Genomic DNA, 139,939 nt, shown 5'->3' on the forward strand with positions numbered 1-139,939 from the left:
TGAAGGCTGAGGCTTGTTTACATCATACACTTTGCATTTTTCTTTCACTGTTGACAATACAACTGTTTTAAAACGATGTCCGTTCACACGGCAACGGCAGAAACACTGGAGATGATGTAGTTATCATGCCAGGCCACGAGGTGGAGCTGTTGTTAGTTTTAGTACTGAAAGCACGCGCGCGCACGCACGCACGCACGCACGCACGCACGCACGCACGCACGCACGCACGCACGCACGCACGCACGCACACGGCAGAGAACAGTGAGCTCTAAACATTAACAACAGGAGAACAAAGACATTCTAGTGGACAGACCACCAAGTTGGATTGTTATTATGGTGACTGTCAAAATAAAACTACCAATTCCAGGAGAATAAGGACTGGGAGTCATGACACCACGGAGGAAACTTTCTTCTGATTGGCTCTACTGAGCATGCGCAGAGGAATGAGTTACCATGGTGCTCATGCACCGTTTTCACCATCTACGGTGACGAAACCCGACAGGAAGTTTTCAGAAAGTTGCGTTTCCAGTGACTCTGACCTCTGTTGTGGTGTAAACAGACGCCACCGAGCCAGTGTCATGAAGGTTTTGTGTTTTTCATGTGTAGCGGTGACATCCTCTCCATTACAAGCAACGATATCACAAATAAACAAAGTCCAACGGAGGAATATAACCTTAAAACTAAGGTCATGCATCAGATGATAACTGACAGATGATCACATGTTGTAATTCTACTGTCCTGCAGTCATCAGACTGAAGAAAACTGAATATCTCCAGTAGGGATCTGACACCAGCCCACAACCACTGAGCATCAAATGACAAACACTAAGACTTGTAGACTTTATGGGAGAAGCTTCCTGTGCTTTCGCTTGAAGATCGTGAATTCTGATCGAATCGCTTCCCATCCTGGAACACACACACACTGTGTGTGTGAGTGTGTGTGTGTGTTCTCAGCCTGTCTTTCACTTCTCCTCTCAATTCTTTTCTCCAGTCTTCCCAGTAAAGCTGGAGATGTTTGACACAGACATGGTGATAAAAGGCAAACGAATAAAAAGCAGAGAGAGAGAGAGAGAGAGAGAGGAACATAATACATTTGATGCCATGCGGGTGGAATGAAGCACACACGCTCCTGCTCCTCTTATCGGGCTGGAGACAGAAACAAAGTGGGAACCACACTGCGACCAAAACATAAAAATCAGATGGCGGGAAAAGAAGAAAGAGCAACAAGAGGAAGAGCGGCGGAAGAAAAAGATACCAGACCTCCCTTTAAAAAACAATTGAAACATGAAGAGCCTTTATGGTTTAGGAACAATGTCCTGCATTCTTTCTCACACACACACACACACACACACACACACACACACACACACACACACACACACACACACACACACACACACACACACACACACACACACACACACACACACACACACTTTCTTAAAGAAACCCAGGGCACATCAGACATGAAAGGGATGTGTGGGTGTATGTGTGTGTGTGTGTGTATGTGTGTGTGTGTGTGTGGTGTGTGTGTGTGTGTGTACGGGGGGGGGGGGGGGGGGGGGGTGCAGAGCGGCTGTTCTGAGTGTGTTTTTATCAGGTGATGGGGGGGGGGGGGGGATTTATCTGCTGCCGTCGGAAAACTTTGACCTCGGAGTTGTAAATCTGTCAAAGGAGTCTAGCCAGCTCAACAGGAAACACGAAAAGGAAAGGGGGAGGGTTATGGGGCTGGGGTGTTTGGGAGAAGGGCACCCATAAGCGCCAGCATTTCAAAAGGACCCCTTTTTGAGGTGTGTGTGTGTGTGTGTGTGTGTGTGTGTGTGTGTGTGTGTGTGTGTGGGTGTGGGTGTGGGAGTGGGGGGTCCCTGCCATGTTTACAGTCCAGAAACTGATCCCTCACAGCTGGTGAATCTCCCTCCAACACACACACACACACACACACACACACACACACACACACACACACACACACACACACACACACACACACACACACACGCACACAGTGTTGTCTGTACAAACATATTTCAATCCTCATTTCCAGAAAATGAAGTATTTATCACAACTTCAAATCAAAATACCTGAGTTGCAAAGGATCTGATTGAGCAGACGAGTGGAGGACCATGGTGACAATCTCAGTGTGAGAAAGAGAAATGCAGCAGGGTGGAGGTGAAGCAGCTCCAACAATCTCTTTGATTACTCATTAATGTTTGACTGTGACTGATGGCTCACATTGGCCTGCTGTTAGACGTCCTAATGACTGTGAAATGGTGATTTGATTGTGCTTCTGAATGCAGGTTCACCAGGACAACCATTAGTCTTGCATCTGCAGGATTGTATTCATGACTCAATCTCATTCTGGAGTGAAGGAATTAAAGTTGTGTTTTAAACTCAGAGGTACAAAGTCTCCGTCTCCTCTAAAGTCACAGAATCAGAGACGCTCTCATTCACATCCACAAAAATGCTTCCGTCACAATTTCACCCAACCTGCGTACTAATGGAAGAGAAGAAACAAAGAAGAAGAAACAAAGAAGAAGAAGCAGGCTGGTAGATACTCGTAGTAGTAATCAGTCGTTACCATCATTAAGGTCGGAGCACTGAACGTGTAGCAGGGTCCTAGTGGACGAGTTCCACAGAGGAGGAATTAGAAAACGCCGCCTCGGCTTTGACGTGTGGTCGGACAAGACCTATAACCCCGCCTCCCTCTCCGTGACGTCACTAAACAACATGGCGGACTACCTGCTGCCGGAGCTGCTGATGCTCGTCGCTTTAATAAGACCAGATGTGGGATTTCTCCAATACGAGGATTTTTTTTCCATCTCCGTTTTTATAGGATAAACAACAGGTTTACTTTATCACACGGACCCTGGAGCAATGCCTCCTGAGGCTGAACGCTCAAACTCACCACACCGAGGAACAAGCATCTATTACTGACCTCTGGGAAATGTCAGCATGTTACCACCGGGTGGCGCTGCCACAGCCCTTCGGGTCAGCGGTGCTGCGGCTCAGGGGGCAGCCATGTTGTTCTGGCCGCCAGTTGCACATGCAGACTTAAGGGAACACCTTATTGTTCCCTTAAAGTGACGACGGGAGCGAGGAGGAGGAGAATGATCCACAGAGCTCACTGTTTACCTGGAGCAGCTCACACCTTTAGAATGCGTGGCGTGGAGCAGAGTCCCCGGAGACAACCAACACTGTGTCAGCGAGTTCATTCACAAATTACCAGCAGAGAATTCTCAGGCTCCAGTGTGAACTGCTGCAAAGCTGCATGGTAGAAACTCACAGGCGTGTGAGGTTTGTTTTGCTGATTTGAGTTTGACTGACTGCAGGGGGGTGGGAGTGGGGGTGGGGTGTGCGTGTGTGTGTGTCAGACTGGGGCTTCGTGTGTGTGTGTGTGTGTGGGGGGGGGGGGGGGGGGGGGGGGGGGGTGCTGGAGCAGGAGTGTAAAGGAAGACGAGTCTATTTCTGCATGAGGTTTGCGTGCAGAAATAGTGGGTGTGTAAATGACAAAGACAGAGGCCAAGCAAGGGCATAGTCAGTTTGGTGCCACACACACACACACACACACGCACACACACACACACACACACACACACACACACACACACACACACACACACCTCTCACATTACTGTGAGTGAGAGATTTTTTTCAGGCTCTCGTTGAGTCAAAGAGAGAAAGAGGTGTGAAGCCTCAGTCACGCAATGCAGCTCTGTTTGTCTCTTTGTGTGTGTGTGTGTGTGTGGTGTGTGTGTGTGTGTGTGTGTGTGTGTGTGTGTGTGTGTGTGTGTGTGTGTGTGTGTGTGTGTGTGTGTGTGTGTGTGTGTGTGTGTGTGTGTCAGACTGGGGCTTCATGTTGTGGTCAGACAGTGGCAGCGTCTCCACCGACAGAAGCTGATGATCAGACATTGAAGAACCTCAAGGTTAGAATTTGTGCTAAAAATAAATAAAAATAAAGCCTCAGTGCGTCGCTGCGACACGGCGGTGGAAATATTAGATCACGTCAATGAACGCTGGAGACGACCTCAGCTAACCTGAGCTGGACGGCCTCCGCAATGGCGGGAGTTTCCTGTGTGTGTGTGTGTGTGTGTGTGTGTGTGGGTGCGTGTGTGTGCGTGTGTGTGTGCGTGCGTGAATGTGTGTGTGTGTGTGTGTGCGTGCGTGTGTGTGTGTTGGCATGAGAGCACTGGGTTTAGGGAAGTTGTCGTGGTAACAGATGGGTGTGGTTTGCTGCAGGAGGAAGTGAAAGCTGAAGGCTGAAGGCCTGATCTCTGCTCAGTGACAGAAAGGAAGTGAGGCACAGAAATCAGCCGCGTGCCACTCTTATCTCAGCGTCACGATCTGGAACACGATCCGTGTGTGTTATTAGTGTCGGTGCCAGAAAGACACGACCGACTGACTTCTGCTTTTTGTTTCTCCAGCTCCCCTGGTTACTGCTGCTCAGGCCACCACATGATTAAGAATGAAATGCAGAGAAAGAAGGATGACTGGGTCCGGGTGTTGGTGATTCATCTGGGCTTTTCTTGAGGCGACGGCTTCGCCTGCGTGTGAGCAAAGGTCAACGTCACAGAGAACAGAAACTGGCACTCCCCTCACCTACCGTTTCCTCTGTCGGGCTGTCGTCTGGTCCCACGGAGGTCATTTACTGGCTGATGACCTCTGGATTCAAACTGACTCACGTCTCTCACTAATTCAATGAATCACTCAAACTGCTCTTGCATGAACAAGCAGTGTCAGTAGTAATTTATTACAGATTACTTGAAATTAAATGAAAAGTGCTTCTTTAAGTGCGAAACGTGTTCTATCTCTCCAGAGTCGTTGGTAAAGGTGCAAACTGTGTATTTGCCTGAATTACATTTAATGAAGGAAGAAATGTTGAGCATTGTTTGAATTGCTCAAGTAATTGTAACCTCTTATCTGGTTCAGTTGTATTTTCAGGAATTAACACTATTACATCTGAATAAAACATCTTCAACATTTAATTCCAGTGTGGTCATTTTCTATTAAAGGAATATTGGACATGCAAAAAAAAGAGGCCAAAAGGTTTAAATCAGAAAAAAATTGTGGGTTAAGATCTAGATTTTACTAAAGTGTGAGCATAATAACACTAAAACAACGGATACTGTATGAGCATTTGGAATTTGTTGATTCTACCCTGGGATTAGTGAATTATGGGGAGGATGTATAGAAGAAGGAAAATCATTAAGATCACATAAAACTGCATTTATTAAATGAGAAAGTATAAAACACGCTGAAGGTCCTGGTCTTTTAATGTGTTAAATTGCTGATGAAATGAAAAGATCCACTAAGCGGGCGGAGAAGAGCCTGAAGAATTCCGCAGGGGGATCGAGGTTCAGCCGCCGTTTCCACTTCAGTGTCACATTCTCTTCCCAAACAAACTCAAACAAAAGTCCAAATCTCTTCCTCAACAGCAGCGGCTGCCATTTCCTCCTCTTCATCCACTTCCTACAATCACATGAAGCGAAGACGAGCAACTGTTGGGGATGAAGTCTGGCCTGCTGAACGACCTCATTAACTTATGAACCGATGACGCCTGTGCTGCTCGTCTCCCAGGTGGAGGTGATGGTGACGAGAGAGAGAAAGAAAAAGTGAAATCAGCAGGAGGAGTTGAGAGAAGTGGAGGTGAAGGTTGTTGTTGGCCCGCTCCACCTCCCCCCACCTCCCAGACTCCCACTCTAAGCTCCAGTATGAAATCAACATTGGGTCTGCAGGAAATGAGAGATCTCCATCGGAGATAGAGGAGGAGGAGGAGGAGGAGGAGGAGGAGGAGGAGGAGGAGGAGGAAGAGGAGGAAACAAAAGGAAAACAGAAGAAAGAACCTGGGTTTGGACTTTGTTCATCCCAACTTCTCGTCTCTATCTCTGCTTCCTGGTTTATCTGCTCCGTCAGCGGAGGAGTGATGGAGGAGCAACGGAGGGTGGAGGAGGAGTGATGGAGGAGCAGAGAAGGGTGGAGGAGGAGTGATGGAGGAGCGGAGAAGGGTGGAGGAGGAGCGGCTGAGGGTGGAGGAGAAGTGATGGAGGAGTGGCTGAGGGTGGAGGAGCGGAGAAGGGTGGAGGAGGAGCGGCTGAGGGTGGAGGACTGATGGAGGAGTGGCTGAGGGAGAAGGAGGAGCGGCTGAGGGTGGAGGAGTGATGGAGAAGTGGCAGAGGGTGGAGGAGGAGTGATGGAGGAGCGGAGAAGGGTGGAGGAGGAGCGGCTGAGGGTGGAGGACTGATGGAGGAGTGGCTGAGGGAGAAGGAGGAGCTACTGAGGGTGGAGGAGTGATGGAGAAGTGGCAGAGGGTGGAGGAGGAGTGATGGAGGAGCGGAGAAGGGTGGAGGAGGAGAGCTGAAGGCCTTCTCCTTCTGAAAGGCTCCCAGCTTGTTGTCGTTTCTTGGCTCAGTAATTTGCTGGCTCAGCCCAGAAAGAGGACAAGCAGCGAGCTATTTCAGCAGAGCTTGTTTTTGTTGTTCCACACTGAAAGACAACATGACCCGGTGTGACCCCCCCCTCCCTTCCCCCCCTCGCCCCCCCTCCAGGGGGCAGGAGGCAGATTGTGTCGCTGTCACACAGCGACCAGGCTGAAATCTTTTAACTCCCGATCCAACAAGAGGACACGTCCAGAGACGCCGTCTCAAATGGATTTTGACTTTCAACACCAACACACTAGTGTGCATACAAATGTGTGTGTGTGTCCCTGTGTGCCCACACAGATAAGCAGGACAGACACACACACACACACACACACACACACACACACACACACACACACACACACACACACACATACACACTAATACACACAGAGGGGTGGGGCAGCAATGAGGGGCTCGGTTAATGGCTTTTAAATTTCCACTGAGTGACTTACAACTGTGGAGGAGAACAGCTGCTCCTGATTTGGGGAACAAAGAGGGAAACGGCAGATCTGAGAGGCTGGACGGGGCTGTGTGTGTGTGTGTGTGTGTGTGTGTGTGTGTGTGTGTGTGTGTGTGTGTGTGTGTGTGTGTGTGTTGTGGTCATCCCTCATGTCCCTGCGTTGCTGTGTGAAGCCTCCTCTGCCTGGTGTAGGAGGACGGGAGGGCAACAGGATACGTCCGTACGACCATAGATTAAGCAGCAGAGCAAGCGAGAGCAGACTTACGGCTCTGCAGAGCTGAGTGATAGTGAAGGTCAACTCATTTGGGAATAAAACAAGGGAGCCGGGGAGAGGGAGGGGAGATGTGGGAAAGTAGGAGAGAGGAGATTAAGGCCAGAGCTCATCTCAGCATGTCAGTAAGATTTGAAGAATCTACGTCGGCCAGGTGGAAAAACTCCAAACCTCTTTGATCACAGACTTTCCGTCTGCAGGCAGAAAACAGTGCAGCAGGTTCGAATGCAGCGTCGCCTGAAAGCTCCACGCTTCTTGATGTCAAACTTTTTATAGTGGAGTTCCAGTGCTTGAAATACTGCTTCCTGACCCCCCCCCCCCGCCCCACACACACACACACACACAGAGTAATACAGACACACACTCCCCTCTGAGTTTAGCTTTGTTTCCTGCTGCTGGAGCGCAGCCCTTTTCCTCAGAGGCCCCACTGCAGCACTGCAGGCTTGTAAAACATGGCAGGTCAGCGTCACATGACTGAGGTCTAGGACATTGAATGGTGGGGGGGGGCAACCCCTCTGCTACGCAGGGTCAAAGTACACCTGGGTGGGGCGGCACGGCGCAGACCGACACAGTGGAAGGAAAGGAATAAAGTAGTAAAAAAATACAGGGGAGGAATAAAGAAAAGGCAGAATTCATGTTTGCAGGCAAACAAAAACTCCCCCGAGGAGCCGAATCCAGTGAAAGAATATTATTTCCATCCATCGCTCTCCCTCCCCGAAGAACACCGTCCTGAACCCTCATCTATCACCTCCTCCCAAAAACAGAGGAGCACATTCCCTCTCACCTCGGGCCCGAGATGTTCACTCGCCGTCCACGTCGTGGAGCGAGGCAGCGGCGAGAGCAAGCCCCGCCCCTTCCCAGTTCCCACTGAGTGATGGGAGATGACATACATATGGAACACACTCATCCTGGTAGCAGTCAAACTGGGGGGAGGGGGAGGGGGGGGGAGGGGGCACGCCCATACATGGATTCCCATGCATGTCCTGTACTGTACACACACACACACACACACACACACACACACACACACACACACACACACACACACACACACACACAAACAGTGTGAGGTTAACACACCTTTTAATCCAGACTGAATGAACAACCTCCACTGCAATATTTTCCTCCAAAACGTTGACCTTTAATATTTTTCTGTACTGTACATCCTCTCCTCCTTACGCTCTTATTTTTGCACGGAGCACTTGGAGTGAGTCCCCAGAGGTTCCTTGCCTTAATGGGAGACCTGTCACACTAATAGATTTCACCTTCTCTCATTTTCTCTCCTGCAGTCGCTCCCTCTCTCGCCCCTTTTCTCATTTTCTGCTCAATGCTGGTCTAAGTGTCTGCTCGCCGCCACATCGGATGACAGGAACCAGCTGCTAGTTAAGAGTCTTTCTATGGAAGTGATGCAGAATATATACATTGAAAATGAATTCGGCTCAGAGTGATGATTCAGATGTTATTACAGAGACCGTAAAGCCTAACAATGATGATAATAATAATTATAAAAACGACCAGTAGCCGTTCCTGATGCCGAGTTCAGGCTGTGTCGCATTAAATCCAGAGGAAAATACGTTTGAGGCTCAACACAATAAAAGACAGTACGATGAAGTTAATGTGCAGCAGATGTAAAGCTGCCTGTTCACCAGGCGGTGGTGTCGTGGTCACACTCACAGGGATTACATGGTCGACTGCACTGCAGTGTCAGTCTTTCCGGGTGGCGTTTGCATGTTGTCCCTCAGCTCGGATGAGTTCCCTGTGACCCGAACCCAGATTCCCGCAGGACGAGCCCGAACCAAAGTACTGAAGCAAACCGGAACCTTGTTTTCCAAACTGTTCGTTCAAAAAAGCTGCAAAAAAGAATCTGTAGACATAAAAATCTGATCTGACTGTTCTAATCTGATCTTAGTTTATATTTATATTGATAAGCTTTGTAAAAACCACACGGGCTCCCGTTCTTTAAAAAATACTTTCATTAAGTTCATACAAGAATCTGAATCACCTGCAGCCTGATAATTCAGATTTATTCATTAAAGTATGGGGATTATCTTATGTTCTGTAAAGTATTACTATTTATCACTCGTCATTCCTGCAACCAGAAACAGTGAACAATTACAAAACATTTCACACGTTGTCAGAAAGTTCTGAGAATATTAAAGTTTACAATTTTGTCTTTAAAAATGTTTAAAAAAATAAAAATAAATGTGGTTTACATGTAAGTTGCATTAATTGTTTTTATTTTGTCATCACCAGGCTGACAAAAGCATCATGACTGAATTGTGATTTAATGTTGTCAGTAATAAGTCCTGAATCGGTGGAATCATATCGGCAAAATTCAGCTTTAAAAATATGGACGTGTTGGATGTAGATCTAATATCGTACATCAGTAGTGTGAGCCACTCCACCAACATACACCATCACTTACTTATATGAAAGCAAATATGGCAGCTTGCTCCTCTGGTTAACAATACTCCCAGAGCTATACTAAATACAGTAAATACACAAAACATTTACGAACAATGTAGGAATTAATATGTGCAAACGTTTCCGTAGACGCCCAACGGAGGAGCTATAAATCCAGTTAATCAGTGGGTTGATTCTGTTTTCATCCTCTGATGAGAGTTTCTTGTCTTTTTTCTTCTCCGGGTGATTCGTCAGTTTGCCTTAGCATTTCCTCCAATGCCTCGACTTCACAGCAACGTCCCCTGGAACCTACCTTCATCTGTCGCTCCTCTTCCCCCCATTATTCCTCCTCCTCCTCCTCCTCCTCCTCCTCCTCCTCCTTCACTCCATCTTACTCTTCCTACATGTCACATCACATCACGTCGCTCCGGCAGGAAAAGGGCAGAGGCCTTATGAATTGATGTGGGTCGCTTACAGGAGCATGGCCAAGGCAAGGACACACACACACACACACACACACACACACACACACACACACACACACACACACACACACACACACACACACACACACACACACACACACACACAGGTGTGTAGAAGCGATGTCCTTCACCTGGTCTCCTCAGAGCTTCAGTATCTGAACACACGCAAAATGTGTTTGTTCATAAACCCTTGGAAACACTCTCACCTGTGAGCGACGCACCTGACAGAGCGGTGTGTCGCCACACTCTGCCCCCAAAACACACACTCTGCCCCGGCAGGTACAAACACACACTCTGCCAGCCTGATGTGCTCCTAAGGACAAACTATCCAACGACGACACCTAATGGCGGCGGCGAGGCGGCACTCGGCGGTGAATATATGAGATGAACAGGCGGTGATATTGAGTACATTCATCATCTGCTGACAGTAAATTCACAGAAGAAAATTGACATTAGCTCATAAACATCTATCACGGCCTTGTGTGTTTGGAGACGCACATTTGAGTGTGAAATGTGTGACGGGTGAATCAGATGTGATCGAGCAGAAGGTGGTTTTGTTTTGTTTTGTATTCATGCTCCAACCATTTCTGCACACACTTGTTCTTTCCATCATCTGCCCTCCCATGATTCTTCTTTATGCTCTCCGTTTCTCCTCGCGGTCTTTCATTGGTCCAGTTAGGCAGTTCTCTCCTGTTATTGGTTAATAGAGAGCAGAGGGGTTTGGTGTGAAGGGAAATCCCTGGAGCCTCGGAGGCTTCATGCCCAGTGGACTGGAAGGGAGCCCAAATACAGTCCGACCCCCCCCCCCCCCCCCCCCCTGCTCCACGCCGCCACTGGACTGGAGAACATCCAAGATGGATGCCTGCAGGCCGGCGCTGCTGTGAAACTCACACTATTACTGAGCAAATGTGGAAGAGAGGATCTCCTCATCCATCACTGCTCACTTAGTTCCACTGACTCATGTTTGGACAAAAACTCCATTACGGCATATTAAGATCCAAAATGCAGATTTTCACGATAATTTCATGAACTGTGACAAGGACCAGGAAATCATCCAGCATCAATAATGCAGAGAAGATCCTTCAGCTCGCAGAGCAAATTCCAGGATGGGAATTGCAGCATCATATCAAAACGCCCCGCTCGGCGCTTTAGAGGAACGCTCGTGAAAAAATGGAGCAATTTTTAGAGCCGGCGTCTTGAAGCTCAGTGATCCACGATGCTTGTGCTGCAGCTTCCTCCCCGAGGAGAGAGAAACACCGGGACGGAGGGAGGGAGGGAGGGGGGGGAACAGCCCAGGAAGAGGAGGAGAGGTGAGGGAGAGAGTGATGCAGAAAGAGAAGATAGGCAGGCCGTTCAGTCTCAATATAGATTCTTCTGGATAAAAGGTCAAAGTGGCACCAGGAGAGAATAATGTCGTCCCTTAATCTGCTCTTTCCTCTCTCAGACTACCCTTCCTGTCTCCTCCTCTCTTCACAAACTAAAACTTCAGCAAGAGGATTTCTGATGATAGAAGGAATCAGAAAAGAAGCTGAAGGAACCTCAAAACGCATAAAATGTGATAAACACTTTCTTTGTTCTCTTCTGTAACGACGACTTCTTTTTCTCTTTCCGTCTCGAGGTGGTCGGTGTTCCGCTGCTGCTTCAACACTTCCAAACTTTTGTTTTCCAGTTTTTCGCCGCTGAAGATGAATTCAGCTCAGATTATGTCCACTGATTCTATGAAGCCATATTGTGTGTAAATCTGTACTCTTCCTGATTTCTACTTTGACTGATCTGTCTTCTCTTCAGCCTGAAGCTCCAAGAAGGTTTCCTCTGCTCACACTTTGTAGTTTTGTGGACATAAATGAATTCAATACTGACTCACCTGCTGCAGGTGTGTGGAGGATTGTCCAATCAGAGAGCGGCAGGTGAACGCCACATTACCGCAGGTGGATCAAATTCAGCTCATATATATTGTTAAACTATCAGCAGCAGAGACAAAGATTTAGGAAACTTTCAATGTAGGTTGTATTTTTAACCACATTAATCAATTCCGACAAGAAACTGAGCAAATTAGCTGCAGTCCCGTCACTTCCTGGTTTATTGACCCGCCCATCTCTCCTCTGATTGGCTGAGAGATAAAATCCCGTCCTCTGATTGGCTGCAGCCGGCGGAGGGTAACACTAACAGGCGATTGATCCAATCACGACCACGCTATTCTCAACCTGCTCTCACGTCCGTAAAATGTGAGATTATTTTTATATTTCTATAGAAACTGAAAGCGCGAAATGAACACTCAAGTGATTCAAGTCAAATCGAGTCCAGAGTCTTTAATCTCCAAGTTGAGTCTCAAATCATCAAAACAGAGACTGGAGTCCAAGTCACGTGACTCCAGTCTCCATCGCTAGAAGCCATTATGTTATTAATGAAGTCTGACAAGCCACAGCAGCTGATCATCTTCTTATCTAAAGTCCAAAAGTTAAAGGTCTCTGTTCTCCAGCTTCCAACAGCTGCAGTTGTAGCTCTGATTTTGTGGAAGTGAGTTGACGTTACACCGTTCATGCATAGATTGAGTAAAATATAATCTTACATTAAATATTTCACATGTAATCAGTGGAGTGGTTAGCACTGTCGCCCCACAGAGACAATGTTTCCTGCTGGTTTGAGCCTTCCTGTGCAGAGTTTGCATGTTCTCCATGTGGGAGTGTGGGCTGGTGGACTCACCGGTGTGAATGTGAGAGTTTACGTCTGTTTGCTCTATGCTGGACTGTCCAGGGTGTCGCCTGCCTTCACTCAGCCAGCACCCTGTGGTTCCAATCAGAGTCAATTTCACATGATATTTTTACAGACTAAATTATTCAACCAAAATGAAAAATGCAACAATTGTTCAGAAAAACATCAACAATCCTCGTAATGCAAAAAAAAAGAAAGAATAATGGTATTCATATTGAGACTATACCGACTGTGTTCAACCTTTATAACCAAAAGAGCCCTTTTCTGGATTTTCCACCAAATAAAACAAATATCAAAACCTGCAAATGATCTGAAATAATGAAAAAATGGATAGATAGATAGATAGATAGATAGATAGATAGATAGATAGATAGATAGATATTACTCTTGCCAAGCTTTTGTATGTAATCATCTTCCTACTGTATAATGTAATATATACATATAAATGCAATATTACAGCTACACAATAAGATGATGAGGAATTCACACAGAATTTCACCTAAAGCATAAATATCATTGAGCAAAGCATCAAATCCAGAAGGAGCCGGCGGCGCTATGGTGGCCAGAGATCATCCTTCCAGCCAGCAGAAATGAAGAAGTGCAGGAAACATGAAGGTGCAGCGGGAGGCTGCTGGACCTCCAACCACAGGATGAGAAGAGTTTTCAAATTTCTCTTTTGTCTCATCAGCGGCCAACGTACAGGGGTCAAAGTTCAACCTGTGACAACAGCAAAGGTCAAATGACTCGCTGCCTGCTGAGTGTCGCCTTGCTTCATTCTTTAGGAAATCATCCAACCAGCAGGAGAGGAAGAGGAGGCAGAGAGGAAGAGGAGGCAGAGCGGAAGAGGAGGCAGTGAGGAAGAGGAGGCAGAGAGGAGGAGGAGGCAGAGAGGAAGAGGAGGCAGAGAGGAACTCAACAGAGTGGGCGAACGGATGTATGAAAACTTGCTGTTGCATAATCGGATGTTGCATAACTAGTCTCAGTTTAGTGCATCACACTGATGATACAGTAGGAGCAACATACTGCTACTAACAGGGAGGAAGAGGAAGGGGAAGAGGAAGAGGAAGAGGAAGAGGAAGAGAGTGTTTCTGGGGGGGACAACAAAGGGTTTATGGTTCTGTCTCTGAGCAGAAGATCTCGAGTGACGGAAGGAGGCAGCCAATGGGGTGGAGGCAGGACGCAGTGGGGTGGGTGAGTCGGTGATGGAGGGATGGGGTGGGTGGAGTAATGGAGAGAGGTGGAGGGAGGCTGGGGGGGGGGGGGATCGTTTGTGTGACAGTAGGTGGGCGAGAGCGTGGTCGGTGCTGGTATTTCTACCCTGTCACATCGTGTTAGTGTGCAGCCGAGCACGACTGCTGAGCACAGACCACTCCGGACACACACGCACACACACACACACACACACACACGCACACACACGCACACACACACACACACACACACACACACACACACACACACACACACACACACACACACACACACACACACACACACACACACACACACACACACACACACACACACACACACACACACACACACTAATCTCCCAGGAGGACCACAAGGACATGGAAAACAAGCGCACGCCAAGAGAGGCTGACAGAGAGCTCAACCTCCCCAACTTCACTTTCAGCTCTTCGCTCATCGTCACAGAGAAATACTTTAATATATATATATACATAAATATACTACTCCTATATATATAAATACACACATATATACACACACACACACACACACACACACACACACACACACACACACACACACACACACACACACACACACACACACACACACACACACACACACATATATATATATATAAAATATAAATAATAATCATCTATTTCCCTCTAATCGACTGGATCCAGTCGGTAGAAGGACAAAAATGAAACAAATCATAAAGAAATGAAGCCATCGCCCCCCAAACGCTGTATCTGTGTGTGTGCGTGTGTGTGTGTGTGTGTGTGTGTGTGTGTGTGTGTGTGTGTGTGTGTGTGTGTGTGTGTGTGTGTGTGTGTGTGTGTGTGTGTGTGTGTGTGTGTGTGTGTGTGTGTGTGTGTTGGGGGGGGGTGTCCATTCAATATCTGAATGGTTCGCCGTCACTTTCTTCACCCTCATTTTCTCACATTGTGTAAAAGCGTTTGGGCTCGATGCCACTAATCCATGTTGCATACAGTGAACTGTGAGTGGATGAACACACACACACACACACACACACACACACACACACACACACACACACACACCTCAGCAAGCAGGACGAAGAGAGGAGAGAGATGCAGTGAAAGAGGGAGTGTGAAGGGCACAGATGGATGGAAGAGGTGGGTGACGGGGGAGGAGGGGGAGGGGGAGGAGGAGGAGGAGGAGGGGGAGGGGGAGGAGGAGGAGGAGGAGGAGGAGGAGGAGGAAGAGATAGAGTGGTGAAGTGTGATGTGCGCTGACCCGGACTCATCGGTGACGCCATAAACTTCCAGGAGGCACGCTTCAGCTGCTTCCAGCAAGGACAGCGATACACGCCATCGGCTCAGCAGCCGGCTGTACGGCGGGCGGAGGTGAGTGGGCGGAGCCAGTGGGTGGAGACAGCGGGTGGAGCCAGCAATGCTCAGGGTGCAATCTGCACCGCACGGGGTCACCAAGCTCACGCTATATAAGAAGATCTGAACGTGTCTCCCTTGGTAACACGTCCATGACGGCTCATTTACAAGATGAAGCTTCGCCGCTCTGCTTGAAGGAAATCCAGAGCGTCTCCATCCACCTCTCAGTACACCTCCATCTTCAGCAACGGCTTGTAATTTGACACCAGCTTCATTGACTTTTTCAGCTACTGCTCTGACCACATGTGGAAATCTATGATAAGCTGATATCATCTCATTCAAACGTTTCATTTGTTGAACTTTTGCCAAAATATTGATTTTTCATTATTATTATTATTATTATTATTATTATTATTATTATTATTATTATTATTATTATTATTATTATTATTATTATTATTGTTGTTGTTTACTTCATTATTTGACTTGGTCAGATTTATTATAAGCACTTAAAAATTCATGTTTTCCTCTTGTTATGTGGGCAGATTCTTGTAATAATAATAATAACAATAATAGCAATAACAACAATAATAAATGTAAAATAATTTTAAAAAGCCATGTTTTCATGGTGGGATTTGCAGCAGGCCCAAATGGATTTAAATGAACACGTTTGTTTAAAAAGATGAGTTTGAATTTAAAGGAGTCCAGGGGTGAAATGTTTCTGATGTAAAATATTACAGAAGAATATGTCCCAGGGTGTGGAGATGATGAAGAGGATGGAGAGGATGGAGCCCGGGGCGGAGCCCTGAGGGACACCGCAGGAGAGGAGAGCCGGCTGGGATGTAAAACATTTTAATAGAATGAACTGAGTGAAAAGTCTCTTATTTTCCATCATCGTCAAACTAAAGAAACTGAGGCTGTGGTTTACTGGAAGCCTCTCTGGAAATCAACCATCAATTTCCACACATGTAAATACCGACGGTGTATTTCTGTTGTACGTTCGGTCGTTTATCGGGAACCAGCATCACGGAGTCAGGAGTTTCTGTGACGGAGGAAACAAGCTGCCGATCTGCTTGGAGGCGGCTCGCTCCTCTGAGCGTGAGGCAGCAGAGTGAGCTGCGGGACGGAAAGCGACATGGAGACGGGGTGTTTCTCAGAAAGTCGCTCACTGAATTCTGACTCGACGTGACCGAGCAGGAGGAGGAGCCGCCGCTCAGATATCGGTGTGTTTGGTCTCTGAGGAGGCAGGAAGCAGCCGACAGCCTCCGAAGTGACTCAGTCAAGGTGGAGGGACAATAAAGGAGGCAGAGAAGATGTTCTCACCTCCATCTCCTCCTCCTCCTCCTCCTCCTCTTGCTGCTGCTGCGACGGGAGACACAGAAAAGTGATGACCTACATTTTCCTGGAGACAAACTGAAGCGGCGAGGCCTCCTGCAAGCAGAGCGACGGCGAAGGAAGAGCAGGGTCTGGAGACAAGGTGGAACAAGACCGATGCAGGCAGACTTCCAGTTTGACACCATGAAGAGGAAGAAAAAAAAGTAGATGGACGAAAAGAAGCAGAGGAAGTCGTGTGACGGCGATCCTCCTCGACTCTTCCTCTCTCGTTATATAAAACACATCTACTATTCTGTTCCATGTACATCAAAGAGCTGTGCCGCTCTGCAATCTGCATACGTGATGCATCCTGGGAACGTGGAGGAGAGCACGTGTCTCTGGGAGAGTATCTGGCTGGGAAATAAGAGCGTTTAGACGACTTGGTGTTCAGATGAGCTCTCGTTGCTGCTGAGGTCATCAGCACATCCGACTACAAACTGAATACAAGCTTCAGGAATAATTGCAAGTGGAGCAGCAACGTGAAATGACACACAACATAGCAGCCAGGGTGAAAGAACTGCTGCCAGTGACTCCAAACTGTCAAATAATAAAGTCATAAAGCCACTGAGGGCTTCCGTTCCTGCGTCACTGCTGCCATCTACTGGTTAACAGCAGCACTGCAGGCTCATCTGTTCAAATCAATCTTACAAAAATAAAACTCATCTCACCTAAATGTTTAGAATTTATTGTCTGGGATTTTCTCCAGCATCCTGCCCAGAATAAAAGCTCTACAGGAGATGGATGTATGTAACTTGAAATTCACACAAACCAAAATTTTATGAACCAGAGAGAATCAATGCAAAATACTGAGATGAGAGGTTTTACCATTTCATGGAGGCAAATGTTAAAATGCTACGAGACAAATCAAATCAACAGAAAAGCTTTTTGTATTATTTTAAGCGATCGTGTCGACTCAGCGGGTCGGTCAAAGTATAACAAGAGGATTTTGACCAGTCAGAAGTAATAATGTGCAGAAGTTCAACAAGTTGTGAGAAACAATAGTTAAGTTTGACCTCAATTACAATGGGAATTTATTGCCAAATAAATTATGAATCTTGAGCGCCCCCCAGCGGCGGTCAGGCCTCCCATTTGGGAATCACTGCTCTGTGTGGTTTAAGATCTTACAGGAATAAAATGCAGTTGTTGTTGCTCTTTTTCAGTCCAATAGTTCAGTCACAGCTAAAAATCTAATCCTCCAGCGTGTCTGATGTCTGGCAGATAAACTTTTCATATCAATAAAATGGATCGAGAGGAAAGTCTCACTAAACACGTCAATTACAATAATTCCAAGCTTCCGTCTGATTGACATCATTTATTCATTCGTTCTGCAAACAAAGCTGAGAATGTGTGTAATAATGTAGAACTGGATCAGGTGGTTCTGCTTGTGAAACACTTTAGATCAACGGATGTGAGAAGTGCCACCAATGCCAACCGCCTGGAGTCGCTCAACACAAACAGTATCACGGGGGTCAGAGGTCAGGATAAGATTAACACTGGTTCTGCCTCACGTTTTTTATCTGCCGAGTATCTGGATCATCGTTTCAAGTCAAACCTGTCAAGTCGGGAACCTCATCCTGACTCTCAGGATTAAAGGTAAATATATATTGTCTGCGACCACTCATAGTGTCTTTATTACAAATGATGGCTTCAGTGGGATTATGGGATTAGAACCACATCTAGTCTGTAACAGGACAGTTCCTTGTTGTGGAGGAAGACTTGAGCTATAAAACATCACAGATCCTCTGCAGAGCTGATCTCACGGCCGGTTTCTGACCGACAACCTCGTTCACACCGGCACAATTTTCTTAAAAACCCAGAAGATAAGTGAAAACGATGAAGACCTCCAATTGACCTGCGATGCAAAGCTCAGACTGTAAAAAATAACCGTTCAGAGCGTTTACTCACACCACATAAATCAGTCACAAGCCGTTGCCAGAGGAAAAATAACTTTCAACTAAAATCTTTAGAATGATGTCACCTTTTAATGCTCTGATCTTTATGAGCAGATTCTTTATTGTCCCTGAGGGAGGAGTTGTTTTACAGCCAGAAGTGCTTTTATCAGACGATCATCACTGAAACAGCTTCAGTCAATAATATATCTGCCATCTGTGAAGTCATTTATTATCACCTGTAAACTCCTGAGTGTCTCTGGCACCAAATACCAGAAAGTAACAGTCGTATTAATATTATTAAATCCCATCAATACCTGGCCGCCGCCCAAATCCAGAAGAACGATGTTTGGTGGTGCATTCATTGATCTCCTTAACGTTATATTTCTGGTACAATCTGTTTGAATTTCTTTAATTGTGGCCCTCAAATATATCCGAGTACCTTTCAAACCGAGTTTAGATTCCCAAACTCATATCTCATATAAGTGCTTCGAGAAACGATCACCTTCGGGCAATTTAATGTGGTGATATTTATTTTACTAGTTTCCATCCGTCCAGCCCTTCTTTGGACTTCAATTAAAAAATAAAAATAAAAATAATCTGGAGTGAACAAGCTGAATTATGACAGATTCCATTGGCCTCCAAACAACTTCATCTAAATTCACTACAGATGATTTGATGACATGTAGTACCTTCAAAATCTCCAATAAAACATGCAATTTTATACAAAAACACAACGTAAACGGTCATATTTACTGATGGACTGAAATAGAGGAAATTCAGTGAACAAATTGGTGATAATTTCAAGCTCAATCTTTATGTATTGAATGTCAATCAGTGAAACAGTAGTATAGTAGTAGTAATAGTATTCAAACTCTCCTGGGGAAATACATAATTCATCTTTAAAGTAAAAACTTGAACTAGATCTAAACATGATGTTTTATATCTCCAGGACTGGATTCAGTCATTGTTGCTTCCATTGAGGCTCGAAGCTTCAATCAGCAGGAATCAGCAAAGTGTCTTTTCCTGTCTTGACGACTCTGTGATGATTCAGACCAAACAACATGGCGTCACCACGTCTGATTGCTTTCCTCCAGGAAGTGAGGGCGTCTCACACCATCAGGGTCCGGCTGGTCCCGCACCTGCAGCTCCTGTTCTTCTGTCCGATGCTGGAAGCCTTCCTGCTGCTCCTCAGTGACCCCGCCTTCGGCCGCACGCCGCCGGGCGCGCTCGGCGGCCCTCTGGCCTTCTCCGCCTCCGCCTCCTCCTCCTCCTCCTTGTTCTTGGGGTCGTTGAGGCTGTGGCAGGCGAAGGCGTCCTCGGGGTGGCGCGACGCCCTCTGACCCGCGCAGAACCACTTCATGGAGCTGTAGGCGAGCTCCGCCAGGCTGGAGACCCCCGACAAGACGCCCACGCCGAAGTAGAAGCAGAGGAAGATGGTTTTCTCGGCCGGGCGCGAGGTGAAGCAGTCCACCGTGTAGGGGCAGGGGAAGCGGCTGCAAGGGAACTGGGCCTCCACCCTGAAGCCGTACAGCCACCACTGGCCCAGCAGGAAGCCCACCTCCGCCACGATGCGGAACATCACGTTGACGACGTACAGCTTCCTGAAGTGCTGGTCCTCTATGCGGTGCTGGGTCCGGGACCGGCCGGTCTTCTTGTTGTTGTGATGCGTGGCGTACATGAGGAAGAGCAGGGACGGCGTGGCGATGAGGACGATGTGGAACACCCAGAAGCGGTACTGGGAGATGGGGAAGGCCATGTCGTAGCAGACCTGCTTGCATCCCGGCTGCAGGGTGTTGCAGGAAAACTCCTCCTGCTCGTCTTCGAACAGGTCGCTGGCCACGGTGCCCAGGATCAGGATGCGGAACACCAACATCAGCAGCAGCCAGAAGCGGCCCAGCATCGGCGAGTGCGCCTGGAGGTTGTCAAAGAGTCCGCCCAGGAAGCCCCATTCCCCCATGACTGCAGTGTGACGGCTCCCGGCTCCTTGAGAATCTCGGTGTCAGAACAGACTCCGACTCTGGCTGAAGAAAGAAAGTAAAACTTTTAGGTCCCAGTCTTGATTCATAGTGACGCTGAAGCGAACTGATTCATGAGGCACAAAGGTCCTGATTGACTTTATGTTCCAATCACCTGAAACCAAAAGCACATGACTATAAAACCTGCAATAAAGCAATGTAATCAGAGACACGCTTACATATTACTTTTGTTCTTAGTCTCTGATCATAAAACACGCCGTTTAAATTAATCACAGCAGTTTCTGGAAGAAAAATCCCCTGCAAGCTTCAGCGACTCGCCTTCTGAGCTGCATCACTTCGGAGATTCCAGCTGCAGTCGAACGACCAAACAGGTTGATCCTGGAAGATTTTATCTCGCGCCTGCAGCCGCTGCATGAAGACTAGAACCCCACTCCGTCTCTTCCTGGTCGTCGTTCAGAGAAGAAAGTTGTCCCCAAATATCTCCAGTGTTTCCCTCGTCAAGGGCTTATAGTCAAGCTGATAACTGAGAGGGCGGCAACAGCTTGAGGAAATTCCTGCTGCAGCTCTAATCTGCATCCATCGAGCCCCGGACAGCAGTGATGTTTACCCAGGAGGGGCCGAGTCTTGATGAGCAGTTTCCTAAATGGCAGGAAGGATTTGTTTGAAGCTGAACCAACCAGTTTCCCGGGTCACCGGAAAGAACAAGAGTCTCATACAAAACACAAGTCAGACGCACTTGAAGGCGTCAGACAAAACAAAACCCTCCGACTCAACTTGAAGTGTCAACGGGAGATCAGTCCCACAGCAGACGAAGCTCCGCCCCCTTCAAATACCTCCATTGTGCTAAACGATCAGTTTCTCTAAAGAAAGCACTCGTAAGACAATTCAGCGTTGACTTTATTTCTTCAAACATGAAACCACAGAAATATTTACAAGACAAGAACAACAGGAGTACAAAAGACATTCAGGCATAAAAGTTTTTTGGAAGATTAAAACTCGACCTTCCAACTATCTGTTTTCATAAGAACTTCTGTTCAGTGAAACTGGCTTCACTTTCCAATGAAGCACCAAACCAATGACTGATGATCAATCAGCTCCTCATATCAACTGAACGCAGGCCGGAGCTCAGAGACGCAGATTAAAAGTCGTCATCCGAGTCGGAGTCCATGTTGTAGGTGACGGCTTTCCGGGCCCGAGAGGATTTTCCCTTTGGGGCCAGAGGAACATCCGCCGTGTCCTCAGCAACCTGGAAGCTGTCGTCATCATCGAGCCACTTCTTGTTTTTCTACAAGGAAAAATAAATGAGACAACATAGAGAAGTCGTGTCGTTTCCTCCAGGATCTCCTGTGAGAACAAACCTTAACCGCGGTGGTCGTTTTGGTCTTGAGGCGTGAGGCCAGGTCGGTGTTGCTGTCCGAGTCGTCATCGCTGACGACCTGCTTACGCTTCAGAACAGCCTTGGACTTGGCCGCCGGTGCTTTGGCTTCACTCTCAGAGTCGCTGGAGTCGAAGGAGGGAAGCTTCTTGGTGGCGACGCTGGACGACGCTCTGGGTTTGGAGAGACCGGCCAGGATGGACGGCTGCTTGGGGTCTGAGAGACGGAGAGCAGAAACAACACATGAGTCTGTTGTGGAGCGGTCGTCTGTCTGAAAGGAAGATAGAGTACCTGCCGCCTTTTTCTTGGGAGCGGCTGCTTTCTTAGCAGCAGAGGGCTTCTTGGGCGCAGTCTCTTTGGGTTTACGTTGAGCTGGAGCCTTTGTGGGCGGAGCCTTTGTGGGCGGAGCCTTTGTGGGCGGAGCCTTTGTGGGCGGAGCCTGGTTGTCAGACTGAGCTGTGACAACCAAGGGAAAACGTCGTCAGTCACCTGACGACACGTCAAACACACTGGAGCTAGCTGGAGATACTCACAGCTCGTCTCGGTGGCTGCTTCTTCAGGGGACTTGCTCTTCGTTACCCTTTTCCTTAAAGAGAAACAACAGGTTGAGTAGGTGGAGGGTGGATCTGGTGGAGAGCAGCTTCATGTCGTCTCTCACTCACTTGGGAGGTGGCGCCGGAGAGTCCATGTCGCTGGGCTCCAGGGCGAAGCTGGTGTCGTCGTCACTGATCAGCGCTTTATGTTTTGGAGCCTTCTTCTTGCCCCAGTCTTCAAACTCGTCCTCACTGTCGGACACGCTGTATTTCACCGCAGCTTGAGGATTAAAACAAAAAGGTTTCTGTTAAACTAAATAGTAAGATTTGGGTTTTTTCCCTCCAAACGAAACAAGAGGTAGAAGTTGATTACTGATGTTAAATGAGTCATCAAACAGCTGCTGCAGCCAGTGAGTAGGAAACTGGAAGCTCATCAGCCTCAGGAGGGTTTACATCTGGTCTGGTTGGTGTGTGTGTGTTTTAACTTTAATCACGACTGTTGAAGCAACGATCAACAGTTTTCAGTTAAAACATAGAAATGTAATGAAGGTCTATCAAGCTCATTCACCTTTGGTTGAGCGAGCCACCCGCGCTCTGGGTGCCACCTCTTTCACCTCTTCATCCTCCTCCTCCTCAGACAGACCCTCTTCCTCCTCCTCCTCCTCGTCCGACCACGGGTTTGTCGTCTTCTTCACCGGTTTGAACTGAAGCTTCGTCTGCTTCCCGTTCGATGCTGCAAACAACGTTAACCTCAGTCCAGCGACAAACCTCCTCGACAGGCAACAGATTCCTTCCAACGGACACATTCAACTCTTCTTTCACATCATTTAAAATCACGCCTCAGGAGTGAGTTCTTCATGAACGCTGCTGTGAAATTCCCGTTTCATCCTAGTGCGACGGCCTTTACCTAACGAGAGGAACATTTGCTGTTTGTCATCAAACCTTTGTGAGGCTGGTCGCCGGCAGCTCAGAGGTTCGACTCTCGCTGCCACTTCGTTTGGACAGAAAGCTTTTACTTTTTTTTTATTTGACGTGGACTGATGAACACAAACCGCTGTGAAACCTCTGATGTGAATCTCAATAAATCTAAAGACGGGACAAGATTAAACGAAAACAAGCAGGATATTCACGAGGTTCGCCTGTTAATAAAAACATTTACAACCTCTGAATACATGTTGAACGAACACAATTAAAATGAGCTCATAATATTTCTGACATGGTTACGTCTAACTATCCCAAAATGTCAGTGAATAAATTGAGTGTTTCTTTTTAAGCATTTTGTAAATAATTTGACCCTTTTTGATTTAGCTTCTCATTTGACTGAACTTCATTACTAAACATTAAAGGAACGAGCTCATGGGAGGAAATTAGATAGTCAAAATAAAGTCAGTGATGTGTGAATATGTTCAGGTAAAGTCCCTGCTGTTTCTGATGGTTTTCATGGTGTTGGATTGTTTCAGTCAAACATCAGAGCCAGGGAGCGTTTCTGAGGATGAAGCCCAATAGGAAGCATTTCAAGACATTTAAAGATTATTAGTATGAAGCGGACAATGAAAACTGGTTTGTGGCAAAGCTTTGCTGTTGTGTTGTTGCAATAATAATCCTGCTTGAAACTTGATCCATTCCACCTCGTTCAGACCGGAGAGTCTGAAAATGAGGACTTCAGTCTCACCTTTCTCCTTCGTCTGAGTTTTGGTTTTCTTGCTCAGTCGCGCAATCAGGCCAGTTTCCTCCACCAGGGTGGGATTCTCTGCATCGTCTCCAAATTCCATCTTCACCGCCACGTCTTCGCCCTGCGGTCACAAGGTAGTTGTGTTTTGTCTGATGCAGAGACGAGATCGTCGTCGTCGTCGTCTCACGGCAGACGTACCTTTGTCTTTCTGACTCTCTTGCCTTCTCCTTTCTTCAGATCAGCCTTCCTGTTGGCGTCGGCCTTCATGGCGCTGGTAACTCGTGGAATAACGCGGCGGCCCTGCGGCGTGGGCAGAGTCTCCTGCTTCACCTTCTGTGCTTTGCCTTTTCCCTTCACGGGCATGATGGCCGCCTCCTTCTCCTTCTCCTCAAGGCGCTGAGCCAGCAGATCAGAAGACAGTTTCAGCCATGTGTACTTTTATTAAAGCTAAAAACAGTTTCATTGGTGAAGTGAAACCATATGACAGGCAGAAAGTCTCTACCTCCAGCTCCTCGGAGAAAGCAGCGAGATCTTCCTTCCACAGGTCAGACGGAGCCTTCTTCTCTAATGTGTTCAGCTCCGTCAGCTGCACAAACAGTTCAAACAAAACGGAAATTTTTCAGCTGAAGCTTTTGTAAAGAACAGGATGTGAGGAGAACTCAGACCTTGGCGTCCCTCTGTCTGCACAGCTCCTCCTTCTTCTCCTTGGTCAGGTACCACATGGGCATGCTCAGCAGGTAGTTGTAGTCGGGCCCGCTGGCGTCTTCCTTCTCCTCTTCGTCCTTGTCGTGTTCCTCTTCGTCATCCTAATTTCAAGAGAGTGAGCAGGAATTGATGGTTTGGCTGCTGGATGTTGCAGCTGAACACAGCTTCAGTGTGAACGTCGTACCTTCTCCTGCGCTTTTTTCCAGGCCTTGACAGGGTCGGAGTCGTAGCCCATCTTCTGCAGCATTGCAATCAGTTCTTTCTTTGGCTTGTTTTCTGTGAACGAAGAATCAGGATTAATACTCTAAATATAAACAGCTTTATTCTGATCATTATCATGATGTTCTATTTGTAATAGACGGCAGCGGATCAGCGACTCACCAATAACTAATTTGCCCTCGATCTTCTCCAGGATGAAGCGAGCCTGGTTGGAGAGTCTGGCGCTCTCGGCTCCCAGCATGCCGACCAGCCAGTCCTTCCTCAGCACATAATAATTCATCCTCAGCTCAAAGAAATCCTTGAGAATGTCCTGCACAGACTCGTACTTCTTCAGGCTGCCCACGTGGTCAAAGAGGACCTGAGACGGAGCAGAATAGAAGTGAAGATAAAAAAAACAAAAAACAAACAACTCTAGCTGACACCACGGGATTAGTCCTCTGCTGTGAATGAGGATGGCGTTACCATGGAGTTGCAGGTGAGAGAGTTCTGCAGCTTGAAGACTTTATGGAGGCCAGCAGCCTCTGCCTCCCTCAGCTTCTCCTCCGCCATCTTGACCACGAAGCGCACCGTGGTGTCAGTGTGGTACTCTTTGTAGTCTGTGATCAGAGGAGGAACTTTATCTGTTCCATTCAACATGGGCTCCAGTACGCCCTCCTTGTAGGCCTAGACGACACAGTACAAACAATTACATCACATGCTTCGTGTAAACCACTCCAAACGTACCTCAAATGAAGAAGATGCTCATTTAAAGCTTCTATCGTCTCACCTGAGTCCAGGTTTTGACAGGCAGCTCAGAGATCTCAATGGTGGTGGAATCAATAATGGAAACCTCTCCAGTGTTCATGTACTGGTTGTTCATCACTTGGTCGATTGTGCCTTTGAAGCCTTTGTAGTTTGGAAGCTATAAAGTTAAGAAAATTAATGTAACATGCAGCAGAGAGAACAAGGTGGAGCGTGTGACATTCGGTTACCGTCCTCACCATGGGCAGGGGCTCCTCGCCGTTCAGCATGCGGTGGATGTTGGCCACGAGCTCACGCACGTCGTAGTTGGGAATCTTGCTGGCCCAGCCGGTGCCGATGCCTTCAGGGCCGTTGGACAGGACGGTGGGGATGATGGGAATGTACCACTCTGGTTCGATGCGCTGGTTGTCATCGTAGTTGTACTTGAGCAGGTTGTCGTCCACAGGCGGGAACAGAAGGCGAGCCAGGGAGCTAAACGACGCCATGAGATCAATTCAATTTTATTTATAGAGCATTACATTTCTAGGTGCTTTTAACAGAGAGAAACCCATTTAACTCCTGCATACTGGGACGCCTTGCAGCTTTGAGGCGTTTGCTGACCTGAGCATGGTGAAGATGTATCGAGGGCTGGCCGAGTCTTTGCCGCCGTGCAGCCTCGTTCCAAACTGTCCCAGAGGCTGCAGGAGGTTCAAGTTGTTGCTTCCCACATAGTTCTGGGCCAAGCCAATAATGGTCATCATCAGAGAGCTCTGAAAAACAACATTAGTTCAGAATAAATCGACTGAAACCAACTGGTCATCTCACAGCCAACATTTGGGATCACAGAAATGAAGTCGGCTTGTTTTTGCCCTTTTCACAAAAAATATGAGATAATTCAGAAACAATGCAACAATCAGCAGGGAATAAAAGGACCGCAGGTTTCATAAACACACAGAATGCTGAATGCAGGTCGAAGCCTCCGCACCTCTCCATGGTGGTAGGCAGACATCTCGGCCACTGAACCGGCCAGCTGAGCCACCTTCACCTCCCGCTTGTCGTTCCTCTTGAAGCAACAGAACAGCACTTTTCTCTGACCTGGCTTCAGGCCTGACGGACACAGACAAGCAGAAACACACACATTAGACAACTCCCAGCAGCGTCTCTCTAAAGTTAAAAATGTGCTTCATCATCTCGCACCGTCGACCAGACAGGGAATGGACCTCTCGTTGTCAGAGTTGGAGAAAAGAACCAGCTCCTTGTTGACAAAGTCGTTGTAGGAAAGAGACGTTGTGGCCTGACCATACAGATAATCCTGCAAAATACCACAAAACATGCAGTTACACTGAGCAGAGAACAGTAACGAAGCCCACGAAGCTCAGAGAAGGTAGTGAGATTACTTCGGGCAGGTTGTGCTCTCTGCGCTGGCGCCGGTTGATCATGAAGTTGGTAAGCCACTCTTTTCGTTCGTCCACTTTCTTCTTGCTAAAGGCCTTGACACAGGAAGGACACGATGATCAGTTCATACTGCATGACTAGTTACACTCCTGAACTGAAGTATGTTTGACAGCCCTGATCAACAGTTAAAAACAAACCAGTGAAGTTTAACCAGTAAAAGAATGATGCGTGGCATCTTACCAGGGTGATAGCTTCATCATCCTCAGGTCCACAGTACTTGAATGGGATTCTGTGTCTCTTCATATCAGAGAAGTACTCCTTGGCTTCCTGCGATGTGCTAGTTCCCAAACCTGGAAGGACGACAAAGAAAGAACCAACAAGTTAAGGCACCATGAACACAAACAAAAACAGTAAAACCATTAAATTGACCGAGAACGGTGGCAGGCTTACTTGGCTGTTTCACTACCACACAGGGGTTTATAACAAACCTTTGTAGTATTTGATTTTCCAAGATTTGAGGTTGGCCTGGCTGTCCTTCCATTCATTAAACTCAGGAAGACTGTAGAAAGACAGCTGAGTCTTCTTGAACGACGCCTAGAGACAGAAAGACGAGGTTTACCTCCTGATTCAGATACGATTTCACAGCAAAAACAAAACGGCACAAAACTCTCCTAAAGGAATAATTAAACATGGCAAGCTCTGCAGACATGATGGAATTGCTTTGAGGCAGCAGTTTTCACAAATAATGTTCTCAATAGACACCAGATGGCGCTATTGTTGCCAAATCCGTTGGACTAAAATCCACCATACTCAGCCTGCCTTCACTCTGATGGAGCTCATCGAAACAGGAAAAGATTTGTCAAGGCGGATTCTAAATTTCTAGGTGAAAAAACATCCAACACGCAGTCCAACTATTACACACTTTGATGATGGGAGTGATAAACTCCTCCAGGAAGTTGTGGTGCAGCAGGGACGGCCAGTTGTGGTGGAGGAAGTTGATCAGAAGCCCCTTGATGTGCGAGCCGTCTTGATCCTGTCAGAAACATCAGCACAGTCCAGGTCATGGTAAAGCTCAAAACTCTCTTTTAAACGCACTCATGATGAAGTGAAGAGCCTATAAATCTATAAAAAAAGATACCAGAAAAGAAAACGGTGAACGACTGCCTGATGGGAGCAGTTCAACGTGAGAAGTTTGAGATTTTTCCAGTCCAGCTGCAGGACAATAAGTCAGAGTAACGAGGCTCCGGTGGGAAAGCCTCAAGGCCAGAGTGGAGAGAAGGTAAAGTGATGGAGAGACGAGGGATGATTCACAGCTCTTGTTCAGAGCAAAACGACAATCCAAAGTAAAACCGAGGATAAAATGACGCTTCAGGATTTCCATTAAACTGAATGTGATGACACTCTCTCCAATACGACGACGGGATGAAGAGACCGAAAACAAACACACACCTGATCTGTCATGATCATGATCTTGCCATAACGCAGAGACTTGAGGGATTCTGGGTCGCTGTAGTTCTTCTTGTACTGGAGACCCAGGATCTTGATGATGTTGTTGATTTCAGCGTTTTCCATAATCTGAGGAAGAGCAGAACAACTTTTTATGCCCAGAGGTTTTCTAAACATCAGCAATGCTTCAACCTGTAATTCTGTGTCTTGTTACTATTTTCAATTAATAGTTTTTTTTTTTTTTAAAAAGCATGACAATCACTTCATAGTAATCGGACCTCTTTTGACTGACCTGTTTGAGTGAGGCCTCCCGCACATTGAGGATTTTTCCTTTGAGAGGGAAGACGCCATAGCGATCTCTTCCGACCACCCCGAGCCCAGACACAGCCAGCGTCTTGGCCGAGTCTCCCTCCGTAAGAATTAGCGTGCAGCCAATAGAGTTCCTCCCACCTACCACAGAAATAATGTTTATTCAACTGAGACTGAAAGACGGAGAGAAATGAGAGCGGCTGCACGTTACCTGCATCGTTTGCATCATCCAGCTTTGGCACGCCCTTGATTTTAGTGTGTTTCACTGCAGAACATTTCTTGTTGAGCTGGGTCTGAGCCTTGAACCTCACCCAGTTCATGACACTCTCCACGATTCCAGAGGATGTGGCCTACACGCAGCAGAATGAGACACGAGTTCAATCTGGATGATTATACCTCTGGGGAACGCGATGCTGCGTTGCTTTTGATGAGCACCTGCTTAAAGAACTTGTCGCTGAGGGTACAGGTGGATCCAAACTTCTTGTGTTGCAGCGTCATGTTCTCTTTAGTCTGAGAATCGAAGGTTGGGTTTTCAATCAGGCAGTTGATAAACAGCCACATGTGGTTCTTCACCTAGAGGAGAAAAGAAGGAATTATCGGAACTTGTTCTTTAAAGAAAAGAAGATTCCTCAAAAATAATCACAGATTTGAGCTTCATTTGGGGAAAGTAAGTCTCAGATCCTAATAAATACCTGGAATGGTTTGACAGCCACACCGGCTTTGTTCTTCTTCTTCACCACCTCAATGAGCTTCGTGACCACCTGGTCAGCCACGTAGTCGGTGTGCCTGCCTCCCTGAAGCGCGGCGGACAAATGGGAGGCCATTTACAGAATGAAAGTCGCCTCAATCAGAATGACACCAAGTGGCTGGGAAAGTATCCAAACTTGCACTTAACTGCCAAAAGAATATGATCCACTAGTTCTTAAAACAATTTAATGCTGCCCTGTGATGTAAACAATCTGCCAAGTGCCCCAAGAGACCGATTCATCATCGAGGTAACAACCGAACTAACTCACCAAATGTCTTGGTCACATAGTTCAAGACAACGTGTGCAGTAGAGGCTGTACCTTGGTGGTGGCAATGCTGTTGACAAAGCTGATCTGCTGGAAGCCTTTCTCACTCGAGGTGAGGCAGACTTCCCAGCGCTCATTGGCAACCTCATGGATGACACTGAGGGGAGAGCCCTGCTCGTCCACCTTGTCCTGCAGATACAGATCCACGTAGCTGCGGAAGTCGGTAATCTATAGTGCAAGAGACATAATCTTAATATTAATCACAAGGTTTACTCTCAATGGGCTGCTGACATCGGCTCTACATTATAAACCATTCAACCGAACGCCAGAAACATTTCAATCAAGCAGCCGTGAAGAATTGGGCATAAACAGACAGGTTTTGTTTAAACTGACAGCAGAAAGAGGTTCAGCAGAAACTTAATTTGGCTTCAAAACGTAACGTTAGAATCTGGACAACATGTGTCTGACAGTCCTTGAACCAAAATGATTGTGTCTTTGAAGACTCTGGTTAACCGATTGGTAGGTGCCTGACAAGAAGCAGGACGTGAGACAGAAACATTAAAAGTCTACGTGACTCACTGGCAGCCTCTTGCCATTGAAGAACACCCGGACACCTTTAGACGACCCAGCGATGTCATAAGCTCTCCGGGTCATCAGAGCCACCGTGTCTTTGTCCAGGACGCTCATTTTGAACTTGGGCAGGTCTGGACTGAATGTGATGCATGTGTAGTCGTCTCCATCAAAGGGTTTGATGGCGGGCTCCCCGGCCCTGCCCATGTTGTCATACCATGTCTGAGGAAATCACACACACATGCATACATACATGAAGTGACAGGTACCTCTTACAGGTTACAACTCAGACAAATAAAAAGGAAATGTGCTGCAGCCTTCCTACCTGCTTGAAGCATCTCTTGGACTCCCTACAAGCAGTCTCCACGGTGAACTTTGTGCTGAAGATGTTGCAAAGCTTAGCACCATATCCATTACGTCCACCTGAACATATATAATTGTTAATTTGGACACTTGAAATGAAAAACATGGACAGTAACGAACCTCTAACAACCCCACATAGCTGAAGCTTGTTCACATAAAATGTTGTTTTGTCAAAGATTAACCTTAAGTGACTAGTTTCTCATTTTCAAGACGTGAATATGTACAAGCTTCTCGTACTGTATTTCATTTTAAAAGTGTAACTGCAGCAAATACCAAAAGGTCCACAAGAGGAAAAGTACATCTACTTAAATAATGATCTTTTTTTTACACTTAAGCAGCCTCACCTGTGATTTTCTTCTCATCGTCATCATAGTTACTGGATGTTAGGAGCTGTCCGAAGATGAGAGCAGGCACAAAGACCTTCTCCACCTTGTGCTCCACCACAGGAATGCCCTTCCCATTGTTCCACACGCTGATGGTGTTGTTTTCACTAAAGAAGAAACGTTGTTCATGTAACTGGTGGCATTCTGGTGGAATTACAAGCTGGTTTGAGATCTTGAATGGCTGTGCAATAGTAAATATTACTCACACGTCGATGGTTATCTTGATACACGACATGTTTTTGTCCCTCTGCTTGTTATCAGCTGCATTTACTGGAGGAAGAAATACTATTTCAGCGCGGAGGGCTTGGGATGACCAAACACCACATCACAGTAAACAGCATCATTGTAGTTTACCCACCAAGAATCTCGTCGAAAATCTTGTAAAGTCCCGGCACAAACATCACATCGCGGCAATTCAGCTGAGCATCGGTATCATACACCCACATTTGCTGGGAGGAAAATTCAACAGTGACTTAGCTACAACAAGTGCATATTCAGATAACATGAATCGTTCGAATTTCCTCTGATTCGCATATAAATATAGTAAGAAATGCACCAATACAAGTGTTGTGACGTGACTCTTACTTGAGTGACAGGCTCCACAGAACCGATGTAGGAGTCTGGTCTGAGCAAGATGTGCTCCAGCTGCGTCTTCTTCTGATAGATCCTCTCCACCGACATCCGCTTCGGATCTTTCTTTGTCTTTACTGCCGGCTGGTTTTCCAGAAAGGCCTACAGAAATGACAAAGGGTTGTATTTAATCTCACTGGGTATGGTCTCTAGTTGTGCAACATGTAATAACCAGACAATGACAGGACAGACATTTATAGCTCACTCTACAAAACACAAAGTAAACTAAATATGAAGTAAACAGACAATCACACACGCTCACATAGGAGCAATCTAAAATCGTTAATTAACCTCACATGCATGTTTTTTTAAGTGTAGTTGCTGGATAAAACCCCCCCACACACTAGAACAAGCAAACTCCACATAAAAAGGCCCAGTCGGTATTTGAACCCATGACCTTCTTGCTGTGAGGCAAACGCTTAAACCAAGTAGAAGTAACAGTTCAGTCCATCTCATTAGTTGGATTATGGAGGCTGTTCCATCCCACATAATCCAACCAGCATAGACACTTATAATCTGGGATCCACTGAGATTTTTTTTATAGTTGAAAAAGACAAAGAATGGTGTAAAACACTTCCCATATGCAGCTTGGCCTGACGTTAATTTACTGTCTAAAGAAACAACTTTATGCTTTATATGTTAACTTGATATAACGGTTTAGTTTATTCAATATACATTTTCAAATCGCACAGCGGGAGCCGAAATCTCCGCCACCACCGGTGTTTCGGACCAACTGGCTTCCATGTTAACTGGTAACCGACTTCCTTTAGCGTAAACGGTTGCTGCAGCTCATAAAAGCAGATGACAAATCAAGATATGCAAAAAATCGCATACTTTGAAACTTTCTTGTAAACGTGTTAAAACGGCGTTCGCTAGGACAGCTACGGGTTTTTTTAACATTTACTATTACAAGCAGCAACAATGACCGCTGGAGGAAATTGGTCACCCGTTAACGGGGGAACCACTTAATCCAAAACACTGGGTGTTTGGGAGCGACTCCTTAAGAGACAACGCTCATTTAGAGATTTGTAACAATGGAACTTACATAATAACGTCAAAACATTATATAATGTTTTTACGTAACCTAGTGGAACTGCTGTTAACTGGAGAAACGCTAGTCTTTAGCCTTACTTAGAGTTGTTAGCAGAACAAGCTAACGGTTCATTTACATAAAATAGAATAGTTACCCTCAGTGGTTCCGCCATCCTGTCTGTTGTGCAGATTCACCTCGACGCTCGAAAGACTGTAAAACCTGCGTTTAACACCAGCTAGAAGGAATTAAATGAAACTCTTGTCACAACGCGACCGCACCGCGAGCTGCGCTTCCAAACGAATGTTTGAAATTTTGTGGCAACGTCTGGCGGTACCGATCGACCAATTAAACGCGAGCTCTCTAACGCAGCTGTCCAATGGGAGGGACGTGGACTCGTTCCCCTTACGTTAGACAGCCAATCATAGACGGAAGAACACGTATGAGCCCGCCCATTATTTGTCCCACGGCCAATCAGATTAAAAATCATCAGCAAAAAGAAAACGACCAGTCAGGAAGCAGAAACGTCCCCCGTGAGTTAGAATCAGTAAAAGTGATGGAAACGTCAGTGATCGTTGGTTTCTATGGGGGTATTATTGAAGCTAAACTATTTATTTTATTTCGGAAAAAAAACAAAAAGAAAACACCAGTGGTGTCTATCCCAGCTATGATATGAGTGAACAAATGAACTGTGGTCCAGAAAGTGTTTTGTCTTTAAAATGCTTCATGACAGTTTGTTTTATACATGTTTTACTTGAAATTTCCAGTAAATATTTTCAACCAGTATTACCCCGAGGAATCTGGTTTCATTAGTTCTTACAATAATGTCAATTCCATCTATCTGCATTATTGCATTAATATTCCGTTAACAAGTGCTAATTATCATGAGTTTAATCCTGTTTGGATTCAGTGATAACTTATTCCTGTCAAAACAATAATTTCCATATTTCTGAAGTGATTGTTCTTCGTAGTGCCTGTAAACCCGCAATCAAAAAATACTTGAGTCCTCTGCAAATAATTCCAATAAATGATGCATATATTATTCTTACTTGATCCATGTTTTATTAATTTAAATCATTATTTACTTAAATGTTTAGCGCCCTCTGATGACACACTGTCCACTATGTTTACCTGCAACTTTCCAACATATTATAAATTAATCTTTCAGATTCATAAATTTGTTCATGTGGAAAATGAATTGTACTAAAATCAACTGACCATTTTACCCTGTTTCATCATTAAATGCGGCACATAACGGCAACATGTTGGTGTTGTGGTTAGCACTCTTTCTTCGCAGCAAACATATCCCTAACTAACTAACTAACTAACTAACTAACTAACTAACTAACTAACTAACTAACTAACTAACTAACTAACTAACTAACTAACTAACTAATAATAATAATAATAATAATGCAATAATCCCTGCCTACAGGTATCGCAGACGATAAAGGACAGGGGGAGTCCATTGTTCAGGCTCCTACAGACTAATCAGATTTATCAATCTTATAAGACCCCATTTACACGACAACACTTAACCCGTTAAAATATAGAGTGTGTTTCCACTGCAGCAGCAGACACACTGACAACGATGTAGTTAGTCTGCCGGGCCACCCGAGGGCGCTGTTGATCGTTTTGTAGTGAAACCACACAAGTGTGCAGAGAACAAAATGCTATAAATGTGAATGGAATGGAGAGAACCGACATTGGTATAGACTGGTGAGGAATCAGATGCTATCAGGGGAGAGGCTCTTTTGAACGGGTCCACCGACACCTCGTCCACAAAACTGCCATCCTGGACAACTCGTCCACAAAACTGCCATCCTGGACAACTCGCCCACAACAAATTTTTACAGCATTATTGATTTGAAGGATGGGATATCAAAGTATATTTGACACATTTGGAAGGACTATTAAGTATGTTTGACACAAAAACATAAGATATATTTTTCATTATCATCCACGACGAATTTATTCCCAACTAATTTTTTCAGCATTATTGATTTGAGGGATTGATGAATTTTGATGTAACACTGATCTGATTTTGCACATTATGCCAATATTTTTTGCTAATTTTGACTTCAGGATATTTATATATGCCGCTTCCAACTGAGCTTTTTATCAAAAGTAATTACTAAAAATGTATTTACATGCACTTGTTCAAGTTGTTTACCATTAACAGAATGGGTAAAAAAAGAGAAACAAAGCCATATGATACTACACTAAATATAAATGAATATATACTATATATATATGACAAATAAATAAAATACCAATTAGAAATAATATGTAAAAGTACATCGTACAGGATTTATTTTTCCCAAAAATTCTGAAATCTCATCCATGGACGAGTTGTCCTACAATCTATCAAACTACCGATATGGACAATAAAACTAGAATACGACCGCGAGTCAAACCACTGCGGTTCGGCCCGTGAAAGAAAAGTTCCACCTCGGGAGTCGGGATAAAAAAGTCACGGACGCAGTGGATCTTGTGTAAATGGACCCTCCAACGGTGAAGAAAATTTTGCGGATACAGTCGTATTCGTTGTGGTGTAAACGGGGCCAAAGTTCACAAAGTACCACATGAATGCGAATAAACTTTAGGACACAATATGAAGTCTGCTCTGTGCAGGAGAAAACAATGTGACGACGTGTGATGATGTGACAATAGAACCTTCGCCATTGTGGCATTCATGTGTTTGGAGAGAAATTATACTTCATATCTGTGCAATACTATCATATCATCCTGTGGATATATATTTGTATATGTTATATTATGTATATATTTCAGTGTAGTTGTACGTCGCTGCTGTACTTTGTGTTTTGGTTCTTCTTATTCCGGTTTAATAAAACCCTGTACTGCTGGACGGACTCCAGAAAATGTTTTTTCCCACAGGGCCAATAAAGGTATATCTTATCTCGTTATCTATATGCAGAAAAACCACAGCTTCCTTTGTTTAAAATACTCATGTGCCAGTTTTACTCAGTTCAGTCTCACAGAGGAACTGATGCTGTTTAACAGACCAAAGACATTCTGAAGAACTTTTTTTTCTCCAAATATTCCTCAAATGTTGTGTTGATAAAGGCTTACGATGATCCAGGCGTATAAAGTATTAACTAGTAGTAACAATCAAGGCTTCATATGCTACAAGTGGAAACAGCAGTTTCATCTTTTTGATTCACAGAGAAGTGAAAGTTATTCACTGATGTAGCTGGTGGAGCTGGTGGAGCTGGTGGAGCTGGTGGGGCAGGTCAGTCAGTCAGCTCTGATGTTTCTGGCTCCGCCTCCTTCGTCCAGATGAGAACATGGATGAGGAACGAGGACATTTGGTGATGATGAAGAGCAAAAACAGCCATTTGATGAAGTCATGATGATGCAGGATTTGTTTCAGGCTGACTGCTTTAATGTCCTCAAATCCTGAAAGTGCTAAAGCTCAGGAATATTTATTTATTTTGACCTTTTAATGGGAATGGAGTGGAAATTTAGCTTCATTTATCAAGACCCCCCCGTCCTCCCTCTCTCTCTCTCTCTGTCCTCTCTCTCTGTCCTCCCTCCCCCCCTTCTCTCTCTGTCCTCTCTCTGTCCTCCCTCTCTCTCGCGCTCCCCCCCCCCCCCCATCCTAAAAGCTATTTAGTGGTTAAAGTCTGTATCCGGTGCTGCTCTAGCTTCACGACGCTCTAAGCTGATGTGTTTTTTCCTCCTGCTCTGCATCAGTCAAAGCTTTTTGTCTTCTTGTGACCAGCAAAAGTAAAAGATGCCTACATTTGGGAATTGCAGATTACAAAACATTGGGTTGTAATAAAGAAGCAAACGTTGGTCTTCGTGTTTTTGCTCCATCAGTCAATGAGATTTAGGTTCATCTGACTGCTGCACTGTTCCTGTGGGCCTTCCTCTGCTGTTGCTCACTCACCTGCCCCTGGCATGACGATACCAGGATGGAGGAGGTTGAGTAGCAGCGGCAGTCCAGCAGCACATGCAGTGGAGAGTCAGTCCACAGACTGCCCTGGTGTGGACTGACTCAGTCACCTTCACAATAACATCTTGATCCTCAGGAAATGGAAAAACACACCGTTTATTCTCCAAATGCCACATTATCTGACAAAGAACTATGGCAGGTCGAGGGGAGTGACTCGTCCAGATTTAGGCAGACTCAATACTCGACCATGTTCAGGTGAGGATTACAGACATTCTGCTGATCGCTGGCAGCTTAATCAGAATCATGGGAATCGTTCAGAACATTCAGATCAACACACTTTTTCAGATAACCACATTTGACACTATCTATATCAATTCCAGTTTAAGAATCTCAACAATCTCATTTTGTTTGTTAGATATGTAGATCTACTCATCCGTTTGACTTCTTGTGGTAATTTAGCTCTACACAGAAGAAAATACACACAAACTCTCCTGATCTTGTAAAGCCTGATGTAACATCACGTCCTGTAAAGCAGCAAATTGTACATTTAATCAAATGTTGGCGAGTGGAAATGGTACAATCTGGGAATTGTGTTTGTTCAGCAAATCTAAAGTCATCAATCAAGTCACCCCCGACCCGACCCCTGGCCTGAACTGACCCCTGGCCTGATCTGACCTCTGGCCTGATCTGACCTCCGACCCGGGGGTCGGGGGTTTGATTCCCTACCTGTCCACATCTTGAATAGGTGGATGGAGTAAATTTCCTGGCAGCAGCCTCCTCTGGTGTATGAATGGGTGAATGTGAATAACAGCATTAAGAACTTTGGGGACTGTTCATATAGTGGAAAAAACGCTATAAAAGTGAAATCAATTTATAATGTGTCCTTACAACTGTCTTTAGCTGTTACACTAATGATTATTCCTTCATCTTACAGCCTAATATTCTGAGGTTTTAATTTGTCTTCCCTACCTTTGAAATGCACTCTGTGTTCTTACAATTTGTCTTCCTGGAAATGTTCCTCTTTTGCTTCGATTCCAACACAGTACGGCGAGGAGAGAAGTCGGAGTTGGTCTCAGTGATTTCCCCCCCCTGGAGTTTTGTTTAAGTGAATCCGCTCCACTTCGCCTCAGTGTGTCTCACTAATTATTCCTTGGCAAGGCCCGTCCCGTTCCTCCCTGTGGGCGTCAGATGATCAACAGGAAGTAGAGCATGCTGAGCAAAATATCTATAAAACACTCAAGTTCAATTGGGTGGGAATAACACTGAATTAAAATGTGAATTTCTCTGTCAGCTTCTAGACCATTCAGATTACAAAAAATATCTTAGATATAAGCACATTTCAAGAAATGATGAGATAAGATCCACAGTGAACTTAATCCCAGCCCTGCTTCTCTCAGTGGTCAAAACCATGACCTTTAAGGTGACGGACCCTCCCCGGCTGTCATTGTGAAAATGTCTGCAACACACAATGTAGGACCAAGAATTATTAATTACCTTGAAAGGGCAGGGGAAAGCAGCTCGGACCACTTCTATCCTGCGCTGGGCAGGAAGCGCCAGGCGGCCGCGACAATCCAACGTTTAAGAAGCCAAACTTTACGACCTGCGGCGCCAATTCCTCAACTGTTCTGGCCTGCAGGTGTCCCACAAACACACGGCTGGTTCCAGGATGCGAAGCCTGTAAAGTCCCTTCTTGAAGGAGGAGCTGGTCAAACAAGCACTGATTTCTAAAAAATAGAAAACACAAACAAAAACCCAGCTTGAAATGAGCTGCGCCGTTAACGAGGGCGACTGTAACTCATTGTCCCAGTTGCTGATTCAGAAGAACTCATAACTCCATGTGTTACTGAACACGTGAACCAAATATTACTTCTTTTATTAGGTTACCTCCGCGTGTGCCTGCAGATCACATTTTGTTACTAATTCAAACACAAACGATCATTTTGAGTTTAATTCTTTTGCCATTTTATAAAACACAAAGTCAAATCAAGGTTTCCTCTTCGGATTTCTTCTTTGCTTGGTTTGTTGTGCATTCTGAACCCCTTTATGCAGATTATTAAATAGAAACTATTCCCACAAACATCAACTTTCTATCAGATTTCAAAACCAAAACGCTGGAATTTTCTGTAAAAGTCACTTAAAATGAGTTTGTGGTTTAGGTGGCTGTTTTTATTAACTCCTTTATTTGTTTCTCTGCTTGTTGTTCCTTCACACTTTATTTTTCTTTCCATTATAGAAGTGCAGGAATGTTAATTGGAGGATTTCCTCTCCTGCAGTTCCATCGTGTCATTCTGCATTATGTTGTTATTGTGTACAAATGAAGAAAATCAAAGTGAGAAAACTGACAGAAGGTATCATGTAATAAACCTAGATTGTGAGCGAATATTTTCGTTTTCTACTTTGTAATAACACAGGTCCTCTCTTGATGTCTTGATGGTTCCTCGCGTATGAATTACTGATCTTATTTTCTATGTTTTAATAAAACCACGGCGTTCTGTACGAGGCACGGCAACGTGAAGCGAGAGTGAAGAGGCTTGTGTTTGGAGGCATTGGTCGGCCACAGCTCCGTCAGCGGGGGAATTGAAGAAGGATGAAATGAATGTCTATGATGCTTTCACTGCCACTCCATTGTTTCCTTAATGCCAGTGGCTTCAAAGACGAGACTCCTCACGAGGAAGATGAGGTGAAGTGACCCGCCTCTTACTGGCTGGAGCAGCGAAATCCTTTTAGTACTCTGAACCTCTCGGTTTTTGATTAAAAAGTTCAAGAAGAGATGTGGAAATATAAAAAATAAAAAAAAAAGCAGGTTAATGTATTGAGAGAGGCGAGGCGGGACTTTAATCTGGCTCGGTGGCGAGGAGTGTTGCTGCTCCAGGCTTAACGCCTGTACACGATTGACTTCCTGCTCAAATGAAAGGAAAAAGACACGCAGACAGCGAGAAGGAGACATCTCATGAACAAAAGTTCTCTTTGAGAGAAAGAAAATACATTCCTCTTCCTGTGGGGTGACATTGTGGAAACCTCTGAACAGTTTTGGCCTCGTGGATCATCGTGAGGATGCAGCAGGCGTCGCAAGACTCCTTCAAAACTGACCCAGAGAACAAACAGCAGCAAAGAAATCAAACTTTGATCCAGAGTGAAGCCGATGGAGACTGATGCTTGGTTTTAATGCACACAGTGCCCGTCTATCTGCCAACCAGCGGTGCATTTGCAGTAATCTGATAAAGCCGGGGAAGACTGGCTGCCAGTGCACTCTGCTCCGTCGATGAGGAAAGTAATCCCATTTCCTGCTGTTTCTCTGTCATATGCTTTCCCACCTATCTGATCTTCCTCTAATTGACACGAAGAGCCTCACAACCTCCAGGCTGTAAAAGGAGCTGCAACAACGAACATTGTGTCTCATGAAGACGGGAACATCCACAGGGACTCCGTCGTGTTCGTTTTATTATCAAGCTGCAACTCTGGGAAGGAGAAACGTGGAGACGAGGTTTTTCATATAATATCTGTGCAACCTTTGCTTCCGACGTTTGGACGAAAAGGTGGAAAAACTATTTTAACAACTTGATAACAGTTTGTTGTAAAACCACTCAAATGTCTGGTATATTGGTGACCTTATAGGTTTTAGCCTTTGTCTTCTACATCAGTGGTTATGTTTCATAACCACTTCTCTCTGAATGTTGGGAGAGATGTGAGTTTGAGTCACTTGCACTGATCAAATTTAGCATTGAAGAAATAAAAGGAAAGAAGTTATTATAAACAATCTGTGCGCACCAGCATGAGAGTTTGGGCTGAGTATCCCACTTTATTGATTTTAATTCCATTAATACCTCATGACTAGCAGCTTGGCAGACTCTCCCAGGCTGGTGCTCATGCACGTCTGTTTCCATCATGGATTTGATTGGACTTCCTTATCGGCTGGCAGCAGGCAGGAAGAGGGTTGGAGACTGGAGGGATCCGCCGCATGTTTGAAACAACAAGCTGCAGATCAAACATGATTAGTGTGGCAGGCAGCCTCTATATGAGCATGAGCTCATTCCTGTGTGTGTGTGTGTGGGGGGGGGGGCTGTACTGATACCTGAGGCATGAATTCTACTTTACTCACAGCATTGCCATTGAATGGATGCAATCAGTCCTGCTGCTTCCTCCCTGCAGCGGCTCAACGCGCCGCTTCTGCTTCTGCAGGATTTCGTGCGTAAAGGCGTTGCGCACCGCGCGTCGGTCATTTCAACACGGTACTCCAGCGACGCTACGGATCAGAATGTGTGAGAGGCCGCAGTCAGTGACAGTCTTGCTCTTAGCAGCACTGCGTCCTTGCCAATGTTGCCTTGTCTTGTGGTTGCGTGGAAACTAAAAGGCTGCGCTGCGCGCGCCCTGCAGCGCACGCAGGAGCGTTTCCAGCGGCTGCCAGGGCGTCTCTCTCTCTCTCTCTCTCTCTCTCTCTCTCTCTCTCTCTCTCTCTCTCTCTCTCTCTCTCTCTCTCTCTCTCTCTCCGCACAAGTTTAACGAGGACTGGATGGAAGCAGACTGAAAACACTGAGAGGACCGCTTCTGGACCTGCTGGACGGTTTTATTTTCGGGATCTGGCTCAGAAGAGGCATCATGGAAAGAAGAGGCAAAGCGGAAAAGACGTGAGTGTGTGTGCGCGATACTGATCAAAACCCTAATGTGCTGTTTGCAATATTCCAAGCCTTCATTCTTTTTTAAACCCTAAAGAGAGAAACTGATTTTCTTGTCAATGTTATTTGATATGTGATGGATGTCAGACACTCAAGCCGGTGCTGGATGTCTTGTACTGACTAAAACTAGATGAAAGACAAACTTAATAAGGGTATCAGTTCCCATAAGGCTCATCTTCATCTCCTTTGAGTTTATAGTCAACTCCATTGTTCTTAAAGTCTGTCCAAGAACTGATCTTTCAAACTTCACTTCTGGGTTTTGCATCTTCATCTGATATAGGTTTGATGAGTACTAAAGTTTGTATTAAAGATATGTTGACTCCTCAGCTTGTCTCTCGAAGTCAGTATTTCCATTAAAGCTGTGGCGATTCAGCATCATTCTGCGTGTACTTCCAGCTAAAGTACAAATGTAATTGTTAAGACACGATGGAAAACTGTAAGCAGTCTGTTGCTGTAAGGATGGAAAAGGAGCACATCTAGTAATTCAAGTTGGCACTTTGCAGATTGGATGGAGCTAAAAGCAGTGAAATCTGGTTATAGCTTCATTAACTGTCACACCTTCGATTCAAAAGGCTAAAATTGCTCTTTTCTTTCCGGTTTCACTTTATTCTCCATATATAACCATAAAGCAGATCCTTATTCAATATTCATGCAGTGTTTACAGCCTGGAAGGGATGCTATAAAAAGGTTAGAGCCATAGGTGAAAAAAGAGGATCACAAATCTATATTGACTCTGGATATTTATGCTGGGTTTTAACACGGTTCATTTTTGGCTTTGAGTCCAAATTATTGCATCCTTCACGCAGAGGCAGAAAGTTGTCGTTGGGCCGTGACAGCAGTGGATTTATGAACCCAAACACTGACCCGGGGCCCGTCTCTATTCATGAGTGCTGCATTTAATGGGTAAATAAAAGCTGGACAGTTATTTATCACAGAAGAGTTCAATGACGCAGCGCTTTCCTCCTTCACTCGTAAACTTATTTTTGCGTTTACAGCAGCTGGGGCCATATTCCTGTAAAAGCGGTTCTGTTTGACAATTTATTCTGGCCGTGTGTGATTTCCTACAGTGCCGCCCCGCCCTTCTAATCATCAGCGTTTCATCCTCAGTGGTGTTTATCTCGCCCACAAGCTGCATTTATTCCTTCACTGCCTCCTGACTTTCTAACATTTGGCCTTTTCCTCGATATCTCATTAGTGTCATGCAGTGTTCCCTGTTGTCATTGTAATGTTACCCCTCTCCTTAAATCTTCTTGATATCATTCTTTGTCTTTTACAACCCTGTTCTCATGTGTCCAATTTCCCTCCTTTGCCCACATGCTTTCTCCTCCTCCATGGCCAACCCTCTGCGTCTGCTCCTCTATTATTTCCCAGCCAAATACCAGGCTGGCATCTTCTGTGACGGGAAAGTGCAGCCGTGACACGAGCACAACGTTAACCATGCAAGACCTTTCATTTCCTCTGCTGTTAAGCTGTATAATCTTTCTCCTGGTCCCTGGCAACACCGAATGCAGAGGGAAATCCTGTCAAAGTTGCTTTCTTTGGCCTCGATGAAGACGTGTGGATAAACAGATGCGTGACAGCAGAACCAAGATCTGAGGTTTGCATCAGACTTCACCTGCCCACCGGCTGGTTCTACTTTATAACATTAACATGTACAGTGAGTGGTAGTAGTGTCTCATACACACACACGCACACACACACACTGTTCTCAACCCCCCAACGTCATGTGATACTTTGAGGTACTTAGAGATCGATTTCATTTTTTAATCTTGGTAAGTGGATCTTGTCCAGTCTCCAGCCATTTTCAAGAAATTAAGAAGTCTGGTTGAATTCCTTTCTGTGACTCTAGCAGGTCCCAGGGTTTTGTTTAGAGCGTCAGTATTTACCCCGACTAAAGCCCCGGGTGTCCGGGCCGATGCTGCACTGACTTGAAGAGTTTTTTCTTGAAGAGGATTAGTAACAGGATCGCAGGCAGCTCTGATCAGCTATTAATGAAGTGTTCAGGTGGGTAAACCTGCTGTTTTCCACAAAGTATGAAGGGATGGTGTCCAGGAAGTGTAGATCAGCCCCACCACTGCTTTTATTTTATTTCTGACTGAATGTTGAGTCTCTGTAGACTCCAGATACCAAGCAAGAAATACTTAATGATCAGTGAACTCAAACAAGTCTTGTTTATGTATATTTCAGAGTGTTGTGTTCCTCACATACATCAGTATGTTAATGTGGCTCTGGGGACTGGAATAGCCTCGCACTGCAGGGATGTCAATTATACCAGAGACACAGAAACATCTCTGTGTCTTTCTTTGCTTGTTTATTGTGCTCGGATGAAGGGAACGTTTGATCCCTGGACTTTCCTGGAAATACAACAAAGTACGGTTGTTTCTGGGTACCGACATGCTGAAATGAGATTTCCTGCCGTCTCCACGCTGCAATCAGACAACCACTGCCCCCCCTGGCTCGCGGGACATTTTTAATCATCAGAGTTGTGCAGAAGTAAAGAATTGCACATAGTAATCTGCTCTCTACTGAGATCTTGTGTCTCTTGTTTTCATGCCGCAGGTTCAGCTGTTACCGGCGGGGTTGATGTGGAGCTCAGCCCTCGGTCCCTGAAGCATGTCCCACAATGTCTCTGCCTGCAGACTGGCTGCTGCGCCGCTCGGTGGTCATGTGTTTGCTGCTGCACAGTTTGGTCCTGATGACCTTCTGCTTCCATCACGCCGCCACCAGTTGCTCCAAGAGCTGCTACTGCTCTGAGAGCGACAGCGGCGGCAAGACGGTGCGCTGCAGCAACCTGCAGCTGACCGAGATCCCGCTGGACTTCCCCAACGACACCCGCCGCGTCTACCTGGACTTCAACCTCATCACCGCGGTGCCAGCTAACGCTTTCCTGGGTTTACCGTACCTGGTGGAACTGGATCTGTCCCACAACGAACTGAGCCAGCTGGAGCCCGGAGCCTTCAGAGGCCTCGGCGCCTCCCTACAGTTCATGGACTTGTCCTCCAACAAGTTGGTGACCTTCAATGCCGAGGCCTTCGAGGGCCTGCGAGCTCGAGCCAATCTAAGTAACAATCCGTGGCATTGTGACTGCAACATGCAGATGGCCATGCCCCGCGTCGACCTGGAGCCGGCGTCGTTGACAGGCATCGTGTGCCAGACCTCAGATCCAGAGGAAATAGGAGTGGAAGGACTTGCCTTCCTTCTCGCTCCGGACATAGACCTTTGTGTGGTGATGAAGAGGACTACAGACGTCGCCATGCTGGTCGTTATGTTTGGCTGGTTCACTATGGTCATCTCGTACCTGGTGTACTACGTCAGGGCCAATCAGGAGGACGCGCGGCGCCACCTGGAGTATCTGAAATCCCTGCCCAGCAGGCCGGGCAAGTCCGAGGAGTCTTCCACCATCAGTACTGTGGTGTAAGGTTCCACCTGGGAACCGAGGCGATGTCTCAGAGTGAAACAGGAATGACGTATAACCTCACAGACAAGCTGGTCATCAGTCAGGGTTTTGCTCAGCTGTTGTCGCAGAGCCAAGCTGGGCAATAAAACGTGTGCAGATGCAACCGAGCCAAGATGAATAATTCATCCCTCTGCTGCCCATTAGAAGCTTTTGTTGACTGAGATGATGGTCGAGGCTCGTCTGCAGAGGGAGTAAAAGCAGTGGCATGTTTGGTCGAACTCCAGAAATGGGATACAAATGGAATTTATCCAGTGGTGCATGCACCGTGATACGCCTTCTCTAACTCAGACGGCCACACAGCAATATGTACTGTGAGACGATCCCACGCTGAGGAAACGCCATGGTTTTACATCAAGATCCTCATGGAAGTCGCTGTTATAATAAAAGTAAAAATGTGTTTTACATTTCAATGGTTTTCTTTTTCCAAAAGGCTCTCAGCTGATTGCGAGGTCAGCCGACTCCTCTGATGATACTCAGAGAGACGGTGTTGATAGTTACTGGACCGGAGCAGAAATCCTCCAAGCTGCTTTTCCATGTTCATTCATATGATCCGTTCACCACAGCCTCCAGGAAGGGATCACAAGCGTTTGACATTATTTAGATTCATCTCCTGATTTATTTGACAATGTCTGTTAATCATGTGTACACTCTGGACAAATCAAAAGTTAATATTGATTTGATAGATCGACGTTGTCTACAATGTAATAATCAGACTTGGTGGAAGAAAAGCCATTTAACGCTGTTTATCATCAGGAACAGGAAAACACATATCAGTCTGTATTCATGCACAGAAATGATCACATTGACAGGGAACATTGATTTTTGAAAGCCAATATTAAGAGATTAGTGCTTTGAGCTCAGGTGTTTTCCTCAGGTTGCCCCTCGGCAAACATTCATTACTTTCACCTGCTCACCCGCGGTAATGAACTCCTCCAGGATCATAGCCGTTATCTCCAGTGAGCCTCTGCTCCTCTGCCCTTTCTCATTGTGGGGATTTTAATAAGCGCCGGCGAGCCTCTGGCAGCACAGTGTCTGGGGTCTGCTCTCACATGGGCTTTAGAAATAACATTTATGAGGCTGTGTCCTGCTGCTCCATGTACAAGAGTGAGCCGGGTTGTCAATCTCATGTTTCACCAGAGCGAGGCAGAGAGGACGCCGGATCTTTATCTCCACAATCACCAGTACAAACCAGGACGGCAGGAGAGGAAAAGCTTTTGGGCTGAAGAACAGTTTCACCCATATCAGGACGTCTTCAGGTGCACTGGAGTGTAACGTGAGAACAACCGGTGCTGCTGAATTATGAAATCTGGTGTTTCAGAGGGTTTGTCAACAGGGGCTTCCCTGTGTCCGACACACACACACACACGCACACACACACACTAAATCATTTATGACAGCCATAAAAACACTTGAGCAGAATGAGGGACTGCGCCCGTCGTCTCTCTGACCCAGTTCTTGAGGAGGAACGAAGGGACGACGCCACAGGGGATCATCTGCCCCCTCTTAGAGGCCTGGCCTGCCCTCACTGGGGTGAAGCACTTTCCAAATGCCCCTGAGCTCCACGGGGAGAGAATCCACACAATTTAGCACACACTGCATCGGCCTCGGCCTCAGAAAACCTCTTTCCTACAGGTGGCGCTTCGTCTCCCGGCGATGGAAACTTCAGCAGAGGTCTGATGTCTGAGTGCAAAACCACACACACTCACACACACTCACACACACACAGAATGATTGTAGAGAAATTCCTAAACTATTTGGAAACATTGATTAAAGGCATCTTTCTTTTTTCTTTTTGCCCTTGTCCTGTTTGGCAGCTTGACCAAACAAGATGATGTGATTGAGAACCTTCTGGAGTCAGAACAGTTTTTGCTCTTGAACAGGGAGAGACCTGGAGTCTCCTCCTGATGCTGCCTGTATTACAAGTTGGCAAGGCTGCTGTACACGACCGGGGGGGGAGCGCTCAAAGAGAGAGAGAAGAGAAGATTGAGAGCCCCCCCCCCCTGCCCGATCTTGATAGATACCCACCCCCGTCCCCACCCCCACACAGACACAGACGCACACACTCACACACTGACACACTAACACACTTGGGGTCAGGGTCATGCCTCCCGCCCCCCAGGCCGCCAGCCGGGCCCTCACCCGGCCACCGCGAGATCCCATCCTCCACGATATCAACAGCGAATGGGGAGGGAGCACCGCACCCCAGCCCCGCCATGAGTGCCATGCCTGAGCGAGCTCCAACCAGCCAATCAGAAATCAAACCCCATATAGTGTCATCAGGGGGTTAGCCAATCCAATCAAGGTAGGCCCTCCCTTTGACTCCTCCCACAATTAGGCAGCTCTGCTCTGGCACATGGCACCACGAGAAGACGTTCTTCCTCCTCTTCCCAAGATGGGCATTTGTGGGCGGAGCCAGTCCAGCTCACACAGACACAGCAGATTCTGAATGCAGCTCCTATGATCCAATATTCAAATGAGGAAAATCAAAGAGGAGCTAGAAATTTAGAATACTTAAGGTTTCTGGACCAACCAGACCAGGAGGAGGAGTAGAACAGGAGGGTAGCAGAACTTTAATGTGGCTGGTCACTTATCCTAGGGTGGGTAAAAGTAAGACTGGTTAGTTAAAGAACAAACACATGCTGCAGTAATGTTGATTTCCTGATATCAAAATCATGTATAAACAAAAAATGGGAAACGCTGAAATGTGACTTAGTGCCATATTTTTTTCTGACCTGACCTGGTTGACCTTGGAAACCAGAAGCGGCACCAGGAGGTAATGTTCTGCAGGAACAGAGAGAAAAAAGAAGATGGTTTAGACCTGGAGGGCCGATGTCCTGAAGGTTTTAGCTCTCCAGCTTCAGCACACCGCAATCTAATGATGACATCATCATCATCACCTCTTATTGCATTCAGGTGTGTTGCTGCTGGGAGAGACCTGGACCTGCAGGACCCTGGTCCTCAGGCCTGGAACTGAATTCCCCTGCTTTAGACATTAACTCCTCTTTAATGAAAGCAACACGTTCTCAGACTGATGAAGTATTTATTTGATGGAGTGAATTTAGTAGCTGTCTGTGCCGGTACTTTTTTGACTTGTGTGATTCAGTAATGAAAAACAGTTTCAGTGCTGCAGAGTTTTGTACAGGGTTGTCAGTGTGTATCCTCCAGTATGTTTCCTCCAGTGTGTGTCAGTGTGATTCCTCCAGTGTGTGTCCTCCAGTATGTTTCCTCCAGTGTGTTTCTTCCAGTGTGTTTCCTCCAATGTGTTTCCTCAAGAGTGCTTCTTCCAGGGTGTTTCCTCCAGTGTGTGTCCTCCAGTGTGTTTCCTCCCGTGTGTTTCCTCCCGTGTGTTTCCTCCAGTGTGTTTCTTCCAGTGTGTTTCCTCCAGTGTGTTTCCTCCAGTATGTGTCCTCCAATGTGTTTCTTCCAGTGTGTTTCCTCCAATGTGTTTCCTCCAGTGTGTGTCCTCCAGAATGTGTCCTCCAGTGTGTTTCCTCCCGTGTGCTTCTTCCAGTGTGTTTCCTCCAGGGTGTTTCCGCCAGTGTGTTTCTTCCCGTGTGCTTCTTCCAGTGTGTTTCCTCCAGTGTGTTTCCTCCAGTGTGTTTCCTCCAGCGTGTTTCTTCCAGCGTGTGTCAGTGTGTTTCCTCCAGTGTGTTTCCTCCAGTTTGTTTCCTCCAGTGTGTTTCCTCCCGTGTGTTTCCTTCCTTTGTTCACCTGTATGTACGACAGGTGTGTGTGCATGGCCGGAGTGAGGCCGGCGGTAATGTGACCCCTCTGTTCCCCAGCGAGCAGAACGGTCCCTGAGGTTAATTTAAATTTCAGGCCGGCTCGCCTTGCCTCGCCTTGCCCCTGCGGCTCCTGGGACACGTTACACTGGCGTGAGCATTACAACTGTTGGGTAATGAGACACAAAGTGGGGGATAAGGTGACGCATCCAATCCGGCGGAGCGCAGCCGTGTTCGGGGTTGGGTTGCAGGTGAAAATGTTTCCAGGCTCGGGGATCACATGTGGCCTCCCGTCGAGGGGGGTGGAGTGTGTTTGAGTCTCTTCCTGCAGCCACCAGGTGCAGCGTCCAAGGAGAACCACAAGGACATCTTCAGGTGTCAAACTGCTTCAGGGCCTCCAGAGGGAGAGCTCCACCGCAGCCTGGCGCTTCCAGCTCCAGCTGCTGTGGCACAGCGCCCCCTGTGGTGTGAACCTCGTCACTGGAAGTTTTTCTCTTCAGTCAGGATTTATAGTTAAATAAAAGACACACGTTGATTTCTACGTGGAACGTTCTCATTTATCCAGGATGAAATCTGTATAATATTTAAACAATGAACTAATTACTGTGGAAACGTAGAAAGTGCCAAGAGGTGAAAACGAGGGCAGGAAGAATGAACATATCAAAGCGAAGATTTACACCGGAAGCTACCTGAATAACTTTACACAGGACTGTGATGTCACCAGAGGTCAGAGGTCACACATCTGAGCAATTTCAATAAACCTCAGGCACATGTTTCTGGACTGTAGGATTAAAACACAGAGACCAGACAAACATCCACATAGAGAAAATACAAACTCCACACAAAAACCAAATGGTTTCCAAACTATTGAGCCAACACTCCACTCCCCATAATGCAACATTGCGTTTCCATGTCCAGCAGCAAAGTGCACCACCGAGTTCACATACACTGATTATTCATGCAGAGTTAATACTCTTCAATACTTTTACCATTTTAATGCTTTAATTTGAACTGTGTGTTGTTGATCTCACTGCTGTGCAGCTTCCTAATTGCCCCCTCGGGGTAAATAAAGTTCTTCTGAGTCTCGCTGTTCGGTGAAGGTGCTGATAGCAGCAGCATGCGTCCTGCCGTGGAGCAGGAGAGGCAAAATAGAAACCGTGAGGATAAACCGTATTCCACCGCTCATTTCACGTCTGCAGGAACTGAAGAGTTCTGTGGATCCGGCTGGACTCTGACCTCCAGCCTCGCAGCGGACAGGAAACTCCTGGATCAATAGTTTGAAGAAAAACTGTGTTGTTTTGTTCTGTCCTCTTCGTATCAAATGAAGCCATGACTATACTTTCAATCAGTTGACGTAGTTAACAGTATGTATTATAATATGTGTTATAACATACAATATTGTCACGGTCCAACTGTATTGATTACCAGAAAGCAAATTACACACATGAAAGGAATATATGAAGGTGGTATAGTGGTTGGCATTGTCCTCCCTCACTGAAATATCCCTGGTTCAAGTCTGTATGAAGTTTAAAAGCTCTCCCTCTGCGTTCATGGTCTCTGATTCCCTCCCACAACACAAAAACATGAGCTTTAGGCCAATTTATGCCTGGAAAATAGCCCATATAGACAAGAATGTGCAGTTCTTTGTCCTCTGTGTTTGTCCTGTGATTGAATTGATCCATCCATCCATCCATCCATCCATCCATCCATCCATCCATCCATCCATCCATCCATCCATTGTCCACCGCTTATCCGGGGCCGGGTCATGGGGGCAGCAGTCTAAGCAGGGATGTCCAGACTTCCCTCACTCCAGACACGTCCTCCAGCTCTTCCGGTGGGACCCCAAGGCGTTCCCAGGCCAGCCGAGAGACATAATCTCTCCAGCGTGTCCTCGGTCTGCTCCAAGGCCTCCTACCGGAGGAACATGCCCGGAACACTTCCCTAGGGAGGCGTCCGGGGGGCATCCCAAACAGATGCCCGAGCCTCAGCTGGCTCCTCTGGATGTGGAGGAGCAGCGGCTCTACTCCGAGCTCCTCCCTGGTGACTGAGCTCCTCACCCTATCTCTAAGGGTGCGCCCAGCCACCCTACGGAGGAAACTCATTTCAGCCGCTTGGATCTGGGATCTCCTTCTTTCAGTCATGACCCAAAGCTCATGACCATAGGTGAGGGTAGGAAGGAAGATCGACCGGTAAATCCAGAGCCTCGCCTTCAAGCACCCGGTGGAGAGTATAGAGCTGGTCCAGTGTTCCACGATCAGGACAAAAACCACATTGTTCCTCTTGGATCCGAGGTTCGACTAACGGCCGAATCCTCCTCTCCAGTACCCTGGAATAGACTTTCCCGGGGAGGCTGAGGAGTGTGATCCCCCTGTAGTTGGAACACATCCTCCGGTCCCCCTTCTTAAAAAGAGGGACCACCACCCTCTGCCAATGAACAAAATTATTTATGAGCACTTTTTAAAACAAACAACATGAAAGACTACAAACAGGAAGCAGAATCTTTGAGATAAAATGTGTGTATTCATGTTCTCTTTTCAGTTTTTCAAACCTTCATCTCAGGTTTTGATTTTATCTGAGTTAAAGCATTTTGCTAAACTAGGCTGATTTCAATAGTGTGGCTTGATTTTCTGATGCAACTGTGGAAAAGGAAGTAAACAAGTGTAATATTCTTTTAAGTAAAATGACGCCACTGGCAGGGTCCACTTCTTTTATTTTGTTGAGTCATTAGTGTGACCTGGTCCCAACAGAGGGCGCTGTTCGCCGGGATGTGTTTCCCCTTTTCACGTCCTAATACTTGACATGTTCAGACTAGAACTGCAGAAGCCACTAACCCCAAATCACCTAAAAACATGGATCTATTTCTATTAAAGAAGACATTCCTCAGAGCTGCAACATGAGCCACAGTTTGGGGAACCAAATATATAATCACATAATTAGTGTTAAAATAAATAACAGCTCGCCTTTGTCCTTTTGCTCTCCCATGTTCCCACAAATACTTTATATATGTGTACATGTCAGAGTTTCCTGTTGTATTTACGGCAAAGCAGAAGCCACATGATTTCCCTCAAAGGAGTTGTAACTAGGCAGAAACACTGTAAAGACAAACATTCAAGGAAAGAGAAAGTTCCTCTAAAAAGCCCAGAGTTTCAGAAAGCTCAGTCAAAAGGAGAATTTTACTTCTTTTAATTTCATTTGTTCCGTCTGTCGTCAGAGAAAAAGCCTGTTAGCTCACTGTTTCTTCTGGGATTTCAAGATTTTGTGCACTCATACCTTCACTGATCATAACTTTCCAGTGTTACCGCAATAATGAAACTGAAATCCTAAAAATTATCTGAGACTGTTTTATTGGAGGGAGTTTTCATGAAACTACACTTATCATATATTGTTTTCCTTTCAACTTTGTGATAAGTCATTTCTAGTGGATTTTGAACATTAAAGCCATACCATACTCCCATAATCAGGACATGCTCATACAGACTCAATCCAAACACACAATACAGTAATCTGGATATAAATTGCAGAGTATGTCAAAAATCTGAAGAGTGTGTCATGACTTCACAAGAAGCAGTGTTGGGAAATCCCTCTGTGGCGCTGCCGTATATATATGACAATAAGAGTCCAATCAATCATGAATAGTGTTCACTGGAGGTCAATACTTAAAGAGCTTCCCCAGCAGAGGCCATGCTCGTCCTGATTGGTGAGTAGTGAGGTCATACTTGTAACGTGCTCCTGTGAGGCAGTACACTGAGTGTGTGTGTGTGTGTGTGTGTGTGTGTGTGTGTGTGTGTGTGTGTGTGTGTGTGTGTGTGTGTGTGTGTGTGTGTGTGTGTGTGTGTGTGTGAGTTGGGGGGGGGGGGGGGGGGGGTGAAGCTTCAACACATTACTACAAGTACAGGATCAGTACTGGCTGGAAACCATGAAGTGTTTTGCAGATTTTATTTTTTTTTAGAGGAATTTTGTTTTATATTTGAGATCACGTGGTCCTTCTGCTCAAACTTTCTCATCCTTAACTGATGGAGTTACTTTTGGTTTGAGCTTCATGTTACAGAGACTATTCCTAACCCATGCAGCTATTTACCCTGGAGGGGGGTGGGAGGGAATCCAGCAGGCCAACAGCCCAGCTCTGCTCTGCAGTCCTGCGGCGCGGCGACAGAGAAGCGGAGCTGCGGAGGAGAGCTGCGCTTTGTTCTGCTGGCCTCCTCCTCTTCCTCCTCTTCCTCCTCCTCCTCCTCACACACGGCCACATTGTGCTGGATGTGTGAGGGGGATTGTGTGGACGTCTCGGCGCTGACACGCTCTGATTTCTCCCGGCTCGCAGTGCTCGTCCTCCCCTGCTACATGGCCTCGGTGGCCCGCGGCGCGCCTCCGTCGACGCGCGGCGGCAGCGGCGCACTTGTTGCGGATCCGCGCTTCCAGGAGGTCGTGCAGAGGAGCCGCAGCTTGGCGCACAAGATCCTGCTGTCGATCCCGGACACGCACCAGTCCTGTGTCTCCAGCGAGGTGAGGCTCTGCTGCTTCTGATCACATTCATGAGCGCATCACTTCTTTATTGATCCGCAGCAGCGCAGGAGGCGGATTGTGGTTGTGCAGCTGCTTGATCTTTTCTCTGATGGAAACGACCTGCCAAACCTCTACAGACTACAGTTTATTCCCATTATTGATGCGGATGATCAGGTTTCAGTACTTGTTCGTGTATTTTATACTAGAATTGTGAGAGATAAAGTTCAGTCTGGACTTGGGATGCTTCTTCTGGTACAACCAGGATCCATTATATTCATTTCTCAGGTAGAGCAGTGCAGTAAGTGGCTGTGACGACTCCCAGGAAGAGGAGCATGTAAACACTACTAACCAGACAGGAACAAGGTGCGTCACCATAAAAGGAAGAACAGGCTGATGAAAGTATGTCAAAGTGAGTCAACCACAATATGTAACTGTATATGTCTTGCAAAGTAATGAAGTACATTTATATTTCATGAAACCTGAGCAGTGAGTGATAATCACGGTTGCCTTTCTTCATTTAGAAATAATCCTAAAGTGTGTGCACTGATGCAGGAACTGCAGGCAGATCAGACATGAGCTTGTGAATCTGCAGACACACATCCAACAACTTCCCTTAAAAGTATTTGTCCCCCAAACAGATGAATAAATATTGCACTGAGCAGTTATGTTACACTGACCTCTGTTTTAAGGTCATGGTGGTGGAACATGTGAGTACTTGAGTGCTGCTGTTTACTTCATGCTCGGTTTCTCACTCTAACAACCTCACCGCAGAACGACATGAGGATTTCTATTTGTTGAGACAAAGCAAACTGATCTGACCTTCTCCCACGCTCCTCGCCCTGCAGACGCTCAAACTCAACTCCAGTGAGAACGCAAAGCTGGGAAGAATGGCGGCGGCCATCCGCCTCCCCTCCACTGCTCCACTCAAGATCGTGTCAGAAAACATCACGTTGGTAAGTTTGTCCTCAGAAGAAGCTTCAGTGGAGTGTTTTCATAGAGCGAGACGATAAGCAGCTGGTTTCCCCGTCAGGAGCAGAGTCTGAGGCAGATGTACGACGGCCTGCAGCTCCACCGAGCGTCTCTGAGCTCCGTCTCTCCTCGGCTGGAGCACCGAGACAAAGTGACTGAGCTCCTGGCCGACATCCGAGACCTGGCCCTCCAGGTCAACAAGGTACCGGAGGCCCTCCGACCCGCCGCTTCTCACCCACGCACCCCTCCTGCTTCTCTCCCGCTCCTCACCCTCACCCGCTCCTCACCACTCCAGCAGCAACAGGATGTTTTGTGTTTGCAGATGCTGAAGCTGGCCCAGGCAGAGCCGGGCCTGCAGCCCAGCGCCAGCCCGGTGGCTCTGCACCTCCCGGGGGAATACGAGGTCCAGGTGGCGGCTCACCTGGCGCTGGTCCAGCTGCAGGGCTTCGGCCAGGACGTCGTCCGCTGCCTCCGGATTCTGGACCGGAGCGACGAGGACACGGACCCGGAGAGCTGACCAGAGGACGCCGCCTTGGCTTTGGGCTCACGTCTAAAATGTCACTCATTTGACTATTTTCTATTATTGTTTCTATTTATTAAAAGTATATTTATTTTTTTATCTATTGCTATTTATACATCTATTTAAAGATTTTGAATATTTATTTTTGATAACAGTACGTTACTTAGCTTGGCTTTTGTTGACATTTTATTTAAGAATTCTAATTTAAAACTCACTGTAAATGTTAGTATTTTATCATCTTTTAATAAAAAAAGGAAACCATCGGAGTGTTAGAAGACACTAATTTCCACCCTAAAAGAGAAAGTGAAGACGAGTTGGATGTGGGGTTTAGAGGAAGTGTTGGAGGAGGAGGTGATCGGCTCTGAGTCGTCGGTACAATCATGTGTTCAAGCTTGTGATCTCTGACTCAGGCTGACCGTCACTCCTAAAACCAGGACGCAACTAGAAAGTGATCTTCTGGATCACTGCCATCAATAAAACTCATCATGCAAAAGAAGACTTTTCTTTTTATTGAGTTTTTTTTCTTTTATCCTAAAACATATTTACAGTATGAAAAAGTACATTAAAAAAACAAGTGTAAAAGTGTTTTCGTGACCCCCAACCGACTGCTGCTGCAGCGAGCTGGAGAAGGGTTTTATTTGCCCCTCAGGGGGCAGATCCGCCCCGTCTGACACTGGGGTAAGAGGAGCCCTGCGGCTCAGAGAGCAGAAATGGCCTTGGCAGCGACTCTCCTGCCCAGCGGCAGCGTCAGGTCGGTGATGGCCAGGACCACTTTAGGCTTCGCCAACGCAGGAAGCTTCACCAGCTCCGACACCTGGAGGCACCAAAACCAGAAGAAACACTGACACTGCAGCAGAGGCCGGGTAAACCAGACTTCAAGAGACAGTCACACTCCATTGAAAGTTTATTTTTCAGACCTTGAAGGAAGAATTTAAAGAATTATGCTTGAAAACTTTAATACAAGTAAAAAAAAAGAAAAAAAAAGAAAGAAAAGGCTGCAGAAATAAACTGCAGTTCCATAAATATCTTTGCATATTAAGGTTTTTTTTTCAGCAGGTTAGTGATAAAGACCTTAAGAAGCTACTGATCTATTGACTCCATATATTTACCGTAGTTAATAATTTAAACCTATACTTCATATTGATCTCCTCAAGTTGAATCTGAAGACTCAAAGTCGTTCACTGTACAAGCGCTATCAGATTCAGAGACCGTCTTTATACACATGGTTTTATCTTTAACAAACACAAATCCACTTGTTCAGAGCAGGAAATATTATGTTCATAAATCTGAGGCCTGACTGAGTCAATTCGACATAAATTAGATGTTTTAGACGGGTTTTGAAAAAACTGAAAACTTCAAGCCTACAAACAGAACGAAGGTCCGGTTTCAACTGCAGATTTACTCCTCGTCCTCTCGGTTGTTTGGCTTTGACATTTCTAATCTCCTGTGAGGTTTGTGTACTTCAAACAAGCTGCTTCAAGCTTTGGCAGACTCGTGGTTACAAGTTTAATACGCCGGAGTTGTGAAGAAGAGGTGAAGGTTTTACTGGTGCTCCTAAAACCTCCATGCTTGGATGTAAGAGGTCAAACTCTCTGCTAGAAGCTCCACCTCTGACAAGTGGTCCAAAGGTCAGGACTGACAGAATAACCCAATCCTTTTTTAAAAGGGTGTTTGAAACCCGCAGAACAAACACTGACATCAACATCTCTGGAACCCGTGATGCAAGCGGCCTGTCACGCACTCCCACCTCATAACTCACCATGGTGAAGGGCATGAACTGCAGGATGCTCCCTCGACTCCCCTGCTCCAGACACTCCACACACTCCTCCATGAAGCTCTGCACAAACTGCGTGTGAGGCCCCGCCATCTTGGAGCCCAGGATGGAGGAGACGAGGAGGAACAGGTTGGCTGGACAGAGAAGAGCAACATGTGTTCAGTGGGGTCTGACGATCACCTCAGGCGTCCCATGTTTCCTCCTCGCTGATCTGATTGGAAACTGAAAATGATGAAGAGTGCGACGTGAAGCTCAAACAAACGTCGAATATTATGGAGCCTCAGCTCCGGATTGCCTTTCGTAGCAACTCTTTTTCTCTAAACTTCATTTAGTTCAAGAGAATTGAGCAAATCACCAAAATGACTGTAACAGTGGTGTTGGGAAACGTCAAAAAGATCCGGTCCTCCCAGCAGAGACGGAACATGTCTGAGTACCACTCTTCTTGAGGAAGTAAAACTCTCCTGTCACAGCAAAGGACTCGTCAGTTTGTGTTTGTGTTACACAATTCCTGACAGAGGCCGGACCCATCATCGGCGTTCAGGCTGCCAGACAATAAACAGTCCCACGCATCAAGTCTCACTGAGAAATGTGTTAACAGAAAACTCTAACCCTGGCCTGTTGGTGAAGGACATAAGTCAAGACGAGGGCTATCGCCAAGCAAATACCTACCACATATTTCACATTTTCTTATTAAAATGTTGTTAGAATAAACTTCTGCTCCCCCAAAAGACGATGTGCAATTAACAAAATACACATAAGTTTAATAATAGATGCTGTTACTGGCAGGGGTTTTCTGTGTTCACTGCAAATGATCCATCATTAGGATAAGCTATGGAGTTTATCCTATTAAAAAATTATTTCTCAATATCAGGCACATTTTTTCTTGATTTCTCGTCTCTCAATTTGTGATCGTCAGTTTAAATCAGGTGTTTTCCACTAATTTCCTGGAGGAGTCACATGAAAGATCAGAAACATTACTTGACTTGTGATTTGCTCAATAAGAAAATGTCTCTTGATAAAAAGCGGTTTGAGTCTTTGTCTTGTAATGATGGTTCAATTATTAAAATTCCGAGTTCAGTATATAAGTAACTAAAAACTATACTGTGTTGTTAACCTTCTTTTCTTTCACCGTGAGGGAACAACTGTTTGCTCCGATAGCGTTCAGAGCCAGACACCGTAGAGCAACCAGCAAGAAGAGCCAGCAAAGGACCATCAGGACCGTATTAAGTGACTCTGCAGATTAGTGGTTCTTGAACTGACACAGTGTTTGTGGAAACGGTTTGCTGAACTGTCTAAAATCACTCAGAACGTCGTTGGAGGTTATGAGTGGGCTATGTGATGACCCCAGGAAGCTCTTTGGATCTCACCGTGGTGTTTCTGAGGTTTGAATCAGGCCACCCTCCTTCTAAATGCTCAGTTACGATCTTCTAACCACCTGATGTGATACACCTGCGTGTGATTTCGGCTATTTTAGTGGGAATTAATGTCCTAATTTATTCCTGACCAGAAGATGTATTATTTACATTTTACAGAAAGTTTTCCTCAGTTTGAATTGTTTGTCTATTATTCAAATTGTTCAGTATTGTTAACATTGACGTTAAATATCCAAATATGTAAAGAGAGGAAAAAAAAACAACTTTGTAGGGTGTCCTAGTGGTTTTTTTCCCACATGACTGGACCTTCCTTTGAGTGACTCATTCGCTCACGACGTGATTCCATCAGTGCGTCAAAGACAAAGTGCTCACCCAGAATGCGGTTGAGGGGATCTCTCATGTTGACGGTGTGGAGCTGAGAAGCCGACAGCGAGCTGCTCATTGATCGGTCTCCTGTGAGGTCACATGACATGACGGCATGAACAAACACGACACGACGGGACGCGTTTGGTTTTCAGTTTACACACGCTCATAAAAAAAAGGAGAAGACAAAACCAGGCAGATTATAATTGGGGAAGATGGTTTGTCTTTTGTTTTGCTGAAGAGTTGCAAACGTCGTTTCCTCCCACTGCCGTCTTACATAATGCGAAGGTTCCTGAAATGACTTGGCCTAATTCTTTATTCTCACCAACATTATAACAACCTGCCAAACAACTATTAAACCTAAAAAAAGAGCCCTTTTCAGTCAAACTCGATTTATTTATAGAGTAAAATGTAAATGAATGCATATCTGTGGTGTGAAATGACCAGTTTCCAAATGACTCAAACTAAGACTGAAACAGTTAAAATCCCCAAAGCTAAAAACACCTGATCACACTTCATTCAGTCATGTGGACAGACGGACAAAAAGAGCACATGAGAACGACGCATCGGGAACCTGCAAGTGAATCAAGTTAAAACTTGCCGACGGGCAAAAGACAGCAGTGGAACAGACGGGCCTGTGTAGCCGAGCTTCTTAGAATTTCTCTTTATGATCTAAAGGTCGTACAAGAAGCAACATGCTGCCACCAGGCTCTCAAAAAGACTATTTGCTCTTAAAAACCATCTGCTGCTCCGTCTAATCCCCGGCTCAGACCGACAGACGAGCGTCTGAGAGGTGGCAGGCTATGTTATTCACACTGAAACGCAGACGATATCAAACTGACCTGGACTGGACAGGGCCACGGGCTCGTCCTCGTTGGAGCTCAGCAGCCGCATGAGTTTAGACGGCTGAGTGTCGTCCAGGGGAAACAGACTGTTGTAGTCCTGCAGCCAATCACAGCGCAGGTCAGGTCAGATGCCACAAACAACATAAGAGCCTTTTACGACGGTCTGTACCTCAATGTCCTCCCTCTGCCGTTTGCGCTGGCGCGCCGAGAACGAGCCTTTGTGGTGAGACGAGTACGAGCTGAGTGCGCACCACACGGACAACCTGCAATCAACACCGCAATTAACACCAACGCCATCGGCGGCGCCGTAGACGTCCGAGTGTGAGCGCAGCCTTACTTGGCCAGCGCCTTGCCCGGCGGGTCTGCCAGGCTGTGCCAGTGCGCCGGGTCGGTCAGCAGGTTGGGCAGGATGGTGCCCAGCAGGGTGAGGGTGATCTGCTGGGTGTCCAGGCAGAAGATGCTGTACAGCAGCTCCACCACCCGACTGGCCCACTCCTGCCGGGTCTCCTTCAGAAGCTCCTGCGACGACACGCTTTATAAACCAGGGTGTCGCCTCGAGTGGAGAATACGTGAACCATTTTCTCCAGGGAGCATCACTTTCATCCCTTGAGAGTCTTAAACATCCAATGTATGAAACACATGACTGCGTTTGTGATTATTGATACCCCCTGGTTGATTTATGAGTCACTGATTCGACCACATTTCACTCACACTGATGGAAATTCACTACAGAGACGAATTAGCCGAGAGAAAAGGGCGATAAGAATCGTGCACATCGTTGCCATTCCTGATCACATCAATCCTCTGCTCTTTCTGTGGAAAACGTTCAGACTCATTGACCTGGTGGAGTTTAAAACCATTCAAATACTTTATAGAGCAAAGAATAACAAAGTGCCGGGAAACTTTCAGAAATCGTTTCACGAAAGAGGAGAAGGTCACAACTTCAGGGGAAAATTACTGTTTAAAGTCTCATGAAGCACCCGATAAAGCTTCTGTCTCACCAGCAGGGTCATAAACTATTACTACAAAATAGATGTAGAACTCAAACAACTACCAAACGTAATCTAGTTTAAAACAATATATAAAGAGTTGATTGAAGCAACGTGCAGGGTTTAGCAATGAGGGCTTGGAGTTCATGGTGTCACATATATTAATTGATTCATTGCCGAATGTTGTATAAGTGTCACCGTAGATGTATGGGTGTATTTGTGTAACGATATTGAAGTTAAAAAAATAATATGGTTTGACTAAAAAGAGAACTAATGACTATGTAATGAGGTAGGATTAAATAAGTCTGTACTTCTTCCTGCCTTCTTTCCAACATGTAAAGCTGGTGCCACATATGGAAACTGGAATGTGACGTCGCCAAAGAAATTTTGTAATTTTGCTTCCCTTATTTTGATTTTATACTTTTTTACATGTTCAATTAAACCTTTTAACTCGCTGCCTTGAAGATTTTTAGGCGATTTCAGTCACCTTGAGCTGAGGTCCACTGATCAGTTTGATTTTGGATTTATAAAAACAGGATCATATCTTATGGGCTTGTTTTCAACACCGTTATACATTTGTTAATGTTTTGTATCGTTACTGTTAGAAAAAAATGTTCTTTGAAAGAAACGAAAAAATAAAGTACATTTTTTCTCAGATACTCTTTCTAAAAATAAATCAGCTTTAAAATTGGACATTTGGTGTGTCGTCGTCTTCGTGAAGTTTCATTTAATCTCTTTAAGACTAGATTTTTTTGTACCTGAATGAAATGTTTCTTATAATATAAATTGATTTATTAAAAAGAAAAGATAGTTTGTATCCAGTGAATGATGTTGTTTCAAACTAAAATGACGAGATTTATGAAAACTCGTTCATGGTGTACGGAGGAGTGTTGGGCCATTGAAGGAAAAAAAAAAAAGAAAGTCGGAGGCTAAAAACACAAAAACCTTCATGCACTTCAGAAAAAGTCGAAAATCGAAGTCGAGATTTTTTTTTTTCTTCCACGGAGAGACGTCTATCCATCCCTCATCATTTGCCCCTGGATGTGAAATCACATTAAATCATTTGATTGTGACTATATCGGGTTGCTTACTGCTTATGGACATGTGATTTTACACAGGATTTCCTTGATTAATAAGAACACATTTTGTAAGCAGCCCGAGATCCGTGTCTTTGTCCCTCGTACTTGACGAATTTCCGCGACGGAACAACGCTGCAGGCTGCTGTCTCTTACAGTCCAGATACTGATATATATACTTATATAATACTGATAACTGACTGTGTCTGAGCTAAATTCTGTTCTGAAGCATCTTTTCACCGCTTCTTTAAACTGCCTGCGATGCATTTTGTAGAAGCAGTCACACACGCTGACATGTGGATGGACGGACTTCGGAAAAAAATAAATAAACTACTCTCTTTTCAAACGTGAAAAAAAAAATCTCAACTTTGATTTTCGACTTTTTCTGAAGTGCATGAAGGTTTTTGGGTTTTTTTAGCCTCCAAATATTTTTTTCTTCAGTGGCCCTAATACTCTTCCGTAATGGTGCGATGAAGCATTTACAACCAAACAGGCCCCATTAAACCAAGATACACCCTCTGATCACTGATAGGCTTGTTGTGGGAGTGTTGGTCTGCAGCTCATGTTAGACAATAAATATCTAGAGCGCTCTGTGACTTCCAGGATGCACACATGAGTAAGCTGGGCGGTGTAGTGGTCAGAATTCTCAAAGTCTTGGCGATGACTGTTGATGGCCAAAGCTTAAGTGGGAAACTCTTTCCTGGGAATTTCATGCTCCGAGTGTTTGCTGGAATTCATTCTGAACCCGTCATGATAACGACGTATCCACCCACCCCTCCTCATACCTTCACCAGATTGTTGGTGAACCAGAAGACTCCCCCCATGTTGAGGAGGCTCTCGAACAGATGCAGAGCTCGGCTGTCCACCCAGCCTTTGCGCAGGACGACCTGGAACTGCTTGCTGAGCGCCTGGTGGATGGGCTCCTTGGCTGGCAGCAGATTGCGGTAGGGGATAGGCTCCTGGCCCTCCACGGGGGGCCGCAAGGTGGCGCCCGTTTGCTGGAAGACGTCGGCGCACATGTGCTCCATGATGGAGCTCATGATGATGACGCTGTCAATATAGTTGATGTTTGTCAAGGCAGGAAGGAGCGGATGAAGCAGGGTGGTTGAAAAAAAGGCTCACCCACAGGTAATCGTGAGCGGAAGTGAGTGTCGACGTGTGTTACTGTTTGTACCGTTCATTGTAGAACTGCAGAGTGTTCTCGCCGTACAGCGGCGTGACGAGCTGTCGGATCATCGTCTGCGGTTTCTCCCTCTCGTCTCTCCCCAGCATCCTGACATGGGCCACCAGCCAGGCCACGGCACAGATGGCCATGCTGCACACTTTCCCCTTAATGTTGTCAGTAATCTTCTGCTCTCACAGAGACATGCCCGGAGCAGGAAAAGGGGAAGGAAGGTTGTGGTCAGAAGAGTGCAAAGCATGATGGAAGTAAGGACGGCTGTGATGAGAATTGCATCATTTTCCACATTGCGTGATAAAGAAAATAAAAACTTGAATGGAGTAGTGAAGAAAAGAGAAGTCAGTGCTGTTGCAAGAGTTCACTCATCATTTTCACCGGAATACGTCATGCTCAGTTGAGAGATGAGTCAAAGGACTAATTTAGAAAAAATTAAGTGAATGGACATCGAGGAGTGAGGGAAGTTCCTGGTAATGAATGTATGAGGGTCATATGAGGCACCGACAGTCAGGAAATCTTAGAAGTCCTTTTACAATCACAAGACGATCGGAAGCAATGAAGGCAAACGGACCTGGACGACCTCCACAGACAGCACGCCGTTTTCCCACGCGTTCAACACCTCCAAGATGGCTGCTGGAGTGTTGAGGCAGATTTCATGCCATTTCACCTGACTGTCACAGAAGAACACACACATTCACAGCAGTGTTGGTCGGGGTCAGAGAGTAAAACATTACAGCGACGCAACGAGTCACTTCTCATACAAGATGAAAAAAGTGGCCTGAGAATAAAAAAGTTTTTTTTCTTTTCTTTGGCAGCTGTTATTCCTGCACATGGACTTGTGGGAAGCCTTTACTGTGGCTGGAGGTAGGGGATTAGTTCTAATTAGAGATTAGCCTGCAACTTACACCAGTTTCATCTCTTGGGAGCTGTTCAGCAGCGTCACCAGGCTTTCCACTTTCCCCGGCTCGGGTCTGAAGCAGGGGTGGTCTGGGTTGAGAGTCTTGCCCTCCTCTGGCATACACGTCTGCAGCCAGGTTTCGAAGAAGGGCGTCTCTCCGGATGGACTGGGGTCGGACAGGATCACCTTCAACACAGAGCAGTGGAAAAATTGCATCAGGTTGGAGAAGATAGCAATGATGGAATGACTCAATTCGGGGATGTTATCGTTCAAGATCAAATCAGCATTCTGCCCAGGAGCAGTATGGTAATTATTTAAATAAATAAGATAAACTAAATAGGATCATAGTATTCAAATGTACCAACCTCGGAACCGTAGGTCTGCACCACGTGGCAGAGCATGAGAAAGGAGATGTCGAAGAGCAGGGCTCGAACAGACGCAGACTTAGCTGAGCAAAATGAGGGAAACAGCCTCAATGTTAGGAATTAAAAATGAAAATAGTAGGCGAGCAAAGAAAACCATGTCACTTTATTTGAACTCACATCCTTCACCAGTGATGTGTTTGGGAAACTCGTTGAGTCTGGAATGAAAGGACACAATTAATTACATATAAAATCATTCTGTAGTAAAAACAGGAGTATTTGTCTTCACTTTGAATTTCTCACTTAATGAACTTGCGGGCAAAAGATTTGAGTTTCCCAGTAGCAGCCGCTGCCGCCAGCAGCAGGTCCAGACTTTTCCCAGACAACATGTGTCCCAGAACCCCGAGAAGACCTTCTGGAGACTTGGAATGGTCTGCATCCACCGTCTAATGAACAAAAACACAACTTGGTGTCACTGTAATGCACCTGTAATACCATGTATCCCTCAGATCAGGGTTCAGGTGCCGTACCTTCAGTATATTGGTAACAGTGGGTTCAGCTCTCAGGATTAGACCGGGGTTGGGCTGGATGTTTGCATTTTCTGCTGTTTTTAGCCTTGGGGCGAACTCCCTGTCCTCGGTCCTGAATCAAATGTGCAAAGAGGGTGGGGTGGGGGGTGGGAGGGGGTGGGGGGTGGGAGGGAAGGAGATGGAACATGGTACTGTATGAGTATGGTGTTTAAATTACATTCTAACTAAAGCAACAGCAAAGGCGGATCTGGGGCAGCAAGTTCTTTCTCTTGTATCGTTGACTCATGGAAGCTCATACCGTTTCGACGTGAGGTTGGCAGTGTTGGTGTCTGACAGCAGACCAAGTTTATTACACTCCTGGAGGAGCATTCCAAGACAATCACAACTATGCAGAGAAGGAGAGGGAAAGAAAAAAAGAATAATCATGAGGGTCACAGAGCTGGTTGTCTGATCCAGGGTGAGATTACGAGCTGTAAAGACGGCTACAGATTGAGTTTTCAGGCACGTACTTGCATCTTTGGTCTGCTTTGTCCAGCAGTGGTGTGAGCTTAAGTAAGTACTGAAAGGCCACATTCACATCCTCCATGAAGTCCTGTAAAATATAGTAAAATACAGGAGGAAGTACAGCTTTATTGTGCCATGTTTTACCTTCTACGAAGCTAAAAACATTTGTGATTCTGCTTATTCACCTGTCCTTTGTCACCTTGAGGATACTTCTTTAGTCGGAGCAGGACTTGAGGAATCTTAGACAAAGAAACCCAGAGATTATAAACTTTAGGCGTAGCGGCGGATTACGTCTATGGATGACAATCGTTTTGTGCATCAGTCTGCTGAAGGCTTTAAACACACTTCTCACAGTGATTACTGGCGATATTGCTAGACTAGAACATTACAGAATCAAGTAACCAACAACATGCAGCAAAGACTAAATAACAAATACTTCAACAGTTCAGTGACGATTTCCATCTTCAAGTTAGAATCAATTGTGTATAAAACAACCAGTGGAAGAGTAAGGCTCATGAAAGTATGTTGTCAGGACATGTCCCAGTATCACCTTCAGGAAGGTGAAGGCCGTCCATTTCAGCTCTTCTGTGCCCTCTGGTGACTCGATGAGGCCAGTGAAGCAAGCCTTCCAAATCTCCAGGACAAATAGAGGAGCGGGGATTTGCTAGGGAAGAAAATACAATTAACATGAGTCACTTGTGAAAAATAAAACCCAACAGCCACTGTTACCTGTGAGGATTTGAACTGGAAAGAAAAGGCAAATGTATTTCTATAGAACCATTCAGATAAAAGGCAATTCACAGTGCTTTACAAGGAAATAAAGAGAAGACATAAAAAATGTGATTAAGAAAGGCATTAAAGGGAGAATAAATAAAGAGTTTTATTAAGATAAAGGAAACTAAATAAGTAAAATCTTTAATTTGAAAGCCTAACCAGATCAAAGTGTTTCAAGTCTGATTTAAAAGAAGTGAGTGTCAGCAGGAAGTTTGTTCCACATGAGGAGGTAGGAACTTAAAGCTGCTTCACCTTGTTTCTTCTGACTCTGAAACACAGATAACCTCTTCCTGAGGACCTCAGAGGACTGGAGGCTTCATATTCTACAAGTCAATCTGGCGTGTCGTCAAACTTTTCCTTAACTCCTTAGTCTTCCAACACCTTTCACTAACTCCTTTAGGAAGCCTCCTGACACCTTTCCTAACTCCTTTAGGAAGCTTCCTAACACCTTTAGGAAGGCTCCTGACACCTTTCACTAACTCCTTTAGGAAGGCTCCTAACTCCTTCAGGAAGCCTCCTAACTCCTTTAGGAAGGCTCCTAACACCTTTCACTAACTCCTTTAGGAAGGCTCCTAACTCCTTCAGGAAGCCTCCTAACACCTTTAGGAAGGCTCCTGACACCTTTCCTAACTCCTTTAGGAAGCCTCCTAACACCTTTAGGAAGCCTCCTGACACCTTTAGGAAGCCTCCTCAAACCTTTCCTTAACTCCTTTAGGAAGCCTCCTAACACCTTTCCTTAACCTGTGACTTCATCCGCAGGGTTAAGGAAAAGTGACTAGGAAAGGAGATAGGAGGGACTATTCAGAAGCACCCTGAAGCTCAGGTGAAACAAGCTCCACCCTCTTTGTGTTGGTGACGACTGGATGAGCTGCAGCTGTCCGACACGTTTTCTACTGAGACCTGGAAACACACCGGTACAATAATCCAGCCTTCTCTTGTTCGGTCAGAAATCCTTTATTTCTTGAAATATTTTTCAGATGATTCAGTTACTATTGTAATGCGCTTGTTGAATTGTAGGTACAACCCATAATTACATCCAGATTTCAGACTTTATTTGATGTCCGAGAGACATGGAGTCAAGATGGGAACTGACCTTTAACCTTTTTCCTTTGGGGCTGAAATGACCTCAGTTTGTTCTGGGGTAAGTTGATGAAAGATCAGGAGAGTTCAAAGACCTTCAATATCTAAATTATTTGTTCAGAAAGGATCAACAAAGGAAATCCCAGAGAAAATCGGAACAATTCTGTCATAATGAAGCTTCCGTGTCTAGTAGTATTGTAGTATTCGAGTGTCTGATCAACGCCAGTAAAACAAGTTTTACTGTGGATATCCATTCCTGGGTACCCAGCTCACAGAAGTTCTCAATGAAAGTTCTTCTTGTTTGATCAGATTGAGAACCAGGCCTCACTGCCCATCTCAGTCAGACAGTCTAATGTGACATGTTTCCATTATAACAATGTTCACCTGCATTCTCTTGATCATCATGAGCTGCTCCACCAGTGGCTGAGTCTCTCCAGTCAAATTCATGGTTCCTTCCAGCATAATGAAGGCATGAACAGATGGGAAGGAGGCGTGAAGTGGAGGGTCGCAGTGCACAGACAGCATCAGAGGAATACTGAGGAAAGAACAAAGAATAGTGCTAAAGCCTGCCAGAGACACCACATAGTTAATTTGCTCTCTGTGACCATGAGATGGGGAACTTCACCTTTTCACAAGCGACACGCTCTCCTCTAATTTGGTCCTGAGCGTCTGGTTGGGTACACTGCTGAGGCCGTCTGTCAGCTTGAGCACTGCTTGTTCCACATTGTTCCAGGAGCCTGAGGACGAAGACCAACGCTGTCAGAAGAATATGTGCAATAATACACAGTATGCAAAGTGTTGCTAGTCATTCCAATGCATCAGGCTACTTTTTGATTTTCTACATGTGGTTTCTAATTGATCTTATCCTCCAACATCACACCAGGAACTTTGTTTTCATGCACTCTACTTTATTGGTCACTAATTTCACTTTAATGTTTAAAAATCAAAACAATACACATGTTACCTCAACTTTATTGATACATTTAAATCAAACCTTTGGTTCTTAATTTTGTCAATTCTGTTGTAAGTCACTTTATTTAGCGACTGCATTTTCCCCAGAAAAAAAAATACTTGTGTCAAATGCAAATAATGTATATGTACTGTATGTATAGACAGTTAATTTCATCCATCAGTGCACATTGTTTCTTATCACTTAATAAGCCCTTAATCCAATTTAACAATGTCATCATGAGTCTTAAATTTTTCCAATTTATTTACCAATGTGATGGTTAATGGTGTCAATTTATTCATTTATTTTTTAATCGAGAAACACCAAATATTATATAAATGGAATATTTGTTGTTGTCCATATTACTATTACTTGTGGGCTCTACTATTAATGGAATTAAGTCCAAAGAGATATAATTAAAAGTGACATTTTCAAGATAAAAAGGTTGAAAACTCATTAAAGCCAAGAGCCAAACTTTCCATAAAGAGTGAGAAATGCTCCGCGACCACCATCCAAATACCTTGGTCCTCCAGGCGTGAAATGTGAACCAGCGCTCTGTTCTTGGGGCTGGTCATCAGAGTGTGTAACCGCTCCTGGCAGGCTCTGAGACTGGCCTCCGTGCTGGTCAATGGTCCCAGTTCCCTCAGCTTCTCGCAGTACCAAGCGCAGCCCTGCAGCAGCCACACCACCACCCCGAGCAGCGCCCGACACAGACCGATGCATTCCTCTGCCTTCCCGTGACAGCTGAACCAGACGAGAGGCAGCGAGTGAAGGCTTGTTAAACCATCTGTCCACTTTTTAAACCGCTTCATCCTGTGCAGGGTGGCAGGGCGCTGGAGCCAATCCCAGCTAACTATGGGCAAAGGCATGATCCACTCTGGACAGGTCTCCAGTCCATCACAAGACAAACACACAGAGACAGACAACCACACACACGTTCACACTGAGGGACAATTTAGTGTCACCAATTAACCTCACATGCATGTTTTTGGACTGTGGGAGGGAACTGGAGGAAGTCCATCCTCACATGGGAGGAACATGCAAACTCCACACAGAAAGGTCCAGCCAGTGTTTGACCCCAGACAGCGAGAGCGCCAGCCACTACGCCATACAGATGTAAAGCTAATTAGATTTGTATCATGTTGATGCATTATCCTACATAAGCATGGATCAAGTAAACACACCTGAGACGATGGCAGAACATGTCCATTATTTCCAACAGTGACTTCACACACAGTTCCCGGGAAAAGTCATCAAACTATAATGAGAAAAGACAGATCTGTGAATATCTTGTTATTGTCATTGAGGAATGAGCAGTTGCATTTGTTATCAATCATTAAAATACCTTGCTGACAGCTGTAAGCACACTTGAATAAGACACCATCTAGGATCAGAGAGGAAACTCTTCAGATTTTTCAACATAACGACAGCTCTTTGTGAAACGTTTCTCATCACTTTGCTCTTGTCTCACCTGGGAACTTATGGCATATTTGAGATAGGACAGGATGAGAGGGTTAGGGGAAGGGCCAATCATCGCCTGCTCCATGAGGGCCTCTGAAATAACAGAAGGGAATTTAGAGGCACAACGAAACTGACATGAAGAAAACTGCCAAATAATGAGAACAAACCTGCGAGGTTGAGGTAGTCCCATGTGGCTCCCTTCGGGAAGTTTTTCTTGATGTTGATGGCCCACTGGTAGTCGCTCCAACGCTCCTTCCATGCCTGCAGGATGGCCTGCTTCAAATTCACCACCTTCATCCTACCAACACCGAGCAAACACTTCAGATAAAACAATATAATTCATCATTTCGTCACACAGGAAAATCTAATTTACCTACGATCCTCGTTAGCCTCGAGCTAGCTTTAGCCTCTGCCATTTATTAACGTCTACATTAAATATGGTATTTATTTTTACCACGCCTAATTTCATTTACTCGTCACAGAAGACAGAAGTAACCAGTAACTCTGCGTTTCAACAAACGTATTCTTACCTGCACTCTCGAGTTTATTTAATCGTAAAATATATTAATTTACAGATCCTCCAGTTTCACGGAGAAGGCGTCATTTTGAGATGAACGACGTGCGCGCTGATTGGCTGAGGTATTTACGTGTCAGTATTCTGCCCGCTCATTGGTTGAATTCCACTCGTGTTCAGAGGAGCGTCGCGGCTGTGACGCACGGTGTCGCCATTCACCAGATTATAAATCTGAACTGGAGCCTGCATGTCAAGCACATCCTCAAGTTTGGGTAAATGTAAGACTTTAACCTGAGCGGAACCTAAAGATGTAAAACTACACAATAAATGAGCGAGCAGCGAAGAATAATTAGTTAATTGAACTAAGGACGACGCCAGAGAGCTTTGGTAAAACAATTTTGTATTTTGACTTGAATCTGAACAATTTGTTGGCATTCTTATTTGTTTTCTACTGAAGTAGATGAAACAAACATTATTCTAATTTATGTATGTAGAATTTTCGAACATTTTAAAATTATTTTACAATTTTCCTTGTTTTATATTAATGTATGGTGGAGCAGTTCTTTATTTTGAGGGTAAAAAGTAGCTGTTTTTTTCAAAACTCTGATCCACAGATGTCAAACACTTCATTTATTTTGAGTGGTATATTTAATTACCTTTACCAACGAAAGTTGTATGGCCAATGACGTTGGCCAAGAAGGTTGTGGTTTCGTCTGCGTGTATTTATGTATTGGTTTATAAAATATGTCTTTTACCAACTTTTTGCAAATTGAAATCTTCAGGGATGATTTATCATCATCCAAGGAACCAATCGATTAGAGTTTGGGATGTTAATGGCTAACCAATTCTGAAAAAAATCCCCCAAAACTGCTAAATTTCTTCCCAATCAAAGCAGATGGGAGAGGCACCTCATGGAGGAGATCAAAATAGATCAGCATCTGTTGCCATGGAGACGCTCTCTGCTCTCTGCGCTCTACCGAGTGTAGCTCTAGTTTAATATAGAATAACCTCCTCAAGCAGGATGAGTTGGAGTTCTGTTGGTCTTATTCCCACATTTGAGCTCCATTCTTCTTGATTTTCAAAGGGATACTGTTCTCCATATGAAAACCAGCCAGGGAGCTCTGCAGATGAAGTTCCTGTATCGAGTCTGCAACAACAAAGACCTCCATTATGTGTGACACCTGAGACAGGGCCAGCCAGAGTCGGGCCTGAGTCCTGGGACAAACCGACCCCGGCCAGCCAGAGAGGATTGTTCTGGTGGGATGTAGCAGGCAGTGGATGGAGGGCTGATGAGGTGGGGAGCAGATCCCGTCCCTCTGGCCTTCCCTCAGAGACCTACATTAGCAGAGGGTGCTAACAGATTTGTGTCCCTCTGGGGAGAGCAGAGGTATTGTAATCTCTCAGTATCCGTTCTCATGACTTCACTGATGGGACAGACATGGTTTTGGTCACTCACTCTTCTGTTTCACTGTTATTGAAACGTGTCTATTAGCTCTGGACTCTTTCCAGCGAACTGGGCTCACTGGGTTTTACCTCTTTCAAAATGACCTCCGTGAATACTTTCACTCAGGTTCACTTCTACAGACCTGAATATCTGCTTGTCTCACTCTCAGAATGAAGGTTTTATTCGCATCAAATACGCCCCTCGGTGGCACCATGCTGGGCTAAAAACAGCTGCTACCTTTATACTGGATTTATTTATTATTTTATTCTCATGTTATGTTTAGGTCACTTCTGATATTTATTTGGAGGATCTGGTAAATAGACCATCAATGTGCACATAAGAAATACAGAGGAGGGTCATTTCTAAGGAAGCGATTGAAATAATATCTCACAGCTTGAGCTGTACTCACAATTCATGTTTGATTTTTAATCCATTTTTCCTTCACAACATTCTGAGTCTTTGTCTTTCACAGTTTTTGTTCTTCCTCCAAGACACTCTTAGTGCCTTAAGGCACACAGAGGTAATTACCCCGGGTTGAGAGGCAGGAAATGAGAGTGGCCTCTTCCTGTCCCCTCAGGTTGCCCAGCGACGTTGCTTCATGAGTCAGACTCGATGGACTAGAAGAACTTTATCGTAACCAGATTAAGATGAGAAACTTATTGTGTCAGCATGTTTGATGCTTCACTTTACTCCTTTCCTGTGTGAAGTCGCAGCTCCGTCAGTAATGCTGCAGTTTATTGTGGAAATATTCAGCGATGTTGTAGAAATTCAAATTCCAAATGGCGTAAAGGCCGGAATCAAAAACAGCTTCAGGAGTGTTACAGTGCCAGTCATCGTGTGAGAGTGAGTCAGCGAACACCAGGACTGAAACCAAAACAGTTCAACTGAATAATTCTATTCATACTTTTCTCCTCTAGTGAAGTTTTCTAATTGTGGCACACTGCAGTGTTCAGTAGAGGTTGATACTGAGACTGGATGTTATGGTCAAAATGTGCGTGGTTTAGCAGTCTGGCCTCACACTGATGAATATATGTGCCTGCATGCTTCACTGTGTAGAGTTTGCATGTTCTTTCTGGGCGGTCCAGTTTCCTCCCAAACTCTAGAAATCAGAGATTGACCTTGATTGCTGTGACTCTAAATTGCGCGTTGGTGTGGCAGCGAGGGCATATCTGTCACTGTTCGCCCTGTGAAGGACTGGCGACCCGTCCAGGTCAGACGGCTGCGATCAGCCTCTTGGTGAGGTTCCGTGACAGGGCGATGCCGTCTGGACAGAGCAGACTTTGTTCTTTAAAGAAACAGGAGAAAAAACAACAACGCTCTACATGTGGACTGTTTTCTGATGTTCACGTAGACAAAGCTGATCGCTGACCACGGCGAGCGTGGGCAGCAGGACTCGACTGCTGGATCGCTTCCATTTGGGCAACAGACTAGACAACATGCCTCAGTGGTTGAATCAGGTCCCGTCACACTGTAGGATTGAAAGTCGGAGCGTCTTGTTCTTTGTGTCCAGTCAACAGCACCTTAGCATTGAGGTAGAATGAACTAATACGGGTAGACGACAAACATGATGTCATTTCACTGATGTGCTGGAGGGACTGAGACGAGCCTGTTCAGTTAACTTGTTTAACCACAGTGAAGGCTGGAGTTCTTTATAGATACACACTAATACACAATCTACTGAAAGACGAAGAAGCAACTAATGCTTCCTCTAACGTATCAAACAATCTGCTGGAAAATCATAGAACAGAGAAGAAGGAATTGAGGAATTGATGGTTTTCTACTGGACACAAGGAGCCATAAGAAGCAGGATTAAAAACTAATTTAGAGTAAAGTTAACTAAACCAAACAAACTGTGGAAAGAATTGATGGAAAATATCATAATTGCACCATCATTTACCATTTTAACTCACGTATTGATTAACGGGGAATTGATGAGGATGGAGTTGGATCCTGGTTGGTTTTCTAACGATCTTTCACGCTCCGCTGCTGGTCCGAAGCGCTCCAATCATCAACGGACGATATATAAACCTTTCTCATCAAATCATCGCTCGGCCGGGCAGAGTTACAGTAACGTGGGATTCTGTGATTGAGTGATAATCTCACAGGAACTAACTGCGAGTACTTCTGCAGACCCACATGTGGTTTGACACTGAGGAGCTTTATTTAGCCGCTTCAACACAGTTTCCCTCATTTTACTGTCATCAACAGTTCAGGCTACAGGGAGTTCACTCCTGCATTAATTATAACTCGTCTTTACGGGCTCGCTGGCCGAGATCCTGGCCTGGCTACTTCCTCCCATCTCTTGCGCTTTAATTGGTTCCAGAAGATTTAGTAGGTGTGATGCTTTTTGGTTTACGTCATGTGAGCGAACGTGTGAGTCCAGAGCGCAGCTGGCTTCATCGACGGGAGTCACAGAAGAGACGATCCCATGGGAGCTTGATTGTCACTTTGGCTGTTGCATAATTTAGACACAACATCTCGGTGACATAAAAATGTTTGGTAAAAACCAAACCACTCAGCTGTTGTTGGTTTTTGTTCTTATCGGTCTTTTCAGTATTTGTAATGAACATTAGTGCCGTTGCACTCATGCCTGGATTGATCCTCGGCTGCAGTGTTCCTTCTCTTTTCTCTCGCCTGCCGGCTCCGTGGCAACAGCCTCCGCGAGGTAATTACCAGGGTTTCATGCCACAAGCATGAAGGCAGACTGATGAACCAGTGTTGTTGCAGTAGAAGCTTCAGCAGACAGACAACCGGTTATAAAGCCTTTTTGCTCTGATGAGAACATGTCATGTATTTTGTATTTTACCTTCTTTTTTTATTAGCAGCCTGGCAGTCCCACTAGACTGGAGCATTCGTGTGTTACAGGTTTAGGATTATACAGTGGCTTGCAGAAGTATTCATACCCCTTGAACTTTTCCACATTTTGTCACATTACACACCACAAACATAAATATATTTTATTGGAATTTTATGTGAAAGACCAACACAAAGTGTCACACAATTGTGAAGTACAAAGAAAATCATACATGACTTTAAATTTTTTTCACAAGTAAAAAACTGCAAAGTGCCACGTGCAAAAGTATTCAGCGCCCCTGAGTCAATACTTTGTGGAACCACCTTTTGCTGCAATTACAGCTGCAAGTCTTTTGGGGTATGGCGCTACCAGCTTTGCACATCTAGAGACTGAGATTTTTGCCCATTCTTCTTTGCAAAACAGCTCCAGCTCAGTCACATTAGATGGAGAGCGTTTGTGAACGGCGGTTTTCAGATCTCGCCACAGATTCTGGATGGGATTTAGGTCTGGACTTTGACTGGGCCATTCTAACACATGAGTAGGTTTTGTTTTAAACCGTTCCATTGTAGCCCTGGCTTTTTGTTTAGGATGGTTGTCCTGCTGGAAGGTGAACCTCCGCCCCGGTCTCAAGTCTTTTGCAGACTCCAACAGGTTGTCTTCCAAGATTGCCCTGTATTTGGCTCCGTCCATCTTCCCATCAACTCTGACCAACTTCCCTGTCCCTGCTGAAGAGAAGCAGCCCCAGAGCATGATGCTACCACCACCATGTTGGACAGTGGGGATGGTGTGTTCAGGGTGATGTGCAGTAGTAGGCTTCCGCCACATAACGTTTTGCATTTAGGGCCAAAAAGTTAAATTTTGGTCTCATCTGACCAGAGCACCTTCTTCCCCATGTTTGCTGTGTCCCCCACATGGTTTCTGGCAAACTGCAAACGGGACTTCTTATGGTTTTCTTTAAACAATGGCTTCCTTCTTGCCACTCTTCCATAAAGGCCAGATTTGTGGAGTGCACGCCCAATTGTTGTCCTGTGGACAGATTCCCCCACCTGAGCTGTGGATCTCTGCAGTCCGTCCAGAGTCACCATGGGCCTCTTGGCTGCTTCTCTTGTCAGTGCTCTCCTTGTTTGGCCTTTAAGTTTAGGTGGACGGCCGTGTCTTGGTAGGTTTGCAGTTGTGCCATACTCGTTCCATTTCCGGATAATGGATTGAACAGTGCTCCGTGAGATGTTCAAAGGTTGGGAAATTTTTTTATAGTCTAACCCTGCTTTAAACTTCTCCACAACTTTATCTCTGAAATGTCTGGTGTGTTCCTCGGAGTTCATGGTCCTGTTTGCTCCCCAATATTCTCATAACAAACCTCTGAAGCCGTCACCGAACAGCTGTATTTGTACTGAGATTAGATTACACACAGGTGGACTCTATTTAGTCATTAGGTCAACATTCAATCATTCAGCAGTCATCAGGCAACTTCTGAAGGCAATTGGTTGCACTCAGAGAAAAGGGAGTTGAACACTTTTCAGTTTTTTATTTGTGGAAAATCTTTTAACTCGTATATAATTTTCTTTGTACTTCACAATCGTGTGACACTTTGTGTTGGTCTTTCACATAAAATATATTTATGTTTGTGGCGTGTAATGTGATAAAATGTGGAAAAGTTCAAGGGGTATGAATATTTTTGCAAGCCACTGTATATCAAGCATCTCACTTGCAGGGCAGTTTAAGCTTACATGCTCCCAGTTATCCAAGACCCCTTGATGTCTAATCCTACGATTACACTACAACAGTTGGACATCGCCACCATCAAAAGACAGACGCAAGTCTAATCTTCAGGTCCACGACCGGTGCTGCACTTAAAACCACTCGTGTCTACGGCCAGCACTAATCCTGATGCTTCACTTTTCCTCCACATGTGCGATACCCAGTCACACCAAGCCCGACTCACTCTGCCTGCTTCACGTTACATAATCAAACCCGGCCAAAGCTCCAGCATAGCGTCACTTGGGGCTGAGACCCGGCGCCTGAGCTCAGCACAACCAGCGGCCAGCATGTTGATCCTACATTCGCGACTCACTGCGGGCGACCTAATCAGCCCAACCTGCATTATTTAGCAAGAGCGGACAGCCAGCGATCCGGTGCAAAGGGTTCAGGGTTGTACGCGAGCAGCCAGTCATGTGAAATGTTTCATCGACACCTGGGACTAAAACCAGAGAGTTTCAAAAGTCCTGCTGTCAGGAAAGACCTCAAAGCAGGGGTTCTCAATCCTGGTCCTGGAGGGCTGGTGTCCTGCACGTTCTAGCTCTCCCAGCTTCAGCGCGCCGCCATCTGATGTTGATGTCATCGTCAAGCTTGTGAAAACGCCAAAGTAACGAGGCCTTATTGCATTCAGGTGTGTTGCAACTGGGAGAAACCTGAAACATGCAGGACACTGGCCCTCCAGGACCAGGATTGAGAACCCCTGGCTTAAATCTACATGCAAACATACAAAAGGTTTTGTCTAGTTTAATATATAATGAATAGATTTGGTCAGTGTCTTAATCCTTCACATCAGCAGTATGCATCATCTTCTGTCTCCTTCTCCTTTATCATTACAATTGACAGTTTTGCAACAAGGTCGAACATTTTAATGTAATATATAATTATATACAATGTAAATCTTCAGAAGTTGTAAGAGGAATAATTTACGGGAGCATCAGGATTCTGTATTCACAGTCAAAAATATCCTTCCAAATATTAAAGATAGTTTCGGGTTCTTTAAATATGTGCCCAACACAGACGTTCTAAATAAATCCTCATAATTCAGCGAATCAGTTTACGATGCCGTCGATATTTAAAGATTCAAAATGAAGATTTTAGATATTCCAATGGAATAACACGATTAAAAAAATGAACTGTTCTAATTTTCTATTTGGAAGAAAATACAACCTCTAATTTACAAATAAATTACAAAAAAATAACGATCTTTATTTCAACTATTTGTTTGTTTTCGTTCCGGTTGTGCAGCATGAAATTCACTGATGAAAACATTAAAGTGTTCCTGTAAGCCGTGACAGTGTGGCGGTCAGGTTTTCCTCCATCGAGGATTCAAACGTTGAAGGTTCTGGGGAATAATGAGCGTCTCTCGTGTGCCGGTACCCGGTTGATGCGATACCGTCGGTTTGTCAGGTCCGCCTCTGGCCCTGATGGTTGTTTGTGTGTCACGGTGATTAATTAATGAACCTTCTTGAATAATTGGCACAAGACCAGCAAGTCATCTGACTGTGGTGACGTGAAGCTCGACGTCTCGTTTTTAAAGCAGCCCTCATGGTCAAGTTATTAACTCGGCTGTCACGATGTCCAGGCCAAACTCGGCGCCAGCGTTTCAATCGGATCCTGCCTTTCTAAACTGCACCGACTGATGGAGAAAAAAACCCAAACAACAACCCTTTTTTCACAATTAGTGTTTTAATTGAATAATTTAATGACTCTGAAAATAAAATCAAAAGCCCAGACGACAGTTTGCTGGACATAGGAAGACTTCTACAGAGGTCAAAGGTTTTTCCAATTTATCCCTTTAAGAGAAATAACTTGTGAAATCATGAACTTCTGTGCAGAAAGGAAACAACAGAAAAAAATGACATCATTGAAAACTAAGACAAGAAGAATATTTTTCCTCTTGATAGTGATTTCATACGCTGGTATAAACAGATAAATATTGATTGCTGTATTCTATCAAAAAGAACTTTGTATAAAAATAAGCAGGTTTGTTCAGCCTGGCTGCTCCCTAGTATCATTTTTATAACATCGCTATGCTTTTTACACTATAAACTCTTTATGTTTCGCTAAAACCTTAGTGTGTGCTTCTTCTTTAAGGGCTCAGGTGGCCAACATCAACGCTTAAATAATCTATGAAAAAACATATTCAGTAGACATGTTTGAAACGATCCACTTCAGTGTTAAAAGCCGTTAACTTTTCACTATTTTAGCCACTGAAACGCTGTGAGTCGGTGCAGAGGCTTCACAAATCAGTGTACTCAACCTTCCCAGAAGGTAATGACCTTTATACATGTTTAGGATTGGGTAAAGAATTCCTCACTGAGCCAGAAAAAAAATGATGCCTGTATTTTGCAACCTTCTAGGATCTTCTACAAAAGCAACTTATAACTAAGAACTACTATAGACTCAAACTTCTCACTAGAGTTCACCAACGGTTAGGAAAATATTAGTCACTGTGACCAAGATTTCAACCATTTCATGGTTCTCCTCTCTTTTCATAGTGTAGTTTTTCACTTCTTTCCACGTTTGTAATCTTTAACATGTGATGGTTAACTGAACTTGTTCAAGGTGACGTCAGTATTCCAGTGAGGTAACGACACGTCAGCTGGATTCTATCAGTCGGGTTGTGACGAAAAGGTGTTGAGATTTGATTGATAGATTCTGACTGAAGGCATAAAAGAAGGACTCACTATCAAATATTGACCATGCCATGAAGAAAAACGACGATCATGCGTAATACTTTTGTGTGTTAAACTGTTGAGTACGTTTTTAAACTTGTGTAAATACAAATAATATTTGATTTCATCATTAAATTCATCTGTAGATTTTTAAATCTTTCTTGGTTAAAAGAATGTTATCAAAATAAACTGGAGACTTTAAGACTTTTAATCTAAAGTGGAAACAAAACTAAGGGAACAATGAATTCAAACCGTCAGTCTGAGCTACACTTCATAACTTTGGTATCAAAACTGAGGAATCCGATGCATATGAGTAAAATACAGCCTAATATCTCTATGATCATTCTCATCACAGCCATATCTTTCACTTTATATTGATCAAAATAGCTCAATGTGTATGTTTAGTATATGTTAAGGGAACATTAAGAATACACCATGAAGGAAATGTGCTTTAGTGTTTATTGCTTCGCTCCAGTGACTTTGACTATTGCTGAATTGCTGTTTACAGTGTGAGATGTTGGTCAATGCATTAGGCATTAAAAAACAGATAATCCTTGTTTTTAATAAATCAAGTACAAACTTTTCTCCTGACCTTTGAGTAATATTGAATCAGTACACCTCTGGTATACTTGGATGGTTCGTCAGTAACAAAGCAACGAGCCGCTAAAAGGTCCCGGTGTTCATGTAAAACAAATTTAAATGTCAGCCGTCTGACTTTGCTAATTCATTTGGACATTTCTAACTTTATGAACAAGACAGAGTGTTGTGAAGACGTCTGTCCTCATGATGCCTGTTTGTTTAACATTTCTGTTTAGTACTTTTACTTTAGTACTCATGATCACTTGATCACCGACTTCTTTTTGGCCAATAACTTGCAGTAACAAAAATATCTTGCATTCATTCAATAGATTTGTGAAATTTGCTGAATGTAACTCTGCTCAAATAGATTTGATTGTTAAAAAAACCAACAAGATATCTGGATAAACTTGAAGGACTGAATTGTTGAGATTCCCAAATATTTCCTCACACAGAACTTGATTGATTCCTGTGCCATAGAAGGTTCATGTGCATAGATTCATGTTAAATTTGAGCAGTTGCACACGAGGCGCGTTTCTTTACCAGTTTCTCTTCACTTCTATTTGAGGTCTAAAAAAGTGCCGTTGACTGTGTTTATTATATTTGATAAGTTTACAAAAGTGAAGGTTCGCTTTAAAGTGCATTCTTTGTGATTTAATCTAAACTAACCTTGGAATTCCAAACCGTGTCGTTCTGACACGATGTTTATTTAGGTTTTATGTACATTAACTGTTGTTTGACTGAGCTCCTCAGTGGTCTCGGTACAAACCATCAGTTGAGTCATAGTGCTGCTGTTCCATAGCAACTGCTTGGAGATAATAAACAATCTTCCTTTAGTTTATTTTCTATCATTGCCTGTCCTGATTTCAGTCCATAGCACAGTCAGATTCAGCTTTGATCCCAGATTTAACATTTTGGGATCTTAATGTTGAGACTGTATTAATAATGAACTGATGTTGTTGTGCGGTTCTCGGTGGCTCGCTGTCAGACGCTTCATCATGGCTCGTTGCATCTGAACGCTGCAGTGCAGGAACCTTCAATTTGTCACTGAACGCTCGTCCAGCAAATTACAACAATGTGAGGAGAAGCTTTGTAACACATTATTCAAATTGTGGCCCGGAACAATAAGAGCAACTATTTTTCAAAAGGTATTTTTTGGAAATTGATACTGCACACAAAACATAACTTATCTAAGAAACGTATTTACATCTAAGATTTGATTATAAGATTTTCTGATAATAGCTTCTTTTTTTTTTGATGTACTTTCAATAAACACTCTCAACTCAAAATGAGCAGGTGAAAAAAGATTCAAGTTTCCATAAAGGAAGAAGGTCTTTCTCTAGCCTTTTCCTTGATTGAAGACATTCCTTACCACAGTTGTCTCGCTGCGTCCCACTCCTTCCAGTTAAGTCCCTTTTTTTGTTGTCCTATTAGTCTCACACTCTTTCACAGTAGTCAGCTTTTCCTATGGCACTTTGCATTGCTCTGCATTTTTACCCTTTTATAAAGTTTTAGAAGTTTGACCCTCGGCCAATAGGTAGAGGTCATATTTCTGACTCTCTCCGATAGGACCTCTGATCCAGCGCCCTGGTGGCCTGTAAACGTTCAAATTCATGTCGGCTGTTCCGGTCTGGACTGAGATTCGCTAGTGCTCTGCTCCCGCCTCCCACCTCCTCTTCCTCCTCCCCCTCCTCCTCGCGGTTCAGGAAGGCCAGCTCATTCTCATAGCAGAAGGAATTGGAGCTTGGGACGAGGAACTTGTTCTCCACCATGTCCTTGGCACTGCAGCGGGGGGTGGACGGCACCTCGTAGGTTTTGTGAAAGTGAGAGTAATCCACCTTGTAGAGGTTCTTCTCCTCGAACAGGACCGGCTCAAACCGGTGACCCCAAAGGATTTCAGAGGCCAAGTAGGAGCTGCGAGCCTGCGTGGTCATGGCGGTCGCTTCCACCATCCCCTCCAGGATGACGACAATCTCAAAATCTGCTGTTTCCAAGTCCTGTTTGCTGATCCCAAAAAGTGGGCTCTCCTCGTCTATCTCATGGAGGATAGTGATGGGTGAAACCAAGAAAATCCTGTCCAAGCCTTTGTCGAAGCCCACGTCGATGTCTATCTGGTCTAGAGGAATGTATTCCCCCTCGTCGGTGATCCGAGGCTTGATGAGCTGCGCTCTGACATGGGCTTCCACAATGTGGCTCTTGCGAAGATTTCCTACCCTCCACATGAGGCAGAGCTTTCCATCCCGCATGGCGATGATCGCGTTGTGGCTGAACAGCAAAGTCTGTGCTCGCTTCTTAGGCCTGGCCATCTTGGCCATGATGGCCCCGATCATGAAGCAGTCAATGATGCAGCCCACGATGGACTGGAAGACAACCATGAAGACGGCCACGGGGCACTCCTCCGTCACACAGCGGTAGCCGTAACCTATAGTCGACTGTGTTTCAATGGAGAATAAAAAGGCAGCCACGAATCCATTAACCTGTAGGACACACGGAGTGAAGTTGTCATCTCCGGCTGGGTTATCCAGATCACCGTGCAGCAAAGCAATGACCCAGAAGGCCAAGCCGAAGGCCAGCCAGGACAAGACAAACACCAGAGTGAAGACCACCAACATCCATCGCCAGCGAATGTCAACGCACGTGGTGAAGATGTCGGCCATGTAGCGCTGCGACTTCTCGTCCATGTTGGCAAACTGTACGTTGCACTGGCCATTCTTTTTGACGAAGCGGTTGCGACACTTGCGGCGTGTGTGGATCTTGCCATTGCCGAAGCCGTTCATGCCATGCATGGTAGTGAGACGAAGGCCCTCCTCCTCAGACGACACAATGCTGTAGCGGTTGATCCTCCCCACGCTCATGCTCCTGGCCGCGCCTCCAGCTGCAGGGTCAGTCGAGGGCCGGGCCCGGAGTCCCCGAGGCTGATCAAGGCTCCCCTCTCAGCTCAATCACTGGATAAGCTGCATTTTAGTGAGTCATGGAGGGAGATGGGTGGCAGCCTTATGCATTTATCCAATCCCTGTGGAGACAGCAGACGGAAGAGAACATTGTGAACTTCTCTCTCTGACATGATCTGTAATTCACACTATAAATGCACAGAGTCACTGATCTCGGCAGTTGTTCATGACCGATTAGTAAAACACACAAACAGTCATAGTCACGAACCTCTTTCTCCCAGTTCTGTACTGATAATGTGAAGATGGTAACTCTCCAGTAGATTTTCCCTCCTTGCCACGTTACGTGAGTTCAGACTTCCATCATATGATCCTTAATTTAGAATTTATCTAAACAGTTGATTAATCACTTTCAAAGCTCATCTAAATGTTCCCCTGAGGAAGGTCTCTGATATTGTTTAACCATTAAAACCTCTTGTGACCTTCCGGATTGTTGTTGCACTTTTGTTTTTGATTGGGCTTCAGGTTTATTTACTTTTGTTTAAAGTTGGTCGGACTTTTAATTCCTCTATTAATGAATATATGAGGTATTTATACGGGATGCACTGATACTGATACCAGTAGTCCGATACTGTCCGATACTGCACAGTGTACTCGTTAAAGCTGCCGGATACAACAGGCGAGTACTGTGTGACTGTGCGTCAGCAGCATCGCCTGCAGGTACGCAAGAGAGCACGATATTCCTTAATATTAATGAGAATGACAAAGGTAAGACAGACTGTAAATTATGTTCTTACAAAATATCAAGAGGAGATGAAAGATAGTTCATATAACTCCAGCAACTTTATCACCTGTGACCTCATCACCAGCAACTTAACCATCAACTTCATCACCTGCAACTTCATCACCAGAGACGTTTGGACCAGCAGACTGAGTTCGACGTTGTACCTCCGAGCCGTGCTACATGCTACATGCTACATGCTACATGCTAAAGAGTTTCAGGCTGTGCAGAGATTCATGGCAATACATAGCCTTCGCATATTGTTTGTGTATGAAGTATAAATGAGGCTTTATGGCATTTAATAAGTACTTATTACTCTGTATCGCCACGTAACTAAAGGTTGGTACTTGTACTTGTTCTTCCTAGTTTTTCTGATTGTTATGAGAATGCATTTATTTCTTGCAGTGTAGTAAAAGATTTGTTGTCGTATTGTCCGTATTCCCAGTAGATTTGGTGTCTTTCACTTCTCCTTCATTGCTCACTTCAGACTGGAGCTGCAATCGACCGACACTGAAGTGCAGCGCTGGCCTCGTGCGCATCCTCTCGTGTCACGTGACATTTCCTGTGCTTCTCTCTTTAAGAGAAGGTTGGAGAAGTCGTCTGATACCACGTTTGATTAAATTGTAGTCAAAAATTGGAGCATTGTGTGAGCCGTGGTGCGTATCTGGGTGTGATTTGTCTACTCACATCATGAGAGACTTCCTGACGTGTCACAGTTCACGGTGCTGCCGGTGGCAGGAAGGCTTTCGCATGTTCATTTTCATCACGTCTGTATTTTTAGTCTATCAGCAGCATGCCGTGTAATCATCACACATCCAACAGACGAGCTGCGCTCCTCTGCCTCTTCTTCTGTTTACCAACTTTGTCCTTTCAGTACAATACTTTTCTTAGAGCTGTTAGGGTCTTTATATATTTGTATTAAAACTCCCTGGGGATGTGTATGTATGCCACTGAACTCCTGGACAGAAATTCCCAGATGCTACAGAAGGAGATGCGAAGGGCTCTATTTATTTGACCCCATTCTGTAGAATTTGCAGGGCTATTAATCATGTTGTGAGAATGCAGTGAAGGTATAGCTCTGTCCTTTGGGGCTCCATGCAAGTCGACGGTGGGGTAGCGATGCCTGCTGCAGTGGTTTTCAACAGCGTATCCATTGTGCTTACATATTGGGACTTTGGTGTAGAATGATAATAAAACTCATCTGGCAGTTTAAAGCACTTACTCATGTTTGTGCCACAAGAATGAAATGAATGTCAAGTATATATAAATCAGTGTGTGTGTGCGTGTGCGTGTGCGTGTGCGTGTGCGTGTGCGTGTCAGGCAGCAGATAACCTGGCTGCAGTGCTACATGTTGAGCCTCTGGGTCAAGGAGTTTTGCCCCTGGGAGCCGGAGGGAGCCCCCTGTGGGCGCAGGCAGCTCTTATCGCCTGGACACATCCGCTGTGTGTCTGTCTGATTCGGGCCCTGAAGACTCCACAGTTCGCTCATGTGCGCTCCCAAATCCCCCGGGCGCTGCCGTCTGCCACACTCTCACACTAAATCCCCACTCGCTCCAACTTTCTCAGGTGCAAGTTTTCCTAATCCAGAGCTGGATTACATCACGCACAATCTCAAAAGTCCCACAGGATTAAACACGCACCTATATCAGGAAAGCATACTGTAACTAAATGCGCTATTTCTAGTTTTTGTCAAGTCCCTGTTTGCTTTTTGACAATATCTCACTCCACTCCCGGAAGAGCACAGCTGTTAAGGCTAAAAATAGCACAGGCCTTCCATTCCTCTTAGGTATGGTAATTTATAGAATATGAATAGCAAACAAGGTTTGTTTTAGCCTTTGTAATTGTGTCTTGGTCTTTACTTTCAGTCGGACAGTGTAAATGATCATGTTTATCCGTCCTTTATCGACCCTGTGAAGGCAGGTAAGACGTTGATATATAAATGAGATGGATCATTTCACATTATATTTATGGTCTCCGCTCTGCACGCATGACCTGAACAGCCCCGAGCAGCAGAGTCTCTGTATCGTTCTGTACTGGTGGAGTGTCTGGTGTCCAGTTGATAAGTGAAAATAAAAACCCTGCTTCCATATCGTCACTAGATAAGTGCTAAAAGCCTCTTCTGTCGTTACTTTGGTTGCTTTTAAAATCAGATTGTCCCTCTGAGGGGATGTTCACGTAGGCACCGGGTCATTGACGAGGATTTAATCCTTAACTAATGCTTGACACACAATTTAACATAATAAACCACAGATTGACCGCAGGTTTGTAGAATTAAACAACTTTATGCATAAAGAATTAAAAGAGGGGTTTGACAGTTCCTTAACTACTTCAGTAACCAGTAAAGCAAATTGTACATAATATAAACTTTATCCAGGAGATAGACTCTCTTTTAATTTTATTTAATTTTATATGTTGGTTTTAGTGTTGCATTTGGCAGTAGAAGTAATATGTGTATTAATGGCTGACTGAAAGGTTAGTTTTGCGTGATATTTTGTGTAAATATGTATTTTTTAACTCACGCTAGTATATAAACCTGTCCAAAGTTCTGTACCTGGTATTAAGTTTATCCAACGTTTTTGTGTATTTTTAGCCCCTCAGTTTGGCGCGTTATCATTGTTATCACATTTTTATTAATTTGTAAATGACAATGACAACAAAAGGTCACGGTTAAGCTTTAAGGCAGCTTAGAAGAAGACGACTGTTTTAAACTGGAGTATTTATATTTTCTGGTTGTTCTGTCAGTTAAAGCACGTGGGTAAAGAATCACTTCTCACCGAGGAGGATGCGTCTTGATTCATAAAGAAAGTGCATTTTAAGTGATTGAGTAATGTTTTAAATACCCTGTGGTGACCTCGTCCTCTGTGTGTTCCGGGGGAGTTGAGAGGAGGGACTAAGGGGGGGGCGATAAGCCCGCAGCTGATTAGGATGAATAGAATGAATAATTGGATGTGCAAAATAATTGAAGGGATTGGGAGGGACAATGAAGTGCAGCGGGAGAGGGTACTTCATCTCAAGACAAGCGGGCAGGAAACTGAGCTACTGAGGAGCAGCGATGGCGGCCCACCTCCCACGGCCTTTGTGAAGGAAGAGCCAAGTCTCAGGTGTCGTTGTATTTTCCTATAGCTCACCACGCAGAACGCATCTCGTCTCAAGTGACCTACAAGTATTTTCCTATAGAAAGTAACACCGGTCCAACGTGCAGAGATGCCGTCTGATTGTAGGTCTACTATAATACGAGTCAACAGGTGGAGCTGGTTACTGTCAATTCATAAACACGACGACAGAAACTAATAGTTGTGTGACAGTGATGGACTTTACTGTCCCGTATCCTGGTGTTAAAGAAACGTTGACACAGATCTGATTAAAGTTTATAGAACAGTCACGTTGCTGTGGCAGCTGGAAGTAAACCTGCAGTTTATTGTCGCTGCACCTGTAGCTATTCCACTGTTCAAACACCTGCTTTCCATCCATTGATCAGTCCCACATGTGAGCGCCTCCCCTGGGCTTTTTTGATCTTTATTTGAGTAGGTTTTTTCTTTTTTATTTCTTTTTTAATTGTACCCATTCACAAAAGCTGAATCACCCGTATTAAATGTGAACTCTGTAATTTCACATTTTAAGTGACACCTGTTGATCAGACCAAACAGCCTTGGATGTATAACATCACACATCAAGTCAGACTGGGACGCATAGAAACAGCGTGAGATGGACTATATCGTTTTACCACATGTGCACTTTGTGTTTTGTCCGAATGCTTTGCTGAACATCCCGTTTGGAGAATAAAAGTGAATCAAAGTGAGCTCAGCTGAGATGAAAAGCAGGATGAGGTCATTGAACTGTCAGGCAGCATTGCATAATCATCATTCTCTTCATCCTCGGTCTCTTTTGTATCCTCGCACATCAGTGAATTCTTTATACACGTGGACAGAAAAGTACCTGAAGTAACGCATTCATCCATTAATACCTGCTGGTGTTTGTCCCTCACATCACTGGACGCTTGTTGAAGATGAATTACATGTAATGCAACTGAGCTTTTGTTTACATCGTCAGTCATGATTTTGCTCAAGGTCCTTCTGAAAATATTCTTTTGCTCCGAAAACAATCAAATAATAACAAAAAAACCTAAAAACAAACAAAAAAATATATATATTCAAATGATGCTTTACTGTGTTGGAAAGTTAAAGCATAAAATACTCATTTTGAATGAACGTCACAGTTTTTCACATTATAGCAAGAGAGCCAGAAAATATCTCCACGCTCCAAATAGTAAAAGTCATAACGAGTCAAAACATTTCAATCATTCTACTTTTCTATTCATCCTGCTGGTTGAGCTGCCAGCTGGTTGGTCCCATGTAATTGTCAATACTTCATGTTTTCCAGTGACCAAGGAGTGATTTGGATTGAGATAAATGATCATTATTGAGCTTACTACTATTATACTGCATCTGCTTCAGGGTTCAGTTTCAGTTTTGATAACCTACTTTAAGGTTTGTCTTTGTTCTGCTTCCATTTACACCTTTTGCTTTAACCCTTTAGTAACCGGACACACAGTGTTATTGAGGGAGAAGGGCCTCTCTGCCGGTTAAACCTATGATTACAACACTAAAGAAAATGAACATATAGAAAATCTTGTGGTGAACTTGTGTGTGTTGTGAAGCTTCTCAGCTGCAGTGAAGCTGCCTGCTGACAAGAAACGACAACGTATGTAACGTCACCATATTTCATGTTGATTGCAAGCATGAAGACTTTCTGAATCAAACTCGTCTTTACGTTGCGTTAAAGTCGCTCCTCATGTCAGATATCTTTCAGATACACAGTTTGTGGACTTTCTCCACACGTTGTCTGACGTCCGCTGACATTTAACAAACATGACTGAAAGTTTTCTGTCTTGGTCTTACCTTCCTCTCTGCCTGTCTTGCTCCAGGCTGCAGCACTGGAACGTGGAATCGTCTCTGCCGGTGTCTCCGTTAACCAAACTGAGGCATTCTGTGCTTCTGCTGCTTCCCTCTTACTGTAACTGTGGAGAAAGTCTCCCCATCGTCTGCAGCACAAGGCTCAGACCCCCTTTGAATTTCTTCATCCTTGCCTGATCTGCCGTCTCTGTGTTTCAGGAGGAGTCTCAGATGAGATGTGGTTTCTGAGCCGGCTGACTCTCCAGAGCCTTTGGGCCAAAGTGCTGCCGCCGCCGCCGCCGCCGCTCAGCCAGAGGAAACAGGTGCCAAATGTCTAATAAGAACTATCCAAATGAGAACAGGTTTTTTGTATTTCCATCATGTGAGACGATCCCTTCAGCCAGTCTTCTGCTCATCCTTCTTTTGAAACCATCCGTTCAGTCAGTCCTTCACATTTCCCATAAAACTATTTCACTTATTAACTGAACAGCGCTCTCTATTAATCTTTACCAATCTGATCTAGTTGTACTGCTGCTCTTGTCTCTCTCTCTGCCCTCTCTCTCTCTCTCTCTCTCTCTCTCTCTCTCTCTCTCTCTCTCTCTCTCTCTCTCTCTCCCGCCCTCCATCCTGTGGTGTCACAGAAGCTGCCATTTGCAGCCTCCCTCTTGCCCCCCTCCCTCTCTCTTTTTCCTCCTCCCCACTTCTTTCTCTCCCCGTCTTGTTGTCTCCCTCCTTCCCTCCCTCACTCCCTCCCTCCCTCCCTCCCTCCCTCATCATGGCACTACCAGTTGACAGCAACTTGATGCACAGACGTATCATTGAGAAAACCCGGCAGACGTAGAACACCACGTTTCTGGCACAGAGACTTTTCACATCATTTCCCAGGATCAATTGTTTCTTCATTACATTTGTTCAGCCGTTGCTTTAAAGACACATCTCGTGATCCCACCATCACATCCATTTAGGTTCTTGAGTGTAAAATAAATTGCTAATTAGCATTCTGCTGTGTCATGGTGAGAATATTCTGACGTGTGTCTTTTTGACCTGAATCGAAGGCTCTGGATTGAAATATCATCCTGCTGCTCTGAGTGCAGAGTGATGCCTTTCACACTTGTCACCAGCAACTAATCAGACACATTTGACCTGAGGATGTGCAGCCACTCGTTTGCATGTGTGTTTGACAACAGGACATTTTGCCCATGCTGCAATGTGGAAGAGCATCAGACACTGTTAGAGTAATACAGGGTTCTAGCCAACCACTCTCTCTACTCACACGTCCTCGTACTCTGCAACAGAACTTTACACATTAAGTCCTCCAAGAAAACAGTCAGCCCTCCCAGGAGGTGTGTTTTCTCTGTTGATGCTGGACTATTGCCTCAGTGTGTCACTATTCCTGTTGCATTTCTCTTCATTTCCTGATTTTTCTCAGTCACAGCGACTGTGGGTCTTTACGGCTGCCACTGACAGCTCCCAAATGTGACATTGTCCTCGGAGCCGAGTGCCTGCTTCCCTTTTCTCACATCTTTTCAGAGAGCCAGCCATCAGTCAGACGCTGAAAGAGATGACAATTAGTATGGAGGGGGTTGGAGTGAGAAGTTTCTAAATACAGCCATACTGGCTCAGCCCCAGCTTTATCACTAATGATTCATCAGTGTCTCTCTCTCTCTCTCTCTCTCCCTCTCTCTCTCTCTCCCTTACAGCCTCTGATTTCAGAGTTCGGAGGGTGATTTGTAGTCGCCTGTGTGTGATCATCACCAGGCTATTGTGTTTGGCGGCGGACGTCAGCTAATGGAGCCTTTTACAGCGTCTCGCTCTGTGGCGGCAGCAGGTAGAGCAGCGGCTCTGCATAATGTACGGCTTCAACTCTGTCGTGCTGCGAACAGCAGATCACAAGGTTCACACATCTCCACTGTAAACCTCATTATGTAACTGCGCCATAATCACAGGTGGCTGCTCACATATCCTTTGCATGTCTGAGTCTAAATGAGAAGGTTTGGCCTCCCATGGGGACGGCGAAGTGGGATTCACTGTCGCTTCCATGGCTACAGGTGGAACACGTTTTCACCACTTCAGACTGATACGAATTTACAGAAACGAAGCATGAAGAAACAGGGCATTTGCTTATGACAGTGTTATAGAATCTTTATTTACCTGCAGCCACAAAACACATCTATTTGCCAAATGATCCAGTCTTCAAACTTTTATGTTTAGTTTGGTGATACAGGATGTTCAAAAGACGCTTGATATTGCATTTATAAATCAAATGAATACAATTATCAACCATTTGACGTTTCTTTTAATATGACTTTATTGTTACATGTACATACATATAACAGACATGCAGGTAAAACAGCATCATTATAATAAGTTTGTCCACATTGAATATAACTCATTAGGGGAAACTGAACATTACTGAAATCCTGTGAACAGTGCCCAGCATGTGCATTGCTGGATGCTGCTATTTTAGTTGATGGATTATTGAAAAACTATTTTAGTGTCATAGTTAGTGTCACATTTGCACTTTAAACTGCAAAATAAAAGTCTAATAGATATTAAGCAATAATGATTATTTATTTACTTGTGATTCTGTAAAAAGTAGCAACTGAAGGAGAAATAAATACCAACGGACTTATTACTACTGACCTCGGGAATAAGGCCAAATAATGAGAATACATGTAAAACACTTTCAACGCCTGAAAATCACACAATCTGCTTCATGCACAAAATTTTTTAAATAAAAAAAAGAATAAAGACAAATTTGAACTGATTCTTTTAAGATGCACATATAGTTTTTATTCAGTTCATCTTAAAATCTTTTAATGGATAAAAGATAATAAAATAGCATCTATAGTTCCCTGCTGCCATTGAGCCTCCTGCAGTTCAACACTAATGCTTCTTCTTTACGTCGCCTGAATAGAACTCTCCTCTCATCCCTCCACTCTCAACTTGTCACTAAGCACTCCAGGTTAATTTTTCTCCAGGACTCCTGTCTGATGCAGATATTCCAGGCTGCGGAACCGTTCCTAGGATTAGGAATGTGATATTCCTGTATTGGCACTGGCTGCAATAGTTGTGAAAAGGCTTCTTGTGGTTCTTGGACCCGGCCGGCTGATCAGGATCAAAACACTGAGAACTGTCGATGATCATCACAACTGATTTGTTATGTTTGAGTATTTTGTCCTTCAGTTTGAAGGGGGTCATGTTACTCACGCTCGTCTCACTGTGAACATATCTCCAGTTTGATTTGGGCTGAAGGGCTCTTCTGTGTGGAGTTTGCATGTTTCCCATGTGAGTGTTGTTTCCTCTCAGAGTGAAGTTACCTGGTGATTCTAAATTGTCTCTCTAAGAGATGCTTGGTGGCCCCACCTGAATGAAAAGAACTGCTATTATTGGCTTTATAACATCTGAAATGGTCGCATTTTTCACCTTATTACTACATTATAAGTTGTGTGTAGCACCTTAGCTGCAGAGCTACTGATTGTTTTCTCACAACTTTGGTGTTTCACGGACAGTTCACGACAAAATATAGCATTTTGAACTGAAGTAGTGCTGAGTACTAAAGAACTTTTGCTGAAATTCTCCCTCCCTCTCTCACGCGTCCGCCGTCCATCACGAAAGCCGTCTTTAAAACCACCTTTTTTGTCTTATAAAAGCAAAACAACCCACAAATGCAGTGAAATCTTGTCCTGTTCCAACGTGGACACAGCGGCTTAGAGAAAAGTGCAGCCAATATATGTACAATTTCTTTTTATCTTTTTAAATTTGGTGGGTGCGACTTATATTCAGATGCCAATAGTCCAGAGAATACGGTACTGGTATCGGTACTCACTATTTAGAGAAGTGGTGTCGGTGTGGTATCGCTAGTTTTAACTTGAACTGTAAATCATTGATTTTATTTTTCGACGTTAGATTGAATTTAATCAGCTGATAAATGTGTGTTTTATTCATTTCCTGAATATGGAACCTGAACGCGGACTCAGTTTTCACTTCATTATCTAATGCGCAGCGCGGTGAGACGCTGGGGGTCGAGTCCTGACAGCTCCGAGAGAAAAGCTCCTGTCTGCCGATCCACTGAAACCCCGGGGGTGAGAAATGAATGGGCTCAGGATCCAGTGTCCTGCTGCCCCTCCCTGCACCCACCCTGACCTCTGGACCCGCCACACTCAACTGATGATCGCACTTCAGCTCCTTCCTCACACTTTTAACCCTTTATAGAGCTCTCATCTCAACATCCACAACACTGACTATATACAAAAAAGGCTATTGACAAGCATTAAACAGAACAAAATAACAAGCTATTCGCCATTTATAGTATGAAAATGCACTAAATTAGATAAATGTCTTTAGAGATGCACAGATACAAATACTTCCTTCATACTCCTACATTCCTTCCAAGATTTCTCTGACAGATTACACAATATTCCTTCCTGTCGTCCTCCCATATAAAGTAATAATTGTAATAAAAAAAAAAAACAACAACACTCATACCAGTTTTGTTCATGTGATTGAAAAATGGTTGAGGGCATTGACTGAGAGAAATTCATGCCGTACTGTAAAAACTATAAAAACTATTTCAATTTTTTGTGATGATCATCATGTACTTATGATTGTTATTTTGGAAGAAAGAGAAGAACTGTGAAACTTGCTATTTGGTCAGTTTTCTGACTCCTATCTATTTTTGCTTTACTTACTTTATTTAAAACCACATCAGACATAGATGTGATCATCTAAAGTTCATCTAAGATCTGAGTTTGAAGCTTCTATCTATCTATCTATCTATCTATCTATCTATCTATCTATCTATCTATCTATCTATCTATCTATCTATCTATCTATCTATCTATCTATCTATCTATCTATCTATCTATCTATCTATCTATCTATCTATCTATCTATCTATCTATCTATCTATCTATCTATCTATCTATCTATCTATCTATCTATCTATCTATCTATCTATCTGTCTGTCTGTCTGTCTGTCTGTCTGTTTTGTTATTAAATTACAATAAAGATTTGTACTTAATCCAAAGAGTTCTTTCACCGCTGCACTTTACACAATGATTCACAGACGGGACACAAAATCATAAACTTTGAAGCTCAAGGGATTTTATTTAAAATTTTAAACTAATCTGTCAAATACCAGGAGGACCGAAATACCTGTTTTACTGTATTTATACAACTTGACACGATACTGAAATATCTTTGATGCCTAAGATGTTAAAATATTTCTGAGATTTCAGAGAAATAAAAAATCTGATGCCGGTTTTTCTCTATTGGAAGTCACTGAGCTTCAGCAGAGTTTGTACTGAACCAGTTGGTACGAGAAACATTCTGTTGTGCATCTCAGGTTGAGCGGCAGAACGAGGACGCGATGAGGTGCCGGGAAGAAACACACACATGTTGCTCTGATGGGGGTTACACTGTGTACTCACCTCATTCATCTGCTTTGCTGCTGCAGTATTTCTGTGGTATTGTCCTACAACTTCAGGGAAAACTGGATCAAAACCGTGGAAAATCTCTTGTGATACAGAGTCAGTGTGGCAACTATTAGTGCATGTCTTATTGATTGTGTGAACCAAATGTCATCTAAGTCTATATCTGTTGTCCAACAGCTTCTAATGTCAAAGATCCATGCACTTGTTTTCAGAATAGTGTGTGTGTGCGTGCGTGCGTGTGTGTGTGTGTGTGTGTGTGCGTGCGTGTGTGCGTGCGTGCGTGCGTGCGTGCGTGCGTGCGTGCGTGCGTGCGTGTGTGTGTGTGTGTGTGTGTGTGTGTGTGTGCAGACACAGCCATTTGTAGCCCTAAATCTAGCAGAAGATCTTTTCCTCTCCGTGGCGTCACAGACCCTGTTAATTCCTCTCTGCTTCCTCTCTCACACTGTCTGCCTCGCTCGCCCCCCTCCCTCACCAGCACACACTCTTCTTTACTCTGGTGTGCTTTCACACACTCCGACACAGTCACTTTCACACCTACACACACACTCATCTGTAATGTCACCAGAATAGACACAAGAAATGGTGGATTTATAATAAATGGCACGGAGCTTTTAAAAGTCAGAGATATCACCAGACAACTAAAATGTCATGCAACATGGGGGGTTGAGCAAATATTCAGAAGTGTGTTGTGTTGTGAGCGATACGCTGAGATGCTGGAGAAAAAGGAATAGGCCTTTCGGGTATGGAAAGATGAATTAACCAGTGGGGCAGATGGTTGTTCTGCACAGGCATATGGTGAGCTGCCACTTGCCCCTATAGCTGTGGGCCGTTTTGGAGAATGCAGGATGCCATTCATAAGACCGACCGCGACCCTCCTTCACTCACAGGAGAGCTCCAGTGGACTGGGGATTTTTACATTATTTTAATAACAACATCTTTTTAGGAATTCACAGGTATATTAGTATACGCTGTACCTCATATCTATAGTGACGGTTCATCCAGTCGAATACTAAATGTTATACAAGTTGTAGCTGTCCTACTTAATGATGTGTTCAAATACACAGACCACAACTTTGTACTTTAAGCTGCGTTACAATGAAATAGCTTCCACACACACTCAGAACAAATATTTTATACTGGCTGGCCAACAATAAGTGTGTGCAACTGCAAACACTAATCTGTGCAACTGCAAACAAGTTTAGACTCTAAGTTTGTCTTAATATCGACACAACGACTCCAAACTCAAACTTTCCCTCTCCGTAGACACTCAGACGGCCCCAGTGGGGTTAAAGTACTCCCTGTATTTGTGTCAGTAGTTGAAACTCTGGAGCTTTTCAGGCAGGGCCTGCAGTTGCACAGCAGCTCGGCCACAGCAGTGTCGTTGCGTCAGCTTTATTCTCCGCTGAGGCTTTACACTAATTCACCGCATCCGATCCCGCGGCAAAGCGCTCAATGGCCGCGCTGGCTGACTCCAGAGGCCAAACATTTCTGCCATTGTTCTACCGAGAGAGGCCGGATTTAAAGGGATGACGGGGGGGGGGGGGGGTTCAGCAATTTCTTTTAGAACTGCTTCTGTTTACATGGGGGAGGGTGTGTGTGTGTGTGTGTGTGTGTGTGTGTGTGTGTGTGTGTGTGTGTGTGTGTGTGTGTGTGTGTGTGTGTGTGTGTGTGTGTTAGTGTGTGTCACTGACCGAAGACAAGATGGTCGGATTCACTTTGGGCGTGCGAGCTTCAGCTCTGCTGGACCTCTTTAACAGCTCGCTCCCTCGGTGGGCGAGAAGTGAGAAATAGTCTGTTGCTGTGTGAAATATTTAAAGTCACTCCTCATTTATAGTCACAGGCTTCACATATTATTAGGAGAGGAGATAGAATCGGGTCATTTCATGGCTCAGTTCAGTCACACATCTTTACATAAACAGCAGATGTTTATTAGGGTGTTATCAAACTAAAGAACGAAACATGGAATTCAGCCTAAACCTTGACCAAAAATGTACGTTATCAATTAGGCTTTTAAAAAATATACTCTCAAAAGTATTATAATACTAAAACACCAATTAAGAACCACTAATTATGAACTTCTAATATATTAAACATCAAACCATCTGGGGCTGTGCTACTGTCTACTGGCTAACACGATCATTGAAATAATGTATCTGTAACACTTTAGGGTAGCCCTGACCCCGACCCCGACCTTGACCCCGACCCCAACCCCGACCCCGACCTTGACCCTGACCCCGACCCTGACCCCGACCATGACCCCGACCCTGACCCCGACCCTGACCCCGACCTTGACCCCGACCCTGACCCATGGAGATGTAAATTATTCGTAGTTTGTACCAGTATGGCTCAAATATATAGTTTAACCTGCGACCCAACAAACGTTGGGGCGAAGGTTATGTTTTTGTCTGTGTGTATTTCGCATTTTTGAAAACTTCCACCCGACGAGCAGTTTTCCAAAAGTTGTGCTTTCAGTGGCTCTGAGCACCGCTGTCATGTAAACGGACCAAAACGCCACGGAACTTTTGCGTTTTCACTTGAGATCGTTGCCGTGGAAACAGCCTCTTCGATTTTTACTGTTCAGTTTGTACTTTTAATATTTAACGTGACTCCTACATCATAACTTGATCACATTATATTAATGATAAAATAATATTAAATAATGTTGAGCTACCAAAGGGAAGAACTTTGAAGGAAACTTCAGGCTTGAAGTTGTAGGTGGAGGGCTTGTTGCTGGACTCAGTGGAAAATAGTTTCATCACAGTGGAAACTTGGTGAAACGAGAGGCGGAACTTATGTAACAGTTACCTGAAAGTGCATTTAATCTGGTGGCATTGAAGCAGCAGCCTCTGCACTCATGACACTATCCCACTGAGGAGACGCTGCCACTCTCATTAATGAGCCTCCTGAGTGAGTGAATGAGTGAGTCCTCATGTCACCATCAGCTTCAGACCCACAGCAGCATGAATAAAGAGGTGCAAACTGACAGTCACCTCTTCTCCATTTCCCTGGAGGGGACAGGCTCTTATTCACCTGACAACACAGGAGCAGAAAACACACCTGGTCTCACCTGCAACTCTAATCTCTAATCTAATCTCCTCTACAATATAGAACTGTGCTTCTGTTATAGGTTATGGATGGATGGATGGATGGATGGATAGACCTTCGGCTTATATATTTTTTTGCATCCCAGGTCTCTTCAGTTTCAGTTTTCTGTGTATTTGTTGGGCTTGAACTAACTCAGAGCCTTTTTATAAGAGAAGATAAGATCAACTTTATTGTCTCCCCCAAGCGGTGACAGAGATTGTCCGACATTATTCAGAACTCAGCTCCTGCTGAGGAAGTTTGAGTTTCTTTGGATGATCTAGATAAAGTTCTATCCTATGGCAGGTGCAGCACAAGCATCGTGTCACGGGTGTCCCGTTGCTTCAGAAGTATTCACTGTGCCGTAAGAGCATCACTGTCACCACAAAATAGGAAGATCCTGAGGGGTGAAATTTCATGTTTTCATTTGGAATAACTCTATTTTTAGCCCGGCCCTGTTTGGTATGTAAAAGCCTGAGTGGTCAGTCGTTCTACATTTAGTTCTACAAGTGCAGAAATCTGAATTGCATTCAGGTGGCCTGTGTTTCCAATATAATGCCACACTGCTGGTGCAGAAGAATGACTGATGTGTTTCATCAGGAACTGATATAATCAATAAATCAAATATTTTCCTAGGAGTAACCTGGATGTCTTTCTGTTGTGTTATATGCTCTGTAAGTCTCACAGATTTTGTAAACCGCCGCAGGACATTTTCACTTTCCATGCTGATTTATCTAGCGGGAGCTACATATCTTAGCAACCAGGAAATTGAGCGTTTAATCTTTCAGCAACTGGAAACGATCCTCTAATTACTGTGATTGGCTGGTTGTGATGGTGAGGAGGAGCCCTGCTCACCTCCTTCTGTCCTCCGGACACCATTGCCTCAGCTGCTCTATCACTTCCAACCACTCTATCCTGTTGGCTTGTGTTTCACTGGTTGCCTCGTCACATCAGCACCCCTGGGGCGACCCCCCACCCCCACCCCAGAGAGGCTGTCTGTGCCGCCATGTGGACACCAGACCTGCAGCTTTTATTACATGTTTTATTATTAGACGTGCTCTAATGGCAAAGCAAATATCTACAAAGGAGCAAACATTTTATACTGGAGTATCTGTGATTATTGAGCCATTGAGTCATTTGATGTAATGGAAGTGAAACATCTATTTTGATTTGATTTCCCTGTGAACCACCTTAAAGGTGCTCACTCCGTTTACACATTCAGATTCTGCCTCAAAGAGAAGAGAAGAGAAGCAGAACAGCTGAGTTGCTCCTAACAGGACCAGTCTGAGGTAGGAGGAGTGTGGAGGAGAGCCCTCAGTGTGTGCTGCTGTCAGCCTGGCTCAGCGTCAGGGCCGGAGCCCAGCGTCTCCAAGGCAGAGCTCCAGCAGGGCGCCAGCAGGGCGGCGACACTCCCAGGACAGGCAACCTTTCCCTCACAGTCGCTCTGGACTCGCCCTGCTGGACGTCGCTTACATCTCATGTGTGAATCTTTTTTATCACATTGTGATTCCAGCTGCTGAGACCAGAATCGTATCAAACACACATGTTAGTGTTTGATAAAAAAAAATATTCTTGGCATTGAGTTTCATGTCTCAGTTGTGAGGTCACTGTGTTGGGCTGTGAGGTCACTCCGTTGGGTTGTGAGGTCACTGTGTTGGGCTGTGAGGTCACTCCGTTGGGCTGTGAGGTCACTCCGTTGGGCTGTGAGGTCACTGTGTTGGGCTGTGAGGTCACTCCGTTGGGCTGCGGCTGAGGTGTCCAGCAGCCAGAAGTTTTTCTTTAGTTGATAAAAGCTGCCAGTAGCACCTCACTCAACACAACATGGCTCATCCAGACTGTCTGATGTGCTGCAGAATGGCTCTTCTACTCTGAGGGAACCCTCAACCCTGAAGAACCATAAATCTCATCTCTACTGACCCTCAGTGACAAACGGCGTGAAAACAGGAAGACAGGGTGTGTTTATCAAGCTGGTCTCTCTCTCTCTCTCTCTCTCTCTCTCTCTCTCTCTCTCTCTCTCGCGCTCTCTCGCTCTCTCTCTCTCTCTCTCTCTCTCTCCCTGTCCTCTCTCTCTCTGTGTCTCTGTCCTCTCTCTCTCTCTCTCTCTCTCTCTCTCTCTCTCTCTCTCTCTCTCTCTCTCTCTCTCTCTCTCTCTCTCTCTCTCTCTCTCTGTCTCAGTCTCCTCCTCTTCATCGATGTCGAGGTCGAAGGGCATTTCAGAACTAGGAGTTATTATTCTAGTGACTGAATGTGAACGTAGAAGCTTCATTCTATTTCACACGACCAGACATGTGGTTAGATGCTGTATATTCTCTATAGTCGACTCATATGAAATATAACCTGTAAAACCTGGGCAGTTTATTTTGTAAAGATGAAAGTGATGACTGGTATTTCTTCTTTCAGGCCTTCATCTGATCAATAGAAGCTGAAAACCAACAGAATGAGGTGAACAGCTGATCTTGTTGGTCAGCTGCTGGATCAATGGTGTAGGAGCTTTGGATTGGTTCATCACCAAGCTGCTCGTCTGCTGGGCAGGAGACCAACTTCACTCTCACACATGTAATCTCTTTCTTTTCTTTTTTTTCAATTTCCAAAAAGGAGTGTCAGTTTGTTTTCTTTCTTGTGTTCTCCCGCAGGAATTATAAAGTGCTCTGTGCCTTTCTAGACCTCAGCACTGCTGAGCATGCATCTGTCTGAAGCTATGTCTGTCCGGCAGAGTGACTGAAGCTGCGTCTGTCTGGCAGAGTGACTGAAGCTGCGTCTGGCAGAGTGACTGAAGCTGCGTCAGTCCTGCAGAGTGACTGAAGCTGCGTCTGGCAGAGTGACTGAAGCTGCGTCAGTCCTGCAGAGTGACTGAAGCTGCGTCTGTCCAGCAGAGTGACTGAAGCTGCGTCTGTCCGGCAGAGTGACTGAAGCTGCGTCTGTCCGGCAGAGTGACTGAAGCTGCGTCTGTCCTGCAGAGTGACTGAAGCTGCGTCTGGCAGAGTGACTTAAGCTGCGTCTGTCCGGCAGAGTGACTGAAGCTGCGTCTGTCCTGCAGAGTGACTGAAGCTGCGTCTGTCCTGCAGAGTGACTGAAGCTGCGTCTGGCAGAGTGACTGAAGCTGCGTCTGGCAGAGTGACTGAAGCTGCATCTGTCCTGCAGAGTGACTGAAGCTGCGTCTGTCCGGCAGAGTGACTGAAGCTGTGTCTGTCCGGCAGAGTGACTGAAGCTGCGTCTGTCCGGCAGAGTGACTGAAGCTGTGTCTGTCCGGCAGAGTGACTGAAGCTGCGTCTGTCCGGCAGAGTGACTGAAGCTGCGTCTGTCTGGCAGAGTGACTGAAGCTGCGTCTGTCCTGCAGAGTGACTGAAGCTGCGTCTGGCAGAGTGACTGAAGCTGCGTCTGTCCTGCAGAGTCACTGAAGCTGTGTCTGTCTGGCAGAGTGACTGAAGCTGTGTCTGTCCGGCAGAGTGACTGAAGCTGCGTCTGTCCTGCAGAGTGACTGAAGCTGTGTCTGTCCAGCAGAGTCACTGAAGCTGTGTCTGTCTTGCAGAGTGACTGAAGCGCTGTCAAAGAAGAGAGTCCCCGAGTACAGCAGGACTTGGGAGAAGTTACAGGGGCCATTTTAGAATCGCTGCTCTCTGAGCCAGAACTGAACTGAAGCTGCATCATCAACCACATCTCATGATCACAGGTTGTTTTTTTTTAAATTGCAGGAGGTTTGTTACCAATACAATATAGGAACATATAGATTACAGGGGTGACATGTACAGAACCAGTGTGGTCCTGCAAAGAAAAAGAGAAAGTCAATGACTGATGTTGCAGATGTAGAACAGTGATGTCACTGATGAAAAGTACCTGCCTGAAGGTCTGCGCTCTACCTTCTAGTCAGGAGCTGTACAGATTGACAGTAATGTAAATGAGGGAAACACACTGGTTTATATTTCTGGTTCTGTTCTTGTCGTTTCCTTTTTTTAAATTGCTAATATTAAATTCCATCTGTTAGATTGATGCAGGATGTCTGTTTATGGATGATGGTTGGTTCTGCCTCATCAAGACGATACTATTCCTCCACTGAATATACTCTCCTGTCTGTCAGTTATAAAACAGGCATTTCAGCATGAACCTGAAGTCTGATTCATATATTTTTTTAAAAAAGGCCCGCTGTGGCTGTTTGGAACCAGCATTAATGTTGAGGTTTATACATTAAATGTGCTGCTGACTGGATTCCTCAGTGTTTCTGCTGCTGAATGAACCAAACCTCCATTAAAGCTCAGTACAGATCTGTGATCAAGCTCAGAGCTCCTGAGCAAGATTAGTCCTCCTGTGTTTCAACTCTGTCCACTTCTTTCCAATCCAGCTATCTAATCTTATTCCTCCATTAATTAACTGCAGCCGCTGCTATTTTTAGAATGTAGGTCGGCTCCTGTCCCTGTGACCTGGACGGTCGGACTGAATTCATGAGGCTGGAGCTCTGAGTAACGATCTGGGACATTCTTATATGAAGAAATGAGAGTTTCAGGTCTACCTGTTGATTGTAAATGCATCTGAATACAACCTGTCATCAGCTTTTAAATGTTTGACTCCGCAGACTGTGAATTGTTCTCTTCAGGAAACTACCGATCAACACAACGACAAGATTTGACCATAGTTATGAAGAAAGACCAAAATGACAACTATGGTTGTGAGTCATTGGGATTCCGAGTGTTTCCATGTTTCATTCGTTATATGAATATTTCCCTGTCCTTTAATCCAGCAGTGACCTTCAGCAGTCTGTTCAGACAGCTGAGCGTCTCACCGTGATGTGAAGTGACAGGATGTCAAAGCGCTGACCTGCTGCCGGTCTTTCGTCCTCCAACAAGCAGCAACTGAATCACTCTGCTCTGCGAGTTTTGCTGGTTAAACCTCAGACGACTTCCACTTTGTCAAGCAGCTTGGTGGTGATTTTGTTTCCTCCGGACATGTTAGGTCCAGTTGTGCTTCTTGTGTTTAACAAACTTGGGCGGTTGTTAACTTTAGTTCTTGACCTTTTGTTTGATTCCATCAGTCTTTGTAGAGTGAGCCACCAGGTGTTCCCTCCTTTCTTCTTGATTCTGGTTTCTGGACCAGAAAGTTCAACCTTAAATTACCAATCAAAGCTCCACTTCCCTCAGACCCTCCTGCTTGTTGTTGCTTCCTGGACTCACGTTGTCCTGGTGGAGCAACTGGGAGATAATGTTTGGAAATGTCTTTATTTCAGTGATGGCCAGGATGAACAGGGTGATTTTCAGGCCTTTAGTCTTCAGATGGTTTTCTACCGATGTAACCTGGAGAACTTGTTGGTTCTGTAGCGCTGCTCTGATCTAAACGTTACGCAGCGCTTCACAGCGGTTTAGGAGATGAAGCTCTGAACTCTTAGTCTTCCTACTCGCTTTTTTCCTTTGTCTGCTCCCTCTCTTCCTGTGGAATCGCTCTCAGAGTGAATCATGTGCCACTTGCTGCGCGTTTAGTTTTTACCTGCAGCGCCAGTTTGCTCACTCTGAACCCGCCTCGCTATGCAACATGAAATAATCCGCAGGCGACCAACAACAGAGGAGAAACACTTTTCTCTCTTCAGCCTGAAAACAACCCAGCGACACAATGAGAAGCTTTTGTGTTCAAAACACTGAAACAGACAAATTACCACTGGAAGTGAGTCAGTCAGAGGGGATGACTAACGCTTCCCACACACTGGGATCCAGTGAAACAATTGTTGGTTCTGTAAGAACGTGATGGGATCGTGGTGCCGTGCTCTCTGTCTTGTGAGGTCGATCCAACGTCTCCATTTCTCTCCTCTGCAAAAAGCTGAAGTGACAGATTCACTGAGGTTCATTCTAAAATTAGAGGATCATCAGACCCCGTCGCTCGTAGCAAGGTGTGTGTCGGCCATGTGCAGACGCTCGCACTTGACAAACCTGTGATTATTCATTTTCACTTCCAGAAGTTCCCCGACACCTTGGAGGAAGAAGTGAGACTTGGAAAGAGCAACGGATTCTGTCAGCCTGCATGAAATACACGGCTGCATTAAACCGCTTGATGTGCTGTGTGCCGGATTGTCCAACAAGCTTGTTGCGTTGCCGTTGCCTCTGCTCTTCAGCAGATTAAATCCTCTCTCCTCAGATTCCAGCTCTGATTGTTTCACCTCCTACCAAGCTTCAGTTTGAATCAGTTGGTTTTCCTGAAGTCATCGATAAGGACGGGTTCTGTTTCGTGGATTTCAAAGTAGGAATCTTCGGCTGCGTTTGTACGACGCAGGTTTTTGTATTCACGCAGCAGCTCTCTGAAAACGAACAAAGGGAACAACACAACAAACGCTGTGCATTTTTACTCCAAATCATTGAGATCGGAAGACTTTTCACACATCGCCTTCACCAAAGTGGAGAAACCGACGGCGACACATGCTTTACAAGATTCTAACAGTCTGTGGTGACATTTCCTCTCTTGACTTCTGCAACAGTATTTTCCTGCTTCCGTAGTAATAAACAGGCGGAATGGAACAAAGGGGAGTCGATCGTTTCTCCTCCGCTCAGGGAAAACCTGCAAAACAATTCTAAGATGCTTCCTAAGACATCATGTCTCCTGGACATGAAAACAGGGCAGATTTGTCCAAATCTAAAAGTGAAGCAATAGAAAGCGTGAAGGGTTTGTTCGTACCATCATGAGGTAGTGATTACTTCACATCAGTTGTATTGGAGCATTAAACATGGATTCTCACTACAATGCTGCCGGTTGTTTCCTGTCATGGCGGCCGCTGCTTCCCCACAGCTCGCCGTCTGGCCGCTCAGCTTGTTCCATTTTTACCTGATGAGGCGGTGCAGGTGGAGCTTTTCAGTGGAGCGTCGTCCTCCTCCTGCTCCTGCTCCTCCTCCTCCTCCTGCTCCTGCTCCTCCTGCTCCTCCTGCTCCTGCTCCTCCTGCTCCTCTCCCCGCCCAGCCCTGAGATGTAAACTAAGCTACATAACATCAACACTCCCTCCTCCATTATTCATCCTCCTTTAATGAGTTTTCCATCCAGCTTCATGCTTCTTCCACAATTAAAAGAACCAGTTGATGTGTTGGATCAGTTTAATTGAATCTTGTTGAAGTAGTACCATTGAAGTAGTACCATTGAAGTAGTACCATTGAATTATTACCACTGAAGTATTACCACTGAAGTAGTACCATTAAAGTATTACCACTGAAGTATTACACACCTGTCCTCCATCAGATGCCTTCCTGAGTGTGAAGTAGCATGAACAATTGAAGTGGAATTCACTAAGAGGCCAAAGCAGAGAGTCCTTACAGCGAGAGTCCATGCAGCGAGAGTCCGTACAGCGACAGTCCGTACAGCGAGAGTCCGTACAGCGACAGTCCGTACAACAAGAGTCCGTACAACAAGAGTCGGTACAACGAGAGTCGGTACAGCGAGAGTCCGTACAAGAAAGGTCTGTACAACAAGAGTCCGTACAGCCAGAGTCCGTTCCAAAAGAGTCCGTACAGTAAGAGTCCGTACGGCGAGCCGTTAAGACATTCACAGGTGGACAATTGAAGCTTTATTATTTAGCTCTCAACTCTCATGTTATATAGTCGAGTATCTTTTATTTTGCACAACCAAACTGTTTCTGCAGATGGTGGATCTCTGCAACAGCCTCCTCAGACCTGGAGGAGATGAGGAGGAGGAGTCCTGGTGCCGGTCGGCCCTCCATGGCGGCGCCGAGACGTGAGGATCAGTCACACAGATGATAGGTTTGTTTACATCCGTCATCATGAAAAGGCGGCCAGATTAATATTTCATGGCTTCTTCAAGTTACTCAGGAACAGTCACCCTGTGACCCAACACTGGAGGAGGCATTGTTAAACACCTGTCCTGAGCAGCAGCTGACATTAGAGATCACATGACTGCTGCCGGCCAATCAGAGCCCGCAGAGCGCCGTGGCGGCGATGATGACTCAGCGAGCGGCACTCTTTATCACGCTGCGGCAGGCTGTCTGGGATCTGCAGGGTTTATGGCAACGATCACCTTTAACCCCGACCTCACCTTGACCCCTTCTCACACACACACACACACACACACACACACACACACACACACACACACACACACACACACACACACACACACACACACACACACACACACACACACACACACACACACAGATCAGACAATTGTCTGTCAACATGAATGAAAGGCTGATAAAGTGCTGAGTCATGAAAGAATAGTTCATCCTTTCACTGCCTTTAGCGTCTCGTTCTCGGGGGGTGATGGCCGCCGCTGACGATTCTCAGTAATATTGAGATTTCCTCGTGGAACTAAACCTTTTCATTCTTCATTACTGCATCACTGCTTCATATTGCTTTTGTTGGCCCAGTTAATTCTTTGTCTTTGTAAAGCTCCTTCTTTTTAACCGTCACCATTAATATTCCCTTTACATGGTTCTTCTATACCTTTAGTTACTCAGCTTTGAAACAGAATAATAAGCAAAAAACATCACTATTTTTGCATTGTCATTCATCGTCTAATGTTTTTTAGCAAATAATTTTTACAATGGAAGACAGAAGGAGCGTCTTGTCCTGTACTTCCTGTTCCTTTCAGCTTTCAGTTTCCTACCCATAGAATCGGGTCAGTGTGGCTCCAGCGCTCATTCGGCTCAGCTCCTGTGTTTTGATGGCGACATAAAGTGAAAACAAGGTTGATATATATATTTAATGGCGGCTGAAGTGTCGCTGATAACGTGATCTCCTCTGAGGCATTAAGGCAGGTTGACCAGGTGAGACGAGGAGACGGACTCACAAGCGTCTAATTACCTTATCGTGGCTCCTTAAGTACAACATTACATATATTGTTCAGTCCGTTTCCTTTTCCTGCTCTGCTGTTCCTCCATATTTCCCCCGGCATCTCTGAAGCCCCTGAATAATGCACCGCCAGTGATGGATCGCTCTCCTCCTTCTGGAACTGTTGTATTCTTCTCATACTCCCACGTATTTGTCATTTCCATAATGGGACTGCTCTCAGGTGGACCTCTAAATATCTATATTTACTCCAGACAATCTTGAAAAAGAACCGTTTTTATTTTTTCATCTGATCTACTTCTCAGTGTGACATCACAGCTGAAATAGGTCAAATATCTGCTTCAAGACTGGAAGTTTGCTTGCAAACAGATTTAACTGTTTGATTTATATCATTCCTGTAAATATGTAGAGATTCTCCTCTTTGACTCACATTTTGACAAAAATGAAGTTTGTTAGCTGAATCTTTGAAAAACTTTGTCAAACCAACAATACCTTCTGAAACTGTCTAAACTACAGTTTTACATACTAAATGATTTCTTTGGGCAGAAAATGGCTCATAGAACCACTTTGAATCACGTTTTCAGTGACAAATGCAGAAACTGTTTTGGTAGAAACTCGTTGAAAACCATTAATAAACCAACTATTTTAGGAAAGCTGTTACATTGGCTTTTCAACTCTTGCTGGGAATGTTTATTTTCTTTAATAACTTTTTCACCCTGGGAAAGAGGAGGACCCCTCTGAGAATAAACTTTAGTTCTCAGTCGCATGAATAATAACTTCATGTCAAGATAAGGTTTGTATAAGTGAGATAAAATGAAATGTTAAGGACCCCCGTGGGGAAATGAGCTCGTTGGAGTTGAAGGAAATAACTTGCATAGGAACACAAACATTCAAAATTCAATATCTACTTTAAAAGTATACGACTAGATGACCACCTGATCACATGGGAAATGAGTCTAAAACCCCTGAATAATATAATCATTATTTTATTTTCAACAAATATTGTCTTAATTGTGACTTTTGGACTTTTCAGTCAGAGGACAGCAGAAAGAGACCAGCAGCAAATACTAACAGCAACAATACTAACAGCAGCAAATACTAACAGCAGCAAATACTAACAGCAACTAATACTAACAGCAGCAAATGCTAACAGCAGCAAATACTAACTGCAATTAATACTAACAGCAGCAAATACTAACAGCAACTAATACTAACTGCAACTAATACAAACAGCAACAAATACTAACAGCAACTAATACTAACAGCAGCAAATATTAACAGCAACTAATACTAACTGCAACTCATACAAACAGCAACAAATACTAACAGCAACTAATACTAACCGCTGCAAATACCAACAGCAACTAATACTACCTGCCACTAATACAAACAGCAACAAATACTAACAGCAACTAATACTAACAGCAACAAGCAAAGCAGGAATATAATGTACAATACAATACAATACAATACAGTACAGAACAGTAGCGTACAGTACAGTACAGTACACAGCAATGCGGTACAGAACAGTACAGTGCAGTACAGTGCAGTGCAGTGCAGTACAATATACCAGCGTGACAGGATTTCTTCTACAGCATAATGAAGTATTCTAACCTAGACATACATGGTGTCTTCATTATCTCTGAATACATCCAGTTTGTGAAGCAAATGAAACACATGACAAAAAAAAAAAAGATGATGGTCTGCAGCAGACTTTCATGGAAACAGACCATGAAACCTGAAAAGCCTCTGACACAATCATGTAGCTGTTAATGAAGATGCAGCTGATGTGTGTTTATGTGGTATATTAGGTTTTATGTATAAGTTGGAATGAACAGCTGTGGTTCCTCCTGCTTCAACAGAAATCACATCAGAAATCTATGTTGTTTAGCACATTAGCATGATAGCATGTGGTCTTTTGCACTAAATGCTCTTGACAGCTGTCAGGAAGAAACACCATTCATTTTGCAGGAACAAAGAAAAGCTATGATCCACAAATCGAAGTGTATCATTGAAAATCCTCATTTAAATACACATAAAGAAACCTGGATTGTTATTAGTCCATTACTTTTCTCTGTGGATCTCTGAAGTAACGACTCCATTCCTTCCCACCAAAACATGGATGCATTGTAAAGTCTTAATATGTGTATCTCTGTGTTTTTCTGGACCACCACAGATGACTGTTACTCTTAATTACTTTATCAAGAGGAGCCACATGTGTGCTGTCATGTGTTCTGCTCCTATAAGCCATGAAGCATATACAGTGTATACAGTCAGTTCTACTCTGAAGGCGTCTGATTGGACAGAAGAGAGCACAGCTCTTTGTCTTGGTGGCTGAACTCACTGAACCACACACCACTTCAGGACTATGATAGTCTGACCCCTGCTGGACAAGGAGCTGTTGTACAAATGATTCTATTTCTGTGTCCTGCAGTGGAATGAACCATGTCAGTGTATCAGTGTGTCTTACCGAACTAATTATTAATCTGGAACAGAGTTTTTCTGACTGTGGAAGGAACCCAAGTTCCAGTTCAGGTTCAGGGGACAAACCTGAAGTGGAACAAGGGAACATCCATAGAGAGTTGACCTCAGTACACAGTCCCTCCTCGTAACTCTCTTTAGTATTAAAAACTAAAACTGTGTTCTGAATCCAAACATGACGACCTGCTGCTGTGTAACGTTTTATAAAGGTTCTGATCTAATCCTGCCTACACCTGTACTGTACTGTACTGTACTACACTGCACTGTACTGTACTACACTGTACTGTACTGTTCTGTACTACACTGCACTGTACTGTACTACATGGCACTGTACCCTACTACACTGTACTGTACGGTTCTGTACTACACTACACTGTACTGCACTACCCTGTACTGTACTACACTGCACTGTACTACACTGTACTGTACTACACCTGTACTGTACTGCACTGTACTGTATTGTACTGTACTGCACTATACTTCACTGTACTTTACTTTCCTGCACTGTACTGTACTGTACTATACTTCACTGTACTGTACTGTACTATACTGTACTGCATTGTACTGTACGGCACTGTATGATACTGTACTACACTGTATTGTACTGTACTGTACTTCACTGTGCTGCACTGCACTGTACTATACTGTACGGCACCATACTGTGCTGTACTGTACTATACTGCACTTTAATGTACTGTACTGTACTTTACTATACTGTATGGCACTGTGCTGCACTACACTGTATTGTACTGCACTTTACTGTACTGCACTGCACTGCACTGTACTTTACTATACTGTATGGCACTGTGCCGCACCACACTACACTGTGCTGCACTGCACTGTATTGTACTGTACTGTACTGTACTGTACTGTACTGCAGTAACACTGTCTCTTCACTCCACCACATTATGAACTAAACATCCAGTGAAACAGAAAGGAGTAGAATAAAGTACCAGTGTAGTACTCTACTGTACCACAGAGCAGCCTCCCGCCTCTTGTGTTTCATGTTAACAAGTCGTTTTAACCATTTTTACCACATTTCCAGTTGTGGGGCGACGAGCTGCAGCTGCTCCACACCTTCCTGTGTCTTTTCTCAAAGTTCATGTCGTTCTATTGGGGCTAAGTTGAGTTTGTGTAACAGAAGTGCTCAGAACCTCTGGTGTATTGTTGCATCTGGCATCAGTGATCTTTCCTGTCTAGGTTTTACACAATTTACATATTCTAAAATAGCTGTTTGTGTGTGTGTGTGTGTTAGTTTTTTCAATTTATATTTATTGTCTTTTTTTATTGTGACCACACAGGTCACTGTGGAACAGGTTCAGACTCAATGAGCTGGAGTGGCTTTTAGTGTCCCTTCAGTTCTGTTTGCTCGCATCCACTAAGTTCTTTGCTCTGTTGGCTCACACTGAGAAGTTCCCCGGTTCGATTCTGGGCTTGTTTTCTTTTTTTATCTCTGGCTTTTCAACTTCCAACTCGTCCAGGCTTTTGTCCAAATACTTCCTCACAAGCCACATGCAGTCCAATTTCACCCTGAGTGGGACAGACCGGTCAAACAGAACCAGAATAATCTTTAAATGTAGTTTGTCTTTGTTGTGGTGCAGATAATCTGTTTTCTTTTTCTAATCTGCTTGATGGTTTGTCTGTTTAACATCCTGGTTTAACTGGTGACTTTAACTCTGGCTGGTGGTGTGGATGGATGGATGGATGGATGGATGGATGGATGAATGAATGAATGGATGGATGGATGGACGGATGAATGGATGGATGGATGGACGGATGAATGGATGGATGGAGGACCAAGCATCAGTTCAACGATAAACATTTATTTTCTGTCAGTGGAATTTTACATTAAATCACATAATAACAGTACAAAGTAGTTTTTAGACATTTAAATAAATAAAATATACATCTTGCTCTCATATCACAAGTCACTCCAGACTTGAATCTTTCTTGGGCGGACTAGAATCTTCACCAACATTGTCTAGCAAACAATATTGTTTTTTACTGTAAACAATGTTTACAGTAAAAAACAAACCAAAGCAAAAGAAGGAAAGTTTGCTTTTCCGCAGACGGAGGTGGTTCTTGCGTCATCGAGCATCAACAGCAGCTTGTCGCAGCACTCTGGTAACTTGACGTCCTGGCGGCGGCGGCGGATCTCCAGCATCAGGTCTGGTCATGTGACTGCATGTAGAGCGGCTTGGCCTGTTTCCTCAGGCGCTGCTGTGCTCGCAGCTTCCTGCCCTTCTGGGTCGCCAGGCCCAGCGGTGGAAGGTAGGTCTTCAGGTGCAGAGAACAAAATGCACTTTTAGAAGAAAGATTGTCTTGACAACTGAATTACAAACTCAGCCCCAAATTATAGCTCGAAAATATGTATTGTGTTTATTCTGGGTGATTACTTACAGCTCTGGGATAAGGGTTCCTGTAATGCAGACCTTTAAAAAGATGTAAAGACGGCATCAGGTTTATAAAATAAAATAAAAAAGCCAATAGGTGCAATGTTAGAGGCAATAAAACTTTTCTTTTGGGTGGAAGATTTAACTGATATTAGTCAAGTTTAAATGGAACTCCGATGATAAGAACGGAAGGATAATGCAAGCAGTTTTATAGAAAACAGTTTGTTTTAGTAGGTAATCAATCTGAATTCACAAACAGAGCAGGGTTGTTGTTTTTAAAGTAAAACTCTTCTGGAGACTGAAGATATTGACCTGGTTTAGTTATGACATCACAAGCATGTGAAGTGCATCACTCACTGCATCAGGATTTGATGTCACTCTGATGTCAGGTTGTGCTAATAGGCACTTACAGCTGCACTTGGTGTTTTATGAAAAACACAACTTACATCTGGGTTTGCGGTTTTATTTTCCTCAAACTGAAACTGTCCAGACCAGAGGGGAGCAGCCAGGTTTATACGTGGAGGCCAAGCCGTACATTCAACTCAGTTCTCCTCTTTATTAATAAGTCTTTTAATAAGACTCTTACAATCGACGTTTCCTGCCCTGAATCAGTGAAGTTCTTCTATTTCTCTGCATGCTTTGTCTGATAATGATTAAATTTGTAGTTTTTAAATACAGTAAAGATTCCTGACAGAACCAGGCCTGAATCCAGAACAATGACGCTGTGTTGATCAGGTCCACCTGAGGGAAGGTCGGAGAGCCACAGAGCCGCTCGGAGTCGTCCGGCGCTTCAGTTCTCAGGTCTGCTCAAGACTCCAGCTGCACTTTGCTCAGTCACTCGGTGATTAAAATACTGATCGACGACTGAAAGAGTCTTAACGGCAGCCAAAGTAAGTCTGGCAGCATTTTCAGAGAAACGTACAAACTGAAGCGTTGATCAGCTAATAATGAGGACAAGGCTCATCATTACTTTTGGTTTAACTTGACAAAATAAAAAGAGCATTCTGAAGAAAAACCCTGTCTCGTCATGGGATGAAGCTGAAGTCATGTGAGACTTGCTGCATCTTACCTATTTCTATCCTTGCTTCGCATTCCTCTATACATCTCTTTATGGCCTCTTGGTCTGTGACCTGTAAAGCAGACGCACAAAACAAATAGGTCAGTCGCACAACTTGCCATAAAACTGCAGTTTGTTATCATCTGGTAGAAGTTTCACCTGCTGGTTTTGTCTGAAGAGGGCGCCGGCCTCCTGGATGATGTACTTCCTCTCAGTCTCCGTGGCGCCTTTGTCTGCGCTCAGCGCCTGCCAGCTCCGGGCGACACGAAACACACGCCTGTACAGCGACAACACCGCGCCGCGAGTGGAGGCCGTCATCAGGGATCACAATCTGAGAGAACGGACGTTTCCTAAACAGTGAAGAAAGGACAACTTGAGCAAAGGGAACTAACTCGGGTTTTACACCGGTCTGCCCCACATCACAGCACAGACGGACCAGGCGGTGGACCCGAGGAGCAGCAGGGTGTCTGGGAGCACCGGGGTCCATCCAGGGTCCAGTGAGGACCAATATCTGGAGGTGCTTAGATTTTCATTTTTGATATTTACCTTTCTTTTCTGTTTATTATGTGTTCAAGATTTTATTTTTTGAAATTATTTGTGAAATGACTTAAGTTGTGAGGTGAGTTTTTCCTGAAGGTGTTCGTCTTTTCTAAAAAACACCTTAGAATATGAAAACAGAGGAAATCGTTCAGAGCTTTGCAGAGATTGTTGTTGTCTCGATGTCACTAAAACACACTCAACGTCTCACGACTAACGGAGGATGTTAATTGTGCTCTGAGGTCAGCTGAAGTCGTCAGGAATTAATCTTGAAACGCATTTCGGTCTTTAATTCTTTGACATAAATAACAAACACATGCAGCTGCCGCTCCTCGAGCTTCATCACGGCAAGTTACACAACATACGAGGCTAAATGAGAGAAAACCAGCTGCGTGTCGTTTAGCGTCATGATTCACTCTCGCCTTACTGATCAGCACCGTTTATTCCACGTTTTGTTGAACAATTAAACGTGAGGAGTGTTGACCTACCGGAGGAAGTCTGAGGGAGAGTGCTGTTTACCAGCGGGCGCGTGATGATGACGTAGGTCTGGACTCCGGAAGTAACCAATAAAATAGGGGTAATTGTATACATTTTAAAGCAATACAAATAAGTAAACATGTGTATATCTTATATTATATTAAACAATTAAATAATAATAGATTATTACGAAACATTCAAAGTGATAGTTTGATGATCATACTAATGACGTCACATACGTTACAAGCAAAACGGAATAAAACATTAAATTAAATAAGCACTAAAAAACTGTCAAACTATTTAAATGACTCTTCCTAAAAGAACAATTACAGCCTTTGCTCCTCTTGGCCTACTTGTATTTATGTTGACTACCAATTTACATAATTCATTTGTCTTTTATATTTAAAATCTTAACGACCCTTAGACAGCAGCATATCAAATGTTGAATTGTATTCTTTACTGCGTCCGTCAAAGTTGTTAGCTCATGTTGTATTTGCATAATTTTATGTCTGTACCTTCTTTGTTCAATAAAAGTCTGTTTAAAAAAAAGTATTAAGTACACAATGTTTATATATTGAAAATACAAACGCAGACAAATTTTGTTCACTTTACATAACCAAGAAAAGGAAGAAGGAGAATTTATGTCTACAAACAAAAAACTCAAACAAAATATGATCATTAAATAATAAAATAATAACACAATGTTATTCGCTTCTTCCCATCTGTCTGAGCTGTTTGTAATCCTTAATTATTCTGTAATTTACAGCTTTATATAGACAGATAGATAGATAGATAGATATAGTTTAACATCCTTTTATATATATTGCATTCTATTCTATTGTGTGTGCGTGCGTGTGTGTGCGTGTGAGAGAGATCAGCTGTTCCAGGAGGAAGTGACGTCATAACCCTCCACATCCAGAATGTAGCCGCACTCAGTCACTAAAACAGGGAAGCACAAAGAAAGTGGCTGCTGTTTAGTCACGACCTGCTCCATTAAGCTTCTCCACGGAGGGACCGGAGCCGGGCCGGGTCCACCGCGGAGCCCCGGGCGCCAGAACTCCGTTATTCGGTGTGAAAGAGGCTGAAGTGGACGTCGATGTGGAAGTTTGTGTCAACCGGATGCTAACATGCTACTAGCTAGCGGCTGAACGCGACGACTTTTCTTCACTTCGATTCTTGTTTTTTTTTTAAAGAACAAACTTGTTTCTAGACTTTTTCTGCCGCTGGAGTCGCAGTAATGATGAGTCCGCTGCCTGCGGGCAGGGTTTCCCCCCACGAGGTCAGTTCCTCCGGAGGATCGCGGTGTTGTGCTGGTCGGAGCGGAGCTAGCCTAGCCGGGAGCTGCTAGCGGGCCGGAGGTTCGGATTAACCGGCCCAGAGGCTCCTCTGCTGGGCTTCCTGACTCCAGCAGGGAAGCCTCCGGCCCGGAGGCTCCTCTGCTGGGCTTCCTGCCTCCAGCAGAGGAGCCTCTGGTTAATAGACACTCCAGCATTAGGAACGCAGTATTAATGTGACATTAGAAGTGCTGGTTTGTGTTGATGTTGTGTGCATCAGGCCATTAGGAAACTTAACAGTTTGATAGTTTAACTTCAGTATCTAAAGCTGAATCATGGAGGCTGGTGTTTTACCAGGATGTCCTGTCACCTTATTACCATGTTACGTGGTTTCTAGTTTGGCCTTCAGGTGAAATACACTGGTTTCCTCACTCACTTCTTGTGATAAGATGTAAAGTTGATTATTTGTGACTTCTTTAAACTGCAGCAGGTTTTCAGGTCAAAACCTTTTCTCCTCAACTGGATGTCAAGTATGGATGCTTCCAGATAGACTTTTTTATTTTGTTTCACCTCGTAGTTACTGAGAACCAGTTCTCACTTACAATGACGACCTGGCAGGAAGAAACGGAGAGAAACGAATGTATGCATCCACACCACGAAAGTGTGGCACGATCTGTTTAAGAACATATTTACAGTTATATCTATATATATATGTATTAAGAGACAAATCGATGAAAGCTAAAAGCAAATGCAGTGATTCTTCATTATTGGTTGTATGGTATTTGTGAAAGAGGAGAGCAAAAATACTTTCACACACAGCTGGGAATTTATAAAAGCGATGGGACAGTAGATGTACTATCAAGGCTCTGCTTCAGCTGGAAAGATGGTTTCAATCAAAGTTCCACGAGTTGCTTTGTGTTTCGTTTGGAACTAGTCTGCATATTCCTGCCAAAACACAAGCTGGTTTGTTGTGCTCGGATTATGTTTTGGTTGCATGCTGACAGAAATATTCCTGCAGGTTTGGGACTGATGAGCTATCACATTCTGCTTATGATGACAAGATAATGTGTCCTTCCAGCTCTGCAGATGTCAAGGTCACAGGGATGGAGCAGAACAGAAAGAGAATGCCGTCTGAAGGACTGTCTGTAAGTAAGCTCCCAATCAGCTGCTTCATCAGTTGGACAACATGAATCTGTCCGTTTGTCTCTGGATTTGGGAGATCAGGCTTTGTTTAAACAAGAGTTCAGTTATTGATTTTCTTCATCTTTGTGTGTTTGCTAAAATGTATTTATTGTTAGTATTCATTTGATTGCCATTGTTCCATCTGTACCTTTGAAGCCTTTCAGAAAACCACCAGCTTGAAAAGTGTCAAATCCCCCAAACGTTTATCTGTAGTATTTTTTGTTTTGCTTTAATCTGCTTTCACTATCTCTAACATTCAATAAGGAACAAAAACTGGGTCCACTTGGTCTCTAGAACTTTGGAAAACTTTGGTCAAATTGGATGTTTTGATGCTTGACTTTCACTTCCTGTACTGAACACAGATTAATGTGCACCGCTGGACACAAGCAAGCCTTTTCTTATCTGTTCTTTGATCACCAGATGTAATGTAATGGTATTTTTATAAAAAAAATTTTTTAAATCTAATAAGACCAGTTTCACCTCTATATTTCCTCTTTTTCAGGAGTTTTAGCTCGAGTCTTTTGAGTCCCTGTATCTTGGCAGATTTGGCAAAGGTGAGTGTATTTCCAGGCTCTGCTACGTTGAAGTTTCAGGATTTTTTTTTTATTCTAAATTCTAAACGTGCGCTTTGCTTGCTTCCTATTTGCCGCTGGTCTCAGGCCGGAGGGTATGTTGAGGCGTCTCGCCAGGCCACAGCAGCGGCGTCTCGGTGGTTCGGACGGGGACTGACGGGGAGGAGGAAGACATGGGCCAGTGTGTGACCAAGTGCAAGAATCCCACGTCTTCACTCGGCAGCAAGAGTGGAGACAAAGACAGCGGCTCCAAGTCCCACAAGAAAGGCGGCGGTGCCGGCGGCAGCCACAAGGAGGAGCCCAGCGCCCCATGTAGCAAAGCCACCAGCGAGCTGTCCAATGGCACCAAGGCCTTCGAGGTCACCGTGGAAACGCCTGTCATCCCCACAGTGACGGGCGACACGCGCAAGGAGGACATTTCGGACAGAGATGGTCTGTCGATGCCGCGTATTGAGGAACTCTTCTGCTGTTACAAGGACGAACAGGAAGATGCCATCTTGGAGGAAGGCATGGAGAGGTTCTGTATCGACCTGTGTGTCGACCCCGCGGAGTTCCGTGTGCTTGTTCTCGCCTGGAAGTTTCAAGCAGCCACCATGTGCAAGTTTACAAGGTAAAGTGGCGGTTTTGTGGACGGGGTGTCTTGATTTCACAGTTTGTTCATCAGAATGAATTCTCTGGCTGTGGAATGCCTGAAGGATTCTTAGTTTCTCCCTCTATTTCATCATGTAAACACATTGAAAACAAGCACAGACTTGTTCACTCAAAGTGTGTTGCAGAATATTTGGAATTTTTTAATGTGATCCTGTGACGTAGCGGTTCAGACACATACTATGAGGGCGTCATCATCCCAGATCAGATTCTCTCACACCTACTGTTCTCTGCAGACTTCCTGCTTGCTCTCCTCATCCCGTGTAGCATGTAAAGGTTAATATTTCCAGATTCTGCTATGTGGTGGAGTTACTACTGGATGTTGATGATTTAGGTGTTTTGGTTTATCTACACTTCATTTTATCAATCTTTGTTTTTCTGAAAACAAACGCTTTCATTCCTGCCAAAAGAGTCTTATGGTCACATTTAGAAAGGTTTTCCCCCTGACCACCTCTGATTCTACGCCCTGGATAATGTTCTTACTGTAATCTTTTCCCACTGCCAAACCGAATCTCTGGCCCCTCGTATGATGAGATATGAGACCACGGAAGGTTTTGAAACTTAATATTGTGGAAGTTGTTCCAGAGGAGATAATCAGACCGGTGCTGCAGGTCCATTTGTCTCTCTGAATCAGTTAGATCCTTTCTGATGAGGAGACGCTTCACTCGGATAACAAAATCTTCCCCATCTCTGTTGTTTTCAACAATCGGCTCAGTAATACATCTGCTACCAGACACCTTGATTCTCAACCATAATGTTAAAAACAATATATCAGAGCAGAAAACTTTTTTGAAACTCATTTCAAACCGACTTATTTAGTCGGTATGAATGTTTCTTCTTAAAAAACCCACTTTGCTTTTAATTCCAGCTTCTCCACACCTCCACTGCTGAGAACTGCAGTCTACCAACTCCAAGTGTTGATTGGGAATCAAGTTTAATGTGAATTATTCAAGACTTGTTTCTCAATGGTGTCGTGATCTACAGTCTCGACGTCAGTGCTGCTTAAACTGTTGGACAAGAAGAAAAGAGGGCGAGCCATGCTGCTGCTTTTATATACAGTATAGTGACTGCATAGATTTCTCTCTCGAGCATTAAGGGCAAAGGTTAACCTCCTCCTGCTGCAGTTCGGTCGTTAATCGGCTTTTGCTTGAAGTGACAAAGTGATTTGATCGTATCACTATGATGCAAAGTAGTAAAACAAGTTATTCATACAGAAATCCATTCCAGTGACACTGAGGTCCAGACTCTCTATATATAAATAATAAAGTGTGGCTTCGCTCTGACTCGTGTCGAGGCCGACATGTTTAAAGTGTTGATGCCTCACCGCAGCCTCCTCGTCTTCGCCTCGCTGAGAAAAATCTCCCAAACGATGAAGAATTCAACGTTTCCACGTGACTCGACGTGGTCGTTACCTCCTGAGAAGAGAGTGGCCTGAAATACTCTGCTTCTGAAGATTCTGTGTGTTTTAACTGAATCAATATCACGTTTAGTCATTTTTAGGTTGAGGAAGTTGTTTTAATCGCTTTAGTGGCCAGCAAACAAAATGTTCTGAGGCTCCGGACGCCGTCGTCCAACACTCAAACGTCGCTCACAGCTGGATGTCCCTCGCTTCTCTGTTCGCCCCGCATTTGTTTCAGGAGCTTTTCTGCTGAGTTTGACCTTGATGGGAAACTGGTGGTCTGTGTGCCACGTGCAGCCACAAACGGGGGTCCTTGAGTCTTTAGACATTAGACATTATTTCTTTAAACAAAAAAAAGTTACTCTCATTAAATACAGATATGCTAAATGTACTCTGTGGAAATGAGATCCTCCGTAGTGACGCTGAAAACTATGCAGCCTTCAAAATGAAGACCAAGCTGCAGGCTGAACAAGTACATAGAGAAGAAAATACTTCATTCCAGGGTGAAATTCCTTAAAAATCAAAGTTCTTGTTGATTTTCCATGACTTTCACATCTTCACAGCAACTGTTAAATCGTTAACTACCATAGTATCGTCCCGCCGACTTCTTCAAAATGTCATATTTTATGTTCTCCACCTCTTACGTGTGGCAGCCTTCAAAGTCTCATCTTCAACATTTAACCTCTTCTAACAAAAGCAGAGTTGACATAAAAGTTGGATATAATAAAACAGGACTTCGTTTTCCCCCGACTTTGAAAAGCACCAGATCTAATGAAAGGACCTGGATCAGATGTTTGTGCTGTTAACTATCATGAAAACCACGTGAAGGTAAAAATCTGTTCCTGCAGTGTGAACGGAGCCACGCACCTCTGAGGTCGGACAGCAGATGAATAGAGACCCCCGCACCCACCCAACTTTTGACTCAGCACTTTTCCATCCAGAGGCTTTGGACAATACGAACCCACATGTTTCATTGTCAACCGATGCTTACTGAAGCTCTTTACTTTGCATCTCACTTTGAAAAGCCTGTGGAGGGGTCAAATGTCACCGGGCTCAATTTAAAGCCACAACACTTTTATAGATTTCAAAAGTTCATGTTTTAATAGCATCAGTATTCCTGCAGTGAGCCACCGACCTCGCCCAGACATCAGCAGGGAAAAGTAAGAATAATTAGCCTCTATACTTTCTCGTCTTGTTTTTAATGACTGAATCCACCTGCAGCATCAGGCCGCGGATGTTTTCATAAACTGAGAAGTTAGTTCTTCATAAAATGCCTCAATGTGTCAAAAAAAGCCTCGAGAATTCAAAATTCCCCCACAAATAGGAAACTGTTTCCATTCTTTTTATCTTTTGAGAATTGGCCTTCATATTTGGTCTTCAGTTTTTAAACTCTAATCCTCCAGTCTGAGTAAATGTTGTTTCCTTTTCCAGCCATGAAGTTTATGTGATGATGATCTGTTTGGCCTCTTGACTGACGATGTGACGCTTGAGATCTGACCGGTGTCCCTGCTTGTGTTTGTGTTTAGGAAAGAGTTTGTTGAGGGCTGCAGGGCGATCCAGGCCGACAGCCTCGAAGGGATCTACTCCCGCTTCCCCTGCATGCTGCTGGAGGCTCAGGGCGAGGAGAACTTCAAGGACCTGTACCGCTTCACCTTCCAGTTCGGCCTGGACGCCGAGGAGGGCCAGCGCTCGCTGCAGCGGGAGATTGCCATCGCCCTGTGGCGGCTGGTGTTCACGCAGGACATGCCGATGATCCTGGAGCACTGGCTGGATTTCCTAGCCGAGAACCCCTCCGGCGTCCGGGGGATCTCCAGAGACACGTGGAACATGTTCCTCAACTTCACCCAGGCCATCGGGCCCGACCTGACCAACTACAGCGAGGACGAGGCGTGGCCCAGCCTCTTCGACACCTTCGTGGAGTGGGAGCTGGAGCGCAGGAAAAGAGAGGAGCAGCAGGGGGTGACGGAGGACGAGGGGCGGTGTAGTGACACCGAGTGTTCCTCCAACACGGACAGACTGGAAACAGAGGGAAGCCGCGGCTCACAGACGTGGGGGGGCCACTGACCCCACGAGGGGGGGGGGGACTGACCAGGAGACAGGTGATGTTTGGGAGGAAACTGTACATCTGTGAATCATTGGATGGATGTTAGTATTACCTTACAGCTCTCCTGTCTGGTGGGGTTTCTGCTTGGCAACCTTTTTATTTGGTTCTTCAAAGGGCTCTGAGAACTATTGTGTTTTAAGCACTTCTATTTAAGTTATTGTTTTACCTTCCTCCTTCCGTCAGACGTTTGGTCCAGTTTATTGTGATCCCACCGACCGTGACCCAGCAGATTAACTCACCTGAAGCTTGGTTTTTTAAAATGGGCCATAGAGGTGTCCCACATTCGCCACAGTGACGCTTTTATCCTGGATACACTGCTATGTAATGGTTTCAAAACGAAGAAGGGAAGTGAAATTGTCTCGATTGATTAACATGGTCGTTTGCTGGGGATTTCCTTTAAAAACAAACAAAACAATACCAATAATTTCATTTGTACTCAGTTTATTAAGAGTTTGAAAGTTTATTTGCGATCTTGGTTTCCGTGGTAACGGCCCCGCCCTCTCCTGTGTGGAGTGATTTGAGTGCTGCTCCTGTTTGACCTTCACTATTTTGATGTCCACCTCTTTTCAAGACGCAGTTAAAGTGTGTACAACACAATCATTTTGGCTTTTTTCTTAGCTGCCTCATCGATGTCACTTTAGAAAATCTGTAAAGGCAGGAAATGGGCTCCAGCTCGGTTCTCCGTCTCCTTTCTGGACTGTAGAAGCCTAAACCTGTCACGTTCAGGACGCTGCCACTGGCACCCTGTCAAGCTTATATATTGTTTACCTTCAGCAGGCTGAGTTCACTTCCTCCAACTGCTTAAACAAAACAAATTGTGTGCGTGCACTTCACAGTGTTGACTGCTGCTGGCGATGGTTGTAATGAATTGCACAAAAACCAATAGCATGCTAATTTGCTATACTTGAAAACGCTTTGCAGAGAGATTGATGTCAAACTCGTTACTATCCGTTAGAAACCTTTTTTCCAAACTGTAAATTGATTTTAAGGTGTAGCCTCTGGTGTTTTGGGAGAAGTGACTGAGTGATAGTTACTCTGTCTGTGAGGGTAAAATGATCTATTTGGTTTACATCCGCAATGGTTTTATTTCAGATTCCCTTTGCCCTTTTTATAATAAAAATGTATTGATTTATAATAAATAAAAAGTGTTGAATTTTTGACCATGACGCTCCTGTGTGGTTTGTACTTCTGAGAACGCTTGTTACGGAGTAATCGACCAATAATGAGTCATACTAATTATTACATCAATAACACTTGTGAGCAGACTCGTGGCTCTGGAGGAGATGAGGGAGTCGGCCAGACTCCGGAGGGCCTCACTACCAACAAGGGGCCCCACCGTTTCTCTCCCGGCACCGGAAATCACCTGATCTTTACACAGGAAGTCGTCTTGCAGTGTCCTTGGCTTCATGTGCTATTGAGCTTCAGTGGCGTAGAGGTGTTCTGCCACAGGTTCTTCCTTCCTTACATCCTCACATCAGCTCTGAAGCCAAAGAGTAAAGGGTAAGCATATCATCGTTGATGGAGAAGTGAGTTACTAACAGCAGAGTTTCTTTCAAAGTCACCTTGATCTGATCCTTTGGGAAACACCGTTTAATTTCTCTTTTCTCAGCAGCCTGGAGGATCCTGCCGACAGAGCTGATGAGTGGTGAAACAATATGAAGAGAAGCAGCTGTGAAAACCAGACTTTAGTCGGCTTCAACAGACTCGAGGAACAAATGGTCCACTCATTGATCGCTGCGCATCTTCTAACTTTTGACAGGAAGATAAATTCAGACATTTAGTCATGAAAATCTGACTAATGCTTGTGGGTCAAAACTGATTCAGTCTTTGCAATAACTTCAGGAGGGGGAAGCGCAGGCACTGCTCATGGGCAGATTCAAACCCACGACCGCTACATGAGCCACCCTGAGCAGACTGACAGTTTTTACACCACTGAGAGAAAAAACTCACACTTGAGGTTAATAGTTTTTGCCAAGCTCACATTTTTTTCAACATTTGAATAGATTCAAATGAAGCAAGCTCCTCTTGTAATGTTCATACTCTCATGTCTCCATTTTTAAGGTCAGACTTTAGTAGTGACAAAATTTGTATATTTTAACACGCGAACATTAACGTAGGCAATTGTTGACATTAGGTTGTGTGAATGCTGATACTGAGAATTATTTTTATTTTTTGACTCCCTCCGGCTTCTGCAGTCGAACCAACTTGGACCATTCAAGTATCAAAATGTGCAAATTTTTAAAGACATTCTTGTTATGCTGTAACTATTTTAAATCTGTTAGACTATTTTTTACTTTTCTACAATTTTTATCCACGGAAAAAGTTGGGCAAACTGTTTTAATTCACAGACTTCTAAAAAATGACACGTTTATAACGTTTAACTTTTTTTTAAACATCTTTATATCTTTTAAACTTTTTAAAATTAAAGTGACGTAACTTCCTGTGAAGATTTACTTTGTATAATAATGACTCTGTTCGTGCTCTTCCTTTAATTATTTGTAATGCTTCATATAAATTAATTGAAAATAAAAGAATAAAAAAAACTAAGACTGAGTTCCTGCATAAGGATCTCGTGACTTCCGGTGTCAAGAGAGAAATGGCAGCCCTCCTTTTTCTCAGTTCGGTTGCTATGGACACCTCTCGGCAGACTCGGAGACAGCGAGTATGGAACACTGCGAAGGGGGCGTGGCCTGTCCAGATTCGGCTCTGCTGATTGGCTGACTGCCATCCTGGTAACCAACCAAACAAGACGCTGGACACGCGAGAAAACACTGAAAAAAGTCGTTTCTACCAAAGCTAACGGCCTTGAAATACTATTAAACACGACCTGTAAGTATTTTTCAAACATCCGTGTGACCCGGAGGGAACTGCTCAGACAAACACGAAGGCGGCAGTGGAGTTTTTAAAGTGTTTTTAGTGGCATGCCGAGTCGTTCGCCCTCCAGGTTGTTGTTAGCGCCTCTGTTAGCTCCGATGCTAACGGTTCCTGCACCGTTTCGAACGCTGCGATTATATCAACATCTCATTTCTCCTGTAACGTCAACAAAAGCGTCCGCGGCTGCACAATGAGCAGTTGAGTAAAGGTGAACGGATCGTGTCAGGGTTAGCTGCTGGTTCAGGATGTGTTTGAGAAGGTTTGCATGGACTCCTGGTGAAAATAAAAGGTAATATAAGCGCCTGGTTTCAGGTGCTGTTTGAGGTTGGAGCTTCCAGCGGGCGTGGCAACGTTTCAAATCAGCTGTATCTGTGGTGATTCTGGCTTCATGTCACAAACAATCTTATTATTTTTTTCATCTGTGTTGCTCTGCAGTGAACAAAGCACAGATTTCTTTCATGTGTCTGAACTGTGATCATCTGTCTTCAAAACATGGGATATAGTCATACTTCACTATGGATGAGCAGGTAAAGACTTTTATTCAACATTTTATCACATCTGTCAATTCACTCTGCATGTGGCACTGTCAGTAATAACCCGATTAATCAAAAATAATGCATGTTATATTTTATCTATCGCTATGCACCTTTATTCTCTGCCACTAACAAATCTTCTCTATTCTTTTGTCTTTTGTCTAACTTCTTTCCTCTTTTTCCGCTCCTGGCACTGACAGATGCTGTAGCCTAGTTATAGAAAAACTAAGTAAGGGCTTTGCTTTTCTTTTGTTAATTTTTTTGAAATGTTCTCATTGCCTTGGATGATGTTTTTATACAACAGCATGAGCTGGAGGTCACTGCATAACCCATCTGTTTAATTTACTGTGGCCTGATGGGGTCATTACATTATAGTAGCACAGATTTGGTTAAATTACATTTGATGTGTATATATATATATATATATATATATATATATATATATATATATATATATACATGGCAACAACCATTGACTAGCTCTGTGGGCATAGGTCACAAAATTGCCTATATCAGGTTTTGTGAATTTGGGTTCTTGAAAAACCAAAGCATACTTCAGATGCAAAGAAAACTATATTTTCATTCACATTTTGGTTGATTTAAGTAACAGTATCATCCACACTTCATTCTGTTGTACATCATACTCTATGCATATTGCTGCTTTTGCATGAAAATCTTTGTCTTATTATAGTAGAATAATAATAAATGGCACACTCCTGTTAAACAGTAATTATATTTCAATCAATCAGACAATCATTTGGTACTTTGATGATTATGACTCCTCTGGATAAAGCATGTGTCTTTAGTGCTCCTCCTGTTGGTTCCCTGGAATGACAGACATGTTTCAGTCCAATAGATTCAATATTACAGAATAACGAATAATGCAAATAAGCAAAATGCTAATTTTTACGTCTCAGATATGACATTGATGACATGTGACTGTCAGTAGGATGATTTATAAAGAACCATGTTTAATGTGTCATTCAGAGACATCGTTTTGTAAAAGCATTAGTACCATTTCTCTGTCACCGCTGTTCGACCCGAGTCGGCCCATGGTGGCGCCGCCGTGTGAATCTGACTGAACGTTTTACAGGCTGGAGCGATTCCTCTGGGACTGTGGCCACGCTGAGTCAGCAGTGTCACTCAGTTTGCAGGATTCTCAGCTGCGCCTTTCTGCTGCTTCATCTCCAAAGTGAGAGTCTGCAAGTCTCTTCAGATGTAAAGATTCTGAAAGTACTATGTGATTGCCAGCAGAAGTAATCTAAAATAATTTTTGTTCACAAGAGGCTGCATAAAATCTGTGTGTATTTTAGAGCCACACTCATCCCCAGTGTGTTGACATGATAATATGAACCTCACGAGGCCTCAGATAAATGCTTCTATTCACCTGGACAGCTCCACTTCCTACACGGTGGGAGAACAGATGCATCTGCGTCAGAGACACACTCAAACTGCAGATTGTATTTACTCTGTACACAGTGTACTTTTAAATTTCAGCAGCCTGTGCCGAGTTCACACCAGACTGGAGGAGGCAGCATGTTGTTTTTGTGAATGTTTTGATGCATAGAGTGAAAGTGCATATTGACTAATGTTTGTAAATGTGATCAGCTGTGCCAGACTGAGTATTATTGTGACTCTCTGCTCCCCTCAAACCGCTGATGTCGGCTCTTTCTTCCTCCTCATTGTGTGTGTTTACTGATGCATGTGTTCTTGAAGGAGAGTAAGAAGTGCCAAGGAGAGAAGCTTGCCTCTGCTGCTCCAGATGACACTCTGGATGAATATTTAATCGAGCTCCAGCACAAAAACAGGTGAAGTGTGAGGACGGGGCTGCTGGGGAGGGACGGATTGGATTTCACAGTGGAGGTTCTAGGCTCCTTCATGATTTCAAGTGCTGCCTATCAGGAGCACTGATTAGCTGCCTTTCTATCAGAGATGAGTAGTTTGCGTGTAGAAGAGAAGATGTTGGAACAGTTTGAGGATGTGTGATGTTTCCATTTTGAGTCTCAGCTCCTTTCTTAGCTCTTTTATCTTTTGAGGATTTCTTCATAAAATCATCTTTGCTCCACAGAATCCTAAAGCGCCTTAAAGTCAAAGATCCAAGAGAGGTGGAGTTGGAACGACTTGAGCAAGGTTTTTCAATTTATCTCAACGGAGCCAATGCTGAAGCCAGTAGACGGCAGCCCAAGTGCTCCAGCCACAAGTCTGCCGCCCCAGCGCCTGCATGGACACCGGCTGGCACGGCAGGTACGCAGCTGATGGACTGTTTTCAACCTCCGTTCAAACCGGCAGGGTTTTACTTAAAAGCTCGTGGTTTCTTTAAAGTGTTGTCTTGGGTTTTCACTGGATTAATGTTGGAGCCAGAGGAACCGTCTCATGCTCTTCTTCCTCTCTTCTTGCTCTCGCCCCTCCACCATATGGAGCCACCAGTCCTCAGCTTGTAGTTTGCATGGAGTGATCACGTGCCCAGTCTCAGTGAATAAGTGATAGTGACAGTTGTAGCTGGCAGCAGTTTTTTTCCCTCTTCCTCTTATGCGCTGTGGACCATCTGTGTGTGTGAGTGTGTTCCTTCGACTGCGAGGCAATAGTCTGCTGCTCATCTTCCTCTCTGCTGTGACTCATCAGCAGATGTCTATAGAGGCACCCACCAGCTAACTGAAGGTCGTCGTAATCCAGCGCAAACCCACCAGAGGAGCCACACGGCCCTTGGAAAGGTGCAGAGGAAACAATGGGTGAAGGTACAGATCTCTTGTCTCCTCTCATGTCTCTTAGTGCTGAATCCAAAACAGGCTTTTCACTGAGAGTTTGCATGTGAACGTGTTTTGTACTGTTATGCAGGAATCTGTTAAAATTCGAACAGAGGATGGAGCAAGTGTGCAGATATCTCCACAAACGTGCTACTCAGAAGAATTTGAGCCCTATGAAAGTGTAGACATGGAGGTAGAGTGAAGACAAACGATGCTCACAAAGCCTGTATGTGTGGGTGTTTTTGTGTTTCGGGGATGGGCTTTGTGTCAGATGCTGCTGTCGTACAGCTGAGCTTCTCTCGATCACTGCCTTGTCCCCTTGTCATCCCACTGGCCATGTTTCATGCAGAACTTTAGTCCACGCTCGCCTGGGAGTCCCTGGAGCCCGGGGGAGTCTTGCAAGGTGTCCCGCTCCTTCAGCTCCATGCCGGAGAGTCTGAGAGGTCAAGCAAACCCGGAGCACAGCGAGAAGGTTCTGCTCAACCCCGAGGACGTGACGGTGAGCCGGCACATCAAAATAGATCCTTTTTCTAAAATGTCACCCTCTGAGATCTAGTGAATGTCACCACATTGATTCCCTGTATCTTTGTTTATAATGAACTGTGGTGGTCGAGCCACAAATCAAAGGGACAGTTTGACTGTTTGTGGCTGCGAGCCAGGATGTGCACATAAACGCTGACCTTTGTAAACTAGGTTCTGCGACGGAGCCTGGAGGTCAGCATGCGTCGGAGCAGCCGTGACTCTGCGGGGGAGGAGTCAGACGAGGAGTGGATCGAGGAGCAGATCGAGAGAGACGAGAGCACCGAGAGTCTGGATGAGCTGGGGCTTCCTCTCACCTCCACCAAGTCCTCGTCCTGCTCTCGGCCCAGCGCTGCTCACAGACACTTCGACTCGGCAAACCTCATCGTCCTGGACTTTGGACCTTCACCCAAAGGTGGGATCGTGCATAAATTAGCTGTTGATTTTTGGAGAAAGATCATTTTTTTATCTGCTTGGTCAGCGCTGACAAAAGAAGGGGATGCAAGTACAGCTAATTTACAAATGAAAGGAACTGCCATCTTCTGTTTTTTCTTAATTTTCTGTCACTTCAGGTCACAAGATTGAACGCTCTCTGTCTGCGAAAAGGAGAGAAAATGTCGACCCCTTTATACCCACCAAGCCCTTACTAGTAAAAAGCAAAACATTAGATAGGCCTCCGTCAAGAGAGAACTGGGATGTTCAGAGTGAGTCTTTAGAAATCTGAGTTGATTCCTGTTTGCAGTTACATTTGTGGACAAGATGTTCGATCAAAGTGTGACTCCTATTAGAAGCGAGGTATGCTTGTTCTGCCAGGGTCAGGGAGTCGGGTGGAAAGGCCACTGTCAGCCACCAGGAAAGTGTCTGTGGACGAGCGGGACCCAGAGGAGGTGGCGTCCAGAGTCCGACAGGCCATCCAGACAGAGAACGACCAGGCACAGAGCGCTGAGCGCTTCAGTCACGACACGGTCTGCCTCCAAACCATCCTACTTTCTATTTCACCGTCTACTCGTACCTGGATATGCATCACACGGTGTTTGATTCACATTGTGACCGACCGTCGCGTGACCCTGCTCCTTGACGTGCACTTCTGTTTGATTTGTTCACTTTGCTTCCCCAGTCCAGAGGAAGCCAGATGATGAATGGCTTCGTTCACGACAGAGAGGACAACAATGTCACTCTGGCCATGCAGAGAATCACCCTGATGGGTCCCAGGTCGGTCAAAGATCATGACTTATGAAACGTTTGGTGGGGAGTGAAACGATCTCTGTTGCTTTTGGTAATCCCAACCATGCTGTGATGTTATAACACACGTCTTCACTCTGCAACCTTGAAGGATTATTTATTGGTGAACGACGGTGGTCGGCCGTCTCTCGTCAGGAAACATACAAACAGATGATTTGAGAATTTCTTCCTTCTGTTCAGGCAACAACAGAAGCTGCTGAAGGCTTTGGAGAAACTAGAAGTCGGACCCAAACACAGCATTCCTCAGAGTGTTAAATCCGAGTCCAGCAAGCAGCCGGTGAGTCATTAATCATGATACCGCAGTGTGTATGTGTGTGTGTGTGTGTGTGAATGTTTTGTGTGGCTCTTACAGAGAAGGCAGTCCTCGGCCGAGGTCACCCCGGCGTTTTACGTCACCATGGAGATTCTGTCAAACTGGGGAAATGCGCTGCAGGTGGGACTGACGGAGCTGCAGTTCTTCTGCCCCAGAAACAAGAAGCTGTTTGTGTCGCCTCACGACCTGGACATCAGGAACGCCTCCTGCCCAGGAAACCTGGGGGCGCTCGTCAATGGAAAGGTCAAGGTGGGTTCCTGCAGTACGATTTATAACATTGATCATATCTCTCCTAGTAGACCTTGATGGGAAATAAGCTTGTTTAGTAACAGACATATACAACATTCAGGATCATTGTTGTTCTGTAAAAAAAACATCAAATGGTGTGAAATTTGTCTTATTTATATATATATATATATATATATTTATATATCGGAAAAGATTTCTTCATTTCATGATATTTACTGAAGAGCGTTGTTCTGTTTGACTGGCAGACCACCAAAGAGCGTCACATGTGGACGTGTCCATTCCACCCTCCCATCCAGCTTTACTTCATCATCAGGAACACGGAGCACTCCCCAGACTTTGGAATATCTTCTATCAAAATCTGGAACTATAACAGGAGCCTCACTGTAAGGTTTTACAGTTGTTTCATCCCGGTGTGATATTATTCCATATTGTTGTGAGGAGGAGTGGCGGTGTGTGGTCACGTCCGGGCCGTGGTCACGTCAGGGCCGTGGTTAAGCAGTGGCTGACTGAGCTGCCAGTCAGTCAGAATGTGGAGCAGTGAGAGATTAGCCTTGGAGGATTAGTGTAACATGGGCTTCAGCCTCGCCGCTGTTCATGGAGGGCTACAACTACCCACCGCCTCTCTTGCCAATGTAGGATTATTTAATGTTTGCTGGATTTTGTGGATATGGGCCTGGGCCCATTAGGTAAGCTGCTGGACGTTGGAGCCTGAGTGGAGTTTCTCGTGGTTTCCCTTCAGAGGATCCATCAGATTTCAGTTTGACGTGTTTTCTGCGATGCAGCTAATTACTGCTAGCTTAGAGAATGCTAAGAAGTCCGTTTCTATTTTTATTTAGTTGTACGTGTTTCTTCAAATGAAGATTTTTCTTCCTCAAATGTTTGTTCTTTTGACCAGTGTTCAGTATAGGAGGTTTGAATTCATCAGTTAAAAAGCTGTGATGTTGTCAGACAAGCTGCTCTGATCAGGATGGATGGAATAAATGTCGTTTGTTTTCCAGGAGCTGGACATCGGGGCTCGTCATATAAAGCTGTACCTCAACAGCACGCTGGTGTTCGAGGGAGAGCTGGAGAAGGGCTGCGGTAACCAAGTGTTTGACTACAACACGACAGTGGATCTCCAGGATTTCCAGGCCTCAGACTCTGTGTTTTCCAGCCCTGTGTCTTCAGGTCACAGCCTGCGGGGCGTCAGCCCCCACCGCTATGAGGACAGGAAGGCTGGAGAGAGCAGCCAGCGATACCAGAGCTCCAGTACAGACCCAGCAGGCCAGGCGGTGGTAGACATGCAGGAGAAGTCTCTCATTCCATTACCTCCCATCTCTCCATCAGTGGCTGCTTCACTCTCCGCCCGCCGCTCCTCCGCACAGAGAAACTCCTTCGACCTGTCGGCCTCAGAGGAGCCTCACCCTCCCCGGCCGCATGCCGAACAGACGGTCACCACCCAGCCGTCGTCGTCCCGGGTGGCGCCCCAGTGGCTGCAGCCCCTGAACAGAGCCGCTCCAGAAGGCTGTGAGACCAGCAGGGAGAGACCCAGGTGGCTGGTGCCTCAGCTCTCTGGGGATCAGAAGCCCCCGTCAGCCTCCATGCTCTCGGAGCTGCCGTGTAACCCGGGCCGGGTGTGCCGCGGAGCAGAGAGGACCATGAACGGAGCGCAGTGGAAGGTGGACTCTTTGGACCTGAGCTGTGATTTGCTGGAGGAGCTCGGGGAGCCGAAGCCCGACAGACCCATCAGCGGACGCAGGAGTTCATTCAGGAACTCCTCGGTCATCGGCAGGCAGACGGACGACGATCTCAAAGCTGCATCGCTGACAAATACTGGTAGGCAATGCAAGGATGAACCATGTTCACATGAAGTTATTTCTACTCCTGCAGTGGAGTTTTTTTTCTTTATCTGTTAAAAATATTGTTGGGGTTAAAAATGTTGTATACTAAAGTTATACTTTGCAGAGAACTAGAGGTCGTATTTCCTGTTAGTGCTTAAAGACAGGTTTGTGTGTTTCCTCCAGAGGAGCCCGTCGCCCTGCTGAGCCCCGGCAGGAGGCAGTGCAGCGCTCGGGCTCAGCTGCACAGCCAGCAGGACGACACACTCATGGAGTCCTGGGACTCTCTCACCAAGTTTAACCAGTGTCAGCGTGGTCGCATCTCCAACATGGGCTTCGAGGGTGACGTCTTCGATGAGTTCCTGCAGCGCCAGGGCCGAGGGCCGACCACAGTCCCAGCCAACCCCTCCCCCACGCCGCGGAGCCCGCTGTCCTCTCTCAACGCCCCGGCGGCGCTCTGCGAGGGCCTCGATGACGACCCGGCGTTGGAGCGGGAAGACGAGTTTGAGATCCCGGTGCTGCCTCGGGGCCAGCGGCTGCTCATTAACATCCTGTCCACGTGGGGCGACCGCCACTACGTGGGCCTCAACGGCCTGGAGGTGTTCAGCTCCAGTGGAGAGCCTCTTCGACCAACTCACATCCGTGCCAACCCTCCCGACATCAACATTCTCCCGGCGTACGGCAAGGATCCGCGTGTGGTGACTAACCTGATCGACGGCATCAATCGCACTCAGGATGACATGCACCTCTGGCTCGCCCCGTTCACTCCCGGTCGAAGCCACACCATATTCCTCGACTTCGGCTCTCCTTGCCAGGTAGCCATGATCCGTGTGTGGAACTACAACAAGTCACGCATCCACTCGTTCAGAGGCGCGAAGGAGGTGGAAATGCTGCTGGATGAAAAGTGTATCTTCAGAGGAGAGATTGCCAAGGCCTCCGGGACCTTGTCCGGCGGTATCTAACTATAATGCTCTCACAAGTATTTCTACACTCGGCGTTACTCATAACTTACCTTTTCACTCCTTCTGTCCTCACTTCAGCTCTGGACCAGTTTGGAGACACGATCTTGTTCACAACTGATGACGACATCCTGGAGGCCATGTCTCGATACGACGAGACCTTCCTCGGTGACGGTGAGGGCCCCGACAGCTCGGTGTACGAGGAGGAGCTGCAGAGGCCGCGGACCGCTGATGGCGAGGGAGAGGAGCGACCATTCACTCAGGCCGGCTTCAGAGAGGAAGACCTCGCTGTGAGTATCGGCTGTGGTGACGACTTTCCACAATGTCTGTGTCAAACTTCAACCTGAGACATCCTGTTTAACACATCAATGCTCTTTTTTCAGCTCAAGCTTCAGCTTAACCCCACCATGAGCCAATCTGAGGAGAACCTGGAGCATATTCCTGGGATGTACTCTGGAAAGTGTGAGTTCATTTGCCATATTTCACCATTACACATCTGCTGATCTTTTAGACCAGAGTTCAGTCACTTTCTCCCTGTTGTTCAGGCCTCAGACTGGAACTGGTGTTGACTTGGGGTGATTCCTACTACATGGGACTGACGGGACTGGAGGTGGTGGGTAAAGATGGAGAGAGTTTACCTTTAGATCTCAGCATGATGGCTGCCTCCCCCCGGGACCTCAACGACATCCCAGAGTACGGACATGACCTGCGCACTCTGGATAAGTATGTCTCGAACTTTTCACAATTTTATAAATGTGGACTTTTGTTTGGCTCAATATTTTGTTAACCTGCAGTCTTTACTAATGTCTGCAGGCTGATCGACGGCCACAACATCACCACTGATGACCAACACATGTGGATGATCCCCTTCTCCTATGGAGAGCCCCACACTTTGACTATTAGCTTCAGCAAGACACAAACCATCGCTGGACTCCGAATTTGGAACTACAACAAATCTCCTGAAGACTCCTACAGAGGAGTGAGAGGATTTTAAAATGTGTTTACTTTTAAAGACCAGCTCCTTTGCATTGGACTGAACATAAAATATGTCAAACTTTAATATTTTGGGCTGTTTGCTTCAGGTGAAACTGCTCTATTTGTACCTGGATGATGTCCCCATCTCCCCGACGGAGGGATTCCTGATCAGGAAAGGACCCGGGAACTGTCACTTTGACTTTGCACAGGAGATCCTCTTTGTCGACTTCCTTCAGAAGCCGTCCGATAACAAGAGCAGCGAGGATTTCCACAGGTAGGAACACCACTCCAGCCACTGCAGGTTTAGTAGAACGTATGAAGAAAATAGTTTTGTAATTCAAAAATGTGTTTCTGAATCAGAGGAAATTCCAAGAAACAAGAACAAACCAACATGGACTACGAAGCTCCCATCATGCCTTGCGGCTGTATCCTTTCATGCACAGCGCCAGCTGAGGACTCGCTCCTCATTTTCAAAAGTGGCACATTAAGACTCCGTTTACACCACAAGGAATACGAATGTATCCGCAAACCTTTCTTCACTCTGGGGGGTCTGTTTACACGACACCGGCTTGCTGATCCACTGCATCTGTGAAGTTTTTATCCCGACTCCAAAGAGTGTGTCCGCTGCTGCAGTGTAAACACACTCCTTTTTTTTAGCGGATTAGGTGTTGTCACATGAAACGTTGTTGTGGAAACGGGGCCTCAGTCCTCTGCATTGGTTGCTTTGGTAACAGAATGAGCATGCGCTGATCAGGAGCAGGTTTTTATGAATGCTGAAGCAAAGCAACAGGCTGGAGGAGACACTGAGCCGAGCGCAGGTCCAGATGATGAGTCAGTATGCAGCCATGTGGTAATGCTCATGGCTCCTAATGCGGCAGTGGCAACCCAGCATCACGGTGAAGTTTGTTTCAGTTTGGTGTCATGAGAAGAACCAGGAAGTTACCTGGAAACTCTTGAGTTGTCCTCTTATGTGACTGTGTGTTTGTGTTGGTCCTGCCATGGACTGGCCAGGTTCCCTGCAACCAGACCAGCTGGAATCTGTTCTGCGACGCACGGATGGTTCATTCAAACTACTCAGACTGGTTAAATCTGATCGGAATACAAACAGTAATCCTCCTAATAGTTCCATCTCTTAACGCCTCAGTCACTCCTGCAGTCATTACAGCATTAAGTTCTGTGGTAAGAACCGTGGTGCCGGAGGGAAAAGCTTCTTGTTTAACCTTCCAACACGCAGGAAATGAAGTGGCTGCTCTGATGTGCTGAACTGATCGGTATCGACGGACTGTTAGATTATTGCCTTTAACTCTGATTAAATAAGGTATTTTTGGTACATGGTCTAAATTCACATTTCATGAAAATACTTGGGTCATATTATTTTATTACACGTGAAAAGATGTTTTCTTTTCTTGTTATTCACTCTAGGTTCTTGATAAAAGAGATGGATAAAGCTCATCCAACCTTTAGTGGACAAAACCCCATGGAGAACATTCAAACTGCAAGGAAATATGAGGAGACTCACAATCCTGTTCTTTATATTTATTTTTCCCTTTTCATGTATTAATGTCTGGAACCGTGGCGGAGGGGTTTGATGATAACCTGGTCCATGAGGTTTATTCCTTGACCTTGGCCTGTCAGTCATCTTCCAGCTGCAGCTGTTAACAACGTGGGGAGATCCGTACTACATCGGCCTCAACGGCCTGGAGTTCTACAACCAGAACCACCAGAAGATCAGCCTGAGTGAAAACAGTATCCTGTAGCCATCCTGTACAAGTCCTTGATGTCTGACTTGTTTCTATACGGTTGATAATTTTGAAGCAGCACTGCTTGTTAGCCGGTTTGACAGAATATGAGCTTTAGGAATCACTGAACATTTTAATGATGTTTCAAGGAGAAAATATATCTGACAGCCTCCAGATTCTCCTGAAAGATGTAAATATTAATACAATCATATGAATGATGCTCCTGAGCGCTCTGCACTCCAGACATCGCAGCTTTTCCAGACAGCGTCAACGTTCTGGACAATGTGAGCGGCGACGTGAGAACACCGGACAAATTAATAGACGGCGTCAACAGCACCCAGGATGGACGACACACGTGGCTGGCGCCGGTGCTTCCTGGACTGGTAGAGAGAGAGAGAGAGAGAGAGAGAGAGAGCTGAAGATCAGTCACATTTGATGAACACTGTTTGAACACTGTGTGTGTGTGTGTGTGTAGGTGAACCGTGTCTACGTCATCTTTGATCAACCCGTCATCGTCTCCATGATCAAGCTGTGGAATTACTCAAAGACTCCTCAGAGAGGAGTGAAGGAGTTCGGGGTGAGTCTGCCTGTCTGCTCTCAACTCCAACATATCATTGTTCAATGTCACAAACTTGAGGTGTGTGTGTGTGTGTGTGTGTGTGTGTGTGTGTGTGTGTGTGTGTGTGTGTGTGTGTGCGCAGCTGCTGGTGGACGACCTCCTTGTGTATAACGGCACCTTGGGCAGTGTGAGCCACTTGGTCCCGGGCATCCTGCCGACCTGCGACCCCGTCGTGCCGTACCACACCATCCTGTTCACAGACAACGTGTCCGTCACACACCGAGAGAGGAACACTGTCATCAGGTACTCGGGCTGGTTACCGTGACGCCAAGCTCTGGCGTTTGATTGGCTGACCGGGTCTCGCATGTGATTGTTGATTTCTCTCGTCAGTATTGATGCACTGGGTGGGGTTAAATTTCACTGCCACAATAAGTTGTACTGTTCTTCACCTCAGCCCACGTGGCAGCAGACACCACCACCAGTGAGTAACTGAGCCTCGTGTCTGCGCCTCCTTGTGGTCACTCCCTGTACTGAAGATTCCTCCAGTTGCCCTCAAATGTTCCTCAGTCCTCCCACCGCTCGCCCGACCTGAGACGCCTCCTCTCTCTCCCCCTGTTCTCACCTGTCTGTTACATGTACCTGAAGGCCTGGACCCGCCCCCTGCCCCGCCCCCTGCCCCGCCTCCCCCAGTTTGTTTTGTTTTGGATCCACTGACGCTGCTGCTGCTCTCCCTCTTCTTGCAGTAACTATGTGGAGGATCAGGATGTGAAGATGACCAACGAGAACCAGATTGTTCATCACAACAACAAGAAGCAGACGGTCGATCCAGGTCTCTCTCTCACACACACACACACACACACACACACACACACACACACACACACACACACACACACACACACACACACACACACACACACACACACACACACACACACACACACACACACACACACACACACACACACACACACACACACGTGTGTATATATATATATATATATATAACATTGGTTTATTCTTCTGTTTAGCTCTCCGGCCTAAAACCTGCATGACTGACGGAGGGAAACAAGGGAAGAGGAGGTTCTGAACTCCAGGTCTGTGAAGAAGAAGCTGAATGGAAGAGGACAACCTGAAACTGACGGTTTGGTCACTTTATGGAGGCTAACCTGAAGACCCAGTCAGCAGAGCTCACAAACACACACACACACACACACACACACACACACACACACTGAACTGGGGTAGTTTCCCTCCGGCTGCCAGGAGAAACACGTGAGGTTGAGTTTGGATCAGCTTCACTCTCGTGCCTCGTTCTACTGTCTGTGGCTGCAACTTGTGATTTTTCAATTCTGCTTGTGGCTTATAAATACTGTGGACAAAACCACACACACGTTTTTCAGTCTTTTTTTTTTTTTTTTTTTAAGCACAGACGAGCTCGACCTGTCGGCTCCCGGCCTGTTAAGGCTCTTTTCCGTCACACAGTTCTCCTTGACTCCATAACGACTCCATAACTCCATCGTGCTACCTCGGCGTGGGCGGAGTCGAATCTGGTAAATCCAAAACACCGGCGGTGTCCGTGGCTCAGAGCCACTGGATCCTCTGGTCGCCACCAGACAAAGAAACGTCTGCTGCTCCACCGGGTTGATCTCTGAGCGACCAATCAGCAGCTGCCATCGGCTGCTGCCATCGGCTGCTGGCCTCAGCTCGCTGGCAACCTAGAGGAGGAACCAGGAAGGTACTTGGTACCTGGAAAGTACCTGGTACTTTCATGGTACCATGAAAGTACCAGGTACTAAGACGTAGTAGGAGAGCCTGTGAGGCGAGGCGAGTGGGTTCAAGCGGAAAACACCATTAGAAGTGAAAGCTTCACTCCCACCTGCGCACTCTTCAACCGTAACGCTATGCAGCCATTACTTTATATATGGTGATTACTGATATCTGTTGGCTATTATACTTCAAAAGTCTTGATGACTTCTTTTTGAAAGAGGTTTTCACCTCCACAAGCTTTATATTAGTAGAGAGTATGATAGTAGAAAAGAACTCCATGTTTTGTATATTTCAGCTCCACATTGTTCGACTTCACTAAATTATTCTGCTTCACATCAGGTAGAAGTTCAGAGTCCAAGTGACCTTTCCTGAAGTTGCTTTGTTACTTGAAGATTCTGGAGTCGACCTTCACTTGAGCCAAAACAAAGCAGTTTCAGTAATTTGGTTGAAAACAGTAAATTTGACAGAGATCAACTAATATTATGCAACTATGATAAACAGACCTCAAGTTTGAGACGAGTGGTGTTTAGAATACATAGATGTGCTTCTCTCCGTACTATAGAACTTGGTATTCTGTGTTTTCTCAGTATTTTCGGTGGTAACTTCCTGCATGAGAGCTTGGAGCTCTGGTTACCCGGAGACGTTTTATTTTGGAGGAGTTTCTCCTGCTCCACGGAGCCCTGCCCGTGGAGGTCTTACTCGTCCCTCGTCCTCCCTGGGACAGATTGTTTATGAAATGCAGTTTTATGTATTTAATTTGGGCGCGTCCAGCAGCGAAAACACCATGAAACTCACTCCTGCTCCGCCGGGCCCTTACTGTGTGACATCGAGTGTTTTCAATATTTCATTATTGAATTATTTTTTTAACCTTGATTCAACGTGTATATTTGTTGTAGGTTTATTTGATGAATAAATTTAAAAAGCTCATCTTGACCACAGCTTTCTGTGCTCCTTCCTCCATCTCCGACAGTATTGAAGAAAGACCACGCCACACCAGAGCTCCATAAATAGATCCTGAGTTTTATTCATGTAGAATCTGCCGAGTTCCACGGTTTCTGTCAGGAATGACGGTTTGGTTTAGAGGAGCGCCGAGGGCAGAAACCCGGCCGGGGGATCGTGACACTGAGATCACATGGACCATCATGGAGCTGGAGACGTTTGGTCCCTGTGCTCCAGCCGCTCTGAAGAGCTCAGATCTTTCCTGGGAAGGTTCCGTCTTCTCTCTGGTCGTCCCACTTCTGCACCTGCAGAGAGATTCCACAGGAAAAACATTCCCAGACTTTACTGCCATGGAAAGTGTTTCTAGAGCCATTACTGTATGTCCACACTGTTCAACAGGTACTGTACACGTCGTACACGTCGTACACGTCGTACACGTCGTACCGTCAAGTTGAACAGATGTGGCCGCAAGCGGCTGCGCTTCACAGGAAACTGATAAAGTTGTTTGACCTCTGCTGAGCAAACTGGAGCTGCTGTCAGGTGACTCTCTGCTCAGGTGTGATTGGTCGACGATCACGGCCGTTCAGATCTATGGAAAATGTTATTTACCCAGGAGAGGGGGCACAGCGACTTGTAGACCCTCTTGTACCAGTCACATGGAGTCGTGTCTACTCCTTTAGCATCCAGCACCTTCTGGCAGCGGTGGAAATCTATTAATAGAAACACAATGACATGGACTTTGAGTCTGCAGGTGTGTGTGTGTGTGTGTGAGTGTGTGAGAGAACAGGTGTTCTGTGTTCATTACACCTGTAAGGTCTCACCTGTAGCAGCTGCTCAATAATCTTAAGAGTTGAGAATTTAAAGTGACTTTTGTTCTGAACGGTCAGCCCCATTTGACTGATCTTTTATTTTGATTGATTACTCCTCAGCAGGAAGTCCTGCAGTCACGCGCTTTGACCTTGAGCTCACCCAGGTAGTTGGACCAGCAGTTCCTGGTCTGGTTCTGGTTTGGGAATCTGGCATCAAATGGAGCAGTGCGATATTCCTCCAGTTTGCTCTGAATGTGTTCAGCCATTTTCACCTCTGCAGAGAGAAACCGATCAGTGAAAGTAAAACGCATCTCCTCCAGGACTTTCTGTCTGAAACTGACGTTTCAGTGAACTTGTGACTGGAATTAGTCTGAGTCGGTGGAAGCCTGGTGTGAGGAGTGGATCTATATCTATACATGGCAAATATTATTATCATATCAGCCTTTTCTAGTTTTGACTCGTGAAGAATCGCTTCAATGTGGAAATTCGCCCCCAAATGCAAAAGTCGATCTGGGTGAAAACGCATTAATCCATATTGACATCAGCAGCGTCATCCTCCAAGTCTTTACGCACATTTCCTCCTCTTACTGCGCAGTTTTTCCTCTTTTATTTTCCTGATTCTCTCCTTGTTCCACGTGTCCAATGTGATGGATCCTCCTCGGTCACAAGGATCAAGTTTATTTAAGAAATATTCCACAACAGAATCAATAATCGGTTATTTCCCAACTTTCCTCATAATGAATGAAGTCAGAGTCGCTCTGCGGCCGGAAGTGTTGAATCCCGCAGCTGGACGTTACCTTGGTCACTTTCTGGCCGCAGCTTCGGGACTTCGGTTCCGGACGGTGGAAGAGTGTCGCTGCTGATGAACCTGCGCCGCGGTTCCGCTGCACTGCAGTGCGCGCTTACACCAGGCATTACCGCGGGAGCGCGCGTCACCGGATTTCAAAATAAAAGTGACATGATAATAATAATGTTGATAACAAAATCAAACAGCCGCCGAGTGCAGTAATCTCAGCTCTTTAAAAGAGGCAGGAACAAGAATCAATACCACGGCTAATAACAATAGGCAACGACGAAGCTAATGGAAGAGTCCATTATTAATGCTGAAATAACCGCGAGGAATAAAATAATAATCAAATGTCCTGCCGCAAAAGCAAACAAACAAACTAAAAACCCTCTTTGTCAGTTCGTGGTGTATTAATGTTACTATAATACAATAAACATCTTCCCATTCTGATGAAATCTTTCAGATTAAAAGCCCAATAAAACATCATATCTATCTAAAAGTAGCATATATATCTAAAAAAAGATTAATTGTAGACCAGTTCAGGATGTAACATATCAAAATAAGAGCCCTCTAAATATACACATCAGAATATCTTGATATTAACTGAGTGATATCCTGGGATGGTCCACTCTCACTGTGATGCGAAATGACTTCATGATAACTAGGAATTTTGGAGGTAATCTAACATTAAATCAGGAGATTTCATGTTGAGTGTTTGGTCATATTCAAATGTTCAGTTAACTTCTATTCTGAAATGACACATCCGATTTAGCTGGGACTTTGTGAGTGACATCCTGAACTGGTCGACTATAAATCTGACATGGAATGTTTTAATGATAGCAGGGATATTCCTTTTATCAGGCTGAAATAGGCTGAAGTCAGAGAGAATGGAGGCCAGTCCAGTTGTTCTAATTCAGACTACTCTCATTTTGATATGCCACATCCTGCCCTGGCCTATCGTCAGTCTGAGGTTAAAGGGGTTTATGGCAACAGAGGGATATAATATGATCTATTATGTTATAATAGATCAAATCATGTAAATATGAATTTTGCTAAGATATGCTGTTTTAGAAAGAAGTGATTAGAATGTGCTGGTGTTTATAGTGTTACAGTAACATTACTACATCACTCACTGGAAATGTTTTTCTTTTTGCCTCTGCGGACAGTCAGTTTGATTAATATTTAATTACCAATAGTTTGTATTAATGATGCGTTCCTTTATTTTCTTTGTGGTTCGGCGGAAAGGTACTTTTATTTTGAAATCGGTTCAACGTGCTCCCTACGGCAATGCCTGGTGTAAAGGCGCACAGCCAAACGGAGCCGCGCGCCTGCTCTCCGGTTCCGAGGTGTTGGCGGCCGCCGTGCAGTCCGATCATCCCGGCATGGCGCCGCAGGTCACGATGAACCGGAGCAGTTGTTACGTCACGACCAGGTGGGAGGAAAGAGATTCCAGAGTTTTATTGTTTAATGTTTAATGTTTCATCTCCTTTACGCACAGATTGTTTTTCTTCTGGAAGCGGAAGTATTTCACCTCCTGGCATTTACTATTTTTGTCAAAAGAACTCCCCTGTGGCTTTTTGCTGCAAAAATTTTATACTTTAAGGTAGGATTCATATCTATTTAAAATTTACTTCGTTTCAGGAGGAAAAAAAACTTGAACAAAGAAATTTACAAAGCTGAAACTTTGTTTTTTTGGTGAAGGCACACTATCCCCAATAAATATATATATAAAATACGTCTTTTATATATTAAAAATCACTGAGAAATATCAGTGCCAGGTTTTCATATTGTGCCGTTGTAAATATTGTCACCCACCTTATCACTATTTGTCTTTTTGAGATCTTAGTGGGGCTGCAGTGTCTGCCCACACTTCTTATTTTCAAATGGAAGCAGGAGTTAAGATGATGTGTAGTTCTGGACGACAACCAAACGCACAGGCGGGTGCAGAAGCGGATCATCAACGGCTATATATATATATATATATATATGGAAGTTTCACAATTTGAATTCCACTGTAGTTTAATTTAAAAGTAAGTTTAGGTTTTTTTTTTTTAAAGCAAAATCTATTACTATGGCAAGGCTCGACAACATTATTGCTTTTTGCAGGTTCCACTAATATCATACAGCTCTACCTTAAATTTTAATTATTTTTTTAGTTTAATTCTATCATGTGAAATTCATTCGGAGTTTCAAGCAGCTAAGCACAAAAGACAGCATTAACAGAATCCAGTCTTCATAAATGTGATCTTATATTTATTCCATGACCAGAGTTTGTACAAGCAGAAACATTCTGAAAGAGTTACGTTTAAGTTATTACTTGAGCCTTGTGCTGGTAGGTAGGTAGTGAATACTCTTACTTTGGAGTGATAGTTGTGTGTAGTCATGTGTGTATAGTCAATCAGACCAAACACAAGCTACATCTTCACCATCAAACTAGTCCACACTGTTGTCAGTCGCCATTTTTAAAATGCTAAACAAAAGCATTACATGTTGATTATTAATGTCGTCCTTTTATGTACTTATAATGCCACAAGGAATAGAGTGGAGTATCAGATGTCACAGTAAGTGTTGAAATT

The 139,939-nt window shown here is 44.9% G+C and overlaps 10 protein-coding genes across 15 annotated transcripts; 4 read left to right on the top strand and 6 right to left on the bottom strand.

Annotated features, from left to right (window-relative positions):
• Nucleotides 1-17,972: 17,972 nt before the first annotated feature.
• LOC308123222 (gap junction delta-3 protein-like) lies at nt 17,973-21,132 on the bottom strand. The gene is made up of 2 exons (XM_080485589.1): nt 20,853-21,132; nt 17,973-20,579 (listed from the first exon to the last, which is right to left on the bottom strand). Exon 2 carries the CDS (start codon nt 20,513-20,515, stop codon nt 19,667-19,669), a length of 849 nt encoding a protein of 282 aa, XP_080341715.1. The 5' UTR covers nt 20,516-20,579; nt 20,853-21,132; the 3' UTR covers nt 17,973-19,666.
• Nucleotides 21,133-21,413: 281 nt separating this feature from the next.
• Nucleotides 21,414-33,219, bottom strand: top2a (DNA topoisomerase II alpha). The gene is made up of 35 exons (XM_080476080.1): nt 33,055-33,219; nt 31,823-31,969; nt 31,596-31,686; nt 31,444-31,507; nt 31,199-31,344; nt 30,817-30,914; nt 30,501-30,713; nt 29,976-30,149; nt 29,601-29,702; nt 29,344-29,481; nt 29,120-29,258; nt 28,892-29,049; nt 28,603-28,728; nt 28,076-28,186; nt 27,642-27,747; nt 27,394-27,503; nt 27,156-27,248; nt 26,956-27,070; nt 26,744-26,865; nt 26,380-26,528; nt 26,019-26,250; nt 25,805-25,939; nt 25,501-25,701; nt 25,201-25,396; nt 25,004-25,095; nt 24,780-24,920; nt 24,617-24,700; nt 24,313-24,510; nt 24,115-24,235; nt 23,011-23,175; nt 22,572-22,722; nt 22,443-22,495; nt 22,201-22,365; nt 21,893-22,125; nt 21,414-21,819 (listed from the first exon to the last, which is right to left on the bottom strand). Exons 1-35 carry the CDS (start codon nt 33,070-33,072, stop codon nt 21,673-21,675), a joined length of 4,734 nt encoding a protein of 1,577 aa, XP_080332206.1. The 5' UTR covers nt 33,073-33,219; the 3' UTR covers nt 21,414-21,672.
• A 7,594-nt stretch (nt 33,220-40,813) lies between these two features.
• lrrc3ca (leucine rich repeat containing 3Ca) lies at nt 40,814-45,349 on the top strand. Of its 2 annotated transcripts, XM_080480259.1 has the most exons (3): nt 40,814-41,441; nt 42,861-43,086; nt 44,049-45,349. In XM_080480259.1, exon 3 carries the CDS (start codon nt 44,113-44,115, stop codon nt 44,905-44,907), a length of 795 nt encoding a protein of 264 aa, XP_080336385.1. In that variant the 5' UTR covers nt 40,814-41,441; nt 42,861-43,086; nt 44,049-44,112; the 3' UTR covers nt 44,908-45,349. The 2 variants fall into 2 exon arrangements, with proteins under 2 accessions (XP_080336385.1, XP_080336386.1); XM_080480260.1 differs by lacking the exon at nt 42,861-43,086.
• Nucleotides 45,350-52,827: 7,478 nt separating this feature from the next.
• LOC308111745 (uncharacterized protein) lies at nt 52,828-55,146 on the top strand. The gene is made up of 4 exons (XM_080466757.1): nt 52,828-53,168; nt 54,014-54,121; nt 54,199-54,339; nt 54,460-55,146. The coding sequence occupies exons 1-4, from the start codon at nt 52,923-52,925 to the stop codon at nt 54,652-54,654; spliced, it is 690 nt and encodes a 229-aa protein (XP_080322883.1). The 5' UTR covers nt 52,828-52,922; the 3' UTR covers nt 54,655-55,146.
• med24 (mediator complex subunit 24) lies at nt 55,145-69,437 on the bottom strand. 2 transcript variants are annotated; one of them, XM_080464684.1, is made up of 26 exons: nt 69,343-69,437; nt 68,980-69,110; nt 68,823-68,905; nt 68,697-68,735; nt 68,536-68,609; nt 67,872-68,095; nt 67,028-67,139; nt 66,787-66,937; nt 65,099-65,212; nt 64,734-64,787; nt 64,554-64,636; nt 64,343-64,429; nt 64,045-64,144; nt 63,818-63,960; nt 63,695-63,732; nt 63,518-63,600; nt 63,160-63,338; nt 62,826-62,925; nt 62,252-62,427; nt 61,863-62,127; nt 59,350-59,531; nt 59,182-59,275; nt 59,010-59,109; nt 58,177-58,257; nt 56,417-56,565; nt 55,145-55,471 (listed from the first exon to the last, which is right to left on the bottom strand). In XM_080464684.1, the coding sequence occupies exons 2-26, from the start codon at nt 69,107-69,109 to the stop codon at nt 55,355-55,357; spliced, it is 2,958 nt and encodes a 985-aa protein (XP_080320810.1). In that variant the 5' UTR covers nt 69,110; nt 69,343-69,437; the 3' UTR covers nt 55,145-55,354. The 2 variants fall into 2 exon arrangements, with proteins under 2 accessions (XP_080320810.1, XP_080320811.1); XM_080464685.1 differs by having other exon boundaries at nt 69,186-69,408.
• Nucleotides 69,438-79,826: 10,389 nt separating this feature from the next.
• Nucleotides 79,827-87,689, bottom strand: kcnj12a (potassium inwardly rectifying channel subfamily J member 12a). The gene is made up of 2 exons (XM_080472721.1): nt 87,137-87,689; nt 79,827-81,583 (listed from the first exon to the last, which is right to left on the bottom strand). Exon 2 carries the CDS (start codon nt 81,423-81,425, stop codon nt 80,115-80,117), a length of 1,311 nt encoding a protein of 436 aa, XP_080328847.1. The 5' UTR covers nt 81,426-81,583; nt 87,137-87,689; the 3' UTR covers nt 79,827-80,114.
• Nucleotides 87,690-108,697: 21,008 nt separating this feature from the next.
• lyrm1 (LYR motif containing 1) lies at nt 108,698-111,413 on the bottom strand. The gene is made up of 5 exons (XM_080475155.1): nt 111,368-111,413; nt 110,502-110,692; nt 110,355-110,415; nt 109,293-109,324; nt 108,698-109,169 (listed from the first exon to the last, which is right to left on the bottom strand). The coding sequence occupies exons 2-5, from the start codon at nt 110,658-110,660 to the stop codon at nt 109,056-109,058; spliced, it is 366 nt and encodes a 121-aa protein (XP_080331281.1). The 5' UTR covers nt 110,661-110,692; nt 111,368-111,413; the 3' UTR covers nt 108,698-109,055.
• An 838-nt stretch (nt 111,414-112,251) lies between these two features.
• Nucleotides 112,252-119,701, top strand: dcun1d3 (defective in cullin neddylation 1 domain containing 3). 2 transcript variants are annotated; one of them, XM_080481511.1, is made up of 5 exons: nt 112,252-112,635; nt 113,709-113,775; nt 114,315-114,366; nt 114,472-114,994; nt 117,958-119,701. In XM_080481511.1, exons 4-5 carry the CDS (start codon nt 114,558-114,560, stop codon nt 118,493-118,495), a joined length of 975 nt encoding a protein of 324 aa, XP_080337637.1. In that variant the 5' UTR covers nt 112,252-112,635; nt 113,709-113,775; nt 114,315-114,366; nt 114,472-114,557; the 3' UTR covers nt 118,496-119,701. The 2 variants fall into 2 exon arrangements, with proteins under 2 accessions (XP_080337637.1, XP_080337638.1); XM_080481512.1 differs by having other exon boundaries at nt 112,267-112,635; nt 113,649-113,775.
• Nucleotides 119,702-121,302: 1,601 nt separating this feature from the next.
• On the top strand, nt 121,303-135,760 carry katnip (katanin interacting protein). 2 transcript variants are annotated; one of them, XM_080472860.1, is made up of 28 exons: nt 121,303-121,364; nt 121,845-121,936; nt 123,659-123,750; nt 124,011-124,186; nt 124,565-124,677; nt 125,036-125,185; nt 125,380-125,620; nt 125,778-125,909; nt 126,019-126,170; nt 126,323-126,417; nt 126,628-126,724; nt 126,800-127,009; nt 127,255-127,392; nt 128,008-128,824; nt 129,013-129,780; nt 129,867-130,075; nt 130,169-130,247; nt 130,331-130,508; nt 130,599-130,764; nt 130,868-131,034; nt 131,121-131,185; nt 132,396-132,506; nt 132,743-132,882; nt 132,975-133,076; nt 133,201-133,361; nt 133,513-133,539; nt 133,802-133,887; nt 134,090-135,760. In XM_080472860.1, exons 2-28 carry the CDS (start codon nt 121,925-121,927, stop codon nt 134,146-134,148), a joined length of 4,743 nt encoding a protein of 1,580 aa, XP_080328986.1. In that variant the 5' UTR covers nt 121,303-121,364; nt 121,845-121,924; the 3' UTR covers nt 134,149-135,760. The 2 variants fall into 2 exon arrangements, with proteins under 2 accessions (XP_080328986.1, XP_080328987.1); XM_080472861.1 differs by lacking the exon at nt 133,513-133,539.
• Nucleotides 135,761-135,829: 69 nt separating this feature from the next.
• Nucleotides 135,830-137,472, bottom strand: cox6b1 (cytochrome c oxidase subunit 6B1). 2 transcript variants are annotated; one of them, XM_080461504.1, is made up of 4 exons: nt 137,150-137,472; nt 136,737-136,850; nt 136,377-136,477; nt 135,830-136,072 (listed from the first exon to the last, which is right to left on the bottom strand). In XM_080461504.1, the coding sequence occupies exons 2-4, from the start codon at nt 136,840-136,842 to the stop codon at nt 136,019-136,021; spliced, it is 261 nt and encodes an 86-aa protein (XP_080317630.1). In that variant the 5' UTR covers nt 136,843-136,850; nt 137,150-137,472; the 3' UTR covers nt 135,830-136,018. The 2 variants fall into 2 exon arrangements, with proteins under 2 accessions (XP_080317630.1, XP_080317629.1); XM_080461503.1 differs by having other exon boundaries at nt 137,374-137,466.
• Nucleotides 137,473-139,939: the final 2,467 nt, after the last annotated feature.

Source organism: Lipophrys pholis (assembly GCF_963383615.2).
Source record: "Lipophrys pholis genome assembly, chromosome: 1".
Taxonomy (NCBI): domain Eukaryota; kingdom Metazoa; phylum Chordata; class Actinopteri; order Blenniiformes; family Blenniidae; genus Lipophrys; species Lipophrys pholis.

What these genes read in the sequence shown, in the direction of transcription:
- LOC308123222 (XM_080485589.1), bottom strand. Translation starts at nt 20,515, where the DNA reads ATGGGGGAATGGGGCTTCCTGGGCGGACTCTTTGACAACCTCCAGGCG.
- top2a (XM_080476080.1), bottom strand. An exon ending in CTGCCTACCACCATGGAGAG is followed by an intron (nt 26,529 to 26,743) that starts GTGCGGAGGCTT and finishes GTTGTTTTTCAG; the next exon opens with AGCTCTCTGATGATGACCAT. An exon ending in AAACGACCACCGCGGTTAAG is followed by an intron (nt 21,820 to 21,892) that starts GTTTGTTCTCAC and finishes TTTTCCTTGTAG; the next exon opens with AAAAACAAGAAGTGGCTCGA.
- lrrc3ca (XM_080480259.1), top strand. Translation starts at nt 44,113, where the DNA reads ATGTCTCTGCCTGCAGACTGGCTGCTGCGCCGCTCGGTGGTCATGTGT.
- LOC308111745 (XM_080466757.1), top strand. Translation starts at nt 52,923, where the DNA reads ATGTGTGAGGGGGATTGTGTGGACGTCTCGGCGCTGACACGCTCTGAT. An exon ending in AGTCCTGTGTCTCCAGCGAG is followed by an intron (nt 53,169 to 54,013) that starts GTGAGGCTCTGC and finishes CTCGCCCTGCAG; the next exon opens with ACGCTCAAACTCAACTCCAG. An exon ending in TGTCAGAAAACATCACGTTG is followed by an intron (nt 54,122 to 54,198) that starts GTAAGTTTGTCC and finishes TTTCCCCGTCAG; the next exon opens with GAGCAGAGTCTGAGGCAGAT.
- med24 (XM_080464684.1), bottom strand. Translation starts at nt 69,109, where the DNA reads ATGAAGGTGGTGAATTTGAAGCAGGCCATCCTGCAGGCATGGAAGGAG. An exon ending in TGATGATCAAGAGAATGCAG is followed by an intron (nt 65,213 to 66,786) that starts GTGAACATTGTT and finishes TTTCTTCCCTAG; the next exon opens with CAAATCCCCGCTCCTCTATT. An exon ending in GGCAGAGGGAGGACATTGAG is followed by an intron (nt 59,110 to 59,181) that starts GTACAGACCGTC and finishes GATTGGCTGCAG; the next exon opens with GACTACAACAGTCTGTTTCC.
- kcnj12a (XM_080472721.1), bottom strand. Translation starts at nt 81,425, where the DNA reads ATGAGCGTGGGGAGGATCAACCGCTACAGCATTGTGTCGTCTGAGGAG.
- lyrm1 (XM_080475155.1), bottom strand. Translation starts at nt 110,660, where the DNA reads ATGACGGCCTCCACTCGCGGCGCGGTGTTGTCGCTGTACAGGCGTGTG. An exon ending in TCTTCAGACAAAACCAGCAG is followed by an intron (nt 110,416 to 110,501) that starts GTGAAACTTCTA and finishes TCTGCTTTACAG; the next exon opens with GTCACAGACCAAGAGGCCAT. An exon ending in CGAAGCAAGGATAGAAATAG is followed by an intron (nt 109,325 to 110,354) that starts GTAAGATGCAGC and finishes ATCTTTTTAAAG; the next exon opens with GTCTGCATTACAGGAACCCT.
- dcun1d3 (XM_080481511.1), top strand. Translation starts at nt 114,558, where the DNA reads ATGGGCCAGTGTGTGACCAAGTGCAAGAATCCCACGTCTTCACTCGGC. An exon ending in ACCATGTGCAAGTTTACAAG is followed by an intron (nt 114,995 to 117,957) that starts GTAAAGTGGCGG and finishes GTTTGTGTTTAG; the next exon opens with GAAAGAGTTTGTTGAGGGCT.
- katnip (XM_080472860.1), top strand. An exon ending in TCGTCAATGGAAAGGTCAAG is followed by an intron (nt 127,010 to 127,254) that starts GTGGGTTCCTGC and finishes TTTGACTGGCAG; the next exon opens with ACCACCAAAGAGCGTCACAT. An exon ending in GAGGAGTGAAGGAGTTCGGG is followed by an intron (nt 133,077 to 133,200) that starts GTGAGTCTGCCT and finishes GTGTGTGCGCAG; the next exon opens with CTGCTGGTGGACGACCTCCT.
- cox6b1 (XM_080461504.1), bottom strand. Translation starts at nt 136,842, where the DNA reads ATGGCTGAACACATTCAGAGCAAACTGGAGGAATATCGCACTGCTCCA. An exon ending in CTGCTGGTCCAACTACCTGG is followed by an intron (nt 136,478 to 136,736) that starts GTGAGCTCAAGG and finishes TTCTATTAATAG; the next exon opens with ATTTCCACCGCTGCCAGAAG. An exon ending in CGCTGTGCCCCCTCTCCTGG is followed by an intron (nt 136,073 to 136,376) that starts GTAAATAACATT and finishes ATCTCTCTGCAG; the next exon opens with GTGCAGAAGTGGGACGACCA.